The sequence below is a fragment of the Cnephaeus nilssonii genome (assembly GCF_951640355.1).
Source record: "Cnephaeus nilssonii genome assembly, chromosome: 3".
In the NCBI taxonomy this organism is placed as follows: Eukaryota; Metazoa; Chordata; class Mammalia; order Chiroptera; family Vespertilionidae; genus Cnephaeus; species Cnephaeus nilssonii.
The window spans coordinates 109195868-109340046 of NC_137074.1; the positions used below are offsets into that span (position 1 = coordinate 109195868).

Sequence of the window (144179 nt, forward strand, 5' to 3'; positions counted from 1 at the left end):
GGGCTGCAGAAACTTGGCTACCTCTATCACCGGGGCAACTCAAGCCTCCTGCTCTCTCCAGCTCCGTGGCTGCCGCCATTTTTGTTGGGATTTATTTATCTTCTATAATTAAATCTTTGTAGCCTTGAGTGGAGGCCTGGGCCGGCCAGGGTGTGTGGAAAGCTTGGCTTCCTCCATTGCTGGGGAAACCCAAGCCTCCTGCTTGCTCCGTGGCCACAGCCATCTTGGTTGGGTTAATTTGCATACTCGCTTCTGTTTGGCTGGTAGGCGTGGCTGGTGGGTGTAGCAGAGTGATGGTTAATTTGCATATTACTCTTTTTTTAGATAGGCTAGCCAAGATTTGGAAGCAACCCAAGTGTCCATCAGTAGATGAGTGGACAAAACAGCTATGGCAAACAAAATAAGCTGATGAACAAAATAGGTCCAGAGAAATATAAGCATAGAACAGACTGACAGATCTCAGAGGGAAGGCAGTTTGGGCAGTGGGAGGAGGGGGGGTGAGAAGAGATTAACCAAAGAATCTATATGCATACTAGAGGCCTGGTGCACGAATTTGTGCACCAGTGATGTCCCTCAGCCTGGCCTGTGGGATTGGGCCAAAACCAGCCCTCTCACATCCCCTGAGGGGTCCCGGATTGCAAGAGGGCTCAGGCTAGGACAAGGGACCCCACCAGTGCAAGATCAGGGCCGGGGAGGGATCACAGGAGAGCTTCAGGGCATGTCCAGCCAATCTCACTCAGTCCCGATCAGCTGGACCCCCAGCAGCAAGCTAACGTACCAGTTAAAGCATCTGCCCCCTAGTGCTTAGTGCACTTCATAGTGAGTGATTGAGCAGCCTTAGCATATCATTAGCATATTAAACTTTGATTGGTTGAATGGCCGACTGGCCAACCGGACACTTAGCATATTAGGCTTTTATTATATAGGATATGCATAGCCCATAGACACAGACAATAGTATGGTGAAGGACTAGGATGGAGCTGGGGAGGGTGAAGGAAGGCCAAGGAGGGAAATAGGGGACATCTGTAATACTGTCAACAATAAAAATAAATTTAAAAACAATAAAACATCAATGGCACATTTAAACAATGGACTACTATTCAGCTATAAAAAAGAAGAAAATTTACCCTTTGCAACAGGATGGATGAACCTAGAGAACATTATTCTAAGTCAAATAAGGCAGTTAGAGAAAGACAAGTTCTATATGATTTCCCTCATATGTGGAATCTAATGAGCAAACTACACTAACAAGCCAAACAGAGCCAGACTCATAGATAGAGAGCAGAATGACATCTCTGGAGGTGTAAGGAGTGAGGGGTGAGGGGTAAGGGCAGGTTGCAGGCATGGAGAAATTGAGCAAAAAAGAAAAAAAAGGGGGAGAGAAAGATCTCTTGGACATGACCACAGTGTAGTTATTTCCCATGGGTGAGGGGTAGAGGCATCAAGGTTGAAGAGGGTATAGGGGGGATAAATGGTGGTGGAAAAAATAAAATAAAATACTTTTGCACAACTCTGTTGCCAGCAGGAAGCTCAGTCACCTCCTGATTTACCCAAGCCAATTATTAAAGACTTAGTCAGGCCTTGTAGAGCACAAGTAAATATTCTAAAGGAAAGCAAATACCAGTCCCTTCCCCCAGCACCCAGGAGGGACTGCATACTCCTGACCCTAACCTTAGGCCTGTAGGAGCTGCAGCAGCAGCTCAGGACTGCACAGCGCTCCCAATGAGCCCACACGGGAAAGTTGCCAGAAGCCAATTCCAGCATGTCAGCAGGGCTGAATCATCTGGGAATGGCTAAGAGCATTTTCCCAAACCTGAAAAGGATACATAAATTGATTGCTTGCTGGCAGACAGCTGAGGGCATCTCAGTCTACATGTTATTGCCTCCTGCTGGCCAAACACCTGAACAGCGGAAGGCAGTTTCTCCCAAACCTGATAATCTGACAATGGATTCTGTACTAAACCCTGGCCTTTGAAGTGTATATCTCCACCTTGCCTTAGGAAAAATTGTGTTAATAAATAGCAAGGGGTCCTGAGACAAGGAAAACTTAGTTCCTTTAGCTAAGTTTCCTCTAACCCCCATAATGCCTTCCAAAATTATATTTCATCTCTAGACTCTTGATTAATTTACGCACAGTGCCTTCTCCAGGTTCCTGAACCCTTCTAGATGCTGGATCAAGACCACCGGCATTTGGAAAGTCTTTTTCTTTTTTGCCTTTGCATTAAAATAAAGATCCTTATGGTGAGGTAGCATCAACTGAAATATGAGGAATGGATTGGTTAATAGTAAAGTCCACAATGTAGATGGAAGAAGGAGAGATCTCTCTCAGTTTCCATATGTGTAATTTACAGGAAGCAATAGTGTCATTTGCCCCACTTGACAAGGAATAGAAAGAATCCCCGGGGGGGGGGGGGCAAGAAAACCAGTGGGTGGCATTGATATGGTGATCAGAGATTAAGGCCAAGAAGAACAAAACTGTATGTGATGGCTTTTGTGTTTAATGATTTCTGGATTGGTGGGTTTTTCCCCCTTTTCCCTCACTTTATCAATGAGAAATACACTGATGTAAAATGAGCATCCATCAGTTCTAATGTTAAAAAGCAAACAATAACCCTGGCAGGTGTGGCTCAGTTGGTTGAGTACCATCCTGTGCACCAGAGGGTTGCCTGTTCAATTCCAGATCAGGGCACATGCCCAGGTTTCAGGCTCTATCCTAGGTGGGGGGCATGCAGGAGGTAGTCAATCAATGTTTTCCTCTCACACTGAAGCATAGGCCATCTTGTTCATGTTTCCTCTATTTTGTAAAAACTGCCGTTTGAAGTTTTAACCCTGATATTCTTGGCTTCTGTAAAACACACTTGCTTACTTGAATAATAGGGAAAATAAGCTCAACTATCTGACCTTGCAAGCAGCTCCACTGCCGTCCCTGGCTGCTCCCATGCTCCAGTTATCTGAAATGTACTATGCTCAAGTTACAAGCTCAGGTTACAAGCTTCCTGCAAAATATCTACATAGGGCTTTTTGCAAAGTCTGCAAAAGGTCCAGAAGTATAATCCCATATTTGGGAGACAAAGGACTGGAAGAGTATAAAAAGGGAAAACTTCCTCCATATTTTTGCTTAGACTCTGGAAATAATATTCCTCTAGCCTGCCAGCGTAATAAAAGACTCCAAAATTTGGCTTAATAAGTTATCCCCTGTTCAGCTCGCTGATTTACAATATAACAACATCAATGCCTCTCTCTCTCTCTCTCTCCCTCTCCCTTCTTCTCCCTAAAAGTAAGTAAGTAAGTAAATAAATAAATATCAGAGAACTTTTGTTGACATGTCCTATTTCACATGTCACCATGGGAAAGAGAAGTAAAAGCCCTAGGTGATCCCTCTATAACTGGGCACTATTTTATTTCCAGCTCTGTGCCTCTCTTTTTTGGAAATTTGACATCTACCATGGACCACATTTTATCGAGAGGTTACCACAGAAGCAACCACATTTTTACATGATGACCATCTCCTCTTTTCATAGTCAATTGGCTCAGGAACTATTTTCTGCATTTGAACACAGAAGCAGAAAAAGCGAGGCAGCAATTGAAAAATAAAGGTAATAGAGACAGGTGGAAAAGGGAGATGATATATTGGCTCCACTAAAATACTATCACTAGAAGCAATACTTGATTTCTGGGCCCTACATCAGAACAATGAAGTCAGAGTTTCTATAGGTAAAGACTGGATTTTAAAAAATTTCTCCAGACTAAGGAGTAGCCAAATTTGAGAATCATGTTTCTAGGCAGATGCTAAGGCTCAAATGCATGTCCCATGTAGAGCTTGAAAGATACCCCAGTATCCATCCAATAAATTATTCTGCATTAATATAGGGTCTCTGCCAAAATTTTAGAGTGTTGCAGAGAGAGATAGCAAAGCAAATAGTAAATATATGCCATTTAATACAATGTTACATTGTAATAGTTGATTCAAAAAGAAATTTGCCATATACCTACAGTGTGATTCCTTTGACCAGAGGTTTTAAAACACAGGGAAAAGACCTTGTAGTCCTATATGAACATACAAAATATATATAATTAAACTGGTTTAGTAGCAGTCTGAGTTTCAGACCCAAGCCATTCTAAACTTTGTTGGGGAGCACAAGAGACTTGGTTGGAAAGCTGGTAAGGAGGAAATTCTGATAAAAGGGAAGTGAGTGGAAGGCTGCCTGTCCTGTTTATCCAAATTCTGACTTAGGGGAGACTTAGGGGAGTGTCAAAGGTGGCACCCCTAATTATTCCTTGACCTTTCCAAACGATTCTGTGTACATACAGATCCCCGGGTGTTTACTAGAATCCTTAATCTTAATCCCTGGATGCCCTTGCCTAGAGGACAATGTAAACACATGTGTCCTCCCAAGATTACTCACCTGCTGATTGTATCTAAAGATAAAAATTCCAATAAAGGCCTAAGGAGGCAGGCAATAGAGGCTGCTCTGGCCACTAGAGCCAGGGGCCCCTTAGCCCTCTCTCAGTCAAACTGTGTCTGAGTAATCTGCTCATCAGTCATTCAGGGGCTGCTGGTCAGCCCTGGCAAAACCTCATTCTATAAAAATCTTGCTTGAGTTTAGAATGTAAGTTAATGGCAAAGTCCTAACAAAAACCCTTTTTACATACTTGGCTATTATATCAAACAAGTAGTTGGGGAACTTCTATATTATTTTTAGCCTACATTTTTATCTGCTTTTTAAGTTGACTATCCTCGTGTTAATGTTAATTTTAGAGGAGGAAAGAAAGAACCAAAAGGGGAATAAAAGAAAATAAACATTCTCTTTGGTCCTTATTAGCTCAATAGAGAATTCAGTTTCAGGTTATTCTGTGAGGAGTCCAAATTTGTTTTTGTTCAATACATTTCCAAAATATATTCATATATACTATTTCATCTGATGGAAATGCTTTAATAGCTAAGCATTTGTATATCTGTTCATTTAAATATATTTGCAATGTATGGGATTCCAAATTTATTTTTCTTTTTATCCATCTTTTGCATCATCATCTAGTTTTTTTTCAGTTTTGAATATTTTTCTCTCATTTTATCACAGCATCTATCACCATGGATTTTTAACATAAATGAGCGATTTCAAGACTTCCTCTTACAATGTACTTCTCCTTCCTCCTCAAGTATAAGACAATACTCTCATTCCCAGGTTTTCTTCCCAGAGACCAATACCAGCATTTGCTTCCTAAGCATAATTAGTTTTCTGAGATGTTGACAAAGTGATGTTTTCATCAAATTTACCTGCCCTATATGTGGAAGCCACATAAACTCTGATAGGGTACAGTCTGTGGAAAATAAAAATTATTTGTGTATGTACCTTTATTTTATTTCCTAAAAAGAACCATCTTCCAAGTGTTGATTTTTTTATTTTGTTAGATTTAGTTGAAAACTTCTTTTGGCTTCTCTTTTCCCTTTCAAGCTTTAAGCTAAATTTTTACCTTTTTCATTCTTTGATGAGCTTTTCATATCTTTTTTTTTTTCTGGCAAATTCTCTAGCATTTGATATACAGTAGAGGATTTAACTGGTTTTGACATAATTTCTTTTTATCTTATTTTTATAATCTCCTTCTTTTAACTTGTTGCAGAATTCTCTGTATCCGAAGTAGAAAGGCTCAGGATTGCATCTCTCTGCTTTGTTACGTAATTGCCTTTCTTCAGTCCCTGCAGAGGAGGGACTGAAATTCTACCAGCACGTGCAGAGTACTTCTTCACCCAGCTCAAATGTGCTATGCCCATCAACTTACTTGGTCATGAAGATAACCATGCTGATATAGTCAGTCAATGCACATTTCCTTAAACCAAATAATAAAAAATGTCACAATGCCTCCATTCTTTAAGGAATTTGTTATTTTTCTCATGTTATCACAAAAAAATGGTTACTTTCTCTTTCAAGGTCCTCTCTAGCCCTGTATCTGCTCATCTACATAACAATTTTCTTTACAAACATGTTGTACCTTGAAAGCAGTCATTACAGTTAGTTCTTTTTTGAAATAGGATTGTTATCCATTTTGTTTGGTTTGTTGTGTTTTGTTTTTATTTTTTAGTTTATAGAGAGAGAAAGGGAGAGGGAGAGAGGGAGAGATAGATAGAAACATCGATGATGAGAATCATTGATTGGCTGCCTCCTGCAAATCCCCTACTGGGGATCGAGCTGGAAACCCAGGAAGGTGCCCTGACCCAGAATAGTATTATGACCTCCTGGTTCTTGGGTGGACGTTCAACCACTTAGCCACACCGGCTGGGCAGTCATGTTTAACACTACATTTTAGTTCTCTTGAATCTGCCAGAAAAACAAACAAACAAACAAAACATCAAAGGAAAATTGTTCTCTCAGTTATCAATATTGTTTAGCATTCAACAGTGGAGTCATGTACCATTTTACTTTCCTCATGAAAAATTCTTTAGCATACTCTACCTTAGTTTTTTAGTATTGATACTAGAGGCCACGTGCATGAAATTCGTGCATGGGGGGTGGTCCCTCAGCCCGACCTGCACCCTCTCCAATCTGGGAGCCCTCAGGGAATGTCCTACTGACGGCTTAGGCCCACTCCCCGGAGTGGGCCTAAGCCGCAGTCTGGCCTCCCTCTTTAGGAGGCGACCAGGCTGATCAGGAGAAGGTGCCGCCCCCATCACCCCACTGCTGCTGCCACTGCCAGCTGCTGCAGCTGCCAAGGTATTTTCATCAACACAGACTCCAGGCCCTTCACCCCGAAAAAATGACAACTTTCTTTAGGCATTTTCAAGGTGTCTCTTTCATAAGATATGACATTTCCTTCTTTCTTTCTTTTTATCCTCACCTAAGGATATTTTTCCATTGATTTTTAGAGAGTGTGAAAGAGAGAGGGAAAGACAGAGAGAAACATCAATGTGAGAGAGACACTTTGATTGCTTGCGTCTTGCATGAGCCCTGACCTGGGCCCTGGCCAGGGAGGAGCCTGAAACCTAGGTACATGGCCTTTACCAGAATCGAACCTGGACACTGCAGTAAGTAGGCCAAAGCTCTATTCACTGAGCCAAACCGGCTAGGGCAGGATATGACATTTCTTAGTCCCTCCAGCCGTGGACCTTCATTTTTTTCCTCCAGGAGTGAGGTGGAAAAACCCTAGATCACCTTCTTGGATTCTTATTACTCAAGTTACCAAGAACACTGCGAGTGGCATATGGGGAGTTTAGCCAATGAGCAGTAGAAAAGGTGTTTCCTCTGCAGCTCACGTGCAGAGGCGGGATTGCCAGAGCGCCCCAGCTGGCAGGTCCTGTTCTTTGTGGGCAGGCCCTGCTCCCTGCTCTCTGTGGGCCTGCTCTGCCCTGCTCTCTGCAGGCCTGCACCATCTGTGGCTTGCCTCACTGCGCAGCAGTCCCCTCTCGCCCACCTGCACATGCAGCCTCCTCCTGAGTGGTCATGACTGTTATGGTGTCCCAGCTAATTTGCATATTACTTCTTTATATATATAGATTATTTCTTCATTGCTTCATTCTAGCAGTTTATACTCTAGAATGAATTCCACTATTCCACATCTGTTAAATTTGTCCTGATTTTCTAAGAGTTGAACTTTTCCTTTTGATACAATTTTAATGTGTCCGAAAGCTTATGGGTTTCTGTAAGTCCTTGTTTATTTTCCAAGAGCTAGATAAGTAAACAGTGACAGATAGAAATTTACTTCATCTTCTTATAAGTGGACATATTCACTGTTTTTCAAACAGCCTAGAACTTGTCCAAAATTGGAAAACAAGGAAGGTTTTATGTACTATTTATTCCATTGGAGGAAAAGTGTTGTGTTCAACACTTAATTAATTCTATTAGCTCAAAATGGTAACCTAATCATTTAAATAAGTCTAACATGAAAATAATCAAACTAGAGGGGCAGGAAAGGGGAGGGAGATAATCAAAATGGCAAACTAGGAAGACCCAAAAGAGAAGTGTTCTTTCCAATGCTGTGTTAAACAGCCTTCATTTAAATAATGATTCAATTATGATAATCAGAAAGTAATTATTAATCACCTACTGTGCCAGGACAGTACTAATCTCTGCACACAGATTTGAAGATGCTGCCAAGATGGGGCTTAGCCTTTTCTCTTTTAAGCTTTACAAAGAGTCCTTGAAACACATTATTATGTCAGCAATAGATAATAATAATGATTCAATGCAGTGTTTAGAGTAAAACTGGAACTTAAATATTTATATTACTTTTTCAGAACTTTTTTAAATACATAAAAATGCAATTTTACTGACTTTTTAAAAAAAATCTTGATATTGAGATTAAAAATGGTGGTGGAGTAAGTGGATGCTACACAGACATGCTCCCAGGCCCAAACTGGAATTACAACTCAAATAGAAAAATGTCCTGAATAATCAACTCAAGACTAGCTGGAGAGAACCTTGATAATCAAGGATGGAAAGTGGAGACCTCATAGAGACTGGTAGGAAGGGCAGAGATGAGAAAGGGCTGGATGGGCTCTCACAAACAGCAGCTGAAGATTCGAGAGGTATCTCAGCTGTGGGGGGGGGGGTGTTGTTACTGAGAACTCTGAGGTTTAATCCCAGAGCTGGGCTCCCCAACAGAAAGCACCAAGATTGATAAAGTTGCCCACATAACATGTGACTGTGGAAAGCAACAGGTTGCTAAATGCCGGGAAAAGACGCCTGGAAACCCAGGCACCCTTGTAAGAGCCCAACACACAAAATTCTGTGTGCAGTGACTCACCTTGGGCTCTGGAAAAGAGAGGGCAGAGTGAACTGGAGCTATGTGAGCAGAAGCCAGGGTTGGGAGCTCTTGGGTTAGAGCTCAGAAGGCAGATACCCCAGTTTCCTGTGCTGAGTCATTCCCTCACACTGCGGAGGTCATCTTTCTCAGACAGACAATAGTTATCCAGGTGATATTACCTAGGGTAAAAACAGTTGACCCACCCTATTGGAAAACACATTCATACATGGTGTGGAATTTCTGAGGCCCATTAAGAGACTGAGAATAATAATTAGCCTCCAGGCAGAAGCTATAGCCCCACCCTGTTGGAAAATCTCCCCAAACCTGCAAACTATTTCCTTAGAGCTACTCAAGGCTGAATCCAAGCAGTCTGCAGGCAGAGGTGGTCTCTGGAGGCTTTGAGTCTTTGCCTGATCTAATTAGTGAGAAACAACATTTGACACTGCCCTGCAATAGAGATTGAGAGTCGTAGCAAATCAACTTAATACATAGTCACAAACCCAAACAGGCAACCAAAATGAGGAGACAAAGAAACAACCCCCAAATGAAAGAACAAGAGAACTCTCCAGAAGAAGAAATACACTGAGTGGCCAGATTATTATGATCTCTAAACATATAATAATCTGGCCACTCAGTGTAGACTGACCACAGAGTTGGGATTTTAAAATAAGGTTTTTCCACGTATAAGAACTGCATTGTGGGTAGTTAGAAAGAAGTAGAGGACTTACTAGCCAGAGGCTGGGGGCCACTATCTCCTGGTCCCTTGACATATCAAGATTTGCAAGCTTTCCCTTATGCATAAGTACACTGAGTGGCCAGATTATTATGTGTTCAGAGATCCTAATAATCTGGCCACTCAGTGTATATGAAATGGAGATAAGAAATTATCTGATATGGGGTTCAGAATAATGATGGAAAAGATGTTCAACAGCATGAGAAGAGAGAGAGTAACTATGAAAAAAGAACAGTCAGGAAAAATAATGACATAGCACAATTAAAGAACACATTGGAAGGAATACACATCAGATTAGGGGAGCTGAGGATCGGATCCATGAATTAGCAGACAGGGTTGAAAAAGTCACTCGGTCAGAGAACCAAAAAGAAAAAAAACAAGAAACAGGAGGACAGCTTAAGGGAACTGTGGGAACAACATGAAATATAACAATATTCAAATAGTAAGTGTGCCAGAAGAGGTAGGAAGGGAGGAAGAAATAGAGAAATAATGGCATAAAACTTCCTTAACATGGTGAAGGAAAAAGTCACACAAGTACAGGAGGAACAGAGTCCAAAGCCAGAAGAACCCAAATAGGCCCACAATCAGACACATCATAATTAAAATGCCAAAAATTAAAGACAAAAGAGAATCTTAAAGGCAGCAAGAGAAAAGCAAACTGTTACCTACAAAGGAGCTCCCATAAGGCTGACACCTGATTTGGCATCAGAATTTCTACAGGTCAGGAGGGAATGGCATGAATGATACTCAAGTTAATGGAACACAAGGATCTGAAACCAAGATTACTATATCCAGCAAGGCTATCATTCAAAATAGACAGTGAAATAAAGAGCTTGCTTCCAGACCAAAAAAAAAATGCTAAAGGAGTTCATCACCACCAAGCCAGCATTATAAAAAATGCTAAAGGACCTGTTAAAATGAGAAAAAGAAATAAAGAGAGAAACCTCAGCATACCGAATTAAAATGGGGATAAATGCATACCTATTAATAATAACTTTAAATGTAAATGGTTTAAATGTTCCAAACAAAAGACATAGTGTAGCTGAATGGATACAAAAACATGACCCAACTATATGTTGTCTACAAGAGACCCACCTCAGAACAAAAGACTCACACAGAATGAGAGTGAAGAGATGGGGGGAAAAAATTTCCATGCAAATGGAAAATAAATTTTAAAAAGCTTGAGTAGCAATACTCATATCTGAAAAAATAGACTTCAAAATGAAGACCATAACAAGAAACAACAAAGGTCACTACATAATAGTAAAGGGATTGATCCAACAAGGGGATATGACCCTGGTAAATATATAAGCACCAATATAGGAGCAAATATATTTACCCAGGCTGGACATGCACCCATGGGGTGAGGGACCCTGCTGGGGGCATGGCCAGCCTGCAAACAGCCATCAGCCCCTCACCCAGGCTGGCCAGGCACCCCAGTGGGAACCCCCACTCTGAAAGGGGTGTGGCCAGATTGAAAATGGCCCTCAGCCCCTCACCCAGGCTGGCCAGGCACCCAAGCAGGGACCACCACCCTGAAGGGAGTGTGGCCAGCTTGAAAATGGCCCTCAGTCCCTTACCCAGGCTGACCACGCCCCCATGGGGTGAGGGTCCCCACTGGGGGGCGTGGCCAGCCTGCAAACAGCCATCAGCCTCTCACCCAGGCTGGCCACACTCCCCCAGCGGGGACCCTCACCCCATGGGAGCATGGCTGGCCTACATATTGCCCCAGCCCCTCGCCCAGGCCACCCTGCCTTCCAGGACACCTACCCTGATCTGGGACACCCTTCCGGGAAAACCAGCCGGCCCCCACCCATGCACCAGGCCTCTATCTATACTAATAAAAGGGTAATATGCTAATTAGACTGGGAGACCTTCCAGGAGACCTTCTGGACATTCTGCTGGACAAAGCCATGGTGGCAGGGCCGAGATAGAGGTGGTTAGGGACCAAGAGGGGAGGGCAGTTGTGGGTGATCAGACCAGGATGGGATGGCAGTTGTGGGTGATCAGGCCAGTGGGGGGGGGGTGTCGTTGGGGGTGATCAGGGCAGCGGGGGGGGGGCAGTTGTGGGCGAGAAGGCTGGCAGGGGGGGCAGTTGGGGGTGAGCCGGCTGGCGGGGGGGGCATTTGGGTATGATCAGGCTGGCAGCTGGCCAGGGGCCAGTTGGGGGTGAGCAGGCTGGCAGGAATACTGGTTAGGGGCAATCAGGCAAGCAGGCAGGTGAGCAGTTAGGAGCCAGCAGTCCCAGATTGCAAGAGGGATGTCCGAGATTGGAGAGGGTGCAGGCCAGGCTGGGGGACACTCCCCTGTGCATAAATTTTGTGCACCAGGCCACTAGTTAATACTAAACAATTTAACCCTAAAACTTAAAGAATTAGAGAGCAACAAGAAAAGCCCAGAGTAAGTAGAAAGAAGGAAATAATAAAGATCAGAGCAGAAATAAATGACATGGAGACTAAAAAAGTAATACAAAAAAATCAATGAAACCAAGAGATGGATCTTTGAAAGGATAAACAAGATTGATGAATCTCTAGCCATGCTCATGAAGAAACAAAGGGAGAGGATGCCCAAAAACATAAAATAAAAAAGGAAGGCAGAGCAATAACCACTGACACCACAGAAATAGCAAAGATTGTAAGAAAATACTATGAACAAGTATAAGCCAATAAGCTGGACAATGTGGATGAAATGGAAAAATTCCTAGAAAAATACAATCTCCCAAAACTGAATCAGAAAGAATCACTAAACGTGAATAGGCTAATAACAACTGATGAAATTGAATCAGTAATTAAAATACTCCCAGCAAACAAATGCCTGGTCTAGATGGCTTCGTAGAACAATTAAAACCTTCAAAGAACAATTAAAACCTATTCTCCTCAAATGATTCCCAAAAATGCAAGAGGAAGGAACACTTTCAAGCTCATTTTATGAGGCCAGCATTATCCTAATTCCAAAACCAGAAAAAGACACTACAAAGAAAGCAAATTACAGGCCAATAACCCTGATGAAAACAGATGTTAAAATCCTCAACAGAATATTAGCAAATCAGATCCAACAATATATTAAAGAGATAATACACCATGACCAAGTGAGATTTATTCCAGAGATGCAAGGCTGGTACAATATTAGCAAATCAATAAATGTGATACATCACATAACCAAATTGAAAGGCAAAAGTCACATGATAACATCAATAGATGCAGAAAAGCATTCGACAAAATCCAACACCCATTTTTTATAAAAACTCTCAGCAAAATGGGAAGAGAGAGAGCATATATCAACATGATAAAGGCCATAAACGACAAACCTACAATGAATATCATACTCAATGGGCAAAAAATAAAAAAGTGTTTCCTCTAAGAACAGGAACAAGACAGGGATGTCTGCTTTTACTACTCTTATTCAACATAGTACTGGAAATGTTAACCACAGTGATCAAACAAGAAGAAATAAAAGGCATCCAAATTAAAAAGGAAGAAGAAAAACTCTCATTATGTCACAGAGGACATGGTATTGCATATAGAAAAGCCTAAAGATTCCACCCAAAAAAACTACTAGATTTAATAAATCACTTTGGTAATGAAGCAAAATTCAAAATCAACACCTAGAAATCAATGGCATTTTTATAAAACAATAATGAATTCTCAGAAAGATAAATAAAAAATACAATCCCACCCTATCCAGTTTGGCTCAGTGGATAGAGCATCAGCCTATAGACTGAAAGGTCCCAGGTTTGATTCAGGTCAAGGGCATGTACCTTGGTTGTGGGCACATCCCCAGTAGGAGGTGTGCAGGAGGCAGCTGATCGATGTTTCTCTTTCATTGATGTTTCTAACTCTCTATCCCTCTCCCTTCCTCTCTGTAAAAAAAATCAATAAAATATATTTTTAAAAAATACAATCCTATTTATCATTGCAAGGAAACAATTAAGATAACTTAGGAATAAACTTAACCAAGGAGGCAAAAGACTTGTACTCAGAAAACTACAGGATATTGAGAAAAGAGACAGAGAAAGATATAAACAAGTGGGAGAATATTCTGTGTTCATGGATTGGTAGAATCAACATCATTAAAATGTCCATACTACCCAAGGCAATCTACAGATTCAATGCAACCCCTATTAAAATAACAACAGCATATTTCACAGAACTAGAACAAATACTTCAAAAATTTATATTGAACCAAAGAAGACTCTGAATAGCCACAGCAATCTTGAGAAAGAAGAAAAAGTTGGAGGAATAAAAATGCCAGATATCAAGTTATACTACAAAGCCACCAAAATGAAAACAGCCTGGTAGTGGCACAAGAAAAGGCATAGAGATCAATGAAACAGAACAGAGACCCCAGAAATCGACCCAAGCCATTACTGTCAATTAATATTTGACAAAGGAGGCAAGAGCATACAATGGAGTCAAGACAGTCTCTTCAATAAATGATGTTAGAAAAAGTGGACAGATACATGTAAAAAAAATGAAACTAGACCACCAACTTACAATGTACACAAAAATAAACTAAAACTGGATAAAAGACTTAAATGTAAGTCTTGAAACCATAAAAATTCTAGACAAAACCGTAGGTGACAAAATCTCAGACATCTCTGGAGCAATATATTTAGCAATACATCTCCTAGGGAAAGGAAAGTTAGTAGAAAATAAATGGGACTACATCAAAATAAAAATCTTATGCACAGCAAAAGAAACCATCAACAAAATGAAAAGGCAGCCCACTATATGGCAGAACATATTTGAAAATGATACATCTGATAAAGGGTTAATATCCAAAATATATCAGGAACTCATACAACTTAATGAGAGAAAGACAAGCAACCCAATTAAAAAAATGGGCAAAGGACCTAAATAGACACTTCTCCAAAGTGAACATACACATGGCCAAGAGACATATGAAAAAATGCTCAAAGTCACTGATCATCAGAGAGATGCAAATTAAAAGGACAATGAGGTATCATCTCACACTTGTCAACAACTACCATCAACAAATCAACAAATGACAAGTGCTGGGGAGGATGTGGAGAAAAAGGAACCCTAATACACTTCTGGTGGGAATGCAGACTGGTACAACCACTGTGGAAAACAGTACAGAATTTCCTTTAAAAAATTAAATATGGGAAGACAAAAGGGCGGCGGAATAGACGGACATGTCCTGAACTTTGTCCCAGAGCAAATTGAGTGAGCGGCTGAAACGAGTGGAATTCAGCCCGAATTGGCGAAGGAGTGCAGCTGGTGAGACAGTTTGCAGCTGGGAAGGGCAGAGGTCCCCTGGATAAAGGTGAAATCAAGGATCTAGGCAAGAGAGTCTGCTGGACCTCTGTGCCCAGAGGGTCAGGGAGAAACTACAGGGCACCAAGCTGCGTCCCTGAGGACAGGCAAAGAGTCTGACTGTGGAAAAAAAAGGGACCACAGGACTGCAGGAGGTAGGGGATTTTGGACCTTGGAGTCTGGATTTTGGATCTGAGCTCAGAGGCAGCCCTGAAGGGATTGCTGGACCACGCAGTGCCGGCAAGAGAGGAGCTTGCAGGTACGCAGTCCCTCCTCCCACTGGGGCCTGTGCCTTTCTCCACTGAACCTAGTTCGTAGGACCTTGCGGATACGGACACTTACCCGTGGCTGCGGTGCGGGAGAAGGTGTGGACTTGTGGAATCTGGGGAGAGTAGACTGCGGTCCAGGAGAGGTGGTAGCGAGTCTGGTGCTGAGTCACACCTGAGCCCCCGTCACCATTTTCTCCTGAGAGATAGCCCCTCCCTCCAGTCTCCAGGCAACCAATACAGCCACACCCAGATCCCACCCTGAGTAATACAAAGGAATCTGAATACTTCCTGAGGACAAAGGAACTGGCCTAAAGAGAAATCTTTAGCCCCAGCAAGGGAAACTGAGAAACAGTACAGTACAGACGACTGGGATCATAAGCCAGCCAAAGGAACAACACTCCACTTTTTGCACTTTTATTTTTATTTTTTTTATTATCCCTTTTTTCTTTTTTTTTCTTCTTTGTTTTCCTATATTTTGTTTGTTGCTTTTTTTCTATTTCTTTTCGCATTATTTTTCCACCACTATTTTTTAATTGCTATTTTTAATTTTTATACCATTTTTGAAATCAATTTTTTTTGTAAATTCATTATTTTTTCTTCTCATTCTCTTTCTTCTCATCCACATATTCCCTTTCTACTTCCTCAATATTAAATTGAGGTCCTCCCCATATTCATCCAATTCTTAATCTTATTTTCACTATATAAGCTCAGCCACTACAGATTCTGCCCCAATTCTCTTTGCTGGGTGTGTGGTGTTTGTATTTTTTTGTTGTTGTTGTTGTTTATCTATTGGTTCTGTGGTGTCTTACATATTCTCCTTTGTATTCCTTTGTCTTTTATCCCTTATCTTTTTCTCTCTCTTCAATAGCATTTGTGCTCTCTTTTCTCTGCCCTATCTCTTTTCTCAGGTGGTCACTTATATTGGGGTTATTGGTGTCGTGAGTATATTTGTGCTTAGTTCCCTCTATGTTGTGTCTTGTTGAGGTGAATTTTATTCGGTCTGGCCAAGGGGATTGAGAGCAAGCCCATAACCAGACACCTGGAGAGGAAACTCCATCCACGAGCGGGTCAATAACACCCCAGACCCAACTATAGAGGCAGGGAGGATGCGGCAGTGAGGGAAAGAGCATGAGTGAGTGAGGGAGTAAAAGAGGAGCGTGTGGTCAGGTGGGGTGTGTGTGTGTGTGTGTGTGTGTGTGTGTGTGAGAGAGAGAGAGAGAGAGAGAGAGAGAGAGAGGCACAGTTAGATCCCACAGGACCTTCAGGGGCAAGCTAATCAGTCTCGCCTTGTAGGAAGCAGTTATAGGGTTAAGCCTCTGACTGACCTGCTGGCAAAGTCGCAAACAAGTCCCAGCTTGGAGGGCACAGTCCTCTAAGCATAATTAACCCTTTGCACTTGCTTGCTTTTTTCTTGATTCCTTTATTCTACTCGGGATTTAATTTTTTAAATACCCCAGATTTTACAAAGCGCAGCAGGAGAATAAAAAACTGGAGTTTCTTTTCATACAAACTTATTTATTTGGATTTTTTAATATTTCAAATTATTGATACATTAAAGAGTATAAAAAGAGCTGCTACCGATGCTAACTGTGTCGAGTCACACTCGACATCCGAGTGCAAAAGGTTAAGCTTGATCTTGTAACTGCTCCCTAGATCTTTCCTGGGTAGCTAGTGGGCTGTGGGAGGGGCAGCAAGTGCTGCCAAAACAAGTGAAACTTACAACAACATTGTAGATTACCTTGTTTGTCCCTGACTATAAATAAAGCCTCAGCTTTGCAGTCTGGATCTGTTCTGTGGCCTCAGCAAGGCACAGAAGATCCACCTAGACCAGTGATGGTGAACATCTGACACGCATGTCAGCACTGACACGTGTAGCCATTTCTGATGACACGCGGCCGCTGAGGCGGCCACATGCTGAGGATGAAACATTTGCTGCTCCTGTGGATGAAACATTTGCGAAATAATGTTTTTTCCTCAAAGTGACACACTACCCGAGTTATGCTCAGTTTTTTGGTGAAGTTTGACACACCAAGCTCAAAAGGTTGCCCATCACTGACCTAGACCCAGCTTTTTCTCTTTGTCTATTATTTCTCAATCCCTGGCCGCCTCTACCAAGAACCAATTTCATCTCTCTTTCCGTGCTGGCCATGGAAAAGGGAGATCCCCACCATGCCGCATCAGTCCCCCACATTTTGACACCCAACGAGAGGCAAGAGGCAGGGGATCGCTCCTAGAAGTGTGCACGCACCACAGACTTAAGGTAAGAAGGAGTGGATTGTTGTAGAATTGAATCAACCGGGTGTAAAATATGGGTAATTCTCAAAAATGCTTTAACTATGTTCAGATCTCAAAGATTCTCTGTTAAGCATAGTCAGATTCTTGATTTCTTAAGTTTTGTTGTTAAAACCTGGGAAAAGGTTAGAAAGCAGTTGTGCGACCTATACTCAACAGAAGGTCCAGAGAAAATTCCTATTTTAATTGGTGATGGCCTTGATTCAGCAAAGGAGAGTTTAAGAATGTCTAAGGGGGGTGCAGCCATGGCCTTACAGCCTGGAGTGAAGGGTGCGAATCTCTAAGAATACCATCTGCACCTCCTCCGCCTCCATGTGTCCTTCCTGCGACCGCAGACTTGTAACCAAGTAGAAAAGAATTAAAGGAAATTCTCAGCAACTGCCAATAATTCTTTATCTTAAAAAATCTTTTCTTTCCTTTAAAAAATAAAAATAAATAAAAATTGAAAAAAAAATAAAATAAAAACAGCAGATGCCAGACCATCACTGAATCTTTCCCCCAGAGCAAGCAGGATGTGGGGGAAGGGACACACGTGGCAATCCAATATGGAAACCCACTCTCCCAGTGTGCTGGTTTAAGGTCTCTTTTCTCGCCATAAAAAAGTTTTTAAAAATTTAGAAATGTGTCTGGGATTTCTGTGCACATGTAAGGGGGAAAGGCCAGTTTAAAAAACGAGTGTGCATAGTTTTTTGAGCTGGGCTTGACTTTTCGCTGTGTACAGAATAAATACCCGGGACTGTTTTTAGCCTTGGAAGTGGCGGAGATGAACCAGGGAAAGAAATACAGGCTGGTTTCCCAAGTCGATCTAAGGTAGCTCTTTTGAAGTTTCCCCTCAGAGGCAGGTAAACAGCAAGAAGTAGATAGCAAATTTACATATGAATGGCTGAGAGTTTACCTCTTGACTTTCCCAGCAGAAAATTTGTGACTTTTTGAAATTTAGAGGCTGGGCCAGGCCTATCGGCTGGAAACTTAAAAGAACTTGGAAGTTTACTAAATCAAATGATAAATTCAAATGATCTAAATGTATTGAATTGTTATAATACTGAAATGTTGATCTGAGTATGCATTGTCTGAAGTCTAGAGAATAGAAGTTAATCTATTAATTGAATATGCCTTATATTTTATCTGAAATATATTCTTAAAAATGTAAAAGTATTATTGATTTAAGAAATGCTAAGTATTTAATTTTGCTACCAAAAATTTAAAGTTCTGACACCCTTGTTAATGCAGGAAGGCGTAGTCACCCTTCCCCCAGCATTCAGGTAGGTAAGTTCCTGCCAGTAGCAATCTTTAAGAATGTTGTAGTTTACATTTGAATAGACCAAACCTGTTTCGCCATCTTTAAATAGGTTTGGCTTTGGCAGCTTAAAAATCTTAAAAGTTGGCTTAATTATATAAATAATAAAAGTTTATTAAATATCAAGATATTTTGAAATAAAAAAATGCTAAATATTAATCTAAATTTGCTTCATGAAAGATTTAGAGGACAGAATTGAATCTATTTGATTATGTCTTGTGTTTTAGAAATTTATTATTAAGAATATAAAAGAGTTGTTAGTCAAAGAAATGCTAAGTATTTGACTTGCAAGCTCTGAAAGTTTAAAGTGCAAATTAAATTGGAAGAAATTAATTAAATATCTAAAGTATAACATGTATTTGAGAAAATAAAATACTGTGTTTCCTCTTAAATAATTAGGAATTCAAAATATGTTACTTATCGGTCTGATTTAAAAAAGAGAATCAATTCTGTGATACAGTTTAAATTTAATTGAGATTCTTTAAGATAATTTAAGTATATAATCTTTAAATCATATATCTAAATATATATTATATGTTTGATCTTTCCAAGTGTATTTCAAGGACTTGAGAGTAGCTTTTAGACATTTCACGGGCCCCAAAATGTTTCAAAAGTCTGTTCTCTCATAAAAGAAAATTTTTAATTAAACCAATTGATACTTGATATCACATGGAAAGCTTTATCAAATAAAAATTAATTAATATATTTTACTTATATATATATATATTAAATGTTATGAAAGTTTTCGCCTGTAAGAAGGGCAAAAACAATATATTTCTTAAATATAGCCAAAATTTTCAACAGCAGTAGAATTTCTAGAAAGACAAAAGCCTCAAGCAGCCTGCATTTTGAATGGGCTGGAGGTGGGACAGTGTTTATGCTTTTAGATCAGACCAATAAAGTATCAAATAAGTTTACTGAATAAGTTTCTTTGCTTTTTTAATTAAAGATACCTATTTTAATTACTTAAATTAGATTATTAAATTATAATCAAGGTTTTCAGCTAAATGAAAAGCCAAATATTTTAAAAACAATTCTAATAAAGACAAGAAACAGCTAGTGATTATCTACAATGTGATTTTTGACCTTTTTTAAAAGAACAGATTGAGCAGCCACCATGATGGCCACATGTCTTAACACTCACATGGCTTATTGCTGGCCATCTTGAAATAAGAAAGGCCAAACCCCTTCCTTTAAATAAGCCAATGTCTTTGTAAGCAATTTAAATAAGTCTTCTAAAAGGGTTACTGAAGCCTTCCCATGATCCCTCTGTATATACAAATTAGCTAAAGGAAATACTCTTAAAAATAAATTTCTAGCTTAATAAAAAGGAGAAATTTGAACATTTTAAAATCTTTCACTGGTATTACAGGATAAACTGAGGATTGTTATTAAAATATTAAATCTAATCCATACTAGTGGTCACCATAACCTTAAGAGAAATTGTTTCATGTGACAAAGATTTTAAATGAAACTCTCTGTAGCCTGAAAATTATTTTGGAAGGAAATAAAGAGAGGTTTCCTTCAAATATCATAGGGATTGTAATTGATAACCAATGCATTAGGCCTTCGAAGGTAGAGATAAGAAAAGATTAAATGACTTTCAGAAATTATTAGGGGACATTAACTGGTTAAGACCTTGTCTATACAAAAATAAATTGACAGCTAGTTTGAAATTGAATTGCCATGGCCTAGAGCAAAGAATATCCTTGCATGATATTATTCTGCAATTTCATTATAATTTTTGATATTTTACAACAGCATATTGTACAATTATCCAAAAAAAACTTACAAACTAATTATTTGAATGTTTGGCAGCAATTTAAAAAGGACGTGAAATGATTTAATCCCTTCCACGGTGTGGAAGGCCCCCTGGGAAGGAACTTGAGCATTCTATATTGGCCTCTCTTGCCCTTTTGCCAAGAGGGACCCTCTTCTCACAATCCAATTGCCCACAGCTGTTGTCTGAGTTGTCAGTTCATGTTGAGGTTGAAGCCTCATGGTGGCTGGTACCATGGATCTGTCTCTCACACAATGGCATGAGCTGGGCCCTCCCTGGAGAAGAAACCTGGGTTCCCCAAGATCAATGCCAGGGCCCCACCAGCAGGCGAGGGGATCCCAAGGCCAGTGCTGGGTGTGGAGGCCACAGGGGCATAGGCTACCAAGGAGACAGAACTGAACCTCACATCACCTTGCTTGGCCCCAGAGGATGTATGGTTAGCCAGAGACAGGTAAGATTCCTCAAGGAAGGAACAACCTAAGACAGGCACAATCACAGAGGGGCCATCAGGAGAAGAACTTGGGGGTCAACAGAGGTGGGGCATATATCCTCACCCCCGCAACATTGCAGGGGCTTGCCCCTTCTGAGGGAGGTCTCCTGCCCCATGGCTGCTTCGCACTTCCCATGCCCAGCTCAGATCGGGACCCAGGCTACATACAGAGACTTGGCCCAGCTCAGATCTGGACCCAGATAACAGAAAGAGACTTGGTCCAGCTTGGATTGGGACCCAGGCAACAGAGAGTTGGCCGATGGCAGCTGCCCTATATCTAAATCCAGCCTAATACCAGGAATTCTCAGGGATTTCTCAAGGATGCAAATAATCCTTTCCATTAATATTTACAGGGAAAACTAAGATTGTTGTTAGAGTATTAAATTTGACAGTAAAATAGTCAAGTTTTCAGATTAATTTAAATTGGCTAATTGAAATAAGTGAATATTCAAGGAAATTTAATTGTACTGGACAAAAAGCTGTTCCTAAAGTATTAACTAAAATTTCTATTGGTAGTTCATCTCATGGTAAAATTGCTTAACATGCGATGAACATATTTTTGTGCAAAAAATTAAAATTTAAAGTTATCAAGACTGCATTAAAATTTTTTTATAAAAGTCTCATAATAATTAAATCAAAAAAGGATAGTAGAATAATATCCTGTAAGAAATATCCTGTAAGTAAATTACATAATGCCTTGATTGTTTTAAAATTTTTACTCAAAAAAATTAATTTTCATTTATAATGCAGATAATAATACACCCATAAAATCTTATGGTGTCGAAATAAGCCAAAGAAAAATCGTTTGGACAAAAATCAAAAGGATCCAAAGTCTAATTTATAGCAAAGATTTCTTTATTAACCTTTGGTCCAGAATATGTTTATATTTCCAGAAAACTCCAAGACCATTGGGATTCCTACAACAATGGATCCCAGAGAGGACCTGATAGAACTGTTCCAGCCACAGAATAAGCAGTGACCCACAAGAACAGAGGAGAAGTAGTCCAGAAATAAAAATAGTGACGATACCTTGCCATGCTAGCAGTCAGCACCTGTGCATTGCTGCTGGATGCCCAGGACCAAGGGCAAGGAAGGTTGGTGTGCATGCGCTTCCAGACCATGTGTGCACACCCTTCTGCATAGAAGTCAATGTTTGATGTTTTGTGTTTTACCAGGACCCCTGACTTAGGGGCTTGCCTTATTTTAACACAGGGAATGGTATTAACTGCCACATTAAAAGAAATATTATACCTCAGGCATTAACCATTTTTACAGATGGATCCAGTTCTGGGAAGGCTGGATCTACTGCAGCAGGAGAGCAAAGGTCCTTCAAACCCCTTATATTTCAGTTAAAATACAAGCTCTTATTTATGCCTTAACAGATTTTGCTATAGAGCCCATCAACCTATAGTAATAGTACTTATGTGGTAAGTATGGCCAAAATTATTGAAACAGCTACTCTAGGGCACACTAATTCAGAGGAACTTTTCATTTAATTTCAGCCTTTAAAAATGTTATTTGAGAATGTTAATTTCTATGTTTTATTGGAAGCAATGTCCTCAGTCTGTTATCCACCTCTCTGTGCCAACTTTAGGGGTAAATCCCCAAGGACTTAAACATAATCAAATCTGACAAAATGGATGTCACTCAGTTGTAGAAAGAGCTAATTGTACTCTTAAAATCAATTATTAAAACAAAAAGGGGGAGACAGATGTTATGTGTCACCTCAAACAGGCTCAGTCATGCCTTTTATACTTAAAAAAAATTTTTTTTGAATTGTGGAGGATCATGCAGCAGATGAAGGGCATCGGGCCTCCTGTACAGTAGCCTCCACCAAGTCAGCTAGGTGGAAGGAAGCAAAAACCAGACAAGAGTTATATCAGATTCAGTAATAATGTGGGGAAGAGTTTGTGTCTTATATCTTTCCAGAAGGAGCAGTGCAGCCAATTTGGGTGCCAGAGCCTTACGTGTGTCACCACAATTGACCCAGAGAAACTCCTTGTCCCATCATTCAAAAGACTGAAAGTTGCCCCGATGACAGCAAAGCGGAAAAGGAAGATGACGAAGGCTATGCAAGAGACTGAGGTGCCAACATGGGGTCAGCTGAGGAAGTTAACAACTGAGGCCCAGCAGATGGCAGAAAAGCAGGAAGTAGAAGCTACTCCCTCAACCATGTTTCTGGCCATGCTAGCATTGGTTAGCTGCCAGTCTTCTGCAAACTCTTTCACAGCCAAGTCTGAGGACTCTTGAGTAAATCAGCAAAAGAAACTTTCATTTAGTAGGAAAATGTTACTGTAGTTTGATCGCTTTATTGTTGTGTTGCATTGGCATTATTATGTGTTGCATTGGCATTATTTTATAGCCATGTCTGGGTTTTGCATTTGCATTGTTTTGTTATTGGGTTTTGTATTGGCATTGTTTTGTTAATGTTTTAATAGTCAGAAATTTGTTCTTGATGTTTAAATTTTACTTCCATTATTAGTAGCTTAAATTTAAAAGAAAGGGTGAGATGTATGAAGCGGTTATAGGGTTAAGCCTTGGACTGACCTGCTGGCAAAGTCGCAAACAAGTCCCAGCTTGGAGGGCACAGCCCTGTAAGCATAATTAAGCTTGATCTTGTAACTGCTCCCTAGATCTTTCCTGGGTAGCTAGTGGGCTGTGGGAGGGGCAGCAAGTGCTGCCAAAACAAGTGAAACTTACAACAACATTGTGGATTACCTTGTTTGTCCCTGATTATAAATAAAGCCTCAGCTTTGCAGTCTGGATCTGTTCTGTGGCCTCAGCAAGGCACAGAAGATCCACCTAGTCCCAGCTTTTTCTCTTTGTCTATTATTTCTCAATCCCTGGCTGCCTCTACCAAGAACAAATTTCATCTCTCTTTCCGTGCTGGCCATGGAAAAGGGAGATCCCCGCCATGTTTGGCCCCCGCCGCATCAGGCCCCTGCATCGCCTAACTAGGCAGCTTCTCCTACCATTGCAAACAATACCGGGAGACCAGTTTGTCCTTACAGGCCTAGCCTTTTTGAAGGGAAGAGCTGCTGTAACTGGGTTCCCAGCATCAACTCCACCCAGAGTGCCCTCACATAACACCTGGGACTCTACAGCCACCCCTGCCTGGGACATGCTACCTAGGCTGTGATCCCACGGTCAGCGAGGCTCCAGTCACCCTGGGTGCAGGCTCCTGTGAATTCGGAAGCAGGTTCCCCTCTGACCGGCCCAACGCTTTAGCCCAGGGCACTGCAACTACATGAGCAGCAGACACGTGAGCAGCCCGCTCCTGGCCAAGGAGCAGCAGTCCGTGAGCAACCCACCCCAGGCCTAAGAGCAGCAGCTTCATGTGGCCTGCCCCAGTCCAAGGAGCAGCAGCTGTGGGAGCAGCCAGTTACCCCGTCTGAGGAGCAGCAACCACATGAGCAGCTCGCCCCATCTGAGGAGCAGCAGCTGCTTGAGCAGCCCACCCATGACTGAGGAACGGCAGCCCCACACAGCCGGCCCCCCTAAGAGGAGCAGCAGTTGTACGCAGCCCACACACTACACCTGTCTGAAGAGCAGCAGCTGTGCTGCACGAATAGCCAGCCACCTCCAAGGAGCAGCCACCTTCCAAGGCTTGTAAGCAGCCTGCCCCCTTCCAAGGAGCAGCAGCTGTGTGAGTAGACTGTCCCTTTCTGAGGAGCAGCAGCTGCACGAACTGCCTGCCCCCATCCGATGAGCAGCAGCTGTGTGAGCAGCCTGCCCCCATCCGAGGAGCAGCAATTGTGTGAGCCGCCTGCCCCATCCAAGGAGCAGCAGCTGTGTGAGCAGCCTGCCCCCATCTGAGGAGCAGCAGTTGTGTGAGCCGCCTGCCCCCATCCGAGGAGCAGCAGTTGTGTGAGCCGCCTGCCCCCATCCAAGGAGCAGCAGCTGTGTGAGAAGCCCGCCCCCTTCTGAGGAGCAGCAGCCCACCCCCTTCTGAGGAGCAACAGACACACGAGCTACCGGCCCACATCCAAGGAGCAGGAGCTGTGTGAGCAGCCCGCCCCCATCTGAGGAGCAGCAGCTGTGTGAGCAGCCCAGCCCCTTCTGAGGAGCAGCAGCCACATAAGCAGACCTCCCATGTCCAAGGATCAGCAGCCCTGTGCAGTCTGCACTGGTTCGAGGAGCAGCACCCACACACAGCCTGCACCTGTCCAACGAGAAGGAGCCAGGTGAGCGGCCCGTCCCTGTCCAAGGAGCATCAATGGCACAAGCAGCTCCCTCCCACATGAGGAGCAGCAGTTGCACGAGCAACCCGCACCCGTATAAGCAGCAGCAGCCCTGCAGGCAACATGCCCCTGTCCAAGGAGCGGTGGCATAACGAGTAGACTGTCCCATCTGAGGAACAGCAGCAGCACACAGCCAGCCCCCATCTAAAGAAGAGCAGCTACGTGAGCAGTCTGACCCTGTACGAGGAGCAGCAGCCACATGAGCAGCTGGCCCCCATCCAAGGATGAGCGGACATGAGCAACCCATCTGATCCGAGGAGCAGCAACCTCATATCAGCCCACCCCCGTCCAAGGAACAGCAGCTATACGAGCAGCCTCTCCCACCAGCCAGAGGAGGCACCACTGCTGCAAACAGCATCTACTAGAGGAGCTGCTGACAACTGAGAAACAGCTGCTACCGTAACCGCCCGAGGAGCAATCACAGCCCGAAAAGCCACTGCCACCCAAGGAGGAGCCCCTGCATGGTTCGACATCTAGATCAGTCGGTGAGTCCAAAAATAAGTAGACAAAGATACCCTCAAAGGAAAGAAAAGGAGGAATCACCAGAAAAGCAGGTAAGTGAAACAGAGGCATGCCATATGTCAGAAAAAGAATTCAGAATACGGGTCATAGAGTTCATAAATGGGATGTAAGAAAAAGAATCAAGAAGATTCTTATGTAAGAATCAAGAAGAAATGGATGAGAACAGGGAGAAAATAGCGGCAGAATAGAGATGTGTTCCGAGCCTGGTCCTGGAGCAGAGGGAAAGAGCAGCTGAGGTTTGCACAGGGAGTGTTTGTTAGCAAGCTAGGGGACAGCTGAACTCCAGGAGAAGGTGGGGAGTGCTAGGCAGGGTTCCCCTGACCGTGCAGCACCCACAGCAGCTGGGTCCCCTCTTGGAGCTGCGGGCTCAGAGGGGGAAACCTCGCCATCTTGCAAGGGAAGGAGGATTTTATCAGAAGCCTGATTTTCCACAACAACGGCGAACACTGAACAGCTGTGAGCACCAGAAAACCAGTCCCCAATCGGCGCAAACACGCGGATTCAAAGGAACTCTTCACTGCACCAAGGAAAGGTCAGATTTCGCCTGGGATAAGGTGAGGTTTCTCATGCCGGCGGCGAGAGAGAGAAACCTGCGAGCGGCGGGAATTGCAGGCCCAGGGAAGTCTGTGCCTAGAAACGTCCACGGCTGTTGGGGCTGCCGTGATCCGTGAATGTGGGAGTCCTCTGAGCTGCTAACAGAAGGGATCTCTAAAAAGCAACACATTTTGATCTGATGAGGAGTGTCGGACTAAGAATTTCAAAGGAGTGCAGGCTGCTTAATCTTGCGCGCAGACCCACTGTCCGCACACTTGGGCTTTTTCCGATTCTGATTACTAAGCCCAATACATAGGAAACACCAGTTGGGGAATACCCTGAGAGACTGCAGGGGGAAGTTGTTTCTCTGGAACCTGGGGAGCGGAGCTGGGAGTGACCATTGGAGAGGCAGCTCTGAGGAACACACTTCCACAAATCGGTAGTGAGAGCCATAGGGAAAAAAAAGAAAGGCCTGGAAGTCAATCCAGAAACACTGCCACCCAGGGGCTGAAACACAAATTGTCTCTGGTGTAATAAAAAATAAATATGAGAAATTAAGACACCGCCTGCTTAAAAATCAGGACTGGCTTACAACACTGAGGAGCAGTGGAACGCAGGGAACTGTAATACTGCCCGGACAGGGAAACAGACATACCAAACAGAACAATAGAGGAAGTGAATGACCGCCACTACTGTACATTTTATTCTTATTTTTTTTTATTTTTAATTTTTTATTTTCATTTTTTTGCATCTTTTACTTAAGTAACTAAATTTTTTTCTTTTTCCTTACTCGATTTTCACCTTTTTAATTATTACATTTTTATTTTCAATCAGCATTATTATTACTATTATTTTACTTTTTTTAAAAGTGTCATTTGACTTTCTCTTTGTTTTATTTTGGGATTAGTGTCCTACATTCTATTTGCATCTTTCATTCACCATTGTTTTACCCTATCTCAACGCTAACTTATGCCATCACTCTCTTCCTAACCTTTCCCCTTTTGGTCTCCTGTTTATCTTAACCCTTTCTGGCTTTAGATTTTCACTACTCTTTCTGTTTACCCTCTGCTAAAAATTCACCCTTCTTATATATCTAATTTCCAACCCCCTGCTCCAAGTCCATACACACCTCTCTCTATGCTATCTTAACAACAAAACAAAAATATTGTTTTTCTCTCTGTCCTTTTGTGGTTGTATGCTTGAATGTTGATTAGATTAAATTTTTATGGGTTTTGGTGAGATTGTTTTGCTTATTATTTTTTTTGTTTGGTTCTTTTGTTTGCTTTGTTTTTGTTTGTTTTTTACTTCTGTTTTCCCTTGCCTCACTTGATATTAGTTGGTTTTGTAGTTTGTATTAATCTCCAGGTTCGTGTTGCTGGAATTTGCTGGGATTGGTGGTTGTTCTATTGGAGTTTACTCCCCATATATATAGTTTGTTCCCCTTTTCTCTCTTAAGTATTGTTTTTGTCTCTCTTACTATTTTTTTCTTTTTCTCTTTTCCCATGTTCATTTTCACACTCCTTTTTTGTTCTTTCTTTTTACTCTTTCTCTTCCTCTTCTATCCCCTAATTTGTCTTTCTCTGGTGGTCACCTTTATTGGAGGTTATTAATATCGCGAATACAATTCTGTTAAGTGCACTGTGTGTTGTACCTGGTTGTGTTGTATTTTGTGCCTTTAAATCAACGCAGGAGAGAGAGAACTACATAACCAGAAATCTGGAGAAGAGAGACCATGGGGAGACAAAGAAACAGCCTCCATAGGAAAGAAAAGCAGGCATCACCAGAAAAGGAAGTAAATGAATTAGAGGCAAGCAACCTATCAGAGAAAGAATTCAGAGAAATGTTCATAAGGTGGCTGAAAAGAATGGAAGACAAATTCGACAATATGTGTAAGAACCAAGAGGAAATGAAGAAGAACCAAGAAGAAATGAAAAATGACATCGCTGCTGTAAAGAACTCAATAGAAACCATCAAGAGTAGATTAGAAGAAGCAGAGGACCGCATAAGTGAGCTAGAAGACAAGATGAAAAAAAAAATACACAAGTAGAGCAGCTTCTAGAAAAAAAGTTAGAAAGCAGGAGGAGAGCCTAAGGGAACTTTGGGACAACACAAAACAAACCAACATGCAAATAATAGGGGTTCCAAAAGGAAAGAAAACTGAGCAAGGAATAGAAAACCTGTTTGAAGAAATAATGACAGAAAACTTCCCAGATATAGGGGAGAAAAAACCCACACAAATCCAAGAATCTCACAGAGTCCCAAGCAAAATGAACCCCAAAAGACCGATGCCAAGGCACATTATAATTAAATTGGCAAACACCAACAACAAAGTAAGAATCTTAAAAGCAGTCAGAGAGAGAGAGAAAGTTACATACAAAGGAACCCCCATCTGACTAACAACTGATTTCTCAACAGAAACTCATCAGGCCAGAAGGGAATGAAATGAAATATATAAAGTCATGCAAAGGAAGGGTCTGAATCCAAGAATACTGTACCCAGCAAGGCTATCAATCAAAATTGAAGGTGAAATCAGGAGATTCACAGACAAAAAAGGACTAAGGGAATTTATCACCACTAAACCAGCAATGCAAGAAATGCTAAAGTGTCTGCTATAAAAGAAAGAAAGAAAGAAAGAAAGAAAGAAAGAAAGAAAGAAAGAAAGAAAGAAAGAGGAAGCAAAGAAGGAACACAGGGGGATAGAATAAAAATGGCGACAAATAAGTACCTATCAATAATAACTTTAAATGTAAATGGATGGAATGCCCCAATCAAAAGACATAGGGTAACGGATTGGATAAGAAAACAAAACCCATATATCTCCTGTCTACAGGAAACCCACCTCAGAAAAAAAGACGCCTACAGATGGAGAGTGAAGGGATAGAAAAAGGATTTCCAGGAAAACGGAAATGAAAAAAAGCTAGGGTAGCAATACTTATATCTGGCAAATTATATCTCGAAGTGAAAGACATAAAAAGAGATAATGAAGGCCACTTCATAATACTAAAAGGAGCAATCCAACAAGAAGAAATAACTCTGGTAAACACATACGCACCCAATACAGGAGCACCCAAATATATAAAAAAAAAACTCCTGGAAGATATCAAAGGAGAGATTGACAGCAATACAATCATAGTAGGAGACTTTAATACCCCACTATCATCTTTGGACAAATCCTCTAAACAAAAAGTCAGCAAAGAAACATCAATCCTAAATGACTCACAAGACCAGATGGAATTAATTGACATCTTCAGAATATTTCACCAAAAAGCCACAGAATATACATTCTTCTCAAGTGCACATGGGTCATTTTCAAAGATAGACCATATGTTAGGACATAGACAAAGTCTCTCCAAATTCAAGAAGATAGAAATCATATCAAGCATCTTCTCAGATCACAGTGGCATAAAACTGGAAATCAACTACAATAAAAACAATCCAAAGAAATCAAACACATGGAGACTAAACAGCATGCTATTAAACAATGACTGGGTTACCAGAGACATCAAGGAAGAAATAAAAAACATCATGGCAACAAATGACAATGAAAAACACAACAATCCAAAATCTATGGGACACAGCGAAAGCAGACCTGAGAGGGAAGTTCATAGCTCTACAGGCCTACTGCAAAAAACAAGAAACAATGATAATAAATTACCTAACCCTACAACTCAAAGAGTTAGAGAGAGAGCAACAAGAAAAGCCCAGTGTAAGCAGAAGGAAGGAAATAATAAAGATCAGAGCGGAGATAAACGAAATAGAGAACAAAGAAACAATACAAAAGATTAAAAAAAAAAAAACAAGAGCTGGTTCTTTGAAAGGATAAACAAGATTGATGAACCTCTACCCAGGCTCACCAAGAAGCAAAGAGAGAGGACCCAAATAAACAAAATCAGAAATGAAAGTTGTGAAATAACAACAGACCCCGCCAAAATACAAAGGATTGTTACAAAATACTACGAACAACTCTATTCCAACAAACTGGACAACTTGGAGGAAATGGACATATTCCTAGAAATATATAACCTTCCAAAACTCAATCAGGAAGAATCAAAACAGCTCAACAGGCCAGTAAGTTTGGAAGAAATTGAAGCAGTCATCAAAAAGCTTCTGGCAAACAAAAGCCCGGGCCAGAAGGCTTCACAGGAGAGTTTTACCAAACATTCAAGGAAGAACTGAAACCTATCCTCCTCAGTCTATTCCAAAAAATTCAAGAGGAAGGAACACTTCAAAACTCCTTCTATGAAGCCAGCATCACCCTAATACCAAAACCAGATAAAGACAACACAATGAAAGAGAATTACAGACCAATATCCCTCATGAACATAGATGCCAAAATCCTCAACAAAATTCTAGCAAATCGGCTCCAGCAGTACATCAGAAAGATCATACACCATGACCAAGTAGGATTTATCCCAGGAATGCAAGGATGGTACAATATCTGCAAATCAATAAATGTGATACATCACATAAACAAATTGAGAGATAAAAATCACATAGTCATATCAACTGATGCAGAAAAAGCATTTGACAAAATCCAACACCCTTTCTTGATAAAAACTCTCAACAACGTGGGAATAGAAGGATCATACCTCAACATAATAAAAGCTATGTATGATAAACCCACAGCTAACATCATACTCAATGGGTAAAAATTAAACCATTTCTCCTAAGAACAGGAACAAGACAGGGATGCCCACTCTCACCACTCCTGTTTGACATCGTACTGGAAGTATTAGCTATTGCAATTAGACAAGAAGAAGAAATAAAAGGCATCCAAATTGGAAAAGAAGAAATAAAGCTGTCCTTATTTGCAGATGACATAATATTGTATATAAAAAACCGTAAGACTCCATCAAAAAACTAATAGACTTAATAAATGAATTTGGCAATGTAGCAGGATACAAAATGAACGCCAAGAAATCTATGACATTTCTATATATCAATAGTGAACTTACAGAAAGAGGGACTAAAAATGCAATCCCATTTACCATCACACCAAAAAAATTAAGATACCTAGGAATAAACTTAACCAAGGAGGTAAAAGACATATACACGGAAAACTACAGGACGCTGAAAAAAGAGATGGAGGAAGACATAAAGAGATGGAAGAACATACCATGTTCATGGATTGGTAGAATCAATATCATTAAAATGTCCATACTATCCAAAGCAATCTACAGATTCAATGCACTCCCCATTAAAATACAAACAGCATATTTCACAGACCTAGAAAGAACTCTCCAAAAATTCATCTGGAATAAAAAAAGACCCTGAATAGCCACATCAATCCTGAGAAAGAAGAATAAAGTAGGAGGGATCTCAATACCAGACTTCAAGCTGTATTACAAAGCCACTGTTCTCAAAACAGCATGGTACTGGCACAAGAACAGACATATAGATCAATGGAACAGAATAGAGAATCCAGATATCGACCCAAACCACTATGCTCAATTAATATTTGACAAAGGAGGCATGAACATACAATGGAGTCAAGACAGTCTCTTCAATAAATGGTGTTGGGAAAATTGGGCAGATACATGCAAAAAAATAAAACTAAATCACCAACTGATACCATACACAAAAATAAACTCAAAGTGGACACAGGACTTAAACATAAGACAGGAAACTATAAAAATATTAGAGGAATCCACAGGCAACAAAATCTCAGACATATGCCAAAAGAACTTCTTCACTGCCACTGCCACTAGGGCAATGGAAGCTAAAGAGTAAATTAACAAATGGGACTACCTCAAAATAAAAATCTTTTTTACAGCAAAAGAAACCATCAACAAAACAAGAAAGCCCACTCTATGGGAGAACGTATTTGTAAATGCTATCACTGAGAAAGAGTTAATCTCCAACCTCTACAGGCAGCTTATGTAACTTAATAAAAGGAAGATAAATAATCCAATAAAAAAATGGGCAACGGACCTAAATAGAATCTTTTCAAAGAAGACAGAAGGAAGGCTAAGAGACATATGAAAACATGCTGAAAGTCACTAATTATCCAAGAGATGCAAATCAAAACGACAATGCGGTACCATGTCACACCTGTCAGAATGGCTATCATCAACAAATCAACCAATGACAAGTGTTGGCGAGGATGCAGATTAAAAGGAACCCTCATGCACTGCTGGTGGGAATGCAGACTGGTGCAGCCTCTGTGGAGAACAGTATGGAGTTTCCTCAAAAAACTGAAAATGGAACTCCCATTTGACCCAGTAATCCCACTCCTGGGAATGTATCCGAAGAAACTAGAAACACCAATCAGAAAGGGTATATGCACCCGTATGTTCATAGCAGCACAATTTACAATTGCTAAGATTTGAAAACAGCCTAGATGCCCATCAGCAGATGACTGGATCATAAAACTGAGGTACAAATACACAATTGAATACTATGCTGCCATAAAAAAGAAGGAATTCTCATCATTTGCAGCAACCTGGATGGAATTGGAGAACATTATGCTAAGTGAAATGAGCCAGTCAATGAAAGAAAAATAGCACATGATCTCACTCATTTATGGATAATAAAGAACATTATAAACTGATGAACAAAAAGATAGATACAGAGACAGTAAAGCATCAAATAGACTGTCAAATTACCGGAGGAAGATTAGGGAGAGGTGGGGGAGATAAGAGATCAACTGAAGGACTTGTATGCACACATATAAGCATAACCAATGGACGCAAAACTCTGGGGGTGAGGGAAAGTATTGGAGTGGGGTGGGGGGGGGGACAATGGTAAGCTATGTACACATATAATACCTTAATAAAAAAATTTAAAAAAAGAAGGAATGGATGAAAAAAAACTTATGTAAGAATCAAGAAGAAATGAAGAGTGATATAACTGCAATAAAAAACACCATGGAAAGTTTCTACAGTAGACTACGATAAGCGGAGGACTGAATCAGTGATCTAGAAGACAAGACAGCCAAACTGAATTGCAACTGGAGAAAAAAATTAAAAGACAGGAGCAGTGCCTAAGGGAGCTATGGGACAACATGAAATGAAGCAACATACGAATAATAGGGGTGCCAGAACAACAGGAAGAGGAACAAGGGTTAGAAGATCTATTTGAAGAAATAATGTCAGAAAACTTCCCAGATTTGGGGAAGAAAAAAGTCACACAATTACAGAGAGTCCAAACAGAATGAACTCAAAAAGACCCACACCAAGACACATCATAATTATGATGGCCAATATTCAGGACAAAGAGCGCATCTTAAAGGCTGCATTAGAGAGACAGAAAGTTACATACAAGGGAGCTCCCATTAGATTATCAAATTATTTCTCAACAGGAACACATCAGGCCAGGAAAGAATGATAGGAAATTTAAAAAGTGATAAAAACCAAGGGACTGAATCCAAGAATACTCTATCCAGCAAGGCTATCATTCAAAATTGATGGGTAAATAAGGAGCTTCACAGACCAAAAAATGCTAAGTGAGTTTATCACTACCAAGCCAGCAATGCAAGAAATGCTAAAGGGACTGGTTTAAAAAGAAGAAATAAAAAGGTAAGAAGGAACACAGACACAAAAAATAAAAATGGCTACAAACAAGTATCTTTCAATAGTAACTTTAAACGTAAATGGACTAAATGCTCCAATCAAAAGACATCGAGTGGCTGAATGGATAAAAAAAACATGACCCATATATATGCTGTCTACAAGAGACCCACCTCAAAAAAAGGGACTCATACAGACTGAAAGTGAAGGGAAGGAAAAACATCTTTCAGGCAAATGGAAATGGAAAAAATGCTGGGGTAGCAGTACTTATTTCTGACAAAATAGACCTCAAAGTAAGGGCCATAACAAGAGATAAGGAAGGCCACTTCAAAATAATATAGGGATCAATATAACAAGAGGATATAACCCTGATAAACATATATGTACCCAATGCAGGAGCACCCAAACACATAAAAAACTCCCGGAAAATATCAAGGGAAAGATCAACAACAATACAATCATATTAATGGACCTTAATACACTACTGACATCACTGGATAAATCCTCTAGACAAAAAAATCAGCAAAGAAACAGCAATATTAAATGACTCACTAGATCAGATGGACCTAATTGACATCTTCAGACCAATTCACCCCAAAGGCACGGAATATACGTTCTTCTCAAGTGTACATGGGACATTCTCAAAAATAGACCACATATTGGGTCACAAGCAAAGTCTCCCCAAATTCAAAAAGATTGAAATCATATCAAGCATTTTCTCAGACCACAATGATATAATATTAGAAATAAACTACAATAAAAACATTCCAAAAAATTCAAACACTTGGAAGCTGAATAGCATGCTATTAAACAATGATTGGGTTATCAATGAGATCAAAGAAGAAATTAAAAATATCCTGGAACCTAATGACAATAAAAACACAACAATGCAAATATTATGGGACACAATGAAAGCAGTCCTGAGAGGGAAGTTTATAGCTCTACAAGCTTACCTCAAAAAATAAGAAAAAATGGTAATAAATCATCTAACTCAACAACTCAAAGAATTAGAAAGAGAGCAACAAGAAAAGCACACAGTGAGCAGAAGAAAGGAAATAAATAAAGATAAGAACAGATATGAATGACATAGAGACCAAAACAATAATACAAAAGATCAATGAAACCAAGAGCTGGTTCTTTGAAAGGATAAACAAGATTGATGAACCTCTTGCCAGGCCCACCAAAAAGCAAAGAGAGAGGACCCAAATAAACAAAATCAGAAATGAAAGAGGTGAAATAACAACAGACCCCACCAAAATACAAAGGATTTTAAAAAAATACTATGAACAACTCTATTCTAACAAAGTAGACAACCTGGAGCAAATGGACACATTCCTACAAAAATTCAATCTTCCAAAACTTACTCAGGAAGATACTAAAAATCTCAATAGGCTGATAACTATGGAAGAAATTGAAGGAGTCATCAAAAAGCTTCCAGCAAACAAAAGCCCGGGCCAGAAGGCTTCACAGGAGAGTTTTACCAAACATTCAAGGAAGAACTAAAAGTATCCTCCTCATACTATACCAGGAAATTCAAGAGGAAGAAACACTTCCAAGCTCCTTCTATGAAGCCAGCATCACCCTAATACCAAAACCAGATAAAGACAACACAATGAAAGAGAATTACAGGCCAATATCCCTCATGAACATAGATGCCAAAAACCTCAACAAAATCAGATCCAGCAATATATCAGAAAGATCATACACCATGACCAAGTAGGATTTATCCTGGGGATGTAAGGATAGTACAATATTTGAAAATCAATAAACGTGATACATCACATAAACAAATTGAGAGATAACAATCACATAGTCATATCAATTGATGCAGAAAAAAAGCATTTGACAAAATCCAACATCCTTTCTTTACAAAAACTCTCAGCAATGTGGGAATAGAAGGATCATACCTCAACATAATAAAAGCCATATATGACAAACCCACAGCCAACATCATACTCAATGGGCAAAAACTAAAATAATTTCTCCTAAGAACAGGATCAAGACAGGGATGCCCACTCTCACCACTCCTGTTCAATATAGTGCTGGAAGTACTAGCCATTGTGATCAGACAAGAAGAAGAAATAAAAGGCATCCAAATTGAAAAAAAAGAATTAAAACTGTCTTTATTTGCAGATGACATGATACTGTACATAGAAACCCCTAAAGATTCCATCAAAAAATTATTAGACTTACTAAATGAATTCGGCAATGTAGCAGGATACAAAATTAATACCAAGAAATCTATCACCTTTGTATACACCAATAATGAACTTACAGAAAGAGAGACTAAAAAAGCAATCCCATTTACCATGGCACCAAAAAAATTAAGATACCTAGGAATAAACTTAGCTAAGAAAGTAAAAGACCTATACGTGGAAAACTACAGGACACTGTAAAAAGAGATAGAGGAAGATGTAAACAGATGGAAGAACATACCATGTTCATGGATTGGTAGAATCAACATCATCAAAATGTCCATACTACCCAAAGCAATCTATAAATTCAATGTACTGCCCATTAAAATACCAAGGGCATATTTCACAGACCTAGAACGAACTTTCCAAAAATTCATTGGTAATAAAAAAAGACCTTGAATAGCTACAGCAATCCTGAGAAAGAAGTACAAATTAGGTGGGATCTCAATACGAGATATCAAGCTGTATTACACAGCCACTGTTCTCAAAACTACATGGTATTGGCACAAGAACAGACATAGGAATAGAATAGAGAACCCAGAAATCGACCCAAATCACTATGCTCAATTAATATTTGACAAAGGAGACATGAACATACAATAGAGTCAAGACAGTCCCTTCAATAAATGGTGTTTGGAAAATTGGACACATACATGTAAAAAAAAATGAAACTAGACCACCAACTTACACCATACAGAAAAATAAACTCAAAATGGATCAAGGACTTAAACATACAATGGGAAACCATAAAAATACTAGAGGAATCCATAGGCAGAAAAATCTCTGACATATGCCAAAGCAATTCCTTCAGTGATACTGCTCCTAGGGCAATGGAAACTAAAGAGAAAATAAACAAATGGGATTACATAAAAATAAAAAGCTTTTGAACAGCAAAGGAAACCATCAATAAAACAACAAGAAAGCCCACTGAATGGGAGAACATATTTGCCAATGATATCAACGATAAGGGTTTAATCTCCAACATTTACAGGGAACTCATGTAGCTTAACAAAAAGAAGATAAACAACCCAATCAAAAAATGAGCAACTGATCTAAATAGACACTTTTTTAAAGAAGACAGAAGGCCAAGAGACATATGAAAACATGCTCAAAATCACTAATCATCAGAGAGATGCAAATCAAAACAACAATGCGGTACCATCTGACACCTGTCAGAATGGCTATTATGAACAAGTCAACAAATGACAAAGTCCTGGCGAGGATGCGGAGAAAAAGGAACCCTCGTGCACTGCTGGTGTGAATGCAGACTGGTGCAGCCACTATGGAGAACAGTATGAAGTTTCCTCAAAATCTAAAATGGAACTCCCATTTGACCCAGTGATCCCACTTCTAGGAATATATCCCAAGAAACTAGAAACACCAGTCAGAAAGGAAATATGCACCTTTATTTTCATAGTGGCACAATTTACCATAGCTAAGATTTAGAAACAACCTAAGTGCCCATCAGCAGATGAGTGGATTTAAAAACTCTGGTAAATCTACACAATGGAATACTATGCAGCAGTAAAAAGAAAGGAATTCTTACCATTTGCAGCAGCATGGATGGAACTGGAGAGCATTATGCTAAGCAAAATAAGCCAGTCAGATAAAGATAAATATCTCAAGATCTCACTTATTTTTGGAATATAATGAACAACATAAACTGATGAACAAAAATAGATCCAGAGACAGAGAAACATCAATCTGAATGTCAAACCTCAGGGAAGGTAGGGGACAGTGGGGGTAAGGGGGAGAAATCAACCAAAGGACTTACATGCATGCATATAAGCCTAATAAATGGACACAGACCACGGGGGGTGGGGGGGCTTGAATGGGAGTTGGGGGGTAATGGGGAAATAAGGACACATATGTAATACCTTAATCAATAAAGAAATAAAAAAATTAAATATGGAACTGCCATTTGACCCAGTGATTCCACTTCTAGGAATCCTATCTAATAAAGAGGGAATATGCTAATTGACCCTCACGCCATCACAAAGATGGCAGTGCCCACAATAAGGAGAGAATATACCAATTGATTGCCCCGCCCTCAAAGATGGCGGCGCCCACAGCCAATAAGGATGGAATATGCTAATTGACTACCACCAAAGATGGCGGTGCCCACAGCCACAGGATTGCGGTGCCCTGTCCCCTCAGCCCCCCAGCTACCCAGGGCTGCCCAAAGCACAGGTAAGCAAGGTTGGCTGAGGCTTGCGCTGCCAGCAGTGTCAGCAGCAGAGATGTGATGGGGACGTTGCCTTCCCCTGATCGCCGGTTCGCCTCCTGCCCCTGAGCGCTCCCAGACTGTGAGTGGGGGCAGGCTGGGCTGAGGGAACCCCCCTCCAGTGCATGAATTTTCATGCGCTGGGCCTCTAGTATATCCTAAGAAACTGGAAACACCAACAGAAAAAATGTATGCACCCCTATGTTACAGCAGCACAATTTACAATAGTTAAGATCTGGTCCAAGTGCCCATCTGTAGATGAGTGGTACACCAGATGAGTGGTAAAAAGCTGTGGTACATTTATACTATGCAGCATTAAAAAAGTAGAATCTCTTACCCTTTGAGGCAGCATGGAGGGACCTGGAGAGTATCATGCTAAGTGAAATAAGTCAGTAAGAGAGAGACAAGCATCACATGATCTCATTCATATGTGGAGTCTAATTAATCAAATAAACTAATGAATGGAATGGATCCAGAGACATGGAAACATGGAACAGAGTTGGAAATCTCAGAGGGAAGGGGGGAAGTATGGGTGGGTGGGAGGTAATCAGCCAAAGACTTTGTATGCATATGCGCATAACTCATGGACACAGACAATAAGGTGGAGAGGCCTGACTCAGGGTGTGCAGGTGGGCTGGAGCTGGTCAATGGGGGAATAATTGGGACCTATGTTTTAAAAAAGTTAATCTTAAAACCAGTATTATGAATCCCATAGATAAAAATGGAAGTCAAAACTTATGGTGAAAAAGAAAAATCTGTCCACCCAAAATTCTTTACATAGTGAAGACACCATTTAAAAATTTCATACAAAATAAAAAGTGTTTTCAGATAAAAAAAGCTGATAGAATTTATTTCCAGCTATAATACAGTACAAAATATACTAAAGGAAATTCTCTAACCTTGAGGGAAGTGACAATGGATAAAACTTTATCTACAATAAAAAATAAAAAGGCCATATAATTGTATATATTTGGGCAAATATAAAAGCTCTATTTTTCTTATCTTCATATCAGTAAAGACAACTGACTGCTTTAGCAAAATATGATATTTTATTATATAGCTTATAATTTGTGTGCATGTGAAACATAGCAATGGCAATGGTACATAGGATTGAAAAACCAAAAAGTGCTCTTGCAAATTTATTATTTTATATGACAAGGTACAATATTAACTCTAAGCCAACTGTAGTAATGTAAGAAAAAACAGTGAAAAGAAATTACTGCAAAGAGATGTAACTGAGGAGCAACTAAAAATAGAATTGGGCCCTAACTGGTTTGGCTCAGTGGATGGAGCATTGGCCTGCGGACTGAAGGGTCCCAGGTTTGATTGCAGTCAAGGGCATGTACCTTGGTTGCGGGCACATCCCCGGTGGAGGGTGTGCAAGAGGCAGCTGATCGGTGTTTCTCTCTCATCGATGTTTCTAACTCTCTATCCCTCTCTCTTCCTCTCTGTAAAAAATCAATAAAATATATTAAATAAATAAATAAATAAAAATAGAATTGGTACAAACATAGTGAATTTGTCATCCCCTGGAGTATTCAAGTTGAAATGACTTTAGATCAGGAATTTTAGAAAGACAAACAAGGGTTTTAACAATTCTACTTTCTTTCAAACCTTATGATTTGGGCATATGATATACTTTCAATTATTTCTTTATCCCCCAAAGCAATATGTTTCAAGAGATATATTTTGCTCTTGAACTTTTTTGTCATCCTTCATGTGGACATTGTGTATGCTTGAATTCATGAGCTCAAATTCTTTATCATGCTTATGAAGTAAAAACAAAGCTACTAAATATTTAGTATCAATTTTTGCTGTGTTTTGACACCTGTTTATGCTTTCAATATAACACTATCCCTCTACTTGGGTAATGTTCTGTGCAATTATTACTGAAAAATACAATATGAATTTTAAAAAATCTATTCTCACAGGCATACTAACAAATGTCATAAAACAAAAGAAAACAGAAAATTCCAGAACTCCACTCCTACTTGCCTTCACAGTGGTCGGCAAACTCATTAGTCAACAGAGCCAAATATCAACAGTACGATTGAAATTTCTTTTGAGAGCCAAATTTTTTAAACTTAAACTTCTTCTAACATCACTTCTTCAAAATAGACTCGCCCAGGCCGTGGTATTTTGTGGAAGAGCCGCACTCAAGGGGCCAAAGAGCCGCATGTGGCTCGCGAGCCGCCGTTTGCCGACCACGGATATCCAAAGTCTCCCATAGCAGAGCCCTGCCAAATACTCCTCAGAGCTTAATCTAACTTGCTTACTAGTATGCCCAGCCGAACCCTTTAAAGGTCAGGGACAGTAACCTTCTCCCAGCTCCTGCGCTCCCCACTCCCAACCCCCGCCCAGGGACCACCACACACCTAACCCCATTAGTTTGCAAAAGGTTTTGTGCCCAAGGAGGGCAATTGCCGAATGGCATTTTGCACCAAATGTCAGAAAACAGGCATCCTGCTCTCCCCCTCTGCCAGGCCTCCCCTCCACAACCACTGGCCTCCTCCAGTCCTGCGGGGGGAAGCCTGGGCCCGCACCCCGGTGTCTCCGGCCCCGCCTCGCACAGCCAGGGGCGTGTGGTCTGAGCAGATGCCGGGGACAGAGGTTTCTCCGAGGCCTTGGGAGCTCCGTCAGCCCCTGGCAGAGCCCTCCCCTTAGAGCTCGGGAGCCTGCCTGTCGAACTTGCTGGTCTCCCAATCGCCGCCCGGTACAGCGGACGCCGCTCCTTTTTCTCCACTCCCCGCCCCTGGGCGCGGAATTGGAGGCCAGTCCGACCCTGGGGCTCACCGCGTGGGGCGGGGTCTGAGCCGGGCGTGTGCCTGTGTGGGAGGGGGGTGTTGTGGGGGAGGGGGGTGGGGGGGAGGGCTGGGTGTCCGCCAGAGGAGTGTCCACCACTCCAGGCCTCCCCTCCACGCTCTAGGTTGTTTTTGTTGGAAACACCCGCCCCTTCCTTTTGCTTTCCCCGCCCCCTCCTCACTCCTTCCTCTGGGAAAGTCTGATCCCGGCCCCACCGAGCTAGAGCGGAGCAGTCAGCGGTGAGCTGAGCAGGGCGGGCGCCCCACGAGGCTGGGGCGGGGGTTCGGGTGGGGGACGGAGGCTGCCTGCTGGGGAGCCCGTGGGGCCCGGGGGGGACGCGCTCCGGAGAGTTGGCTGCGCGCCGGCCGCCTTGTCCCCGTTGGGTGGCTCCCGCAGGCCATCCTGCCACAGACCCCGCCTGCACGGGGCACCCAGCCTGCACGGGGCACCCCGCCTGCACTGGGGGCGCTCCGCCTGCACTGGGGGCACCCCGCCTGCACGGGGCACCCCGCCTGCTCGGGGGCGCCCCGCCTGCACGGGGGGCACCCCCTCTGCGGAGCCCTCTGCGGAGCCGGACCGGGCAGAAGGGCAGGTCAAAGAGATATGGTCATTCTTTACACCCGGGCGGAGGGTCTTGTTACCGGAGACCCTGTCTCCGTTAGCAATGCGAGCAAATGAGGGAAATGTGATTGCTTCCGGCTGAATGTGCTTTGTTTCCATAAAGTAAAACACCTATTTCAAGCCTTGGATTTCCTTTCATTGATTTTATGGTTTTGTTTATCTTAGGATGTACAATTTAATTGAATTTTTAATTTACATCGTACATTTGAAATGTAGCCACTAAAACTATGATGCAGTAAAGTTGATTTCCCACCTACTTAAAAGGGTCTGGATTCAGTACTTTAAGCTGGGTGTTGTGATAGTTGGAATAAAAATGTAATCTCCATCTATGTATTTCCCGTGGTTATCGTGAAATAGTAAAATCATTTTCATTAAATTTGGGAAAGCCAAATCTGCTCATCACGTTCTGTGAATTTTATAGGACAGTGGCATTAAGCAGAAGGGCATATTGACATTCTGGTTAGCAATAAAGACAGAATTAATACTTTTTATACCTAATGTGGTTGTATACTTTGAATGTCTACAGGAAAACAACTGAAAATCTAGAAAAAAATCAAAGAATTTACTAACCAGTGTGGACTTACAGTTCTCACTAGGTGTGATGTTTATAAATTAGAAAATACAATAGGACAAATAAACCATTCAGTTTGGCATGAACTAACACAAAATTGAAAAACCTGTTTAAAGATATAAAACTCTAGGGACATATGAAAATACATTAAGTATATAAGAGTGTATAGGTACAAGTGCTATCTTTATAAGTAAAGATAGCATTTCTCTAAAGATGTATAAATTAAATTTCAAACTGAATTTTTTGTTTTAAAACAACTATTTAGCTCATGTGGAAAGATTTCAATTAAAAGAAAATATACATATATGTGGAGACTTTAATACATAATAAAAAGTATTGTAAAGCTAGCTATAGTGATTAAAAAGTAATAAAAGAAAGAGGGAGCAGATTTACTGATAAATCAATGAAACTGAAGAGACAGATTTAAGAATAAAAGTAAAGCTGATATTTGATAACCATATATTTTATTTTTTAATATGTTTTTATTGTTGATAGTATTACAGATATCTTCCATTCCCTCCCATCTTCCCCCCCTCCTCCCAGCCCATACCTACCCTCCCAGGTCTTCACTACCCTATTGCCCGTATCCAGGGGCTATGCATCTCTCTATATAAAAGCCTAATATGCTAAGTTTCCATCTGACCGTTTGACTAGTAGCTATGATGTGCACTGACCACCAGGGGGAAGATGCTCTGAACAGTAGGTTAGCTTGCTGCTGGGGTCCGGCTGATTGGGACTGGGCGAGACTGGCCGGACATGCCCTGGAGCCCTCCCGCGGCCCCTCCCGTGGGGTCTCTTGGCCTGGCCTGTGCCCTCTTGCAATCAGTGCACTGGGCCTCTAGTATAAATATAAATTCTTTGGTTTATTTCTTCTCGTCCCCTCAACCCCATATCAAGGTATATCAGTCTGTTCCATCCCTCCCTGATTCAGGTGTTATTTCATTGGTCAATTCATTTTGTTCATTAGATTCCACAAATAAGTGAGATCATGTGATATTTGTCGTACTCAGTTTGGCTTATTTCACATAGCATAATATTTTCCAGGTCCATCCATGCTGTCCCAAAGGGTAAGAGATCCCTCTTTTTTTACAGCTGCATAGTATTCCCTGGTGTAAATGTCCCACAGCTTTTTTATCCATTCATCTACTGATGGGCATTTGGGCTATTTCCAGATCTTAACTATTGAAATAATGCTGCTATGAACATAGGGGTGCATATATTCTTTCTGATTGGTGTTTTGGATATTTTAGGATATATTTCCAGATGTGGGATCACTGGGTTTAATGGAAATTCCATTTTAAATTTTTTGAGGAAAAACTGTACTGTTTTCCATAGTGGCTGCAACAATATGCATTCCCAGCAGGAATGAACTAGTCTTCCCTTTTCTCCACACCCTCACCAGCAGTTGTTTGTTGATTTTTTTGGTGATAGACATTCAGCAGCTGTGAGGTGATATCTCATTGTGGTTTTAATTTGCATTTCTCTGATGATTAGTGACTTTGAGCATTTTTTCATGTGTCTCTTGGCCATTTGTTCTCTTTGGAGAAATGTATATTCAGGTTTTCTGCCCATTTTTTAATTTTATTTTTTAAAGTATTACATATGTCTCTGTGGGAAACCGCCTATTGTCTTCACTAGCAGATAGGAATGGACAAGGATCCCGGAATGCTGGTGACCCTTGAGCCCTGGCAAAGGTCAGAGCTATGCACCCACTGTTTAGTCGAGACAATGGTAGCTGAAGCAACTTCCCCACCAGACAGTCATGTAAGTCCTTACTGATAAGAAAGTCTGCCTGTTACTGGAAATTGCCTGCCTAAGGGCTATAGGGGTATCCCAAATTGAATAAAAGGATGGCAAGGCCTGAGCCCAAGCAGAGTCCTTGCTCTTGAGTTGGGCTCCCGCCTGGTCCCCCAATATTTCCAAATTATTGTTTCTTGTCTCGTCTCTTTCATTTGCATGCGGCCCCTCTTACAGAGCCCGAACTCTGAACCATGCGGGATGTGGGTCATTCACAGGTCTCCTTTTTCCCCATTGACCCTCCCTCCTGCCACTCTCACCCTCCAGGACAGGCTCCCACCACCTCTGTGTTGTGTCCATTGGTTATGCTGATATGCATGCATACAGTCCTTTGATCTCTAACCCCTTCCCCCACTCATCCACTGCCTTCTCTCTGAGGTTGGATGGTATATTCAGTGTTACCTTGACTCTAGATCTATTTTTGTTCATCAGATTATGTTGTTCATTATATCCCACATAAGAGTGAGATCATGTGATATTTATCTTTCTCCAACTCTCTTATTTCACTTAGCATAATGTTTTCCAATTCCATCCATGCTGTTGTAAATGGTAAAAGTTCTTTCTTTTTTATAGAAGCATAGTATTCCATTGTGTAGATGTACCACAGTGTTTTAATCCACTCATCTGCTGATGGGCACTTAGGCTGTTTCCAAATCTTAGCTATTGTAAATTGTGCTGCTATGAACATAGAGGTGCATATATCCCCTGATTGGTATTTTGCGTTTCTTTGGATATATTCTTAGAAGTGGGATTACTAGGTTAAATGGGAGTTCCATTTTTAACTTTTTGAGGAAATTCCATACTGTGTTCCACAGTGGCTACACCAGTCTGCATTCCCACTAGCAGTGCACGAGGGTTCCTTTTTCTCCACATCCTCTCCAGCACTTGTTTGTTGATTTGTTGACAATAGCCACTTTGACAGGTATGCGATGGTACTTCATTTTTGTTTTGATTTGCATATCTCGGATGATTAGTGACTTTGGGCATGTTTTGATATGTCTCTGGGTTCTGTATGTCCACTTTCGAAAAGTGTCTATTTAGGTCCTTTGCCCATTTTTTGAATGCATTGTTTACCTTACTTTTGTTAAGTTCTATGAGTTCCCTATAAATTTAGGAGATTATGCCCTTATCTGTGATAGCATTGGCAAATATGTTCTCCCATGCAGTGGGCTTTCTTGTTGTTTTGTTGATGGTTTCTTTTGCTGTGCAGAAGCTTTTTATTTTGAGGTAGCCCCATTTGTTTATTTTCTCCTTAGTCTCCATTGCCCTAGGAGTTGTATTGGTAAAGATATTGATAAGACATATGTCTGATATTTTGCTGCCTATGTGCCGCAACCTTTTGCAGCGAGGGTTCAGGAATCTGAAGAAGGGACTGCGACATAAACAGATATACTAGACAAGAAATATAAATTTAGAAATCATTGGGGGAACCAGGAGGAGACCTACTCTCTAGTGGAGTGGCTCTCTGAATGTCCAGACCCTTAGCTTTTTATTTACTAGAATATACATTTGCCCTTTAGCAAAGCAAACAGACATCAATGTTAAGGTTTGGTAAACAATAAAGGATTATCAGGTTAGGGGATTACCTTCAGCTATTCAGCCAACAGCAGGTTAATACAATTCTGATTCTCAGCCCTGCTGAATATCAAAGTCCATCAGCCTTCTGAGGACTTTTTGCATTTGTTATGACCTGCTGGTCTTAGCCTCCAGCACCTATGGAATCTTACAATATTTTTATGGTTTTCCATCTTACATTTAAGTCCTTGAACCATTTTGAGTTTATTTTTGTGTATGGTGTAAGTTGGTGATCTAGTTTCATTTTTTTGCATGTCTCTGTCCAATTTTCCCAACACCATTTATTGAAGAGACTGTCTTGACTCCATTGCATGCTCTTGCCTCCTTTGTCAAATATTAACCCTTTGCACTCGCTTGCTTTTTTTTCGATTCCTTTATTCTACTTGGGATTTAATTTTTTAAATACCCCAGATTTTACAAAGCGCAGCAGTAGAATAAAAAACTGGAGTTTCTTTTCATACAAACTTATTTATTTGGATTTTTTTTATATTTCAAATTATTGATACATTCAAAGAGTAATTTTAATCTCGACATCCGAGTGCAAAAGGTTAATTGAGCATAATGGCTTGGGTTGATTTCTGGGTTCTCTGTTCTGTTCCATTGGTCTATATGTCTTCTTGTGCCAATACCAGGCAGTTTTGAGAACCATGGCTTTGTAATACAGCTTGAAATCTGGTGTTGTGATCCCTTTAACTTTGTTCTCTTTCTCAGGGCTATAGGTGTATCCCAAATTGAATAAAAGGATGGCAATTGGGTCTTTTTTATTCCAGATTAATTTTTGGAGAGTTTGTTCTCTATCTTTGAAATATGCCGTTGGTATTTTAATGGGATTGCATTGAATCTGTAGATTGCTTTGGATAGTATGGAATTTAATGATGTTGATTCTAGTAATCCATGAACATGGTATGTTCTTCCATTTGTTTATGTCTTTCTCTATCTCTTTTTTTAATATCCTGTGTTTTCTGAGTTAAGTTCTTTTACCTCCTTAGTTAAGTTTATTCCTAGGTATCTTAATTTTTTGATGCAATAGAAAATGAGATTTTTTTTTTTTTCATTTCTCTTTCTGTGAGTTCATTATTGGTGTATGAAAAGGCCATAGATTTCTGGGTGTTAATTTTGTATCCTGCTACATTGCTGAATTCATTTATTAGGTCTAGTACTTTTTTGATGGAGTCTTTGGGTTTTTTTATGTACAGTATCATTCATCTGCAAATAAGGACAATTTTACTTCTTTTCCGATTTGGATGTCTTTTATTTCTTCTTATCTGATTGCCATGGTTACCACTTCAGTAATATATTAAACAGGAGTGGAGAAAGTGGAAATGGATTTAGTTTTTGCCCATTGAGTCTGATGTTGGCTGGTTTGTCATATAAGGCGTTTATTATGTTGAAGTATTATCTCTCTATTCCCACTTTGCTGAGAGTTTTTATGAAGAAAGGGTGTTGGATTTTGTCAAATGCCTTTTCTGCATTAATTGATATGAGTATGTGATTTTTGTCTCTCAATTTGTTTATGTGGTAACACATTTATTGATTTGTGGATATTGTATCATCCTTGAATCCCTGGAATAAAGCCCACTTGGTCATTTTGTATGATCTTTCTAATGTAATGCTGGATCCAATTTGCTAAAATTTTGTTGAGGATTTTAGCATTTATGTTCATCAAGGATATTGGCCTGTAGTTCTCTTTTTTTTGTGGTGTATTTATCTGGTTTTGAAATTAGGGTGATGTTAGCTTCATATAAAGAGCTTGGAGGTGTGCCTTCCTCTTGAATTTTTTGGAATAGCCTGAGGAGGATAGGTTTTAGTTCCTCTTTCAATGTTTGGAAGAACTCTTTTGCTTACTGGAAGATTTTTGATCATTGCTTCAATTTCTTCAATAATTATGGGCCAATTAGGTTTTCTGATTCTTCCTGATTGAGTTTTGGGATCTTGTATTTTTCTAACAATAAGCCCATTTCATCTATGTTGTCCATTTTGTTGGAATAGAGTTGTTCATAGTATCCTATCTAATAAAGAGGGAATATGCTAGTTGACCATCATGCTGTTGCAAAGATGGTGGCGCCCACACCCAATGAGGATGTAGTATGCTAATTGACTGCCCTGCCCTCAAAGATGGTGGCATCCACAGCCAATAAGGAGGGAATATGCTAATTGATTGCCTCGCCTTCAAAGATGTCGGCACACACAGCCAGAAGATGGCAGCGCCCAGTACCTTCGGCCCCACCTTTGAGCATCCAAGGTGCAGTCAAGCCTTGGATGGCGGCTGCCCAGCGCCCAGCACGGGCCTGAGGTACAGGCAAGCCTGGAATGGCGGCTTCCCAGCCGACGCCCGTGGTTTAGGCAAGCCTCGGCTGTTGGCTGCCCAGCCACCCAGGGCCGCTCCGAGGAGCAGGCAAGCCTCGGATGGCGTCTGCCCAGCCGCCAAGGGCTGCACAAGGCTCAGGTAACCAGGGCTGGCCAAGGTTTACGTTGCCGGCTGTGGCAGCAGCAGAGGTGTAATGGGGGCATCACCTTCCCCTGATCACCGGGTTGCCTCCTGCCCCTGAGGACTCCCAGACAGTGAGAGGGGGCAGACCAGGCTGAGAGAACCACTCTCCAGTGCATGAATTTTCATGCATCGAGCCTTTAGTTTTTTCATAATCCTTTGTATTTATGTGGGATTGGTTCTTACTTCACCTCTTTCATTTCTGATTTTGTTTATTTGGGTCCTCTCGCTTTGCTTCTTGGTGAGCCTGGGTAGAGGTTCATCAATCTTGTTTATCCTTTCAAAGAACCAACTCTTGGTTTTGTTGATCTTTTGTATTGTTTTTTTTTTCCTCTATGTTGTTTATTTCTGCTCTGATCTTTATGAATACCTTCCTAATGCTTACACTGGGCGCTTCTTGTTGCTCTCTTTCTAACTCTTTGAGTTGTAGGGTTAGATAATTTATTACCAATTTTTCTTGTTTTTTTGAGGTAGGCGTGTAGAGCTATGAACTTCCCTCTCAAGACTGCTCTCACTGTGTACCATAGGTTTTGGATTGTTGTGTTTTCATTGTCATTTGTTACCAGGATGCTTTTTATTTCTTCTTTGATCTCTTTGGTAACACAGTTATTGTTTTTTTTTCTTCATTTTTTTATTAAGGTATTATTTGTGTACATATCTTACCATTGTCCCCCCCACCCCACTCCCATACATGCCCTCACCCCCAGTGTTTTGCGTCCATTGGTTATGCTTTTATGCATGCATAAAAGTCCTTTGGTTGATCTCGTATCTCCCCCACCTCTCCCTAACATTCCTGCTGTAATTTGACAGTCTGTTTGATGCTTTACTGCCTCTGTATCTATCTTTTTGTTCATCAGTTTATAATGTTCTTTATTATCCATAAATGAGTGAGATCATGTGGTATTTTTCCTTCATTGACTGGCTTATTTCACTTAGCATAATGTTCTCCAATTCCATCCAGGTTGCTGCAAATGATGAGAATTCCTTCTTTTTTATGGCAGCATAGTATTCTATTGTGTAGATGTACCATAGTTTTCTGATCCAGTCATCTGCTGACGGGCACCTAGGCTGTTTCCAAGTCTTCGCTATTGTAAATTGTGCTGCTATGAACATAGGGGTGCATATATCCTTTCTGATTGGTGTTTCCAGTTTCTTAGGATATATTCCTAGGAGTAGGATTACTGGGTCAAATGGGAGTTCAATTTTTAGTTTTTTGAGGAAACTCCATACTGTTCTTCACAGTGGCTGCACCAGTCTGCATTCCCACCAGCAGTGCACGAGGGTTCCTTTTTCTCCGCATCCTCGCCAAGACTTGTTGTTTGTTGATTTGTTGATAATAGCCATTCTGACAGTTGTGACATGGTACCGCATTGTCATTTTGATTTGCATCCCTTAGATAATTAGTGACTTTGAGCATGTTTTCATGTGTCTCTTGGCCTTCCTTCTTTCTTCTTTCAAAAAGATTCTATTTAGGTCCATTGCTCCTTTTTTTTAATTGGATTTACCTTCATTTTATTAAATTGTATAAGTTGCCTGTAGATGTTGGAGATTAAACCTTTATCAAATATGTTCTCCCATAGAGTGGGCTTTCTTGTTGTTTTGTTGATGGTTTCTTTTGCTGTGAAAAAGCTTTTTATTTGGATGTAGTCCCATTTGTTTATTTTCTCTTTAGCTTCCATTGCCCTAGGAGCAGTATCAGTGAAGAAGTTCTTTCGGCATATGTGTGCGATTTTGCCTCCTGTGGATTCCTCTAGTATTTTTATGGTTTCCCATCTTATGTTTAAGTCTTATATCCATTTTTAGTTTATTTTTGTGTATGGTGTAAGTTGGTGATCTAGTTTCACTTTTTTGCATGCATCTGTCCAATTTACCCAACACCATTTATTGAAGAGACTGTTTTGACTCCATTGTATGTTCATGCTTCCTTTGTCAAATATTAATTGAGCATAGTGGTTTGGGTCGATATCTGGATTCTCTATTCTGTTCCATTGGTCTATATGCCAGTACCATGCTGTTTTGAGAACAGTGGCTTTGTAATACAGCTTGAAGTCTGGTATTGAGATCCCTCCTACTTTATTCTTCTTTCTCAGGATTGATGTGGCTATTCAGGGACTTTTTTTATTCCAGATGAATTTTTGGAGAGTTCTTTCTAGGTCTGTGAAATATTCCATTGGTATTTTAATGGGGAATGCCTTGAATCTATAGATTTCTTTGGGTAGTATGGACATTTTAATGATATTGATTCTACCAATCCATGAACATGGTATGTTCTTACATCTGTTTACGTCTTCCTCTATCTCTTTTTTCAGTGTCCTGTAGTTTTCCACGTATAGGTCTTTTATCTCATTTGTTTAAGTTTATTCCTTGGTATCCTAATTTTTTTGGTGCCATGGTAAATGGGATTGCTTTTTTAGTCTCTCTTTCTGTAAGTTCACTATTGGTGTATAGAAATGCCTTAGATTTCTTGGCGTTAATTTTGTATCCTGCTACATTGCCGAATTCATTTATTAAGTCTGTTAGTTTTTTGATGGAGTCTTTTTGGTTTTTTTATGTACAATATCATGTCATCTGCAAATAAGGACAGCTTTACTTCTTCTTTTCCAATTTTGATGCCTTTTATTTCTTCTTCTTGTCTGATCACAATGACTAATATTTCTAATACTATGTCAAATAGGAGGGGTGAGAGTGGCCATCCCTGTCTTGTTCCTGTTCTTAGGAGAAATGGTTTAATTTTTACCCATTGAGTATGATGTTAGCTGTGGGTTTATCATATATAGCTTTTATTATGTTGAGGTATGATCCTTCTATTCCCACCTTGTTGAGAGTTTTTATCACGAAAGGGTATTGGATTTCGTCAAATGCTTTTTCTGCATCAATTGACATGACTATGTGATTTTTATCTCTCAATTTGTTTATGTGATGTATCACGTTTATTGATTTGCGGATATTGTATCATCCTTGCATCCCAGGGATAAATCCTACTTGGTCATGGTGTATGATCTTTCTGATGTACTGCTGGATTCGCTTTGCTAGAATTTTGTTGAGGATTTTGGCATCTATGTTCATGAGGGATATTGGCCTGTAATTCTCTTTCATTGTCTTGTCTTTATCTGGTTTTGGTATTAGGGTGATGCTGGCTTCATAGAAGGAGCTTGGAAGTGTTCCTTCCTCTTGAATTTTTTGGAATAGTCTGAGGAGGATAGGTTTTAGTTCTTCCTTGAATGTTTGGTAAAACTCTCCTGTGAAGCCATCTGGCCCCGCGTCGGGCTTTTGTTTGCCAGAAGCTTTTTGATGACTGCTTCAATTTATTCCATAGTTATTGGCCTATTGAGATTTTTAGGTTCTTCCTGATTGAGTTTTGGAAGATTATATTTTTCTAGGAATGTGTCCATTTTCTCCAAGTTGTCCAGGTTGTTGGAATACAGTTGTTCCTAGTGTTTTTTAATAATCCTTTGTATTTCTGTGGGGTCTGTTGTTATTACACCTCTTTCATTTTTTATTTTGTTTATTTGGTTCCTCTCTCTTTGCTTCTTGGAGAGCCTGGCTAGAGGTTCATCAATCTTGTTTATCTTCTCAAAGAACCACCTCTTGGTTTTGTTGATCTTTTGTATTGTTTCTTTGGTCTCTATATCGTTTATCTCCACTCTGATCTTTATTATTTCCTTCCTTCTGCTTACACCGGGCTTTTCTTGTTGCTCTCTCTCTAACTCTTTGAGTTGTAGGGTTAGGTAGTTTATTACCATTGTTTCTTATTTTTTGCAGTAGGCTTGTAGAGCTATGAACTTCCCTCTCAAGACTGCTTTCGCTGTGACCCATAGATTTTGGATTGTTGTGTTTTCATTGTCATTTGGTGCCATGATGTTTTTTTATTTCTTCCTTGATCTCTCTGGTAACCCAGTCATTGTTTAATAGCATGCTGTTTAGTCTCCATGTGTTTTATTTCTTTGGATTGTTGTTATTGTAGTTGATTTTCAGTTTTCTGCCATTATGATGAGAAGATGCTTGGTATGATTTCTATCTTCTTGAATTTGAAGAGACTTTGCCTATGTCCCAGCATATGGTCTATCTTTGAAAATGACCCATGTGCACTTGAGAAGAATTTATATTCTGTGGCTTTGGGGTGAAAAGTTCTGAAGATGTCAATTAATTCCATCTGGTCTAATGAGTCATTTAGGATTGATGTTTCTCTGCTGATTTTTTGTTTAGAGGATTTGTCTATTGGTGATAGTGGGGTATTAAAGTCTCCTACTATGATTGTATTGCTGTCAATCTCTCCCTTGATATCCTCCAGTATTTTTGTATGTATTTGGGTGCTTCTGTATTGGGTGGGTATATGTTTACCAGAGTTATTCTTGTTGGATTGCTCCGTTTAGTATTATGAAGTGGCCTTCCTTATCTCTTGTTATGTCCTTCACTTTGAGATTTAATTTTTCAGATATAAGTATTGCTACCCTAGCTTTTTTTTCATTTCCATTCACCTGGAAAACCTTTTTCCATCCCTTCACCCTCAGTCTTGTGCGTCTTTTTTTTCTGAGGTGGGTTTCTTATAGACAGCAGCTATATGGGTCGCGTTTTCTTATCCAATCTGTTACACTATATGTTTTTATTGGAACATTTAATCCATTTACATTTAAAGTTATTATTGATAGGTATTTATTTGTCACCATTGTTATTCTTTACCCCTGTGTTCCTTCTTCGCTTCCTATATTTTTTTTTTACAGCAGACACTTTAGCATTTCTTGCATTGTTGGTTTGGTAGTAATAAATACCCTTAGTCCTTTTTTGTCTGTGAAGCTCCTGATTTCACCTTCAATTTTGATTGAAAGCCTTGCTGGTTCCTGTATTCTTGGATTCAGTCCCTTCCTTTGCATGACTTTGTATATTTCATTCCATTCCCTTCTGGACTGATAAGTTTCTGTTGAGAAATCAGTTGCTAGTCTGATGGGGGTTCCTTTGTATGTAACTTTCTCTCTCTGGACGCTTTTAAGATCCTTACTTTGTCGTTTGTCAATTTAATTATAATGTGCCTTGGCGTCGGTCTTTTGGGATTCATTTTGCTTAGGACTCTGTGAGCTTCTTGGATTTTTATGTGTTTTTTCTTCCCTAAATCAGGGAAGTTTTCTGTCATTATTTCTTCAAACAGGTTTTGTATTCCTTGCTCAGTTTTCTGTCCTTCTGGAACCCGTATTATGCGGATGTTGTTTTGTTTTGTGTTGTCCCAAAGTTCCTTTAGGCTCTCCTCCTGCTTTTTAATTTTTTTTCTAGAAGCTTCTCTATTTGGATACTTTTTCTAGCTCACTGATGTGGTCCTCTGCTTCTTCTAGTCTACACTTGATGCTTTCTAATGAATTCTTTACAGCAACGATGTCATTTTTCATTTCCTCTTGGTTCTTCTTCATTTCCTTTTCGTCTTACTCATATTGTCGAATTTGTCTTCCATTCTTTTCATACACCTTATGACCATTTATCTGAATTCTTTCTCTGATAGGTTGCTTGCCTCTATTTCGTTTACTTCCTTTTCTGGTGATGCCTGCTTTTTTTCCTATGCGGGCTGTTTCTTTGTCTCCCCATGTTCTCTCTTCTCCAGATTTCTGGTTATGTCGTTACCTTGCTCCTGCGTTGATTTAAAGGCACAAAATACAAGACAACCAGGTACAAAACACAAGGCACTGAACAGAAATTTATTCAAAATATTAATAACCCCCAATATAGGTGACCACCAGAGAAAGGCAAATTAGGGAATAGGAGGAAAGTATAAGAGGAAAAAGAAAAAAAAAATAGGAGTGCCAAAATGTAATTGGGAAAAGGAAAAGAGAAAAGAAAAAGATTAAGAAAGGAAAGGGGAACAGACTATATATATGGGGAGAAAACTCCAAGATAACAGCCACTAATCCCAGCAAATGCCAACAACAATTACCTGGAGATTAATACAAACTACAGACAACAACTAATAGCAAGCGAGGCGAGGGAAAACAGAAGCAAACAAAAGAAGAATAAGGAAAACAATCTCACAAGAAAGCATAAAGAATCCATATAGTCAACATTCAAACAAACAGCAACATAAGGACAGAGAGAAAAACAATTTTTTGGATATTTAAGACAGAGAAGAGAGGTGTGTATGGACTTGGAGCAGGGGATTGGAAATTAGATATATAAGTAGGGTGAAATTTTAACAGGGAGTAAACAGAAAGAATAGGGAAAATCTAAAGCAGCAAAAGGGTAAGAGAAACAGGACACCAAAAGGGGGAAAGTTAGGAAGAGAGTGATGGCATAAAGGTAGAGTTGAGATAGAGTAAAAGGATGCAAAAGGAAAGATGAAAATAGAATGTGTAACACTAATCCCAAAATAAAATAAAGAGAAAATAAAATGACACTTAAAAAAAAAGGTAAAATAGTAGTAGTAATAATACTGATTGAAAATAAAAATGTAATAATTAAAAATGTAAAATCAAGTGAGGAAAAAACAAAAAAATTAGTGTCTTATGTAAAAGATGAAGAAAATAAAAATTTAAAAAATTAAAAATAAAAAAAATAAAATGTGCAGTAGTGAAGGTAATTCACTTCCTCTATTGTTCTGTTTGGCACGCCTGTTTTCCAATCAGGACAGTGTTGCAGATCCCTGCGTTCCACTGCTCCTCAGTGTTGTAAGCCAGTCCTGATTTTTAAGCAGGCGGTGTCTTACTTTCTCGTATTCCTGTATTTTTGATTACACAAGAGTCAATTTGTGATTCAGCCCCTGGGTGGCAGTGTTTCTGGATTGACCTCCGGGTCTATAGGTCCTCTCTAGCCTGTACTTAGATCCTGATTTCCCTGTGGCACTCAATACCGGATTGTGGAGGTGGGCTGCCCCAGAGCTGGCTCTCCAACGGTCACTCCCCGCTCCGATCCCCAGGTTCCAGAAAAACAACTTTCCCCCGCAGTTTCCCAGGGTGTTCCCAACTGGGTGATCCTATGTATTGGGCTTAGTAATCAGAAGCAAGGATTTGAAGAGGAAAAAGCCCAAGTGTGTGAACAATGGGGCTGTAGGCAAGTCTGTGTAGTCCTCCTTTCCTCCTTGTGTCTAAGCAGCCAGCACACTTTGAAGATTTTTAGGCTTTCCTTTTGCATCAGAACAAAATGGGTTGCTTTTTAGAGATCCCTTCTGTTAGCAGCTCTGAGGACCCTCTTTCATATTCATGGATCACGCCAGCCCCAACAGCCACGGATTTTTCTAGGCACAGACTTTCCCCGTTCCTCCAGCTCCCCCAGTGCGCGTGTTTCTCTCTCCCGGCAAGACCAGAGACCTTATCTTATCCCAAGCGAAATCTGACCTTTCCGTGGTGGAGGGTAGAGCTCCTCTGATTCTGCGTGTTTGTGCCAAGTGGGGACCCGTGTTCTGGGGTTCGCAGCTGTTCGGTGGTTGCCTCAAGTTGTAGCTTTTCAAGCTTCCGATAAGATCCACTTTCCCCTTCAAGATGGCGCGGTCTCCTCGTTCGAGTCGGTTGCTCTGAGAGGGAACCCAGCAGCAGTGGGGGCTGCTCGGACAGGAGAACCCCGTCCAGCAGTCCCCCACCTTCTGGAGTTTAGCTGTCCCTTAACTCACCAACAAATACTCCCCGTGTGACCCTCAGCTGTTCTTTCTTTCTGCTCCGGGACAAGGCTCAGGACCTGTCTTTCTATTCCGCTGCCATTTTTCTATCCATCATGACAGTATTGTCTGTGGCTACTTTTGCACTATTGCCAATCATTGTTTAATAGCATGCTATTTAGCCTCCAAGTGTTTGATTTTTTATTGTTTTTATTGTAGTTGATTTCTACTTTTATGCTATTGCAACCAGAAAATATGCTTGATATGATTTCTGTCTTCTTGAATTTGAATAGGCTTTGCCTGTGTCTCAATATGTGGTCTATCTTTGAAAATGACCCATGTGTACTTGAGAAGAATGTATATTCTGTGGCTTTGGGGTGAAATATTCTGAAGATGTCAGTTAATTCCATATGATCTAGTGAGTCATTTAGGATTACTCTTTCCTTGCTGATTTTTTGTTTAGAGCATTTATCTGGTCGTGTCAATGGGTTATTAAAGTACCCTACTATGACTATATTCCTGTCAGTGTGTCCTTTGATATCTTCCAGAAGGCTTTTTATGTATTTGTGCACTCCTTTATTGAGTGTATACATGTTTACCAGGGTTATATCCTCTTGTTGTATTGATCCCTTTAGTATTATGAAGTGGCCTTCCTTATCTGTTGTTATGGCTTTCACTTTGAGGTCTATTTTGTCAGATATATGTATTGCTACCCCAGCTTTGTTTTTATTTCCATTTGCCTTAAAAAAATTTTTTTCCATCTCTTCACTATCAGTCTGTGTGAGTCCTTTGTTCCGAGATTGGTTTCTTGTAGACAGCAAATATATGGGTCATATTTTCTTATTTATTCAGCTACCCTATGTCTTTTGATTAAAGCATTGAAGCCATTTACATTTAAGCTTATTATTGATAGGTACTTGTTTTTTGCCATTTTAATTCTTTGCCCCTGTGTTCCTTCTTCCCTTCCTATTCCTTCTTTTTACAGCAGTCCCTTTTGCATTTCTTGCACTGCTGGCTTGGTGGGAATAAACTCCCTTAGTCCATTTTTGTCTGTGAAGCTCCTGATTTCACCCTCAATTTTGATTGATAGCCTTGCTGGGTACAGTATTCTTGGATTCAGACCCTTCCTTTGCATGACTTTGTATATTTCATTCCATTTCCTTCTGACCTGATGTGTTTCTGTTGAGAAATCAGTCACTAGTCTGATGGGGGATCCTTTGTAGGTAACTTTCTGTCTCTCTCTGGCTGCTTTTAATACTCTTACTTTGTCGTTGGAGTTTGCCAATTTAAGTATTATGTGTCTTGGTGTTGGTCTTTTTCTGTTCATCTTGTTTGAGACTCGGTGTGCTTCTTGAACTTGTGTGAGTTTTTTCTTCCCAATATCAGTGAAGTTTTATGTCATTATTTCTTCAAACAGGTTTTCTATTTCTTTCTCAGTTTCCTGTCCTTCTGGTACCCCTATTATGCAGATGTTGTTTCATTTTTTGTTGTCCCAAATCTTCCTTAGGCTCTCTTCCTGCTTTTTAAGTTTTTTCCTGTTGCTGCTCTGTTTGGGTTTTTTTTCCTACCTTTACTTATAGTTTGCTGATACGGTCCTTAGCTTCTTGTACTCTACTATTGATGCTTTCTATTGTGATCTTTACTGCAGCATTGTCATTTTTCATTTCATTTCCTTTTAGTTCTTACACATATTGTTGAATTTGTCTTGTATCCTTTTCAGCATCCTTATGACCAATTCCCTGAATTATTTCCCTGACATATTGCTTGCATCCATTTTGTTTACTTCCCTTTCCGGTGATTTCTACTTTGTTTTATATGGGGACTGTTTCTTTGTCTCCCCATTTTTGCTCCTCTCCAAGTGTCTGGTTATGTTGTTCACTCTCTACCACATTAATCAAAAGGCACAAAATACAACTCGAGAAGACATGACACAGAAGGAACAAAACTCGAGTATATTCATGACGCTGATAACCCCAAATAAAGATAACTACCAGAGAAAAGAGAATTAGGGGAGAGAAAAGAGTGCGAAAATGATATTGAGAAAAGGAAAAAAGGTAAGAGTGAAAGAAAAAGAAGAAAAAAAAAAGGAGAAAAAAGTGTGTATATGGGGGAAAAAATCAGCAAAAAATACAAACAACCAACACCCAGAAAAAAAGGGGCAAACTGAATCTGAGGAGGCAGAGCTTATTTGCAGAAGGTAAAGTCAAGGATTTTAGTGAATGGGGTAATGGCCACTATTCAGTACAGAGGAGGTAGAAAGGGAATGAGTGTATATAAAAAAAAAGTAAGAAACAAAATACTCAATAAAAAACATATTTATTTAAAAATGTATATATAAGAAATAAATTTCCCCTTTGTTTAACCTATCTATCTATATATTCATCTATTTTTGGAAAAGGAGACTATAGAGCAGATAGGCCTGAGTTTGGTGAGTGAAACTAATTAAGCTATTAGTAGAAGAAGAGAGCAAGCGATGAGGGGAAAAATAAAGGCATAAAATACAAAAAAAAAAAAAAAAAAAAAAACACCCAAAAAATAAACAATCCACTTCAAAAAAAGAAGAAAATTGGCTAGTCCAGAAAGAGAAAAGAGGAGGGTGCATGGACTAGGATCAGGGGAGAGGAAATTCAATATATGCGTACGCCAACAGAGACTACTATAATAGTAATGTGTCAGTATGCAGATAAAGAAGATGAATTTTTAACAAGGAGTTAAAAGAAAAGAGAGAAAAACTAAAGCAGGAACATGAGATAAGAAACAGGATGAAAAAGGGAGAAGTGAGGAAGAAAAGGTTGGCAAAAAGAAAAATGAGATAAATATAAAAGTAAAAATAGAATGTAGAACACTAATTCAAAAAAATAAAAGATTAAAGAAATAAAAATTAATGATAAAAATAAACAAAAATAAAATAAAAGGGAAAAACTAATTTCTTAAGTTAAAGATAAAAAATACAAAAGTGAAGTAGTGAAGTGTCATTCTCTTAAGCTGAGTTTTAGTGTCCCGTGGGGCCTGATTTAAGACCCCTCTCTATTGTTCTGTCTGCCATGTCTCTGTTTCCTGCAGTATTCTTCTCTACAACACAACACCACGTGTGCAAGGAGACGGGATCTGGGTGGCTAAGGAGCTGTCAGGCTCCATGGCTTTGTATCTCTGTCTGAAAGTGCCCAGTATGAGACAATTGTGGTTCACCTCTATGATGTGTCCCTGCCAAGGTCACTGTCGCTCAGCTTCAGCTCATACTGCCCACTTTTGCAAGAATGCTCTCTAAATCTCTTTGCTCCTCCTGGCTGAAGAGGGTGTCAGGTACAACCAGATTCTTCCCCTTATTGGGTTCAGCTTCTCCTTAAGCCCCCAGCTTCAGGGTGCATCTGTAGCTCCTCTCAGTGTTTCTACATTCTTGCCTCCCCAGTTTGCTCCCACTTTCCCTCCTTTAACTGTTTCAATGCATGGTATATTTATACATGAACAGAGAATTCTTTGTTGTATTGTAGCTATTGAAATAGTTGAAACTTCAAGGGGAGATACCAAGGAGATCTCTCACACTGCCATTCCTCTGATGTCAATTAGTAGTCAGCAGAAGTTTAGAGTCTGAAGATTTTTGAAGAATATATTGTCTTTGGGTATTTACCTCTACCAACAAGGGAACAGATTCTTCTCTGGACAAAAAAAATAAAAAACAACCATGCTCCTTCCTGTGATAATCCTGCATCCTGGCCTGAGTCCTGCCTGGGAGTGAAGCCTGGGTAGACTTTTAAACATATAATAAAAATTCCAGTTTTCACTTAAGATAGGAAAAGTAAAATTAAAATGTACCTTTCAGATTGGCAATGAGAAAAGATTTGATAAATCATCACATTAGTAATGTAACACATTTTTCTGGTATTTAAATTGATTTAAACATTTTATAGTATAGTTTTGCAATGTATAGCAAAATAAATATGCATAAAACTTTGATCCAGTAATTATGGTTCCAAGAACTTAATACACAGGTACCCAAAGAAATACATATTGGTTCATTTTAGCATTGTTTGTAATAGCATACATTCAGAAACAATTTAAATTTTCATTATTATGCAGAGAGTTATATAAATTGTGGTGCAGCCAAAAAAGAGAATAAAGTTATATGAACTTAAATGTAATCAACATCAAGACATTTTAACAAAGAGTAACCTAAAATTACACACTAGATCAAATGGATTTAATTGTTATCTTCAGAGCATTTTACTACAAAGCAGCAGAATATACATTCTTTTCAAATGCACATGGAAACATTTTCTAAGATAGACAAAATGTTAGGACACAAAATAAGTCTCAATAAATTTCAGAAGTTTGAAATCATATCAAGCAGCTTCAATGACCATAATGGTATAAAAGTAGAAATCAATCACAGGAAGAAAACTGAAAAACACACAAGGACATGGAGGCTAAATAACTTTTTACTAAACAATGAATGGGTTTACAATGAGATAAAGGAAGTAATCACAAGATACATTGAAATGAATGAAAATGAAAATACAACAACCCAAAATCTATGTGACACAGCAAAAGCAGTCCTAAGAGGGAAATTCATAGTGTTATATTCCTACCTCAAGAAACAAGAAAAATATCAAACAATCTAACTTTATACTGAAAGGAACTAGAAAAAGAAGAACAAGCAAAGCTCAAATTAAGGAGAAGGAAGGAAATAATTAAGATCAAAGCACAAATAAATGAAATAGCATCTAAAAGAGAAAAGAAAAAAAATCAGTACAAAGGGTCAATGAAACCAAGAGCTGGTTCTTTGAAAAGATAAACAAGAATGACAAACCTTAACCAGACTTATCAAGGAAAAAAGAGAGATGGCCAAATAAGTAAAACCAGAAATGAAAGAGAAGTGACAATTGACTACAGAAATACAAGGGATTGTAAGAAAATATTATGAAAAATTATATACCAACAAATTAGACAATCTGGTTTCAATTTAAAAAATGGACAAAAGACTTGAATAGACATTTCTCCAAAGAGGACATACAGATGGTCAATAGATATATTAAAGTTGCTCAACATCACTAATCATCAGAGAAATGCAAATTAAAACCATAATGAGATATCACCTCACATCTGTCAGAATGTCTGTCATCAACAAATCATCAAACAACAAGTGTTGGTGAGATTGTAGAGAAAAGGGTACATTAGTTCACTGCTGGTGGGAATGCAGTTTGGTGCAGCCGCTATGGAAAACAGTATGGAGTTAATTACCAAAATAAAAAAATTTAAAAATGGAACTGCATTATGACCCAGTGATTACTCTTCTGGGATTTATCCAAAGAAACCTGAAACACTAAATCAAAAGAAAGTATGTACCCCTATGTTCATTGCAGCGTTATGTACAATAGGCAAGACTTGGAAGCAGCCCAAATGTCTGCAGGAAACCACGATCAACAGTAATTAATATAAATGCAAGAAGTCCATCAGAAGGCTGACCTGGGCTCCTTTGATATTCACAGGGTGAATATTTGCTTTTATTACCTACTGCTGACTCAGTGGCCTAAAGCAAACTCGCCACAACCTGATAATCTTATTGTTTACTAAACATGACCATTGATATGTTTGTTTGCATTCCTAAAAGGCAGTTGTGTATTCTAGTCTATAAAAGCAGCTGGGCTCTTCCCCAAAGCGGCCATAGGTGACCTCTGAAGATGGTCGCTATTCTCTAGACCCAGAAAACCCCACAAAATCATGCAAAATCGAGAGGCTCCAATCTCCGCGTTCACTTCAAGAACACGCATGAAACGGCCCAGGCCGTCAAGGGCATGCATATTCGGAAAGCCACCAAGTATCTGAAGGACGTCACCTTAAAAAAACAGTGCGTGCCTGTCCATCGTTATAATGGTGGCGTTGGTAGGTGTGCCCAGGCAAAACAGTGGGCTGGACACAAGGTCGGTGCCCCAAAAAGAGTGCTGAGTTTTTTCTGCACGTGCTGAAAAGTGCCGAGAGCAATGCTGAACTTAAGGGTTTAGATGTAGACTCTTTGGACATCGAGCACATTCAGGTGAACAAAGCCCCCAAGATGCGGCGAAGAATCTACAGAGCTCATGGGCGGATTAACCCATACATGAGCTCTCCCTGCCACATTGAGATGATCCTTACTGAAAAGGAGCAGATTGTTCCCAAACCAGAAGAGGAGGTGGCACAGAAGAAAAAGATGTCTCAGAAGAAACTGAAGAAACAAAATCTTATGGCCCGGGAATAAATTCAGCATAAAATAAATATAAATAAAAGTTAAAAAAAAAAACAACCCAAAAAACAAAAGCAGCTGGGAACGGAGACTCAGTGGAACTTGACTACTACAGTTAGGTTTTCCCTGGCTTCCCCCCATAATTTAGAAATTATTATTTCTTGTCTTGTGTTTTAATTTGCGTGTCAGCTCTTTCTCCAAGCCTTTGAACCCAAAAGCCACGCTGGCCGTGGCTTTTCACAAGTGTCCATCAGTAGATGAGTGGATAAAAAAGCAGTGGGACCAGCTAGACTGACCTATGTACCAGGAGGCCGTGGTTTAATTCCAGGTCAGCATATGCCCAGATTACGGGCTCAATCCGCAGTGTGGGGCTTTCAGGAGACAGTGGATCAATGATTCTCTCTCATCATTGATGTTTCTATCTCTCTCTCCCTCTCCCTTCCTCTCTGAAATCATTAAAAATATATTTTAAAAACAACCATTATTAAAAAAATTAAAAAAGCAGTAGTACATTTACACAATGGAATACTACTCTGTGGTAAAAAAGAAAAATGTGCCTTTTGCGACAGCATGGATGGACCTGGAGAACATTATGCTAAGTGAAATAAGCCAGTCAGAGAAAAACAAGTACCATATGATTTCACTCATATGTGGAATATAATGAGCAAACTGAACTACCAAGCAAAAAAGAGACAGACTCATAGATAGAGAACAGGTAGACTACTCTGGTCAGGGTAGGGGTGGAGGGAGGTATGCTGGGGATTGGAGGGATTGAGCAAAAAGAAAGAGAACTCATGGACAACAGTGTGGTGGTTGTGGGCGTGTAGAAGGATGGGTGGAGGTGGAAGAGGGTATGAGGGTGATAAAAGGTGATGGGAAAAATAAAAGAAAGGTAAAATATGAATCAGATCTGTTCATTCCACTGCAATTAGAACAAATTCCAAATGTTTTGCTATGGTCTTTAGGTCTGATCAGACCTCTGTCTTCATTTGTTGCCTTGTTTTTTGTTGTTTTTTTCATTCACTATGTCCCAGCCAAACATGACTTCTTTCTCTCCCTTGAGTATTCCAAACCCAGTGGCACACCAGGGCCTTTGTCCTTACTTTTCTGTCTTTCTGGATCTCTCCTCGCATATTTTTGGTTTAGTGTCTCCATTCATAGTTCAAATAGTTCAAAGGTCATCTTCTGAGAGAGGGTTACCCTGACTCTCATGTTTTTCTTAAACTTTTTTACTTCATAACTGTACTATCTAAATTTAATCTTAAATATTTGTTGACATGTTCTTAAATCTCATGCCACTAGAATATAATGTCCAGCAGTGTGTCCATCTGGTTTACTGCTGTATTTTCACCATCTGTAATAGTACCTGGTACATAATAGGTGCTCAGTAAACATTTGTTGAATTAATGAAATTATGCGTGAAAGGTAACTGGAGGCTAAAAGAATCACTGAACTTGTTACATGTATTACTAAGTAGTAATAGTAACTATTAAAGTATGAAATGTTTTATTTTTCAGGATTAATTGGAATTCTTCAAAATGCCAGGTAAGTTTTTGTGAATAAGTTTTAATATGCTTTATTTTCAAATGTGAATTTTGTGATTGCTTCCCCTAAAAATTGTAGATTTTGCCCTGGCCTGTATAGCTCACTGGATAGAGTGTTGGACCTTGGATTAAAGGGCTCCAGGTTTGATTCCAGTCAAAGGCATAAGCCTTGGTTGCAGGCTTGATCCTGGCTCCCAGTCGGGACCACGCAGGAGGAAGCCAATTGATGTGTCTCTTTCTCCCCCTTTTCCTTCCACTTGCTCTAAAAAAATCAATGGGAAAATATCCTCAGGTGAGAATCCTATCTAATAATAGACAAATATGCAAATTGACAATACCTCCGACACACCCACAAGCCACGCCCACAATCCAATCAGAGCGAGTATGCAAATTAACCCAAACCAAGATGGCTACAGTCACAAAGAGCAAGGTTTCCTAGGTAACAGAGGAAGCCAAGCTTTCCGCCTGCCCTTGCCAGGCCTAAGCCTCCACTCAAGCTACAAAGTTTCAATTATAGAAGGTAAACAAATTCAAACAAATGGCGGCAGAATGGAGCTTGAGAGAGCAGGCCAGGGTTGCCGCCGGCAACAGGGGAAGCAAAGCTTTCCGCACACCCTGGCCGGGCTCACCCGCTTAAGGCAACAAAGTTTCAATTATAACCCCAACACAAATGGCTGCCAGCCTCGGAGGGAGACCCAGGCTTGGCTCCGCTCCAGGCTACTAAGTTTCATTGTAGAAGGAAAATAAATTCCAGATACCAGAGCCTCCGCTTGGGTTGCCAGGGGGCATGGCCGGTCTGCAAACCACCACAGGCCCCTCGCTCAGGCCGCCCCACACCCCAAGGGGACCCCCACCTGATCCGGGACGCCCTTCAGGGCAAACCAGCTGGCCCCCACCCTTGTACCAGGCCTCTATCCTATCTAATAAAAGAGTAATATGCAGATTGATCATCACTGCAACACACAATATAGCTGCCCTCATGAGGTCAAAGATCCTGCCCCCATGTGGACACAAGATGGCCACCACAGATGGCCAGCAGGAGAGGGCAGTTGGGAGGCACCCAGCCTGCAAGGGAGGGCAGTTGAGAAGGACCAGGCCTGCAAGGGAGGGCAGTTGAGAGGGACCAGGCCTGCAAGGGAGGGCAGTTGGAGGTGATCAACCCTGCAGGAGAGGGCAGTTAGGAGTGACCAGGCTGGCAGAGGAGGGAAGTTGGGGGCAAACAGGCTGGCAGCGGAGTGGTTAGGGGGTGATCAGGCTGGCAGGTAGAAGCGGTTAGGGGCAATCAGGAAGGCAGGCAGGCAAGCAGTTGGGAGCCAGCAGTCCTGAATTGTGAGAGGGATGTCCGACTGCCCGTTTAGGCCCGATCCCACTGGGATCGGGGCTAAACGGGCAGTCGGACATCCCTCGAGGGGTCCCAGATTGGAGAGGGTATAGGCTGGGCTGAGGGACAACCCCCCTCCGTGCACGAATTTCATGCACCGGGCCTCTAGTTAGAAAATAATAATAATTAAAAAAATAAAAATGTATCCTCAGTGAGGATTTAAAAATTTTTTTGAAGTTTATTTCATTTTGAAGGTTTTTTTTATTAAGTATTTGGAGAGTATGTATTCATGTATATATGCTTATTTATACATATGAGCATTCCTTTCTATCTTTAACAAAAAGAGTTAAAAGGGATTTACATTGACATACATGTGTAGAAAGATCTCCAAAGTATGTGGGAAAATTTGGGTAAAGAAAAATACAAGTAGGAAAGTAAGTCTGCAAAGAGAGGTAGTAATGAAAAGCCTGTGACAGCAGCCTGTCTTCATAGAGGAGGGCTCAAAAGTAGCCCTGCATTATCAAGCAATGCAGGACATGATACAAGGAGAGAAACACACTGTTTTTGGGATGTGTGTGTGTGTGTGTGTGTTTGATTGTTTTTAGATAAAAGTCAGTTAAGAGAGTCAGAACTTTTCCTTATAATGAGTCTAAATAAAAGGTTCTCTGATTTAAACAACAGGAAAAGTGACTTGAATACTCCCTTGAAGCAATCAGGGTGACAGGTCTTTCAGGATGAATAGGGCAGAGTGTGAATCCCTAGAAATGTAGACTAAACCACCTCTAATTGAACTGCATCTGTCACCACTGGCTTTTAAACCATTTAGTATTTATCATGCTCTGTTTTGAATTTACTAAGTACTTACCCTGTTATGTTTTGAATTTATCTAAACAGCAATTTTCCAAAGTAGATTCATGAAAAATCGGATTCACTCTATATATGATTTTACATATTATGACAAAGAAATTTTGACAATGTGAAAGGAAGTTTATGTATATAGGAATCAGCATCAGAACAGCTGAAGCTAGTATCATGAAAGTTCCTTGCTTTGATTGTAGCACAGTGGTTTAATATTTTCTGTTTTAATCCATATTCAGCCTGAAAATCTATCAAATATTATAATAGGTTGATGTCTAATATACTTATGAATTATGTTTTTTGTATGAAATATGAGTGTATTTCTTATTGGTTATATGCAATGGTGCATGCCAACAAAAAAATATGAATGTATTCTATTATCGTATTATCATTTCCATTGCAAATCATGTGCCCCATCTCTCCCTAAAGGTGAAGTCCCCACATCCCCTGAGCAACCTACAGATGAAATGGGAAACCAATTAAAGTCACCTGATCCAAGGCCTGATGCCCCTCCAGACTATAATTCCCATTTTGTACCAGGTACATTAAGTATTCAGAAAGGCTTTTTCCTCTCTCCAGACAATGATACTAATATTTAAGATTGCTTTTAAAAATAATTAGGGTAGTGAGTGGAGGTGGAAGCAGCCAAAAAGGGGATAAATGGTGGTGGAACAAATAAAATAAAAATAATAATACTGCCTAGCCAGTGAGGCTCTGTGGATGAGCTTTGACCTATGAACCAGGAGGACACAGTTCAATTCCTGAATAGGGCATATGTCAAATTACAGGCTGGGGGTGCATGAGGCACCGAACAATGATTTTCTCTCAGCATTGATGTTTCTCTCTTCCTATCTGAAATCAATAAAAAGTCATTCAAAGAATATCCAAACATTCAAAGAATAACTAAAACCTATCCTCCTCAGGCTATTCCAAAAAATTCAAGAGGAAGGCGTATTTCCAAGCTCTTCATATGAAGCCAACATTACCCTAATCCAAAAACCAGTTAAAGACACTGCAAAGAAAGAGAATTACAGGCCAATATCCCTGATGAACATAGATGCTAAAATCCTTAACAAAATTCTAGCAAACCAGATCCAGCATTACATTAGAAAGTTCATACACCATGACCAAGTAGGATTTATTCTAGGGATGCAAGGCTGGTACAATATCTGCAAATCAGTAAATGTGGTACATCACATAATAAAATTGAGAGGCAAAAATGACATAATCATATCAATTACTGCAGAAAAGGCATTTGACAAAATAAAAACTCTCAGCAAGGTGGAAGTAGAGGGATCATACTTCAACATAATAAAAGCCATATATGACAAACCTACAGCCAATCATACTCAATGGGCAAAAACTAAAACCATTTCCCCTAAGAACAGGAACAAGACAGGGATGCCCACTTTCACCACTCCTGTTCAACATAGTACTGGAAGTGCTAGCCATAGCGATCAGACAAGAAGATGAAATAAAAGGCTTCCAAATTGGAAAAGAAATAAAACTGTCATTATTCTTGACGTGATATTATACATAGAAAACCCTAAAGACTCCACCAAAACGCTGTTAGACCTAATAAATGAATTCGGCAATGTTGCAGGATACAAAATTAACACCCAGAAATCTTTTTTATACACCAATAATGAATTCCTAGAGAGCAACTAAAAAAACAATCCCATTTACCATTACAACAAAAAAATTAAGATACCTTGGAATAAATTTAACCAAGGAGATGAAGGACCTGTACTCAGAAAATTACAGGACACTGAAAAAAAGAGATAGAGGAAGCCATTAGCAAATGGAAGAATATACCGTGTTCATGGATTGGTAAAATCAACATTATTAAAATGTCCATACTACCCAAAGCAATTTATAGGTTAAATGCAATCCCCATTAAAATACCAATGGCATATTTCAAAGACCTAGAACAAACTCTCCAAAAATTCATCTGGAATAAAGAAAGACCCAAATAGCTGTAGGAATCTTGAGAAGAACAAAGTTGGTGGGGTCACAATTCCGGATCCCTACAAAGCCATTGTTCTTAAAACTGCCTGGTACTGGCACAAGAACAGACATAGACCAGTGGAACAGAACAGAGAACCCAGAGATGGACCCAAGCCATTATGCTCAATTAATATTTGACAAAGGAGACAAGAGCATACAATGCAATCAAGACAATCTCTTTAATAAATGGTGCTGCGAAAATTGGACAGATACTTGCAAAAAAAATGAAACTAGACCACCAACTTACACCATACACAAAAATAAACTCAAAATGGATAAAGGACTTAAATGTAAGATGAGAAACCATAAAAATTTTAGAAGAATTCATAGGCAGCAAAATATCAGCCATATGTCCTTGCAGTATTTTTCCTGATTCAGATCCTAGGGTAATAAAAATATTAAGGAGACTACCTCAAAATAAATAGCTTTTGCACAGCAAAAGAAACCATCGGCAAAACAACAAGAAAGCCCATTACATTGGAGAACATATTTGCCAATGGTATCACAGATAAGGGTATAATCTCCAAAATTTATAGGGAACCCATACAACTTAACTAAAGGAAGATAAACAATCCAATCAAAAAATGGGCAGAGGATTTCAATAGACACTCTCTGAAAGAGGACATACAGAAGGCCAAGATACATATGAAAACATGCTCAAAGTCACTAATCATCTGAGAGATGTAAATCAAAACAACAATGAGGTACCATCTCACATCTGTCAGAATGACTATCATCAACAAATCAACAAACAAGTGCTGGTGAGGATGCGGAGAAAAAGGAACCCTTTTGCACTGTTGGGAATGCAGACTGGTGCAGCCACTGTGGAAAACAGTATGGCATTTCCTTAAAAAATTAAAAATGGAACTTCCATTTGACCCAGTAATACCACTTCTAGGAATATATCCCAAGAAAACAGAAACACCAATCAGAAAGGATATTGCACCCCTATGTTCATAGCAGCACAATTTACAATAGCTAACATTTAGAAATGATGTTGGGAAAATTGGACAGATCCATGTAAAAAAATGAAACTACCAACTTATTCCATTCACAAGAATAAACTCAAAATGAATAAAACACTTAATTATAAGTATGAAATCATAAAAATCCTAGAAGAAACGATAGGCAAGCAAAATCTCAGACATTTCTTGTACCAATATGTTTATGGTAGATCTACTAGGACAAAGGAAACTAAGGAGAAAAATAAAGAAATGGGACTACATCAAAATAAAAAGCTTTGCAGAGCAAAATAAGCCATCAACCAAACGAAAAGGGAGCCCAGTATATAGGAGAACATATTTGGCAATGATACATCTGATAAAGGGTTAATATCCAAAATATATAAGGAACTCGTGCAACTTAACAAAAGAAGACAAACAATTCAGCTAAAAAAATGGGCAAAGGACCTTGGGGGCGATCGGGCTGGCAGGAGAGGGCAGTTGGGGGCCATCGAGCCAGCAGGGGAGCAGTTAGGCGTCAATCAGTCTGGCAGGGGAGTGGTTAGGGGGTGATCAGGCAGGCAGGCAGGCGAGCAGTTAGGAGCCAGCAGTCCCAGATTGTGAGAGGGAGGTCTGACTGCTGGTTTAGGCCCAATTCCTGCCGTCGGACATCCCCCAAAGGGTCCCAGATTGGAGAGGGTGCAGGCAGTGCTGAGGGGTACTGCCCCCCCACCCCCCATGCACGAATTTCGTGCATTAGGCCTCTTGTTTTTTATAAAAATAAAAGGAAGTGATTTTGCAATGAGTAAAATTTTTTATATTAAAAACTAGAGGCCCAGTGCATGATTGAATCATGCACGTGTAGGGTCCCCTACACGCTTTCGCTTTTCGCGGTGGAGCTGGGTGCCTGTCCGCTGGTGCACCAGGCTTTTCAGAAGCCTCCGGCTCGGCGGAGGCTTCTGAAAGTCCTGGTGCCGGAGCAGACAGGCACCCAGCTCCCCCACTTTTGATGGTTCGCGGCCGCTGAGGGGGGCTACCCTGCTGTTGAGAGGTGCAGGGGGCGGGACTCCTGCCCCCTGCGCCTCTCAACGGCCGGCCACTGAGGGGGGCTGCCGCGGACACCTGGCTACCCTGCCGTTGAGAGGCGCAGCTGGGTGTCCGCGGCAGGCCCCCTTAGCGGCCGCGGATCTGGCCATTGAGAGGCACAGGGGGCGGAAGTCCCGCCCCCTGCACCTCTCAACAGCAGGGTCGCCCCCCTCAGTGGCAGCGGATCCGTGCCTCTCAATGGCTGAATAGGCCACCCCGAGTCCCGCCCCCCAGCCTCCCACTGCCCAATCGTGGGCGTAGCGGAGTGATGGTAATTTACATGTTACTCTATTATTAGATAGGATATTTTTCTAAAGAAAAAATTTCACCAGGATTATATTCAAACTAGAGGCCAATTGCACGAAATTTGTGCATGGGGTTGTGTGTCCCTCAGCCCATCTTGGGCCCTCTTGCAATTCGGGAACCCTCACTCCTAAATGCTCGCCTGCTCCCTCCTAACTGCCCACCTGCTCGCTCCTTAACTTCCTGGCTCGCCGCTCCTTACCTACCTGCTTGCTCCTTAGCTCTTGGCTTGCCACTCCTCAGTGCTGCTGCGGAGGCGGGAGAGGCTTCTGCCACCGCTGCTGCACTTGCCAGCCCAGAGCTCTGCTTCTGGCTGAGCGGCGCTCCCATTATGGGAGTGCACTGACCACCAGGGGGCAGCTCATGTGTTGAGCGTCTGCTCCCTGGTGGTCAGTGCGCATCATGGCAACCAGTCATTCTGATCGTTCCAGTTGTTCTGGTCGTCCTGCCATAACGACCACTGGACTTTTATATATATAGATTCATTTTAATGAAAGGTTAGAAGAAACCTCGGTGTCCACAGGATAATGGCAGAGAAGTTGTTTTGACCTAGATGTATGTTCTTTAGAGCTCAGGTAGCCTTTGCCCCTGCAGTGTTTTCTATAAACAGCAGGGCTTTCTTTTTCTGTTTACCTCATGTATATGCATATTATGTGGCTCTGACCCTGCTTTCCCTGCTAAATCTGTGGTTTTGACAATCTGAAATTATAATCTTACTGTAGTTCATCATTTCTCTGTAATTTTATTTCACTGTTGTTCTACATAAGCAATCTTATTTTCACCAGTCGCTATCCTAGCATCGAGATTCCACTAGAACAGACGTTTCACCATTTCTAAGATGTAAACACTGATTATCAGTCATATTCTGGTCATCTAGGAAAGTGTTTATTCTTCAGTATATCAAAAAACTGACAAGAGTGTAGGAGACATCCTTCTAATTAAATGACTAGATAAGTTGAAATATATTATGATGCAGAGCATACAACTAATGAATTTTGTTATGAAATAGTAACAAATTTTCTGTGATCACCCCTTAGTGGCTGAATTATCTACTTTCTTATGGTAATACAGATTAGTCCCTGTGATTCACATTAAGTAACTTGAAATACTATACTTAAAATATTTGACTTAATTCAACTACAAAATTTCCATTTGCATTATAGTATCGGATATGTATTCTTTTCCAAAATTATGTTGTTTCATGTATGTTTGAAATGATACTTAATAAAGAAACCTTAGTTTTATGTAGTCTATTTAAAGTGAAAATGACATAATTTCTTGCAACAAAAAAGGATAATATTCAAAATAACTAACAGCACAAATCCTACAAGGCAGTATTTCTCACACTGATATTGGTAGGACAGACTTTTTTTTTCACAGTTACATTTTAACTTTTTTATGCTAAGAACACTTTAGATCTACTGCCTTAGTAAATATCAGTATACAAAACAGTATTATTAACTACTAGAGGCCCGGACATCTCTTTCACAATCCAGGACCGCTGGCTCCTAACCACTTGCCTGCCTGCCTGCCAATTGCCCCTAACTACTTCTGCCTGCCAGCCTAATCGCTTCCTAACCGCTCCCCTGCCAGCCTGATCACTCACAACTGCCCTCCACTGCTGGCCTGATCGCCCAACTGCCCTCCCCTGCCAGTCTGATCGCCCCCAACTGCCCTCCCTCCCCTGCCGGCCTGATTGCCCACATCTGCCCTCCACTGCTGCAACCCGCCTCCTCTGCACAAGGCAACGGAGATGCCAGGACCGTCATCCTCCGTGCCGCACTGAGCCATGGGACCCACAGGCCTCAGTGTGCGAAGCTGCTGCCAGGCCCCACCTGTGCTGTGCGCGCAGCCATCTTGTGACGGCCATCTTTTGAAAATGTGAGGGAGTGACGCCACTTAGGCTATTGTTAGTATAGATAGTTACCATGCTCAGAACTCATTCATCTTTCTTCTTACTTTAAATAATTTTTATTTTTCCATTATAGTTGACATACAATATTATATTAGTTTCAGGTATACAACCCAGTGATTAGACATTATATAACTTACTAAGTGGTCATCCCAGTGAATCAAGTACCCATCTGACACCATACATGTTATCACAATATTACTGACTACTAAAGGCCCGGTGCACAAAATCGTGCACTCAGGGGGGTCCCCCAGTCCAGCCTGCTCCCTTTTGCAGTCCAGAAGCCCTCGGGGGATGTCCAACTCCCGAGGGGAGCTGGCCTAAGCTGTTAGTCAGACATCTTTAGCAATGCCATGGAGGTGGGAGAGGCTCCCAGCACCCCCCACTGCACTCACCAGCCGTGAGCCCAGCTCCTGACTGAGCGGCGCTCCCCTGGTGGTCAGCGCGCGTCAGTGACTGGTCGTTCTGCCATCGGGCCGAAACTGGCTCTCCAACATTCCCCGTGGTGTCCGGATTGTGAGAGGGCACAGGCTAGGCTGAGGGACCCCACCAGTGCACAATCAGGGCCGGGTAGGGATGCAGGAGGTTGGCCAGCTGGGGAGGGACCGCAGAAGGGCTACAGGGCATGTCTAGCCTGTCTCACTCAGTCGTGATCGGCTAGACACCAGCAGCAAGCTAACCTACCAGTTGGAGAGTCTGCCCCCTGGTGGTCAGTGCACATCATACCAACTGGTCAACTGGTCGACTCTCTGCTCCCTGCTGGTCAGTGAGCAGTTGAGAAGCCTTAGCATATCATTAGCATATTACACTCTGATTGGTTGAATGGATGACCAGACACTTATCATATTAGGCTTTTATTATATGGGATTATATAGGATATTCCCGATGCTGTACTTTACATCCCCGTGACTATTCTTTAACTACCAATTTGTACTTTTTAATTCCTTCACCTTGTTAATCCATCCCCCCAAACCTCCTACCTTCTGGCAACTGTCAGAATCTTCTCTGTGTCTGTGAGACTGTTTCTGTCCTTGTTTATTTTGTTTTTTAGATTCCACATATAAGTGAAACCATATGGCATTTGTCTTCCTCTGTCTGACTTATTGCACTCAGCACAATACTCTACTTCATCCATGATGTGCAGATGGCAAAATTTCATTCTTTTTTTTTTATGGCTGTCATAGTCCATTGTATATATGCACCACTTCTCTATCTGTTCATCTATTGACAGACACTTAGGTTGCTTCCATATCTTCGCTACTGTAAATAATGCCACAGTGAACATGTGGATGGATGCATGTGTCATTTTGATTCATGTTCGGCATTTCTTTGAGTAAATACCCAGAAGTGGAATTGTTGGGCCCTTCTTTTTCTCTTATTATATACCCTTTGTTTTAAAGTCTGTTTTGTCTGGTATAAATATTGGACTTGAGCTTTTATTTTTTGTTTTTGTTTTTCATTTTCATGAAATCTCTTTTTTCATCCCTTTACTTTCAGTCTGTGTCTTTCGATCTGAAGTGAACCTCTTGTAGACATCATATGTAAGGAAGGGTCTTGTTTTGTTATCTACTCAGCTACCTTGTGTCTTTTTATTGGAGCATTTAATCCATTTTCATTTGGTATTGCCATTTTATTATTCATATTTTTTATTATTTTTTCTTATTCTTAAAGAAGACCCTTTGACATTTCTTGTAACACTGATTTGGTGGTGATTCATGAACTCTGTAAATTTTTTCTTGTCTGGAAAGCTCTTTTTCTGTCCTTCAATTCTAAATTATAACTTCTTTCTTTAAATAAGTGTGGGATACTCTACTTATACAAAGTTAAACATGTTTTGCTTTGTTTTCCTGCAGAATGAAACAGAACCTTTAATGGCAATTTTAGAGCTCAAAGGGGAGTATAAAATGCCAGTTTTCTACATATAATTTGTCATATTTTTTTTTTCATTTCTCATAACCTCTCTGGATAATATATACTTTTATAAGTAAATAATTTGATTACACAAATTTGTATATGATATTTTTAGACAATTCAATAAATAATAGTTGGGAACTGTGATTCCTCATAAAAAGTAATGGGTAGAACAAGTAGGTACACAATTAGAAAGGAAATAAAAGCCACAAATAACCCTATAAAACAGACATGTATGTATACAATGCTCTACCAAACAATAGCAGATACACATTTTTCTCAAGTGCACATATGACTTTCTGCAGGCTACACCTCCTGTTAGGCCATAAACAAGCCACAGTAAGTTTAAAACAACTGAAATCATGCAAACTATATTCTACCACATGAAATAAAATTAGAAATCAGTAACAATAGAAGGAAATTTGGGAAATCACAAATATCAGGAAATTAAATAGCACAATCCTAAATAATCAAAGGAACAAAAAGAAATCGCAAGAGAAATTAGAAAAAACTTTGAGATGAAAAAACAAAAACACAATATACCAAAGTTTATGGGATTCAGCTAAAACAGTACCTAGAAGGAAATTTATAGCTATAAACATCTACAAAATATAATAAATCTCAAGTAATCCAACTTTCCACCTTAGAAATAAACCAAATCCAAAGAAAGCAGGAGGAAATCTTAAACATTTGAGCAGAAGTCAATGAAATAGAGAAAAAAAAACAACAACAATAGACAAACTCAACAAAACCAAAAATTGGTTCTTTGAAGAGATCAACAACATTGAAAAAACTTAAGCCAAACTGACCAAGAAAATAATACATAAATATTAAAATCAGGAATGAAAATAGGAACATTGCTAACAACTTGACAGAAATTAAAAAGTACTATAAGGGAATACTATGAATAATTGTCTGCCAACAAATTAGAAAACCTAGGGGAAGTAGATAAATTCCTAGAAAGTTGCGAACACTGAAATGGACTCAAGAGGAAATGGAAAACCTGAATAGACATATGTAACAGGTAAAAAGACTGAATAATTCAAAATTTCTGACAAAATATAGCTAAGGCCCAGATGCCCTCCTTAGGGAATTCTACTAAACGCTCAATGAAGATATTTTTAATGTATTTTCTTTTTTTTAAAAAAAATATGTTTTTATGTTATTTTGGAGAGGAAAAGAGAGGGAAAGAGAGAGAGAAACATCAATGAGAGAGAAACATCAACATCTGCTTCCTGCACACCCCCTGCTGGGGATCATGCCCACAACCCAGGCATGTGTCCTGACTAGGAATCGAACTGGTGATCTGTTGGTGCAATGAAGATTTGAATACTAAACTTTTGCAAACTCTTAAAAAGAAATAAGAATAGTGGATACTTTCCTACTCATGCTATGAGGCAGGTATTACCCTATTAGCAAAATCAAACAAAGGCATCATAAGAAATGAAAACTACAGACCAATATCCAAAAATGCTCAACAAAATACTAGCCAACCAAATACAGCAACATATAAGAAGGGCTGTACACCATGACCAAGTGGGGTTTTTCCCAAGAAGGAAAGGTTGGTTTGTCATATGAAATTTAATTGATATAAATAAAAATAAGGCAGACAACAAAGGACAAGAACCATATGATTTCACTCATGTGGCGTCTAAAACAAAAAGCAACAAATAAACAAAACAAGTAAACTCATAGACACAGACTAGATTTTGGTGGTTATAGGAGGGGAAAGAGGGTGGGGGAAGGATGAAGAGTGTAAAGGGGGTCACATATATGGTAACTGAAGGAGACTAGACTTTGGGCAATGAGCATACAGTGGAATATAGAGATGATGTATTATATAGTTGTACACCTAAAACTTATGTTATTGACCTTTGTTACCCCAATAAATTTAATTTTTTTTTAAAAATTGATATATATATCATATAAGACAAAAACCACATGATCACATCAATAGATACAGAAAAGGCATTTGACCAAATGAACCATCCTTCGTAATAAAAACACTCAACAAACTAGGAATGAGAAGAAACCTTCTGAACCTGAGAAAAGGCATCTATAAAAATCCCATAGCTGACATTTTCCTATCTAATAAAAGAGTAATAAGCAAATTGACTGTCACTCCAACACACAAGATGGCTCCCCCCATGTGGACACAAGATGGCCACCAGAAGGTGGCCAGCAGGGGAGGGCAGTTGGGAGGAACCAGGCTTGCAAGGGAGGGCAGTTTGGGGGGACCAGGCCTGCAAGGGAGGGCAGTTGGAGGGGGGGACCCAGGCCTGCAGGGGAGGGCAGTTTGGGGGGACTAGGCCTGCAGGGGAGGACAGTTGGGGGGGACCCAGGCCTGCAGGGGAGGGCAGTTGTGGGGGACCCAGGCGTGCAGGGGAGGGTAGTTGGGGGTACCAGGCGTGCAGGGGAGGGAAGTTGGGGGGAGACCAGGCCTGCAGGGGAAGGCAGTTGGGGGCGACCAGACCTGCATGGGAGGGCAGTTGGGGGCAACCAGGCTGGTAGGGGAGGGCAGTTAGGGGCAACCAGGCCAGCAGGGGAAGGCAATTTGGGATGACCGGGCCGGCAGGGGAGGGCAGTTGGGGGTGAACAGGCCTGCAGGGGAGGGAAGTTGGGAGGGGGGACCAGGCCTGCAGGGAAGGGCAGTTAGGGGCAATCGAGCCAGCACGGGAGCAGTTAGGCATCAATCAGGATGGCAGGGGAGTGGTTAGGGTGTGATCAGGCTGGCAGGCAGAAATGTTTAGGGGCAATCAGGCAGGCAGGCAGGTGAGCAGTTGGGAGCCAGCAATCCTGGATTTTGAGAGGGATGTCCGACTGCCCGTTTAGGCCCAAACCCACCGGGATCAGGCCTAAACAGGCAGTCGGACATCCCTCGAGGGGTCCCAGATTGGAGAGGGTGCAGGCTTGGCTGAGGGACACACACACACACCCTCCATGCACGAATTTCATGCACCGGGCCTCTAGTACTTAAAAAAGTAGAATATGTTCCCCCTACAATCAAGAACAGAGGATGTCTTCTCATGGCACTTCTTTTCAACATTTTACTACAGGTTCTAGCCAGGGTAATTAAACAAGAAAAAGAAATAAAAGTCATCTGGATTGGAAATACAGAAGCAAACTATCTCTTTTTGCAGATGAGATGATCTTGTATACAAAAAATCCTAAGAAATGCACACAAACACACATAGATAGCACTAATAAATAAGTTCATCAATGTAGTAGGATACAAGATCAATATACAAAAATCCCCTGCTTTTTTCTATGTGCTAGCAATTTGAACAAGCCCAAAGAAAGTAATAGTATAATTCTACCTATAATAACATTTAAAAAGGAATAAAATACTTAGGAGATTTGTACACTGAAAATAAACTATTGGCCCTTGCTGGTTTGGCTCATTGGATAGAGCGTCAGCCTGCAGACTGAAGGGTCCTGGGTTCGAGTCTGGTCAAGGGCCTATGCCCAAGTTGCAGGTTCAATCCCCAGTAGGGGTTGTGCAGGAGGCAGCCAATCAATGATTCTCTCATCATTGATTCTATCTCTCCCTTTTCCTCCCTCTCTGAAATCAATAAAAATATATTTTTAAAAAACTATTGTTGAAGGAAATTAAAAAGACAAATGGAAGATATCCCATATAGATTTGAAAAGTAAATATTATTAAATGGCAACTCTCCCAACTCTCCCCAAATTGATCTGCAGTTTCAACACAATTCTTAAACAATTTCCCAGTAGGCTTTTTTTTTTTTAAAGAAATTGGCAAGCTAATCTTCAAGTACATATGGAAATAAAAAGCACTCAGAATAACCCTTGATGGGGAAAAACAAATTTGGAAGACTGACCTCCCAATTTTCAAACTTACTACAAAGCTACCAAAGTTAAGACCATATAGTACTGGCATAATGATTGCCATGTAGACCAATAGGATAGAATTGAAAGTCCAGAAACAAATCCAAAAATCTCTGACCAACTGATTTTTGACAAAGGTGCCAAAAAAATTCCTTGCAACAAATTTCTTTTCAACAAATAGTACTGGGATAACTGAATATCAACACACAAAAGAATGAATTTGAACCCCTATATCACACTATACTGGTATAAAAAAAAAAGAAACTAAAAATGGATAAAAGACATACATGCAAGAGTGTGATAAGTATAAAACTTTTAGTATAAAATACAGGTATAAGTATTCATAACCTATGACTAAGCAGTGATTTCTTATATATGAGACCTAAAGCATAGTCAACCAAAGAAAAATAAATTGAACTTCATAAAAATAAAAAACTTGTGTGTCAAAGAATACTATTAAAGAGAAAAGGCAGTTAACAGAATGAGAAAATACTTATAAATCATCAGGCAAGAGATTTTTATGCTAAATATGTAAACAGTACTTACAATGCAACAACAAAAAAATAAGAAATTCAGTTTTAAAGTGGGCTAAGAAAGGATTTGAATAGACATTTTTCGAAAGAAGATATACAGATGTCCAGTAAGTACATATAATGGTTCTCATCATCATTAGTCATCAGGAAAATAACAATAGGAGCCCGGCTGGTATGGCTCAGTGGTTGAGCATTGACCCGTGCACCAAAAGGTCACCTATATTCAATTCCCAGTCGGCACATGCCTAGGTTGCAGGCTCAATCCCCAATAGAGGGCATGCAGGAGGCAACCAATCGATGTTCCTCTCTCCTTGATGTTTCTCTCTCCCTCTATCTTCCTCTCTCTCTAAAATCAATAAAAACAGATTTTTTAAAAAATCACAATAGATACCACTTCACATTCAGTAAAATAACTAAAATAAGATATAATAAGTATTAGTGAGGATGTGGAGAAATTAGAACCCTTGTACACTTCTGATGGGAGTGTGAAGCCACTTTCGAAAATAGTTTGACAATTCCTCAAAAAGTTCAACATGGAGTTACCATTCGCCAACTGTAATATACTAGTATATATCTACACCTGTACTTGTACACCAATGTTCACTGCAGTGTTACTTAAAATAATAGCCAGAAAGTAGAAACAATCCAAATGTCCATCAAATGATTAATGGATATATAAAATGCGATATATCCATGCAGTGAAATATTAGTTGCCTATAAAAAGTAAAACAAAAAGAATCTTTTAAAAAGGGATGATCTACAAAGTGGTTTGAAGGAAACTTTTGGGGTCCTGGAAACATTCTGTATCTTGATTTTGGAGGCAATTGCCTGACTGCATAAGTTTGTGAAAATTCATCGACTGTACACCAAAAAAGGACTTTTACTATATGTAAATTATTTCTCAATAAAGAAAAAAAGAGCATTACAATAAATCCAAAATTAATTGAATATCAAAAAGAGTAAGGTAAAAAGAATGCTACAACATGGGTACTAAGTGAAAGAAACCAGTCACAAAGGCTAGATATATGATTTCATTTATATGAAATATCTAGATTAGGCAAGTCTGTAGAGACAGTTGTTTCCAGGAACTGAGGCGGGGACGAGGGGAAGGAGAAGACTGCTAATAGGAATGGGTGGTGAAGCCTTTCTGGAATTAGCTAGCAGTCATTACAAGTACTCCTTTAAAGTAGACCTTACTATCTTTGTGAGGTTTAACAGAAATTTACAGTGCTAATTATGTGCTAGTCTTGTGGTAATCCCACTACAGCCTAATGAAGTAGGTATATGATTTCTTCAAAGGAGGAACAAACCTAATGCATAGAGAGTTTAACATGTTACTTCATGTTTCAGCCTTATTTCTACACCTCTGAAATAGGAACAATCCTATATAATAAAACCCTAATATGCAATTCGACCGAACAGCAGAAAGACCTGTTGCTATGATGTGCACTGACCACCAGGGGGCAGACGCTGAACGCAGAGCTGCCCCCTGGTGGTCAGTGCGCTCCCACAGGGACAGAGATGCTCAGCCAGAAGCTAGGCTTACAGCTGGTGAGTGCAGCGGTGGTGGTGGGAGTCTAAGGAGCCAAGGGTTCTGGACTGCGAGAGGGCGCAGGCTGGGCTGAAGGACACCCTCCCTTCCCCCCCACCCCCACTGCCAATGCATGAATTTCATGCACCAGGCGTCTATATCATAAAATTTAAGAGGACTGCTAGTAAATACATTGATATGCAATACCGTTAGAACAGTGTTGGTACAATAGTACATACTCGGAAGTTAGAGCATCTTGTTATTTCTAAGTGGATGTTATGTGATCCATAACATCTTCATGTAAAAAGTCATGCTAACTTCCAATATATTGCAGTGTTAATGGTATGTAATACTTTCCTTTGTTTTTTAACACAGGGCCCCCTGGAGCACCTGTTCTTCCGCCTGCAGGCTACCCAAGAGGCTTGCCTGTGGGATATTATAATCCACAGCAGCCCAGTGCCTTCCCGTTCTGCCAGCCAACTAGTAGTACCCATCCTATCCAGTACCAGCCTGGCAAATATCCAGTGCCAAATCAGTCTGCTCCAATAATATGGATGCCAGGGCCAACTCCTACGCCAGACTGCCCTCCTGGTCTGGAATACTTAACCCAGGTACTTAACCAAATCCAATTTATATTTTCTAATGAAGTATGACTGGGGATTCAATAAGACACAAAAGACTAGATTTGAATGGGTAAAGTAACAGGCTAGTGATGACAGATATCTAATTTGTGAGACTAAGAGTGATGGTACTAATTTTAGAAATGTGAAGGAGGTCAGAGAGTGTAAGTGTGTTTTTGGTGGGATGAGTATGGTTTTTCTAAAGGATATATGTTGAATTTTAAGACATTCATGATGCCCTGTCAAAGGCAGTTTAAAATATAGGGATATGAATATAAGAAAAACTAACAAAGATCCTAATCGGGGTGTCATTTGCAAAGAAGTAGAGTTAACATGAAGAAAAGCAACATACTGGTAAAAAAGAACAAAACAGTAGACAGTGAATGAGTTACTGAGTGCCTTAGCCCATTACCTTTTCTCACCACCCATAGCTTTCATCATCCATGCCTCTTCCGCCAAAAAAACATGCAATGTAAATAAAAATAGGGGACCTCCCAAAGATATGGCTTCAGGTCAGATTCCAAAGAACCACTTCTCATAGCACAGTGACTCTCTAATTTCCACTTATGTAGACATTCTGGAGCTACCAGGATGTCCAGATCAGGAAAGGTTGCTGTACTAAATGTTATGTTTCAAAACCCATGTCAAAAACTAAAAAGGATTGCTTAATGAAAATAAGATGAAGCTAGTTTTGGAAGTCCCTTAGAAACAACTGAGTCATGTTTTACTTTCAGAAAAAGGAAGTATTGAAATGCATTACAAGTAAGGAAATTGCCTATTCAATACTTGTCTTCCCATATAGTCATCCAAACACTCCTTTAAGTTGATATGTTTTCTTTTCAATGTTATATAATGAGAAAGACCTTGATAATCTTCTGCATTGAAACCATGGCTACAATGTAATATTATTGATTCTTGCAAGTCAATAGAGTTGGATCAGGAAAATTTGAATTTTACATGAGCCAAAATTTTTATTAAATTGTTGTTTTGGCAAAATAATGATAAAATGCAAAGCCAGTCATTCAGGTAAAGTGGTAGATTAAACTACCTTTATATTATTTTAGAAGCTTATAAAATGTGTATAAGATACTCAATTTTGGGAAGTCTTAATACAAGATAATTAACTCAAATTGTCCTTGGAAATCAGAGATCTGGAGTCATTTCTCTTTTGAAAATGTATAGCTTCAATATTGTTCACTTAAATATATATAAAAATAAAACAAAACAGTTTCTCCAGCCTAAGTGCCCATCAACAGACGAGTGGATTAGAAAACTGTGGTACATCTACACAATGGAATACTATGCTGTTGTAAAAAAGAAGGAATTCTTACCATTTGCAAGAATTGGATGGAACTGGAGAGCATTATGCTAAGCAAAATAAGCCAGTCAGAGAAAGATAAATATCACATGATCTCACTCATTTGTGGAATATAATGAACCACATAAACTGATGAACAAAAATAGAACCAGAGACATAGAAGCATCGAACAGACTGTCCAACCTATGAGGGAAGGCGGGGGGTGAGTGGGTAAGAGATCAACCAAAGGACTTGTATGCATGCATATGAGCATAACCAATGGACACAGACACTAGGGGGGTGAGGGCATGTGCTGGGGGGTGGGCGTGGCCGGGGAGAGGTCAATGGGGGGGGAAAGGAGACTCATATAATACTTTAAACAAGAAAGAATTTACATAAAAAAAAACACTTTTTCTTCTATTACTCTGACTAACGTTACATTGACATATTTCATGAATTCTGTTTTTCCTTTCAGGAATATTTTGAGTAAAAAGAAACAAAACAGGTTTGGAGCCAGACAAACCTGGATTTTAATTCTAGCTCTGCTCCCCCCTTACTCTACAACCTTGAATAGGTTTGTAATGTGCCTAATATTTTTGGCACACAGAGCCCACCCAACAGATGACAGCTGTGTGGATTTATTAGTTAAAATACCTTGTATGTGAGCAGAAGATATAGAGTCCTTCATCTTCTTGTTTGTTTGTTTGGTTTGGTTGGTTTTGTTTGTTTTATTATTATTATTTTTTTTGTATTTGTTTTTGTCCCATCATCTTCTTTATCATTTTATTTATCCTACCCTTTCTGCCATCTTATATGCAGATCACATGAATCTTTATCAGGACTATCAAGATTGTAGCATTTAAAGTATCAGGATTATGTTATTTCTAGAGTATTGGCGTAGCCCATGACTCCACCAGTTTGTTAGAGAGCTGTTTCTTAACAGCCTTATTGGGCAAACTTCTTCCACATTAATAGATGTCATGTCCTTAGAAAATTTTGTTCAACAGTGGATGCTTTTATCATACAGTGAATATTTTTACTTAATACTAGAATTTAACTTTCTAGGTGTTTTTGTTTTTTTTTTACAGAGAGGAAGGGAGAGAGTTAGAAACATGGATGAGAGAGAAACGTCGATCAGCTGCCTCCTGCACACCCCCTACTGGCGATGTGCCCGCAACCAAGGTACATGCCCTTGACCGGAATCGAACCTGGGACCTTTCAGTCCGCAGGCCGAGGCTCTATCCACTGAGCCAAACCATTAGGGCAACTTTCTAGATTTTTAAAGGGGCCATCACCGGCCTTAGTGGCCACTTTTGATATTTTTAAACATGTTTAAACCCCTCACCTGATTTTGTTTTCATGCAAGAAACGTTTTGAATGAAGGAAGGATTATGTTCTCTCTCTGCCAGTGGTTCCCAACGTGGGGCACACGCCCCACAGGGGAGCAATTTGATTTTTAAGTGGGGCAATTTGAGAATGAATTAACAGTGAATTTTCTGCATGTATGGTTCTAGGGGACTCATATACAGTATATAAATATATATTGTGACATTTATGCATTTCAGTTCTCATATGTTTTGAAACTTTATTTGGTATTTTTTCATATCACTTCATATTATTAATTTTTTAACAATTTCTTAGTGATCTCTTCCTTAATACTTCAGCTGTCATTTTGTTCTTTTATTTTTCTCTTTCATGGATGCCATGTTCTTTGGAAGCTTGTTTAAACCAAGTTAATGGCCTTTTAGGCTTCCTCCACATGAATAGGAGTTCACTTTTTGAATAATAAGAATTATATTTCACAGGGGGTGCATCAGGATTTTAGAGATGCTTATGTGGGGCATAGCTAAAAAAAGGTTGGGAACCACTGCTCTATACCCTCCTATAAACAATCACTACAAAACATTAATGTCAAGTTATAATCTTAAATTTTATTAATCACATTTGTATATTTTTCATTAGTTAATGTATTCAACAAATATTTGGTGAAATGTAGCATTTCAGGCAGTGTTCTGGACTCAGGGATTTGGAATGGTCTAATGATCTATATCATCTAAAATTGTATAGATACAGTCTGTCCTCAAGGAGTTTTTTCTCTTCTGCTAGCATGTTCTCAAGTATAACTGAGAATGGGCCCATTTAACTGTCTCTCTTTAGAGTGATTCCTAAATGAAATTAGACATTTATTTAATTGCATTCCCAACCTCCCTTTTGAAGAGATCCCATCCCAGAAAGTTTCTTCTTCTTTGCCCTCATCCTGTCCATTCACATGCTTCCTGTCCTCTCAGACCCTCCCAGAATTAAAGTGTGCACCTAGGGAAGGTCTTAGCGTTTAATAGCTCAAGTAAGTGGAAATCAGTATGTTAATCTCTCAGAAGTACCTGGGAAATGTTATAAAATTGGACACTCCTGTGTGGAGCGGAATCCACCCTGGCTGATTCACTCTTCCTAAGCCACTGAGAAAATGTCTTTCTCTATGGCTCGTCCTTGTCCAAAGATCCTGAAGTTCCTGCACACCTCTAGTCTGAGTGGTATGCTAGAGAGACCACTGAGTAGGAACCGAGCTAGGGACAACCTGTATCAGCTCAGCTGCTTCTAATGCTGTTACTGTGGTGGCAGGTGGTTTTCTGATATTTTAGACAAGTGTACCAGTCTTTTACAGTAGAACTGGAGAAAAGTGTTTTTCCTATCTCCATAGCTCTAGTAACCACCTGGTTAAGTGTACATAAGCTGATTCCACTTGATCAAAATGTTTTTTATTCCATTCTATTTCAAAAATATATTTTGGTATCAATTGATCTATTTTAATACCTATCTCATCAGTTTAATTTCTAATGCTGATTTGATTTAATTCTGTTACTTCTAGCTCTCCTAATTGCTTTTTTTATCCCAACAGTTGGACAACATACATGTTCTTCAGCATTTTGAACCTCTGGAAAGTATGTATAATTAATTCAGTAGTGATTGGCAGTATTTGAACCAGGTGGAAATGCCCATTATCCAATGTCTATTTCCTTATTTATATTGACCACTTTTTAGTGACTCAAGGATAAAAGGATATCATCTTCTCAGGAAAGTAATGAAAGTATTGGATAATTTTATATATTTATAGGTCATATGTAAGTTTTAGACTTTGCAAAGATTTACATTTTATCTGGACAACTGCCCTACCTTTACCCATCCCAGCTTTTCCATGTTAACTTCTCATGGATGAGAAAAAGGAGCCAGAATCTAAATTAGTCAGTGGCATCATAGTTAGCTAGTCAGTGTCAGAGCTGCAAATCTGCTAAGTTCTAACCCAGTGTCTTATTCACTTATATGGTTGTTAATTATTTTCTGAATTCAAGTACTCTAGGAATATTGTTTCAATCTTTGCTCATGTGGAAAAGGTTTAAAAATCATTTTACACTGAACTTCTTAAAATAAATGTTTCAATTTTTTAAAATTACTTAAATACTTATAAGGTATATAAATTATTGTAACATTCTAATCAATTATACATATTTTACCTGAAATTTTATCAAAGCTATTCTGCTTTAAGCCCCTAAAAGGACTTATATTTTATTAAAGTATAGTTGACATGTAATATTATATTAGTTTCAGTTGAACAACATAGTGATTCAACATTTATATTTCTTATAATGTGATCACCAGAATAAATCTAGTTATCTTCTGTCACCATACAAAGTTATTAGGGTATTATTGACTATTTCCTATACTGTATGTTACATCCCTATAACTTTTTTTGTTTTTAATAATTGGAGGTTTATATCTCTTATTCCCCTTGTTGAGACCCGCTTTAACTATTTCTAATGTAAGACAGTTTCCTCATTTTATTTTTCAGTGATAACACGTTTTGAAATGAATAATAAATATGATGTTAAGAACAACCTGGAGCAGATGGTGTACATTGTAACTGAAGACACAGACGACTTCACCAGGAATGCTTACCGGACACTGAGGCCCTTTGTCCTCCGGGTCACGGACGCTGTGGGCCGAGCAGTCATGACAGTGCAGAGACCCTTCCGATGCACCTGCTGTTGCTTGTGTTGTCCGTCCACCAGGCAAGAGGTTAGAGAATGGAAGTCCAGTCCATTGTTTCTTTCTGATCCACCTGTTCACACCTGGCTGTGCTCTTTCCAAAACTGCCCCGGGGTGCGGGGTGGTTTTCCACCGGCCCTGCCCGTCAGAATGTAGCAGTACAGTGAGAAGGAAGGAAGCCACATTGTCTCACCTCAGGCAAATAACAAAGGACTTTTTCTGTGGGTTTATGCTCTTTAATGCTAATGGGTGGGTCAAGAAAAATTATTCATTCTATGAGTTGTGTCTACTGAATTAGTTTACCTATCACCTAAAACAGGAGTCACACATTTACCTAAATGTTTCCAGATAAGGTATGCTAAATGAAAACATATCTACTAGTCCTATATAATAAAGATGTAATATGCAAATGGTCGTTACGCCATGAAGCGTAACAACTGACTGTATAACAACCAGATCACGGAACGGCAGGAGGGTGGGGCAGCGAGCTACAAGTGGGCGGCAGAGAACTACAGGAGGGAGCAGCGCAGCAAGCTATAAGGTAGCGGGGTGGTGGGGTGGCGGAGGGAGCTACAGGAGGGCGGGGCAGCGGGCGGAGAGCTGCAGGAGGGCAGCAGCGAGCTACTAGTTAAAAGCGAACGGTGGAGAGCTACAGGAGGGGGCAGGGCAGCAAGCTGTGAGAGGGAGCGTGGGAGCTACAGGAGGGTGGGGCAGCGGGCAGAGAGCTACTGGAGGGTGCCAGCGAGCTACTGGCGAGCTACTGGAGCACGGATTCGTGTGCAGGGCTACTAGTAAATATAAGCAAGCATTACAACCAAATGACCAGAATGACCAGTCAACCAGTCGCTATGGCATGCACTGACCACCAGGGGACAGACGCTCAATGCAGGAGCTGCTCCCTGGTGGTCAGTGCATTCCCACAGCCAACCGCCCATGGCCCCTCCCCCAGGCCGGCCAACCTCCCACAGCTCCTTCCCCAGGCCAGCTGGCCAACCTCCTGTGGCCCCCCTCCCAGCCCTCCAGCTGGCTGGCCAACTTCCCACAGTCCCTCCAGCTGGCCAACCTCCTGTGGTCCCTCCCCACAGCTGGCCAGCCCCCCCCCCCCCCAATAGACCTCGAACGCCGGCCAGGCCAAGGGACCCCACCCGTGCGTGAATTTGTGCACCGGGCCTCTAGTACTTTTAGAATTGGAAGCACCTTTAGATACTTTTACTCTACCCATCACAACCTGCACCTGCTGATGTGCCTGCTAATGGTGTTGTACATGGTGGACAGTGGTGCTGGAACTGAAAAGCAGATGTTCTGAGTTAGTTTGGTTACTGTTCTACAACCTATTTAGTTTAGGAAAGTTGTTTGCTACAGGGAAATAAAAGCAGTTTTAGAGAGAGGGCCAAGAGAATTTGAATTTTAGATATGCCACCTACTTAAATTTGGACAATTTAACGTCTTTGAGCCTCAGTGTTGTACACTGGGCAGAACAATAGCCCCTCGATTACTGGGGTATTTAAATGATAAGTACAGCATTTACTATAGTAATTGACATACAACCCTTTCTGTGCTTTGATTTATTCACCTTTAAAATGGAGATATTAATAGCACCAATCTCTTGTCCTCACCAGTTTGGCTCAGTGGATAGAGCGTCAGCCTGCAGACTGAAGGGTCCCAGGTTCGATTCCAGTCAAGGGCATGTACCTTGGTTGCAGGCACATCCCCAGTAGGGAGTGTGCAGGAGGCAGCTGAATCGATATTTCTCTCTCATCGATGTTTCTAACTCTCTATCCCTCTCCCTCTTCCTTCCTCTCTGTAAAAAAATCAATAAAATATATTTTAAAAAATAGCACCTATCTCATGGGATGATTGTTTTGTGGATTAAGTAGTAAGTAAACATCATTTTCTTAGCACAGTGCCTAACAATTATTATAGTGCTCAATGGATATTAGATATTGTTGTCAGATATCTTACTTTTTATCATTTGTCATGTTTATTTGTGTGTGTCCTTATATTTGAGTTGAATTTCCACCTCTTATCCTTGATGCTTTTGTTTAGTAAGCATTGTTGTTGTTTTTCTGTGCATGTATTTATGAGTTGGGCTTTGTAAATCAAACCTATAGGGGCAGCCTTTCAAGAGAATAGTTACCCAGGATAGAGTAAAACAATCAGTATTACGGCCTTAGTCCAGTGTATGGAATTTTTGTCCCACAGCATTATCTAGATTTTTTTCTGATTTCTCCAGTTTGACATGTGCGTGTGTGTGTGTTTTATCAGCTATGTAGATTCCTGTATCCACCACCACAATTCAAATACGAAAGTTTTATTACCATAAAAAACTCTTTATAACCACACCTACCTCCCTCTCTTCTCTTCATCCCTAACCCTAGCAACCACTAATCTGTTCTCCATCTATATAACTGTTGTTGTGGAGCAAACGTGAGTAAACGACCACTGGAGTTCAGACCAAATTAGAATTTAGGGAGCCTTTAATAGCCCGCCGGTGTCTGCTCTCTCTCCACACAGCGAGTCCAGAGAGCAGCCCCGACCCTTTGTGAAGGACAGTTTTTAAACACATTCACTACATCCTGTTTTGCAGAGCAAACAATTTAAAACAAAGCAGTTTTTCTTAAATAATGTCAGCATGTTATTTACAGGGTCCTGGCACCTGGTGGAGTAAGTAACTGCATCCCGTTCTTAGGAAAGTTGACAGTGATCTATCTTGTAAGGCTTACTGACATCCTGTTCTCAAGAAAACTGACAATGATCTATCCTGTAAGGCTTACTGGCATCCTGTTCTCATGGGCTATTTTGTGAGTTGCAGCTGGGATTTATGGCCAAGTCGACTAGGAGGAAGCATGCTCAAAAATTCCCACTCTCTAACACTGTCATTTCAAGAATATCATAGAAATAGATTCATACACTATGGAACCTTTTAGGACTGGCTTTTTTCAACATAATTTACCTTGAGGTTCATACAAGTTGTGACATGTATTAATAGTTCATTCCTTTTTATGGTTGAATGATATGGATTCTTATGAAACTAATTTATTTGTATACAATTTTTTTTTTATCTCAAGACTAAACTTATATGAGAGCTCGCTCTCAGGAAGCTATCAAATTTATATGTTTGTATATGTGTGTGATTTTATATATATGAACAATAATATCTTAATTTGACAATTCATGAAGGTGTGTAGTCTTGCCCTATGATGAGATGCAGGGGACACAAAAGTTTTAGGAAAGTATATATAACACCAGGAAAATCATCAGAACTTTTCCTTTGGTCTTTTAACAGATAATTTAATTTTGTGAATCTTGATATTATTAAATATGGATATCTTAGTTCTTCCCAAAGGAATACTGTAAAGATAATTAGCTGAAAGATGGTATTAGACATTTAAAACTCTTTTTAAAATGGTTTTAGATACCCATAACACAGTCTTTTGCTTTCCCAACATACAGTGTTCAGAATGCTTCTTTTCTGGTTTGTTTTCTTCTATAGTTGTTATGTCTGACATGTAAATCTAAGAAGTCGGTTTGTTACTGTTTCTGTGTATTTTGCCATGAGATGTAAGACACCTGGATAAAACACATGGTCTTTGTCAAAGCACAGAAAGCAGCATGAGCGTTAGCATGTTTATGCAGGTCCCCTTGTCCCCGAGTCTTTGGGGTTGACTCGGAGCAGCCCAGAGAGACGCTACGTGTACAGCTGAGGACACCGAGCTTGGAGAACTGGCCATTACACAATTAGTAACTTTGTCTCAGAGGGAACCATGACCCCATTTCTCAAGGCTCTTCATTGAAATACAAGCCTGAGAAATAGCCAGGTAAAGTGGAAGACAGTTTCGGAGTAACAATTCCCCAGTCCTCAAATGGATTAAGGATACATCTGGGTTTTGTGTATGTGTATTTATCCTATCTAATAAAAGAGTAATATGCAAATTAAGCCACGCCCACAAGCCAATCAGGAGCGAGTATGCAAATAAACCCAACCAAGATGGCTACAGCCACAGAGAGCAGGAGGGAGGCTTGGGTTTCCCAAGCAATGGAGGAAGCCAAGCTTTCCGCCTGCCCTTGCCAGCCTAGGCCTCTTACTCAAGGCTACAAAGTTTCAATTATAGAAGGTAAACAAATCCAAAGAGAAATGGCGGCAGCCACGGAGCTGGAAAGAGCAGGAGGCTAGGGTTGCCCCCGGGTGATGGAGGAAGCCAAGCTTTCCGCGCACCCTGGCCAGCCCAGGCCTCTGCTTAAGGCTACAAAGTTTCAATTATAGAAGATACATAAACCCCAACAGAAATGCCTGCTGCCACGGAGCAAGCAGAAGGCTTGGCTCCACTCCAGGCTACAAAGTTTCAATTGTAGAAGGTAAATAAATTCCAGATACCAGGGCCTCCTCTTGGGTCTCCAGGGGGCGTGGCTGGCCTGCAAACCACCACAGGCCCCTTGCCCAGGCCGCCCCATGCCCCAAGGGAACCCCCACCCTGATCTGGGACATCCTTCAGGGCAAACCAGCTGGCCCCCAGCCATGCACCAGGCCTCTATCCTATCTAATAAAAGAGTAATATGCAGATTGACCATCACTCCAACGCATAAGATTGCTGCCCCCATGTGGTCAAAGATCCTGCCCCCACGTGGACACAAGATGGCCACCACAAGATGGCCAGCAGGGGAGGGCAGTTGGGAGGGACCAGGCTGGCAGAGGAGGGAAGTTGGGGGTGACCGGGCATGCAGGGAAGGGCAGATGAGGGAGACCCAGGCCTGCAGTGGAGAGCAGTTGGGGGGACCAGGCCTGCAGGGGATGGCAGTTAGGGGTGACCAGGCCTGCAGGGGACGGCAGTTAGGGGCAAACAGGCTGGCAGGGGAGCAGTTAGGCATCCATCAGGCTGGCAGGGGAGTGGTTAGGGGGTGATCAGGCTGGCGGGCAGAAGCGATTAGGGGCAATCAGGAAGGCAGGCAGGCGAGCAGTTGGGAGCCAGTAGTCCTGGATTGTCCGACTGCCCATTTAGGCCCGATCCCAGTGGCAGTCGGACATCCCTTGAGGGGAGAGGGTGCAGGCTGGGCTGAGGGACACCCCCTACCCTAGTGCATGAATTTCATGCACTGGGCCTCTAGTACATATATAGCATCCTCCTCTCTGTCATGCTTCACTTGCAGCTAGAGGTGCAGTGTCCTCCTGGCATCACCATTGGCTTTGTTATGGACCACTGGAACCTGTGCCGGGCGGTGTACAGCATCCAAAATGAGAAGAAAGAAAATGTGCTGAGCATCCGTGGGCCATGCTCAACCTATGGCTGTGGCTCAGATTCTGTGTTTGAGGTAAACAAATATAAAAATAACATTTCTTCCGTTTTTTCTGCGTCTACTAACAGATTTAAGAATGATTTGGTTTAGATAATTTTTCATGTGAATCAGTAAATTAGTATGAGGAATTAACTGGTTGACATTATGTGATTTTCAAATTACTGTTAATGGATTGCTTAATGTTTTCTAAAATGTAAGATTTTTTAAAAATTATTTTAGTGTTTTGTAAAGATAAGAGAAATAATTAAAACATTAATCCTGAGAGTAAGTAGCCTGACATAAGTCTATTTTATTCTTGGTTGTATTTAATTAACTGTTTTTTACCAAAGATTTCCGGGATCAGAAAATATGTCCTGAGGAATGAAAGTGCCCACCTTCTCACAGACCCTGTGGCCCCCGAGGCTATGCACGTTGCTTATTTGCAGAATAGAAGTCTATGTCCTCAGGAAACAGGACAATGCTGATAACAGATAAAACTCATAGCTATAACATTTTCTCGGGAAAAAGAAAAATCCTTTTATTTTTCCTTTTATCTCTATGGATACAAAATGATTGCTTATAATCCTATGAATCTGACAAAGGAGTTGCCTAGAAATATTTCCTGAGCTTCTTGGAATTCTTTCTGAATGCCTTGTAATTCAGCAAGGCTCATCATCTAAAATTGCTCTTTCTAGTATTGCCCATGATATCCAATAAACTTCCCTTAGTTCTCAGTTTATCTTACCATGTCATCAAGCATTGCTTATTTTTTAAAAGACCATGTGGAGAAATAGAAAATATAGATCAGCCAGAATTCAGGGTCAGGAAGTGTGGGATCATTCTGATCACCGAAAGTCAGTGTCTGACTGTTTTCCCTCTGGCAAGTGCCAGTGTTCCCCTTATAGAAGCTGAAGTCCTTTGGGACCCTGGCATAATTTAAGAAGATTGATTTCTTTGGCACACATAAGTTTAAGTGATTGTATGGAGTTTGTGAAGTGCACAGAACCATGCCTCATGTTTCCCTAGTCTAGAAGAAATTCCCTTCTAATCCCTAATTCCCACCCTTTGCTATATGGAGAAGAACTTCAAAATCAGTTCAAGTCATACCTCCCTAATAACTCGTTTGAGGACGAAGAAAGAGCACTGGCCTGAGAAGTGTAAGGTATACAGTATTAGTTACCATAAAGTCTCATTCTTCCTAGGTCAGAGCCATTGATGGTGTCTCCAACGTCGGCAGCGTTATTAGGAAGTGGAATGGTTTAATGTCAGCCATGGGCCAGGCTGACCACTTTGACATTCACTTCCCAGTAGACCTGGACGTGAAGATGAAAGCTATGATTTTCGGAGCTTGCTTCCTCATTGTAAGCATTTTGCTTTTGAGTTATCTTGAGAGAATTATTCTTTCTGATAAGAAGCAGTGTAGTAGAAAGGCAGTAGCTTTGAAACTAGACCAAGTTCTGTCTCTACCACTTACTAGTTACATGTTTTGTAAAGTGTCTAGCACTTGCAAGCCTCAGTCTCCTCATCTATCAAATAGAGATAAAAATACTTATATTTTCAAGGTTATAAATGTTAACTACCATATGAATAAAGGGGCAAGAGAGTGCTTGGAAGGTATTAGGCATCCCATGGGATCATCATTGCATGTTATTGATTATTTTTACTACTTAAAAAAGCCTATCTGCCCTAGCTGGTTTGGCTCAGTGGATAGAGTGTCAGCCTGGGGACTAAAGGGTCCCAGGTTCAATTCTGGTCAAGGGCACATGCCCAGGTTGCAGGCTCGATCCCTAGTGTGGGGTGTGCAGGAGGCAGCTAATCAGTGATTCTCTCTCATCATTGGTATTTCTATCTCTCTCCCTCTCCCTTCCTCACTGAAATCAATATATATATCCTAGAGGCCCGATGCATGAAATTCGTGCAGGAGTAGGCCTTCCTTCCCCCGGCTGCTGGCACCGGCTTCCCTCTGGCACCCGGGACCCAGGCTTCCCTCCGGCCGCCAGCAGGCACCTGGAACCCGGGCTCCCCTCGCAGCCCCAACTTCGTCCGGCAGGTCGTCCGGAAGGATGCTTTTATTATTATAAATAGATATTTTTTAAAGCCTATCCTGTGACTTCTTAATGAAATAAAATAACTCTAAAGCTGATGTCTTTTTCCTCTACCTCACTGTCTCTCTGTCCTTAGATTTATTAGGTGCAGTCCCCTTGCTGTGTTTCTGACTAACTAGTGGTTAATAGTCATCAGCAGGGGTCCTCAAACTTTTTAAACAGGGGACTATAGTCTAAAAAAAACTATGAACAAATTCCTATGCACACTGCACATATCTAATTTTGAAGTAAAAAAACAAAACGGCAAAAACACCCGCATGTGGCCTGCGGGCCGTAGTTTGAGGAGGCCTGGTCATAAGTAAAGCATAGAAATAAAATTAATAATATTTACCCAAAATACCTCACTAATATATTGCAGTTGGTATATTTAGCATATTTAATATTGATTATCAAGTTTTTCTCCCTTTAACAATAAAAATTTAACTAGTATCCCAAATGGAGAACATATTGGCTACCAACAATTGTAAGTATGTAATTGCTGCTCTTTATATTAAGTCCTCTTTATAAAGGTTTATCAGATTTCTTAACTGGTCCAGGAGGATTTCCAGGTAAATTATAAAGGATAATATTGTATGCATTACATCAAATTATTAATGTATTTATATACATAATTCTCTCCCTCTCCCTCTCTCTCTCTCTCTCTTTTTCCAACTTCAGGACTTCATGTATTTTGAAAGATCACCACAACATTCATCAAGATAGATGGACACAGCCGAAACCGGTTTGGCTCAGTGGATAGAGCGTCGGCCTGCGGACTCAAGGGTCCCAAGTTCGATTCCAGTCAAGGGCATGTACCTTGGTTGCGGGCACATCCCCAGTAGGGGGTGTGCAAGAGGCAGCTGATCGATGTTTCTCTCTCATCGGTGTTTCTAACTCTATCCCTCTCTCTTCCTCTCTGTAAAAAATCAATAAAATATATTTTTAAAAAATAATAAATAAATAAATAAAAGGGTACCAACTAAAATATTAAAAAAAAAAAAGATAGATGGACACAAAAAATCAGCAGTTATGGTTTTTAAAAAGTTAGAAAAGTTGGATTTGGCTTACAGTCAACCCTCAATTATTTGCCTTTGCAGATTACTTTTATTTCATGTTAGCTCTGACAGGCAGTCTGAGAGTGTAAGAACACAGTCTAATGTGCATTTCAGTTGAGAATCTGTCTCGTTGTCTACTTGGTATACTAGGAGTTCATCCTGAAAAAGCTTTGACTCATTAACCAAATAAATGTAGATATGATGAGCTGAAAAACACTTTAATATAAGATAGGGGAAAATGAATCCCAGAGTTCTCACATTAATAGGTAATGGTCATCAACATAATCTCTCACCAACGACAAATTTGACTCCAGGTGAAAAGAACGATATTCTTCATCTTTTAAAACAAAACAAAAAGGAAGGCAGGCAGAAGTATTCTATTTTATTGTACAAGGAACATTTTACCTGTGTACATGTATTAATGCCTCATTTTGCAAAATTTATAAAAGTTTCTATGGAAAACTTGATTTTACTATCAAATAAAACATTTTATCATGTTTATGTTTTCCATGCCTGTCCCCTTGTTCATGGACAGTCAGGAACTGCCTTATATATGAAGACAAGGTCAGACTATCAGGAAAAAAGGTGACCAGGGCCACAGCTACTCTAGATCTCTTAGCAACTTAGAGACATCAGTGCCCTTATAAAAAGATTGTATTTAACACATTTAACCTTTTTTGGTCACAGATGCCTTATATATAAAATAGTCTCAGCCAAATCTCTAAGATTGCCTATTGAACCTTTGTATCTCCTTTGATGTAACACAGAGGAGATAACTTTTTTCTTTCAAGAAGATCCCTGATAAAAAATGTGCTGTTTGAATGGCAAGAGTTGGAGTTTTGTTTTCAAATTTTAAAATGTGACAGTCTGAGTAGCACTTTGTAAAAACAAGAACTATAAATTTTGACACTGCTTACTATTGCTTTGCTGCATTTTAAGTAATAGATAAATTTGAATCTATGCAAAGATAATAAAACAATGAACTTTCTATAGATTATATAGGATAAGTACAGAATATATAAGATCAATGTAGTTAAAATATAAATTGTACTTGTTTGTATTAACTAATTAACAACATGCTATGTCAATGACTACACTGTGATAAATCCACTTGCTTTTATTGCACTTTAGCAGCCTATCTGGACATGTACTGTGTGTCTTTTTAACACAGCCAGTACATAGAATGGAATGTGTTCTTCTGCTTCTTATTAAAAAAAAAAAATAATAAGCTGAGTGCTCTTAGGTTTGGTTATTCTGATATTAGGACCTTTAGCCACAATTCTTATTGAAGTGAAAGAAAGCTGCCTAAGTTTTTAATTATATTCATCTTTTCATGGCAAAAATTGTCTACTCAGTTTCTTGTAATGTTCATTTTTATGCATGACTGCTAGCTTTTAAAAAAATGGAAAAACTGCTGCTTTCTAAACTACTAATTACCTTGTATTTGAAAATGCAGTTGTACTCTTATACATATATATATTGTTCCTTATAATAATGTCTAACATTTTCTATAGAAAATAAAATTGTATTCAGAAAATTTATATAAACTGTTCATTTTTACTTGCTTATACCGCATTTCAGGACCTGCTGTATAATACTAAAAAAAAAATTATTTTTACCATATGACATTTTAAGTTTTTGTTCTAAGTTTTTGTGGTATTAACTTGTATCTTACAGTTACTATAATTCCTCTTTCTTTAAGAAAGAATGTCATATTTTATGCTACAGTTTATATTATTATTTCTATCTTTCTTAATGATATTTTATTGTATAAAATAGGTCAGATTAATTTTGAAAAGTATTCTCTGAAATGTGTGTTTTCTTCATATTGTTTTTTATTTTTATTTTTTATTTTTATTTATTTATTTATTTTAATTTCTTTATTGACTAAGGTATCACATATTTGTCCTCGTCCCCCCATTCCCATCTCACACCCCACCCCCCTGTTGTCCCCAACCGCCGGTTAGGCTCATATGCCTGCACACAAGTCCTTTGGTTGATCTCCCCCTTTACCCCCACCCTTCCCTACCCTCACCCCGAGGCCTGACAGTCTGATCCATGCCTCCTTGTTTCTGGGTCTGTTCTTGTTCATCAGTCTATGTTGTTCATTATTTCCCCTAGATGAGTGAGATCATGTGCTGTTAGAAATACACTTATAAGAACCGAAAATGAGACAAGCAATAATGGTTATGGTGGCAGGCAAATGAATCAGTGTGTAGTGAGTTTCTTTCTGGGCCAACAGTTCTTTTGAGACCCAAATTCAATGTCCAACAGTTCCTTATGTGTACATGTCAGCACTGACATTTCAGTTCTGGATGGTTGACAAATGGTGGTAATGCAGGTCCGACTCTGTCTTGTTTTTTATTTTTAAATAAATATAACCTATACTAATAAAAGGGTAATATGCTAATTAGACCAGGAGACCTTCCAGACGTCCTTCGGACAAAGCCATGGTGACGGGGCTGAGGCAGAGGCAGTTAGGGGCGATCAGGCCAGGAGGGGAGGGCACTTGGGATTATCAGGCTGGCAGAGGGGCAGTTGGGGATGAGCAGGCCGGGGGGGGGGGGCAGTTTGGGGCAAGCAGCCAGCAGGGGGATATTTGAGGGTGAGCAGGCCGGCATGGGAGGCAGTTGGGGGCAATCAGGCCGGCAGGAGGGCATTTAGGGGTGATCAGGCTGCAAGGCAGGGCACAGTTGGGGGCAATCAGGCTGGCAGGCAGGGTGGTTAGGGGCGATCAGGCAGGCAGGCAGGTGAGCGGTTAGGAGCCAGCGGTCCCGGATTGCGAGAGGGATGTTTGACTGCTGGTTGTGGGATCGGGCCTAAACCCGCAGTCGAACATCCTCCAAGGGGTCCCAGATTGGAGAGGGTATAGGCCAGGCTGAAGGACACACCCTCCTGTGCACGAATTTTGTGCACCAGGCCACTAGTAGCTTATAATAAAATACTGTTTTATTTTTGGACTTGTGATTAAGTCTTTGCTATAAACTGAATGTTTGTATTCCCTCCAAAATGTATGAATTAATTACCCCAATGTGATGGTATTTGGAGGTAGGCCCTTTGGAGGAGGGATAGGCCAGCACCTTGATCTTGGGCTTACTAGCCTCCAGAACTGAGAGAAATAAAAGTTTGTTGTTTAAGCCACCAGTCTATAGTAGTTTTGTAACAGCAGCCCAAATGGATTAAGATAGTAATTTGGTACTGAGAAGGGAGATGCTGCTATAAAAAATACCCACATGAGGATGATACGTGGTAGAAAGTTTTATTTGCATGGAATTATATCCCTTGATTTTCAAAGTCCCATTTCCTATCAGATCTGGAAAATGTGCTGCCGGGGATTCAGCAGAGCTGAAAGCAAAGCCAGTGTCCAGTGTTTCCATTCTATGGTGGAGTTGAGTCCAGCAGGGTATCAGACTAATTTTAGTTCATCAGTCTCTTGTGTGTGGGGTCCACATGGCTGTGGGCCATGTGGGTGAATGCAGGGGAGCACACCACCTACAACAAGAGGGCCAAGAGAGAGAACTCCCTTTCTTAGGAGCTTATGTATCTCAGATTTCCCACCCTTGCAGTGCCAAGCCTATTCTGGCCGATGACCTGCTCCCACGTGTGACTGACAGATAATCACCTTCCCTTCATCATTTAGAACTTATTGGGCATGCATCTATTCTTTCTTTGTCCAGTCCCTCCCCCTGGGATCTGTGGCAAACAGACCTGTAGAGTGTCAAATGCTTTCTAGCACTAATGGCATGCCTGTATTATCTGGCCTTTCCTTTGCTTCTTTTCTGTTATTTAATTAATAACTGAGTTAATTACAATGGTGTAAATTTTATCCTCCTCTCCACTATTTCCCCTTATCAATAATTACTTTATTGAGCATCCATTAATTCATCGCTGAACTATTTCTGAAGACAGAGGGAAATGCAAAGGTAAAAAATACATAGCTGCTATTCTCAGGGATTCTCAAACTAATGAATGAGACAGACTTTAAAATAAACAAAATACACATCTTTGAGGACCACAATGGACATGTGTATTCTGTGGAATGTTGTAGGACAATAGAGGCCAGGGTCACTAGCACCATCTCATGTGCTGTATAATATATTTCTGTCCTATTTAATCACACAGTCTAGGCCCAGGTAAACCTCCAGGCACTACTAAAGGGGAATAAGATGCATTTTTTCATTCTTATCTGAAAGTTGAATGCATAGTAAATACAATTGGAGGGTCAATTTAGCAAAATTTTATCAAGCCAAGTTGGGATAGTAAACATAGAATTCAGGAGAGTGGTACATAAACAGTGCTCAACCAACATTTGTGGAATGAATGACAAAATTTCTACGTGTATGACATTGCGCTGTGTTCAAGAAGACAAATGAAAAGGTATCCTCTATCCCTCAGTAAGGCTAAAGCAAGTAAGTATGTAATTACAGCACAAAACTAAAGAATTTGTGCATAAAATAAAAATTATTTTGTTTCACATGTATATTAACTCCCCCAACTGCATCATGAGATATCCATCAATACCATTTTTCAAAGGATATAACAAAATAGGTCCAGAGCCATGGAGGCATGGAACAAACTTACATCCCAGAGGGGAGGTGTGTGTGTTTGCGGGGGGCGGGGGGAGAGACAGTAAGAGATTAACCAAAGAATTTATATACATATATGTGTAACCAATGGACAGAGACAATAGTGTGGTGAAGGAGATAACCAAGATGGTGGTGTAGGTAAATGCCTATACTCACTGCCTCCCACAACCACATCAAAATTGCAACTAAAATACAAAACAACCATCATTCAGAACCACCTGAAAGCTGGCTGAATGGAAGTCATATAATTAGAGAAGTAAATAAGAAAGCACATTGAGATTGGTAGGAGGGGCAGAGGTGCAGATTGGGCTGGACCAGCACCCACATTTGCTGCTTTTTTTAAAACAGGAGGGCAATCATCTCTGCGATGGCCACCCATGAGGATCAAGGGATCCCAGCCCCATACCAGACCCCCAGCCCAGGCTCCCAGAGCTGGGAAAAGAAGTTCCCATGACCATGGACTATAAATACCAGCGGAAATTGTAGCTGAGAGACTCAGAGGCTGCCGGAGACCCAGGTATTCCTCTTAAAGGGCCTGTGCACAGACTTACATGGTCCAGCCTCCTCTGAGCTCCAGGGCTAGGCTAGGGTACCCAGACACATCCCAGGAGGAACTGGATTACCTGTCATCGAGTCAGGAACTCAGGAGTGGCTTTCTCAGAGACTGAGGTGCTCACAAGGGTCATTGTTCCTGGGCTGGGACCTCCTCTGTCACAGGGCTGACTGGCAGCCATATCTGTTTACTCTGCCCTGATGACTCCCTGAGACCCCAATTCAATTTTCAGCCCCACTCAACCTGTTTGCAGCAGCTTTTGCAGATGAATGGCCTGTCCTGGCTCAGGCTAAAATCTCTCAAACAAGCTGCAGCTGGGTTGGTGTGCCCCAAACCTATCAAAAAGAGGCCCAAGACTCTGCACTAGCACAAGCCTGCTGTGCTTCACAGCTGGTCCTCGCATAGGCACCTTCAAGCCCAATACAAATAGCTCCTGCAGGGTGGCCCCAGGCAGTGGCTGACTTTGCACCTCCCAGAGGCCCTAGAGCCAGGGCACCCAGAAGACAGCTTCAGACCATACCAGATTGCAATTCTACACATCCATAAGTGGCACACTCAAGAGGGAGACTCAGTGAGCACCAAAGCCCCCTGAAGAAAATCCTGTTCCATAGGGTATTTCCTGCACAGAAGCTCTCCCACAGTAGCCGCAGCTGGTCCTCACAGCTAACTGGCCCAGAGATGAATTTCTCCCAGTGACACAGCAATCAAGGCTCAACTATAAGACTGTGCACACAGCCTATACAGGGTTGCACCTAGAGTGCCCAGCTCAGGTGACTGGGGAGGCTGAGCCACTGGGCCCTACAGAACACCTACTACACAAGGCCACTCTACCAATTCCAGGAGACATAGCAGCTCTACCTAATACATAGAAACAAACACAAGGAACCAGCCAAAATGGAAGAAATGAAAACAAGCAAACTTTTGGATATGCACTTCAAAACCATGGTTATAAGGTTACTCAAGGATCTTCATGAGACTTTCAAGGATCTTAGGGAGAAAGTCAAAGACATGAAAAATGACCAGTCAAAGATTAAGCATACACTAACTGCAATAAAGAATAATTTACAGGGATTTAACAGTAGTAGAGTGGAGGATTCTGCTAATCAAATAATGAGGTGGAATATGAGGAAGCAAAAAACACCCAATTAGAAGAGCAAAACAAAAAAAGAATCCAAAAATATGAAGAAAGGGTAAGGAGCCTCTGGGACAACTTCAAGCTTACCAACAGTCACATTATGGGAGTGCCAGAAAAAGAGAAAGAGCAAGATATTGAAAACCTATTTGAAGAAATAATGACAGAAAACTTGCCCACCTGGTGAAAGAAATAGATTTACATGTTCAGGAAGCACAGAGGGTCCCAAACAAGAGGAACCCAAAGAGGACCGTGCCAAGACACATCATGATTAAAATGCCAAGGGTTAAAGACAAAGAGAGAATCTTAAAAGCGGTAAGAGAAAAGCAGTTAGTAAACTACAAGGGAGCACTCATACAACTGTCAGCTGATTGGTCAACAGAAACTTTGCAGACCAGAAGGGAGTGGCAAGAAATATTCAAAGCGATGAATAGCAAGGACCTACAACCAGGATTACTCTACCCAATAAAGCTCTCATTTAGAACAGTTTCACAAACAAGAAAAAGCTAAAGGAATTCATCATCACCAAGCCAGTATTACATGAAATGTTAAAGAGTATTCTTGAAGAAAAAGAGGAAAAAGAAGAAGAAGGAGGAGGAAGAGGAGGAGCAGCAGGAGGAGGAGGAGGTAGAGAAGAAGAAGAAATATATAAACAATAAAAAGGCAATAAATACATATCTATCTACAATTGTATCTAAACATCAAAATAAACAAACAAGAAATCTAATGAGCCAAATAAACTGGTGAATAAAATAAAATCAGAGGCATGGAGTATGGAACAAACCAATGAATCTCAGAGGGAAGGGGGGCGGGAAGAGATTAACCAAAGATCTTACCTATAATCACAGAGATTAGCAGGGTGAAGGCTGGGGCAGGGTGGAAACCAGGTGGAGGAGGGCAATGCGGGGCGGGGGGAGGAGGGAAGGGGGACATCTGTAATACTTTCAAAAACAAAGATTTTTTAAAGCATTATAATTTTTATATTTAAAAACAAACAAAAGAATTTTAAAAGTATATAATTGGTCATGTTACTTCTCAATATAAAAACATTGGGACAGCCAAGGATATCGTAGGATAAAATCTAGACTCTCTAGCATAACAGGAGACCCTTCATCCCCTGACCCTTGCTGGCTACACTTCTCAATTGCCTCGGTTTCCTCATCTTTAAAGTGGGAAATAAATTATCCATCTTGATATTGTGATGATTAAATAAGTTAACAGGAACAAAGCACTTAGCACAGTCCCTGGCCCATAGGACCACACTCAGTACGATGGAAACAGAAGTCCAAGAGAGATAAGAAGATTGAATTAGCTATGCTGCTGGTTTTGAAGAAGGAGGAAGGGGCTATGAGCCAAGGAATATGTCCAATCTCCAGAATCAGGAAAGGACAACGAGTCTTCAGATTTAACACAGATAGATTTTAGCCTTGTAAAACCCAATTTCATACTTCTAACTCCCAAAACTGTAACTTAATGGATTTTGTGGTCATTTGTTACAGCACCACAGGAAACTGATACATATGCTATTATACTGCCTGATACAGAGCATAAGCTAAACAAATTTGAGAAATTATTCTTACTCCTAAACAGGCCCTGAAAAGCCATGTACCCCAGGGCCTTTGCATATGCTATCCCTCCACTTTGAGAAACCTTCCTTCTCTTTTCTGTCTGGCAAGATCTTTTTTACTATTTTTATAAGACTATTCTCTAATATCTCTGAGCTTTAAAGTTTTCTCTCAGCCCTGAGAGTAAATTTCATTGTCTCTTCACATATTGTATTTATTTTGGTGATTTTTTTTTCTCAACTCCATCACTGGACAATGAGGTTCTTTGTCGTTCAGGTAAAATGCATCCACTGTAGGATGCTCAGGCAGTGATTCTGCTTGGATGAGTAAATGAATGAGAGAATGAGTGAGTGACTGAGGCCATGAAGGATGGGTGGGATCTGGACAGCCATCGCTGTTGGCATTTCCAAAGTCAGAAGTGGGGAGAGATGATGACACAAAGTCCACAAAGCCATTCATTTCCACATTCCAGCGTTGCATACTGAACTATGGGGTTGAGAACTAGAGACAGTTTGCACTACAGAGAACATCAATATAGGAGGTTAAAAAGCCAGTAAAATATTTTTAATGAACTTCTAATTTAGAATAGTTTGGGAGTTACAGAAAGCTGCAAACTGAGTTTCCCCTGTCAATGTCTCACATTAGTACATTTGTCACAACTAATGATTCACATTCTTCATATCTTAATATGCTATTTTTAACTAAACAACATATTTTATATAGATTTTCTTGGTATTCCCTGATGCCCTTTTTCTGTTTCAAGACCCCATTCAGAACACCACATGACATCTAGCATTTGGTTCTCTGGACTGTGAGTTTCTCAGACTTTCCTTGTTTTGGATGACCTTGATATTTGAGGAGTCCTCCTCAGGCATTTGTAGGACATCCTTCAGTTTGGGTTTTTCTGAAGTTTTTCCTATAATTAGACGGTGGGCTTTTGAGGGGGAAATACCACAGAGGTGAAGTGCCCCTCTGATCACATCATAGCAAGATCCATGCTCTCAATGTGACATACTGTCTGCCCGGTCTCTCTTTATAAAGTTGTTATTTTTCTACTTTCCATACTGTCCTCTTGAAAGGAAGTCACTAAGCATTGTCCTCCCTTAAGGGGAGTTATGTACTACTCTTTAAGGAGGAATAGCTAAGATAAATTATTTGGAATTATTCCTAAAAAAAAAAAAAAAGTGTGGGTGGGAATGCAGACTGGTGCAGCCATTGTGGAAAACAGTATGGAGTTTCTTCAAAAAATTAAAAATGGAACTTCCATTTGACCCAGTAATCCCACTCATACAAATATATTCCAAGAAATCAGAAACACCAAGTAGAAAGAATATATGCACCCCTATGTTCATAGCATCACAATTTACAATAAGATTTGGAAACACCCTGAATGCCCATCAGCAGATGAGTGGATAAAAAAACCTGTGGTACATCTACACAGTAGAATATCATGCTGCTGTAAAAAAGAAAGAACTCTTACCATTTGCTACAGCGTGGATGGACCTGGAGAGCATTGTGCTAAGCAGAATAAGCCAGTCAGAGAAATATGTAAGTATCACATGATCTCACTAATTTGTGCAATATAATGAACAACATAAACTGGTGAGCAAAAATAGATCCAGAGACAGAGAAGCATGGAACAGACCATCAAACCTCAGAGGGAAGGCAAGGGCGGTGTGGGGATGGGGTGTGGTGGTAAGAGATCAACCAAAAGACTTGTATGCATGCATATAAGCATAATCAATGGACACAGACAATTTTGGGGGGCAACCTGTGCTGGGAGGTGGGAGAAGGTTTGGAGAGGTCAATGGGGGCAAAAGGAGACATATGTAATATTTTCAACAATAAAGAAATTAAAAATAAATAAAGAAAAATAAAAACTTGGACATTGAACTTGAAAAAAAAGTGTGGTGAAGGTCTGGGGCAAGGCAGGGTTGGGAGGAGAGGGACAAAGAGGGGGGGAATTGGGGGACATCTTTACATAATACTGTCAATAATAAAATAAAAAAGCAGTAATAGTAAGAAGCAGATGGGGTGCTAAGGAATCTTTTAATCCTGTAATTGTGATGAAGAAAAACAAAGATTAGATAAAGGGTGAGAAATATGAAAGTTCTTGGAAGAGGAAGGATAGAACAGAGCTTCCCAGTCTCATGGTTTCACCTGGAATCTGGTCAGGCCGCCTACTGTCCTAACCCCATGTTCCCAGTTGTTCCGAATGAGTTTTTGGTGAGTGTTCAATGGTATGTGAGGAGGAGGTGGGGTAGGTGCTACGGTTGCGGTGATGGTGCTGGCTCTGCACATAATATCTAAACAAAAAGTAAATAGCAAATTCTAAAAACATTCAGTAATTAGCCTAATGGTTGCCCATTAGATTTTCTTGTAATTATTAGTTCTGCTGCTTCTCAACAAAGGAGCCAGTCATATGAAATCATAAATTTTGAGATGTGTAGTTGCTAAGTTTGTCTCAAGAGTTCATTCCATGCCAGATGGATATGCATCTGAGCATGTATGAAGAAAAAGTAACCTAATCATGATATAGGTGATATAATGTGACTAACTACCTATGTAACAACAATGATGATGATACCAGTTACCTCTCTAGTGCTTCCTATAAAGTAGACACCATTCCCATTAACACATTTCCATATATTAATTCATTCAATTATCACAACTTAGTGAGATAGACTATTGTAATACTTGCCATTTTACAGATGAGAAAATAGAGATTTAGGTATCCAGCTTGTGCCCACACCACCATTATTTGCAGCTGGCTCCAGAGGCTACACCTTAAACCACTATGCTCTGTGCTTCTGTGTTGTCAGAGCCAGCAGCAAAAGCACCTCACAGCTCTGCTGGTCTGAGTGGCTGTGAGTCCATGTATTCTTTGAAATTCTCCTATCTGACTATGCCAGGGCTGGTTTTTCTCGAACCCTTCCCACTGTTGGGAACTTAGTCCAAGTTCCTCCTTTATTCTCTGCTCACTAGTAACCGGTGTTGGGTCTGAGCCCCTCTGCCTGGGGCTGGACCTCCTAGGATGCCGGGTCTTAGAGAAGCCATGAGAGGTTGTGGGTATATATGAGTCTTTATTGCAGAAGCCAGTGGCCATACAGCTATTAGACAAGGCAGTCCTTCACAGCAAAGTCCATATAGGCAGGCAGCTGGACACAGGCTGGTGAACATATACTAGTATCTTTCTCATAAAGCAGCATCAGTCTCTGTACCCACAGCTATTATCTGAGCAGCCACCCGCTGCCTCCTAGACTCACCACCTCACATCGTAGCAGTATCTGAGCTCTCCAGTTTAGCAGTTTCTCCTGTCTCTCCTGCCCAGCTGCTCTCTCTAGCAGACTTCTTCACACACTCCATCCTAGCTGCTCTCTCTCCATTCTCCAGCAGACTTCTTCTCACTCCTATCTCAGCCGACTAGACTGGTCAGTAACCTGCTTTATACCATTTAGACAAAGAAGCTTCATGCCAATAGTTATATCAATCATATTGGCTACTGAAGGGCACAGTGTACTGTGTGTCCTTGCACCCCCTCATGGTATTGGCCTGATTAGGATTCCCAGGCTCAGAGTCCTTGAACATCCTGTTTAGGCACATGCCCAGAGCAGCCTTTGGCCATTCTGGTATATTGATAACAAGGTCTCTGTGCTCCCATCAGCCTTGACTATCTGGGGACCTAGCATAGTTCCCACATGTGTGATATGTGATTTTCTTGTGTGATAACAGGGAAATATGGAGAGCCAGCAATAGACTAAAATAGTAGCGTGTTACCCCTTGTGTTCTCAAGTTCAGGACTATGGCTGGGAAGCCCGTGTGGCTCTGAGGAGGTCTTATCTGAGTGTGTGCTTTCTCTGAGAGGCTTTCTTTTGCTTCTATAGGTGTCCCAGGCTCAAATAAGTTTATTTTAGGTGATTACAGAAACAATCCTTTCCTTGAACTGTTTTAAAAACATGTTTACTCAAATTGTCTTAGCTAAAAGTCATCCTATATAATAAAAGCCTAATATGCAAATCAGTGGAACGACCAGTCACTATGACATGCACTGACCACCAGGGGACAGACGCTCAATGCAGGAGCCGCCCCCAACCTGCAGGCCCCAGACCAGCCAAGGCGGGTACCCTCCCCGATCACTCCGCTGGTCGCCCCACAGATCAGCCCTGATCATCGGCCAGGCCTAGGGACCCTACCTGTGCGTGGATTTCATGCACTGGGCCTCTAGTTAAATATAATTTGAGTTTAAATATTTTCATTTTAACAGATAAAAATAGATAGCTAGAAATTAGACAATGTTTTAAAACCCTGGTTTTGCAAGAATCGGCATGTAGAGGACAGCCCCAGATAGTAATTAGAATGACAAACATGTTCTAGTTTTGTAGCACCACCCCAGCCCACTCTACTATAGGGGGCAGCACTAGCTCATGGATTTTTTCAGTAACCTATGCTCATTTTGTTCAGCCAAGAATATATTGGTACTAATCTGCAAGTTCTAAAAGAATGAAATTAAAGGATTTTAGAGTTGGACGGGGCATTAGAAGCTATCTGCTCTACATTCTAATATATAAATGATGAAATTAAAGAGAGACTCAGATCATGTATTCAAAGTTATATGGAATCAGTAGTAGAACCAGAAGTAAGAGTACAGGTCTCCATTTCTTACTCCAATTTCCTACCACCACACCAAAAATTTAACAATTACTTAAATCATTTTGTGCATCATCTTGCAAAACACTGAAATTTTAAGCAATAAAAAAAACTAAAAACCCAGTTTCAATTTTTTTAAAATGTTCTAAATCATTTGTAAGCATATGCTTATAGAATCTACCTCAGTAAACCAAACTAATTTCAGAGATCTTCTAGTTATAAAAAACAAACAAACAAAAAACTAATGCACTATGTGACAAAAACAACAGAAATATTTTAAATGTTTGTGTCATGGGTAACATAGGGGTGTATTTTATTTCTTCATCCCTTTATATGGCGATATCCATAGTCACCACTCACATCTGAGTTCAATTTTTCTATTAAAATATGTATATTTAGGGTTGTTGTTGTTTTTGTTTGTTTGTTTGTTTTGGTAAAAATACTATACATTGTTGATAAATTTTCCTTCTTCAAAGAAATATAATTGTTGCCCTGGCTGGGCAGCTCAGTTGGTTAGAGAGTCATCCTGACACACCAAGGTTGCGGGTTCAATCCCAGGTCAGGCTACATACAAGAATCAACCAATGAATGCATAAATAAGTGAAACAACAAGTCTCTCCTCTCCCTCTCTCCCTCTCCCTCTCCCTCTCCCTCTCCCTCTCCCTCTCCCTCTCCCTCTCCCTCTCCCTCTCCCTTCCTCTTTCTCTAAATCAATAAATAACATTTTTTAAAAAGAAATATAATTGTTGGCTCAACAAGGAATCAGTTGAACAAAGAAACATTCATACCATTACCCTGAGTAGAGAAAGGAAAATATAGCTAATGGACAATTGAAAACAACTCCTGCATAGATATGACCTAGTCTGCCTGTTGGCCCAACAGATGACAGAAACAGATGACATAGCTGGGGATGTGGGATTATTTTATTCAGGGATCCAGTAGATGAGAGACAACTATGAGGATTATTCCTGGCAATGCTCAGTGTCTATTTTATCCCCTTGAGTTGCTTTGATATTAATATTTTTTCTACTAGTTAGGGCATTTCTAGTTTTCTCTGTGTTTCTGTTTATGATGTATTCATGCCACTTGTTTGAGATATGGCCACAGGACATGCCTAGACATGGAAATCAGAGAGAGTTTATGCTAATTTCTTCACTGAGAGCTCTGTAACTTCCAAAGGGAAACTATGTCTATATAGAGTACTTTGTGAATGAAATCAGGAAGAAAACATAAATGATTTTTTATAATGATTGAAGCTGTTCTAAGAATATGCAGTGTTCCTTGCCAACAATGGGCTTACAGAATAATGTAGAATCAGAGTTCCCCTCCCTATCTCGAGCAGAGCTGGAAAGCTGGAGGGGTCTCTGGTGCAGGCTGGCCCCTATAAAACTGATGCAGGGAGGAGCTATGAATGTGTACTCCCTGCAGACAGGCTGCCTCCCCGAAGAGACAAAAAGAAGGAACCGAACTACTTATGCCCAGTTCCTTCTCTCAAACTCACTATATAGGTAAATAACCCTTGCCCTCCTGAGGCAAATAAACAAGGGAATATAGATTGGCCAGGAGTGTGTCCAATGCCACTGCCAATACATGGGAATGTCAGGAGTGCAGAATGACTGTGGTAGAGGTTGTTTTGTCCACTCACGTCTCTCCTCACATTCTTCCCTTATATTATTACAGTTTCTGATTTCACTGACTCACAGTGAAGTCTGAAATAGACACATTGCCTTGCATAGTGACTTGGTAAAGTTCTGATCCTTTAAAAGTGAAGTGTGGCAATTTCTTTCTTTCTTTTTTTAAATGCTCTTATTGATTTCAGAGAGGAAGGGAGAAGGGGAGATAGATAAAAACATTTGCACATCCCCCACTAGGGATAGAGCCCACAACCCTGGCATGTGTCCTGACCAGGAATCGAACAGTGGCCTCCTGGTTCATATGTCGATGGCTCAATCACTGAGTCATGCCAGCCCAGCACATATGGCAACTTCTTTAAAAGATAACTGACATATCTGCCCTGGCCTGCGTGGCTCCAGTTGCTTGGGCATTGTCCCATGCACCGAAAGGTTACTGGTTTGGTTCTAGGTCAGGACACAGGCCCGGGGTTTCAGGCTCAATACCTGGTAGGGGGCCTGCAGGTGGCAGCAGATCGATATTTTGCTTTCACATATATGTTTCTCTTTCCCTCTCCCTTCCTCTTTCTAAAAATCAATTTTAAAAATCTTTAAAAAAAGATAACTGACACATCATTTGCCTCTCATTGATTCTTCCTCCCTGCATGCTTGCATGCATGAGAAAACAGGGTTTTAATAGGGAACAATGAATACCTCTGAAAAGGAGAATTAGAGAAGTTCATCTTTTTTTATTATTTTATTGATTTTTAGAGAGAGGAGGGGAGAAAGAAACATCAATTTGTTGTTCCACTTATTTATGCATTCATTTGTTGATTCTTGTATGTGCTCTCACCAGAGATTGAATCCTCAACCTTGGCATATCAGGACAACATTCTAACTTACTGAGCTACCCGACCAGGGCCCTTTATTCATCTATATTTTACATGCTTCTTTATTGCTTGAATTCACTATAATAAATATTGACTTTATATTTTTAAAATTAAGGGTAATTTTTTTAAAGTTTCATGTAACTGGTGCTCCCTAGGATGTCAGATTTTTTACTATAATTTACGACTTTCTAATCTTGAAGGAATATTACAATTTACTAAGAGCTTTTCCTTAATTGCAGTGGAGGGGGACCACACCTAGATTCTGATTTAATTGCTTTGGGGTAGGATCTGGTTATGGGCACTTGTCTTTTATTTGTGGTGCAGGATGAGAACTACTGGACCCCAGTCTCCCAGCATCTCCCTGCTACACATTAGCGTTACCTGGAATGCTTTGTAAAGTACCACATCCTGGCTGCATCCCCAAGCCACATCAGCATTTGGAGTTCCTCTGGTGATTCTAACATGCAGCCAAGTTTGGGAACACTGGCTACTATCCCGAAGCCCCCAATAAACTTTCCTCCAATTTGCATTAAAGCCAATAAAACAGATGTTCTTGCTTTTATACATGCCTTAGCCAAGTGAAATAGAACATGCCTGGTTAAATTTGAATTGCAGATATCAATTTATAGTAAAAGATTGTCTCATGCTATATTTGAGACTTGCACACAAAGAAAGTATTTATTGCTTATATGAAAATACATTTAACTGGGCCTCCTGTCTTTTTATTTGTGAAATCTGGCAACCCTACAAACTAAACACAGATAGTTCTCCAAAATTCACTGAAGAGTAATGTAGAACTGTGTATAAAAGGGAACTTTAGGAGACTGGATACTTGAGGAGGAGGCAAAAAGAGATTACCATGCTAATGTCTGTAAAATGACCTAAAAGTTGTCTTTATTTATCTCTCTTCCCTAATAGTCCTGGGCTTTATATCAACTGACTCAATTTCTTGGGTGAATTCCTCCACCCAACCCAACAAATAAGCAAATAACTGCCAAACTCTGCTTCTGTCACTCCCACCACCTCAATCCTTCCTCCTTTCAACCAACTAACTAACCTGCTTTCAGAATTTGCTAATCTTATTTTTCTGTACCACCCAGGAAAGGTCTAAAGCAAGAAAATAAATGCACATATGGGTTTAGTCAGTGTGTGTGTGAGAGAGTATGTGTGATTGTGTGTGTCCATGCATGAAGGACCATGAGAACCATTCCTTCATATATTAACCTGCTTGCTTTCATTCATACGGAAATGTAAGCCTCAGGGTACAGCCTGTCAGTGTTAAACCAGGAATTAGTAAATTTATCTCCTAACTGCTGCTTTCAGTATCAGTTTCAAACATAAACCACCATCTCAGTAAATGGTGTATCGAAGAGAAAAAGGACTATTATCTCAGCCAGTGTGTAAACTCCTCCTCTAGACTTCTCCATTAACCACACCAATCACCACTATATGTAACACATAGATAGGAGAACAAAGAAGGCTTACACTGCAACAGCTCTAATATGCAGTTGGGGTGGGGAGGTGTGTAGCAGTAAGTATTGGGTGTTTACTGCAGACATGTGATCTAGCAGAGTGCACCACACTTCCTGGGTCCCTCACTTTGCTTTGAGCCCATCAGCTGCCCTTGCTAATTAAGTGACTTTAGGCTAGAAATGAAGCTCCCTGCTCCTCCACTCTGTTTTTGTAAAATTAAACCACAATGTCTGACTTGTTTAGATAACAATGTTATTATGAGAATTCCAATGGGATAATTTATGTTTTTACTGGGCATAAGAAAAGAAGGAAAAGTAGCAGGAACAGGGCTTGTTTTGCTCTGTACAAAGAAGCTGAGCCAGGCTCTTGTGTGAGCTAGCAAAGCAAACAGACCCAGAAATACCCTCAGTGGATGAAAGAAATACCAGTTAGCAGACCAACTGTAAGTACTGATTTTTTTTAAACGGAAAAAAGAGAACATGAAAAGTGCCAAGCCTCAGGATTAGCCCCCTTAGCGGTTTCTGGCTCCCTAACTGGAGATTGTGGATTTGTTGAATAATCATGTTCCTTTCCCTTGGTTAGATTAAGTCATTGACCTGAGGATGAGTCACAGACAAATTTACAGGAAGATCCCCCAAGTCTGAGTGGTAAGGTAAATGAAATGGAAAAAATGTGCATAGATGCCATGTTTCCATATGTCTAGATAGATCAGCTAATTTAAGTTCCCTTTATAAGGCAAAACCCATTTCTGGTTTTAGAGTTCAAGGAGACTGACTGCATTACATCAGGCTCCCTGAAGTTTCAATTATGTGATTATTCAGTCAAGCTCTAGAGTCAAGTATATTATTACAGTTTCCATGAAGAATTTTTAAAAAATCAAACAGTGTATATAACCCTCCCGCTAAGAAGAAAAAAACAATATCAGTAACTGTTTCATCTACTTACATATAATTTATATGTTCAATGCTTAGACACACTAAATTCTTTACAAACTTAACTGCCCTCATATATACATCCATTGTTAACGAGATATTTACTCTTCATAAAGACATAGCTTGGGTGAGGCCAGTGTGGGGAACCTCCTAAGGTCGCTGTTGCTAAAACAATTTGGGAAATCATATTTCAAAAATGACTCAGCCAACCTTAGCCAGTTTGGTTCAGTGGATAGAGCTTCAGCCTGAGTAGTGAAGGGTCCCAGGTTTGATTCCAGTCAAGGGCACATGCCTTGGTTCTAGTCTCAATCCCCAGCCCCCATCAGGGCACGTGCAAGAGGCAACCAATCTATGTATCATTGATGTTTCTCTCTCTGTGTCTGTCCCACTCCCTTGCACTCACTCTAAAAATTAATGGAAAAATACTCTCAGGTAAGGATTAACAAAGATAAAAATGGCTTCCCAAATTATAAAACTCAGTTTGTACCATAAACTCTATGACTCAGTTGAATCACTTCACCACTTTCACCCTCTTATTTCAAAACCACTCTCTTAACCCAATTAGGTTGCTATCCATTCACCTGTATGATTTAACGCAAACTGTGCTTCTTCTCAGGGCCCTGGAGCATTCTTCCCAGATCTTAAAGTAGCTTACTCCTTTCCTCACAGTTCACCTTCTCAGAAGGGCATGCTTAACTTCCTCAACCTAAAATATTTCCAGTCCCCAAAATTACTCTCTTCTTGTCAGCACTTAGCACCATCAGAAATATTTGTTTTCTTGTTTATTTATAATAATTTCTGAGAAGGCAGGAATTTTGTGTGTCATGTTTACCTCTATATCCTCACTGCCTATATCAGTGACTAACGAAGCAGAAACTAAATAAATGTTGAATAAATGCCATTGACTATAGGCAAAATAATATGGAATTTAAATCCTTAAAATAATTGTGTCCCTACCCATGATATCTACTTTGAAGAAGAAAATGTCTACTTTCCATAAAAAAATTTTTGTGTGTGTATTTAAAAACACAACACATTGGTGCTGGGCAAGAGGCTCAGTTGGTTAGAGCATCATCCCAGTATACTAAGGTTGTAGGTTCTATCCTTGGTCAGGGCACATACAAAAACCAACCAATGAATGCAACAAAAGGTTGATGTTTCTCTCCTTTCCTCTCTCTCTAAAATCAATAATTTAAGGGGGTGAATGGGTTGGGGAGAGATTAACATTAATGCATATATGCAGAGCCCATGAACACAGACGATAGTATGGTGAAGGCCTGGGAGGGATGGGGACAGGGTAATGGGGGCCAATGGGGAAAAAAGGGAGAGACATCTGTGATACTTTCAACAATAAAGATACATTTTAAAAAGTCAATTAAAAATACAGCACATCCTATATAATAAAAGCCCAGCAACCGAAACAGCGGAATGACCGGAATGACCAGAGACCAGAATGACTGCCTCCCCTCACCCCAGCTCGTCCTGCCCCCCAGTAGGGACCCCCCACCCCAATTGTGGTTGTGGCTGGCCTGCAAGCAGCCCACAGCCCCTCGCCCTGGCCAACCCCACCTCCCTGCAGGAACCCCCACCCCAATCCAGGGCCTCCATCAGGGCAGGCGGGCTGGCCCCCACCCATGCACCGGGCCTCTATCCTATATAATAAAAGGGTAATATGCAAATTGACCCTAACAGTGGAACAGCCAGATTGTCTGCTCGACCAGTCATTATGAGGTGCACTGACCACCGCTCGGTCCCTTTCCCTGGCCATCAGGCTTCGATGCCCAATGGTGAATGGAGAACCGGGGATGGGTGGTGGGGGATGGGGGTGGCACCAGGCCAAGGCTCCTGCCCCACCAGTCACCCCACACAGAGGGCAACCCACGGCAGGGGCGGGGCCAGCGAGCGGGCAGAACGGTCGACCTCTTGGATCCTCCCCCCGGCAGCAGGCTCTGATCACCCGATGGCAAACGGGGAACTGGGGGTGGGTGGTGGCAGGGGGCAGGGCCAGCTTCGGGCAGCCGGGGCAGATGGCCCTGATCTCAGGCCAGGCCTAGGAACCGTACCCATGCACAAATTTCATGTACCAAGCCTCTAGTTGAAAACATAACATTTAAATTTAAAAAATGTACTTAATTCCAAGAAAAGCAGGAAGCATAGAAGAAAGGCAATAAAACCATAGTAAATGACCTATGTTGGCCACCAACTATTTATTCACTTCCTAGTGAAAGGTCATTTTAAAAAAATGATTTCAGAAAGAAGGGAGAAAGAGAGTCAGAGGGAGAAAGAGAGAGATCAATTTGTTGTTCCACTTATTTATTATGCATTCATTGTTTGATTCTCTTTTTTACTTTTTTCAATTTTATAAATGTATCCTTATTGTTGAAATCCCTCTCCCCCCCCCCATTTATTCCCTTCACCCTGCTCCTATTCCCTCCCAAGGCCTTCACTGCCCTATTGTCTATGCATTGGTTGATTCTTGTATGTGCTCTGACAGAGGATCAAACCTGCAACCTTGGTGTAGTTGAAAGATGTTGGAGGAGGAGCCAAGATGGCGGCGGAGGTGAACGGCTGACCTGTTGCCTCGCATCGCAGTTTCGGAAATACAACTAAAAGATGGACTGGTGAGCGCAGCGACTCCTGCTCGCGTCTCCCCAAGCCGGGTGGCTGCTCCTCTCAGTCAGCACCTCAGCCGGGGCCATGAGCTTGTGGGCGGCTGCGGCAGCTGCTGTGGTGGCGGCCGCGGACTCAGCGCAGTGGCTCTCGGTGAAGGAAGAGACCATCTTTCTGCAGAACGGGCCCATCCTCGTCACCGACCTGGCCGAGCTACCCAGTGAGATCCTCGGGGCCCCGGTGGCCGCCGACACCGACTTAGAGGATTTTTAGGATTTCCCGTCTTACATTCAAGTCCTTTAGCCATTTTGAGAGAGGAGAACCAAGAAGGCAGCAAAGTTAAACAAAGGAACTTCGCCGCGCACAGCAATTTCAAAAATACAACTGGAGGACGGAGCGTCTGCCACCCAGAACCACAGGAGAGCTGGCTGAATGGTGGATTTACAGCTAAGAGGGAAGAGGAAAGAGCGAACTCAGAGGGGATAAGGTGCGGAGGCGCGTGGGTCGGGCTGGTGGCAGGGGAAGGGTCGTGCGGCTTTTGTTCCAACCCTAGGGGAGATTAGCTCCCCATCACCCTGAAATCCAGCTTCTGGGGACGCGCGGGAGACCCAGATGCCTGCGGGGAGAGGCTGGACTCTCGGCCTTCGTGTCAGAGAGTGGGAGTAACTTCCTTGTGGAGGTGCGCTCAGCAATCAGTGTTTGCTGCGCTGGAGTGCGGAACGAGGGGGCTTAGAAATGTGGAAAGCAGAAAAAGCGGACTTGCAGCCATTGCGGTTCGCCACGCCATGGCCTGGTGGCGCCCTGAGGCCCCGCCCCGCCCTGAGACCCGCCCCGCCCTGGGACCCGCCCCGCACGTTTTGCAGACCCGCCCCGCACGTTTTGCAGGCCCACTTGGGCTCCAAACAACGGCTTGTGCATGTGGGTGGCCTGCCCTATGGCAGCTTGACCAGATAAACTGCAGTTCTAGTCAGACTGCTCCAGGGCCGCTCAGACAGGAGGAGGAAACTGAAGTTTTTGCTGTAATTCCTGCTGAGTGGCCTCAGGCAGTAGCTTACCTACACTCCATTGGAGACCCAGAAACGAGGGCATCTAGTGGTCCGTGTGAGATGACACCAGATTTCAACCACTCGCATAAGGGACACATTCAAGAGGCAGACTCAGTGAGTGCCAAAGCCTTGCTGCACCAAGACCCGGCCCATAAACGTGTCTCCTGCACAGCAACTCTTCCTTTATAGACACAGAGGGTCCGCACGGCCAATTGGCCTGGAGGACAATTCCTCCCAGCGACACCAACAACAATCAAGACTTAACTATACAAAGGAGGACCAAGATGGAGGCATAGGACGGAAGCCTGATTATTGCCTACCACAACAATTTTGAGTCTAGGATGGGAAAGCAGAGCAGACACCATCCAGAACCACCAGAGGGCTGGCTGAAAAGATGCTCTACAACTAGAATAAAAGAGAGGGGTACGCGGGATGATGCTAATGCCGGTGACCCAAAGATCACACTTTAAGAACTACGGCTCAGGCGACACAATGGCGGCCTGGAACGTGCTAGGCGCAGTTCCCCCGGTGGTCTCCGGCTGAGGGGACGGCTCCACTCGCTGCTGAGCACAGACAGACGAGCCGCTGGGAGACATGGGGTGGGAGACTACGCGCTTGCTGACCTCCGAGTCCTTCAAGAATCTCAACGCCCCGGAAGCGGCCAGGTGTGCACGCTCGGCGACCGGCCACCACTGCAGACCCAAGGGCCGACGCAGCCACCCCGGACCAGCCTGCCGCCACGCACCGGGCACACCGGAGCTTCGCCGAGCCCGCCGCCCAACGAGTTCTGCGGCGGCTGCCCTGGAGCTCTGAGAAAATGGCCGAAGGAATTGCTGAGATGGAATTGACCAACAGTAATTGGGATCAAGAAGACGAAACCCCGCTGGGTCCCTGATCCGGGTGAAGCCGCGCGCCCCTGGGTCCGGGTGAGGCTGGGAACTGGGTCAGGGTGAGGCTGGGTCCCGGGTCTGGGTGAGGGCACATGCCCCTGGATCTGGGTAAGGCCGCACACCCCTTGGTCCGGGTGAGGCTGGGTCCCGGGTCTGGGGGAGGCCTCGCGCACTTGGGTCCGGGTGAGGCCATGCGCCCCAGGGTCTGGGGGAAGCTAGATCCTTGGTCCGGGTGAGGCCGTGTGCCCTGGATCCGGGTGAGGCTGGGTCCCGGGTCCGGGTGAGGCCGTGGGCCCCTGGATCCGGGTGAGGCCACGCGACCCTGGGTCTGGGAGAGGCCACGCGCCCCTGGATCCGGGTGAGGCCACGCGCCCCTGGTCCGGGGGAAGCTAGAACCCGGGTCCGGGTGAGGCCGTGTGCCCCTGGATCTGGGTGAGGCTGGGTCCTGGGCCCGGGTGAGGCCACACGCCCCTGGGTCCGGGTAAGGCCATGCGCCCCTGGGTCTGGGTGAAGCTGGATCCCGGGTCCGGGTGAGGCCGTGTGCTCCTGGGTCCGGGGGAAGCTAGATCCCGGGTCCGGGTGAGGCCACGCGCCCCTGGGTCCGGGTAAGGCCACGCGCCCCTGGGTCTGGGTGAAGCTGGATCCCGGGTCCGGGTGAGGCCGTATGCCCCTGGATCCGGGTGAGGCTGGGTCCTGAGTCCGGGTGAGGCCGCACACACCTAGGTCCAGGTGAGGCCACGCACCCCTGGGTCTGGGAGAGGCCACGCGCCCCTGGGTCCGGGTGAGGCCACGCACCCCTGGGTCCGGGTGAAGCTAGATCCCGGGTCCGGGTAAGGCCATGTGCCCCTGGATCCAGGTGAGGCCACGTGCCTCTGGGTCTGGGAGAGGCCACGCGCCCCTGGGTCCGGGTGAGGCTGCGCGCCCCTGGGTCCAGGTGAGGCCATGTGCCCCTGGATCCGGGTGAGGCTAGGTCCCGGGCCCGGGAGAGGCCACGCGCCCCTGGATCTGGGAGAGGCCACGTGCCCCTGGGTCCGGGTGAGGCCATGTGCCCCTGGGTCCGGGTGAAGCTGGATCCCAGGCCCAGGTGAGGCCATGTGCCCCTGGATCCGGGTGAGGCTGGGTCCTGGGTCTGGGGAAGCCGTGCGCACCTGGGTCCAGGTGAGGCCACGCACCCCCTGGGTCCAGGTGAGGCCATGTGCCCCTGGGTCCGGATGAATCCATGCCCCTGGGTCCGGCCGAGACCCAACCAGAGGGAATCGAACCTGCATTACCACCATTTGTCCACCATCCAGAGCTGAGGGGTCAGTGCCGACATGTACACATAAGGAACTGGTGGACATTGATATTGGGTCTCTAAAGAACTGTTGGTCCAGAAAGAAACTCACTACAGACTGATTCATTTGCCTGTCAGCATAACTATTATTGCTCGTCTCACATTCAGTTCATATAAGTATATCTCTAGTGACACATGATCTCGCTCATCTAGGGGAAATAATGAACAACATAGACTGATGAACAAGAACAGAACCAGAAACAAGGAGGCATCGATCAGACTATCGGGCCTCAGAGGGAGGATAGGGGAGGGTGGGGGGAGGGGGGAGAGATCAACCAAAGGACTTGTGTGCATGCATATGAGCCTAACCAATGGTTAAGTTCAACAGGGGGTTGGGGCATCCGTGGGGAGGGGTGTGGGATGGGAATGGGGGGATGAGGACAAATATGTGACACCTTAATCAATAAAGAAATTAAAAAAAAAAAGAAAGATGTTCTAATCCACCGAGCAACCCAACAGGGCAGAACCTCAATCTTGTTTACTTTCTAAAATCGACTCCCTCCTTGACATGTGACTCAGATAAAGCTGACTCTATGGATGGCTCTAGGGAAAGAGTCTGACCAGCTAAATATGAGTGGCAATTGCTTTCCCCAACCCTATTGGTTTAGGAATGACCATGTTACCTAAATATGGCCAATGACATGAGGGGAAGTCTTTTAACATTTCAAGCAACTTCTGGGCAAAGACATGTAAAAAGGCAATTCCTCTCCCCACACCTCCAGCCCCCAATATCTCCTGTTAAAATAATGCCCAGGACTATTGCACACTTGTTAATACCTATCCAAGAACTTTGTAGTGTAGGAAAAGTCAAGAACATCAGAAAGAAACAGGCCAGACACATACACCAAGTCTGGGATCTCCCACTTCTGGATACCTTCAGATGTGCAACAGTAAATTTCTTAGAATCTTAGCTGGTGCAAGAAGTTAAGAAACCAGGCCAAAGACTCACAGGTATTAAGTGGTAGAATTAGGACTGGAACTCAGGTTGGCCTGAGTGAAAGATTTGAGACAAAGATAATGCCATAGTAGAGGCCTGGTGCATGAAATTCATGTGTAGGTACAGTCCCTAGGCCTGGCCTGCAATCAGGGCCATCTTCCCCTGCTGCCCGTAGCTGGCCCCACCCCCAGTTCCAGGTCAAGGGTAAAGATCACATTAAACTCCAATAGCTTACCTGGGTGATCAGTGCCTGATGGCCGGGGGAAGGGACCAAGAGGTTGGCTGTTCCCGCCCACTCGCTGGCCCCACCCCCACCGTGGGTCACCCTCTGTGTGTGGGGTGACTGGTGGGGTGGGGGCCTTGGCCTGGTGCTGCCCACATCCCCCGCTACCCACCCTCAGTTCCCCACTCACCATTGGGTGATCAGAGCCTGCTGGCCAGGGAAAGGAACTGAGAGGTGGTCAGTACACCTCATAGTGACTGGTCCAGCAGTCATTCTGGTCATTCCATCATTAGGGTCAATATGCATATTACCTTTTTATTATATAGGATAGGGGCCTGGTGCATGGGTGGGGGCCAGCTGGCCTGCCCTGATGAGGGCCCCAGATTGGGGTGGGGATCCCCACCAGGGGGTGAGGGGCCATGGTCATTCTGGTCTCTGATCATTCTGATCGTTCCGCCATTTCAGTTGCTGGGCTTTTATTATATAGGGTTGCCATTTCTGAATTATCTTCAGAGTATATTTTAAAAATGGAAATCAATTTTGTGACAGAGAGGAAATGTAGGGCATGTGGAAGTTAGGTGACATGCTCTATTGGTCAAGGGCAGTGGTCGGCAAACCGCAGCTCACAAGCCACATGCGGCTCTTTGGCCCCTTGAGTGTGGCTATTCCACAAAATACCACATGCGGGTGCGCACGTACAGTGCAATTAAAACTTTGTGGCCCATGCGCGGAGGCCGTTTTTTGGCCTGGGTGAGTCTATTTTGAAGAAGTGGTTCGAACGCTGAGCCACACTCAAGGGGCCAAAGAGCCGCATGTGGTTCGCGAGCCGCGGTTTGCCGACCACTGGTCAAGGGTAAAGATCACATTAAACTCTAATAGGTTACCTTTCATTGCTTTATTTTTTAAATAAAAATAAAAGAGACAGAGAGAGAGAAACATCGGTCAGTTGCCTTCTGTATGTGCCCGACCAGGGATCAAATCCATAATCTAGAGAGACTAGAAGGGAGAGATTAAAAATGGCAGTGGAGTGAGTGGATGCTGCACGAACACACTCCCAGAACCAAACTGGAATTACAACTGAAATACAGAAAAACTTCATGAATAATCAATGGAAGACTCACTGGAGAGAAACCTGAGAACTGAGAACTGAAAGTGGAGACCTCAGAGAGACTGGTAGGAGGGGAGGAGGCACAAAAGGGCTGGCCAGGATCCCACAGACAGCAATTGAAGTTCTGGAGAGCTATCTCAGCTGTGGGGGATTGCCACTGAGAACTCTGGGGTCTAATCCCCAAGCTGGGTGACTGAGCAGAGAGCATCAAAACTGAGAAGGTTATCTACATAACATCAAGGCTGTGAAATACAGCAAGATTTCTGTCTGCCAGGAAGAAATGGCTGGAAATGCAGGCAGCCTCTTAATGGGCCAATACACAAAATTTCCTGTTGAACCACCCACCTTGTGCTCTGGCAGAGAGATGGCACAGTGGACTGGAGCTGTGTGAGCAAAAGCCAGGATCAGGGGCTGTAGGGTTAGAGCTCAGAAGGCAGAAACCCCAGTTTCCTGTGCTGAGTCATCCCCTTGGGTGGTAGAAGTCATCTTTCTCATACAGACTTTTGCTATATAGGTGGCCTTGCCTAGGGGGAATACAGTTAACCCACACTACTGGAAAACATTTTGCACCACTGTGCAGAGTTTCTGAGGCCCATTAAGAGACTGAGAATAACAATTAGCCTCCCGGCAAACGCAATTACCCCACTCTGTTGAAAAAAATTTCACCATACCTGTGGACAATTACCTGATGGTATTCAAGACTGAATCCTATTGGGCTGTAGGCAGAGGATGTCTGCCTACACTTTGAGTCTTTGCCGGATCTAATTAGTGAGAAACAGCATTTGACACTGCCCTGCACTAGACATTGAGAGGCATAGCAGATCTACCTAATACATAGTCACAAACCCAAACAAGCAGTGAAAATGAGAAGAGAAAAAAACAACCCACAAATGAAAGAACAAGAGAATTCTCCAGAAGAAGAGATAAATGAAATGGAGATAAAAAATTGATCTGATACAGAGTGCAGAATAATGATGGTAAAGATACTCAACAACATGAGAAAAGATATAGTAACTGTGAAAACAGAAATAAAGAATGACAGCAAAAATAAAGAACACGTTGGATGGAATACACAGAAGATTCGTGGAAGCTGAGGACCAGATCACTGAATTAGAAGACAGAGTTGAAAAAAATCACTCAATCAGAGAACCAAAAAGAAAAAAAACAATTAAAAAACAGGAGGAGAGCTTAAGGGAGCGGTGGGACAACAGAAAATGTTACAATATTCAAATATCAGGTGTGCCAGAAGAGGCAGAAATGGAGAAAGGGATAGAGAATGTGTTTGAGGAAATAATGGCAGAAAAATTCCTTAACTTGGTAAAGGAAAAAGTCACACTAATTCAGGAGGCACAGAGAACCCCAAGCAAGAAGAACCCAAACAGGCCAACACCAGACACCTCATCATTAAAATGCCAAAAGTTAAAGATAAAGAGAGAATCTTAAGGGCAGCAAGATTAAAGCAAATGGTTACCTACAAAGGAGCTCCCATAAGACTGACACCTGATTACTCAGCATAAACTCTGCATGCCAGAAGGAAATGGCATGAAGTACTCAATGTGATGGAAAGTAAGGATCTGAAGCCAAGATTACTATACCCAGCAAAGTTATCATTCAAAATAGATGGTCAAATAAAGTGCTTCCCAGACCAAAAAAAAAAAAAAAAAAAAAAAAAAGTTTAAAGGAGTACATCATCACTAAGGCAACATTATAAGAAATGCTAAAGGAACTGTTGTAATGACAAGAAGAAAGAGAGAAAAACCTAGGCATACAGAATTAAAATGGCAATAAATAAGTACCAATCAATAATAACCTTAAATGTAAATGGAATAAAAGCCCCAATAAAAAGACATAGGGTAGCTGAATGGATACAAAAACATGACCCAACTATGTATTGTCTACAAGAGACCCACCTCAGAACAAAAGACACACACAGGATGAGAGTGAAGGGATGGGAAAAAAATTTCCATGCAAATGGAAAAGAAGAAAAAAGCTGGGGTAGCAATACTCATATCTGACAAAATAGACTTCAAAATGAAGGCCATAACAAGAGACAAAAAGTACACTACATAATACTAAAGGGATCCATCCAATAAGAGGATATATTCTTGGTAAACATATGCACCCAATATAGGATTACCTAAATATATAAAAAAAATTCTAGCCCTAGCCGGTTTGGCTCAGTGGATAGAGCCTCAGCCTGCAGACTGAAGGGTCCCAGGTTCGATTCTAGCCAAGGGAACATGCCCGGGTTGTGGGCTCAATCCCCAGTAGGGGGCGTGCAGGAGGCAGCTGATCAATGATTCTCTCTCATCATTGATGTTTCTATCTCTCTATCCCTTTCCCTTCCTCTCTGAAATCAATAAAGAAATATATTTCTTAAAAAATTCTAGAGGACTTTAAGGGAGATACCGACAACAATACTGTCATAGTATGAGACTTTAACACCCCATTGACTTCACTGGTTTGATCTTCCAGACAAAAACTTAACAAAGAAACAGTGATTCTAAAGGACACACTGGATCAGATGGATTTAATTGACATTTATAGCACATTTCACCCCAAAGCAGCAGAATATACATTCTTCTCAAGTTCACATAGGTCATTCACAAAGATAGATGACAGGTTAGGAAACAAAAAGTCTCTACAAGTTCAATAAGATTGAAATAATGTCAAGCATCTTCTCAGATCACAGTGGAATGAAATTAGAAATTAACTATAGTAAAAACACCCCAAAACATTCAAATTCATGGAGCCTAAATAGCATGTTATTAAATGACTAGAGGCCCAGTGCATAAAATTCATGCACGGTGGGGTTCCCCTCAGCCCAGCCTGCAACCTCTGAAATTCAGGACCCCTCAGGGGATGTCCGACTGCCAGTTTAGGCCCAAATCCAGGGATCAGGCCTAAACCAGCAATTGGACATCTCTCTCACAAACCTGGACCACTGGCTCCTAATCATTCACCTGCCTGCCTGCCTGGTCGCCCCTAACTGCTCCCCTCCCGCCCCCCACTGGCCTGATTGCCCCTCACTGCCTCTACGTGCCGGCCTGATCACCCCTAACTGCCGCCCTACCAGCCTGGTTGCCCCCCTGCTGGCCTAGTTGCCCCTCACTGCCCCCCCCTGCCAGCCTAATTGCCCCCAACTGCACTCCCCCCCACCGGCTTTGTCAACCCTAACTGCTTGCTCAGTCATTTGGTCATCCCTCACTAACCACCCTGCCAGCCTGGTTGTAGGCAGCCATCTTGTGAGGGCATGAGGATTAATTTGCATATTACCTCTTTATTATATAGGATGAATGGGTTACCAATGAAATGAAGAAAGAAATAAAAGACTTTCTGGAAACAAATGAAAATGTACACACAACAATCCCAAATCTCTTGGATACAACAAAAGCAGAGAAGTTCATAGCACTACAGGCCTACTTCAAAAAAACAAGAAAAGTCAGCAAAAATTATTTAACCCTACAACTTAAAGAACTAGAAAGGAATGATTCGCTCACCTGCCGACCTGCCTGATTGTCCCTAACCACTCTGCATGAGTGCCTCATCACCACTAACCACTCTGCATGCCTGTCTGATCACCCCTAAAAGAAAAGCCCAGAGTAAGTAGAAGGAAGGAAATAATAAAGATTAGAGCAGTGATGGGCAACCTTTTGAGCATGGTGTGTCAAACTTCGCCAAAAAACTGAGCATAACTCGGGTAGTGTGTCACTTTGAGGAAAAAACATCATTTCGCAAAGGTTTCATCCTCAGGAGCAGCAAATGTTTCATCCTCGGCATGCGGCTGCCTCAGCGGCGTGTCATCAGAAATGGCTACGTGTGTCAGTGCTGACACGTGTGTCATAGGTTCGCCATCACTGGATTAGAGCAGTGATAAATGACATAGATATTAAAAAAATAATACAAAAAATCAATAAAACCAAGTGCTGGCTGTTTGAAAGATAAACAAGATAGATGAACCATTAGCCAGACTCATCAAGAAACAAAGGGAGAGGATCCAAATAAATGAATCAGAAATGAAAGTGGCAAAGTAACCACTGACACCACAGAAATACAATGGATTGTAAGAAAATTTGATGAACATAGTAGCCAGACAATGAGGATGAAATGGACCAATTCTTAGAAAAATATAATCTCCTAAAATTGAATCAGGAAAAAGCAGAAAACCTGAATAGGCCAATAACAACTGATGAAATAGAAGCAGTAATAAAAAAACTCTCAGCTAACAAAAGCTTGGGTAAAAGCATACTTGGGAGCCAGACAGCAAGAAAAATACCTTTACTCCAGCAGAAGGGTGCGCACACACATGTTCTAAGAGCACATGCACACTGAGCTGTGGTCTGCTCAGCTTTTTATTCCTGATGCATGTAATCTGTCCCTCACTCTTGATTGGAAGAGCTTAGGCTCACACTCTTTCATGATCAGCTAATTTAAAGGAAGGGGTTGACTTTTGTTGTTTCAAAATGGCGGACCACAGGGGAGCTGCAAGTCATGCAAGCCAAAATGATGGCTGCCTAAATTCCCTTCTTTGACAGAAAAGATTGTTTATTCTCACAATTCCCCCCTCTTCTTTATTTAAACTCTTTTCTTCAAACTTGGCTAACATTCATTGACTTTCATGCTCTGCATTGTCTAGGAGAAGACTATTTTACTGCTTGGCCAATGCAGTTTCAATTAACCTTTGAATAAGACCTCTTATACATCACTGTAATTCCTAATCAAAGAAGTGAATATGTATCCCATCATTCCCTTCCACTTTCAGTACCATTGCTTAATTGGAGAAAGAATCCTCAATTTCAGGAGTCCCAGCTGACTCATTAGCTAAAGTTGTTAATCCCTGTGGTGCCTCAGTGATGGTTCTGTCTGGCTGTGTTGTCAGGGATGAATGTACAACACTGGACCCCCAACATTACAGACACTCTTCCTTTCTGCCAGAATCATATCCAAGGCCAACCTATTATCCCGTGTCATCCTGCTGGTGACATGTAGTTGTTCAGCTATTCCTTTAACTGCATCTCAAATATAGTTAACAATCCTTTGATGGTTATAGTAAACTAGAGGCCTGGTGCACGAAATTTGTGCAAGGGGGGGTCCCTCAGCTAAGCCTGCACTCTCTCACAATCCAGGACATCCCTCTCGCAATCTGGGACCGCTGGCTCTTAACTGCTCACCTGCCGACCTGCCTGATTGTCCCTAACCACTCTGCATGAGTGCCTCATCACCACTAACCACTCTGCATGCCTGTCTGATCACCCCTAACTGCTTCTGCCTCGGCCCCTGCCACCATGGCTTCGTCCAGATGGAGGTCTGGAATGATGTCCAGAAGGTTGTTCTGCTGTCCGGTCTAATTAGCATATTATGCTTTTATTATTATAGATACTAGAGGCCCAGTGCACAGGTTCATGCACCGGTGTGGTCCCTTGGCCTGGTCCATGGGGATCAGGCCATAACCGGCAGTTCAACATCCCCTGACTGACGGGTCCTAGAGTGCAAGAGGGCACTCTGCAAAGTTGCTATTGCTCGACAGCTCCTGCTTTGAGCATCTGCCCCCTGGTGGTCAGTGCATGTCATAGCTACCAGCCGGTTGGCTGGTCGGCCAGTCAGCCAGTCATTTAGGCTTTTATATATATAGATAATTAATCCAATCCACATTCTCATTTACAGTGGACCACCAGAACAGGACAGATTCAAATCCTGCAGCAATCTGATCTCTAGCCCTAAGCTCATTTGGCATCCTTCCTGGAACCACATTGAAATCTGTGTAAATACGGGGATCAAAGGAACCCCCTGGACTCTCTCTCTTCTTCCTAGTTTGTCTGTCATTAAAAAAGGTTTATGATATGCCTAAGTGAAAGGGATAGCCAATTGTATCAGAGTGCAAGTTCTGCTCCAACTGCTGGGCAAGGGTGCAAGTAATGGTCCCCCAAAATATCACCAGACATCAGCACAGGGTATCAACAGTGAAGAATTATTGGTTTCTGAGGATACTTGGCCATTTATGTATCCAGATAAATTTCTTATAAATTCCAAGTACTGTTCCCCCCCCCCCTTGAGAGGCAGGAGGTATAGTTTATGTCAGAGAATGGGGACTGAATTGTTTTGGGGGGTCCTTGCTCTTTACCTCTGTTGGATGGAAATAACAGAGAGAGAGTCTTACAGGAAGTGTTTCCCCAGGTGGTTTCCTCCTGGTACAGGGCAAGCACACATTCCATCCCATTACTGTCTGAGGTCCATACGAATGGGAATGGGACCACTTGGGCCTCTAGTCTTCCAGTTGCTTTTTTTAGGGCATGAACAGAATATTTAATCCATTCCAGCCTTATATCCTACTTCTATTTGCATGTGGTGGCAGTGGCCTAGGGGATCTTGTTCTGTGACATCTATTCCTAAGTCTAGTCCTAACCAATCTTTTGGCCTAAAGGCTGAATATCCAAATCATTCAAGTTATCTATAATCAATCAATAATTTAACTGGGTAAGCATTATCTAGATTTTACACATTTCCCCAGCCCACATTGTAAGCCCCTGAAATTTGTCAGAGCCCTAAAGCAAATAGACAGCTTAGTTTTTTTAGTGTTAATTTTAAGGGGATATGTCCTGGTATGGCTAGCCAAGTTGAGGTGTCTCCACCTGGAGAAGCTGGTGGTCCACCCTTAACCCAGGTATGATGGGTCTACCTCAATCTGCAGTCCACACAGCAGCCTCAATGGTAAGCAAAACAAGGTAGGGTCCTTCCCAGGAGGGTTCCAACTTGTTTCCCTTCCAAGGTCTTGATTAGAATGAGCATAGTCTCCTGGTCAATGGTGATGAAATGGAAACTCAAGAGGAGGGCCTTGGGTCAAGAGACCTTCTAACCTGAGAGAGATAAAAGTAGAAGAGATACCCAATAAATAGTTCTTAAGAAATTGGTCCCTATTCTTCATTGTAGGAAGATAGTGAGGCATTTCAGGGCCTATTGGAATCACCTAAAGCCAATTCGAAGTAAGAAGTTTAACTTCATTTGTCCTTGGGTGTGGCCAGCGAATGACACTAATTGGATTTCTCCTATCTGTCTTCCTGAGTATGTTGATATAAGCTATTTGTCCTCTTGTTAGGGAGGCACAATGCAAATCATTTACTCTTAAGTGTTCATGGTTTAGGGAAGATGCTCCAAATTGCTGTTTAACCATCTCAGTTTCCCTATTCTACTTATCCTGGCTTACTGGCATGTATCATTTATACAACTTTCTTTCAACATTTCTCTTTACAAACATTGCCCTTCTTCACAAACCTTACAACTTTCAGAACCCACTTTATCTTTCCTTCAAAATGACATCAAAACCAAATTTCTTTCCAATTAGAATTCTTAACCCTTAGAAACCTTAATCTTTTTAGGTGACATGTAAGTAATTAACATTCATCAGATTAGCAATATATTCACATTTTAAAGAGATTTTTAAAAACAAAATACATGACTTATTCATTAACAGATTCAAATCCATTCTCTAGATTCTCTATAGAAGGCAAATTCAGATTAATAATTTTTACCATTTAACCCAGCAAACTCCAAGTTTTAAGTTACATGCCCCAGGGATCTGGGGGTCAAACTTGGATTCTCACTCAAGAACTGCCCATCATCATGGAAACATTAACCTTGTTGCCCAAACAATGGAGTCCCACGCTAACCTGAATTGCTTACTTCCCATGCCTGTAATCCCTACTTCTCCATGCCAAACTCAATATATAGAAAGCAAGCAAAGTAAATAAGTAACCAAAATTACATTACAGACACATAGACAAAAATCTCACTAACTAAGAGTTTCTGGCAGCTGACTCCCTGAGAGAAAAAGCAGGAAGAGTCCCCAAGATTAAGAATTCTTAGCAGCTGCTGAGATGTTCCCGCCTTCTCTGCCATGTGTTTAGCCTTGCCACACATAACTAGGCTTCCCCAAAGTGGGACATGCCCCATCTTTAAACAAATTAAACCAAACAACAAAGAGACACAAAACATCGACAGAAACACTCTTATACAGTACAAGCACATATGACCTACAGACACCACAGAATGCCCTCCATAAAAACACCACCGAAGCAGAGCAATGTCTCCTGTCCCTGGTTTGGAGACTGCCCTTCCCCAGAACCTCAGTATTCTCCCAATGGACTATTTGGGAAATGTATTCCCTAGGCCTAGAATTTTTGTTTCACATCCTCAGAACATCCTTTGTGACTACGTACTCAACCTCCCATATTGGAGATTTCTCCCACTGTGCTCAATGCCCCATATTTGAGAGTTCTCACACTCCCCAAGATCCACCTCATCCCTCTCTGGCCGTTTCCCTCTCAGGAGAACAGAACCACAGATCGGAATTCTGCACTTGCTTTATGTCCAAGACACATCCCACTTACATATACCTGACCTCCGAGGATACCCAATCACCAAAGTAGTACTCAGTCCAATTCCCCACGTGGGCTCATACATGAGGTTACCTGATTACTGTGGTTCTTGTTTGCTTGGGCCTCTCCTGTGTTGCTGGCTGCCTCTTGATCCTCAGCTCATAGTTGGACTGGGGGTGGGAGTGGGGAGAGGTAATGGCTGTCCCTCCTCACTGAGGCGACCATAACTTGGCAGCGGGGTTCGCCTCCTCAAGAGAGGGGTCCAATTGCCCCCCATAGGGACAAATGGAATCCCAGACAAACCCCCAAATTGTTAGATATAAGGGGAGCCCCCGAAATCAGGGTCCTGGTAAAACACAAAGCATACTTAAGAGCCAGACAGCAAGGAAAATATATTTACTACTGCAGAAGATGTACACACACATGGTGTGGGAGGCAACACACACTGGGGTCCACTTGGCTTTTTATTCCTGACACACATGCTCGGTCCCTCACTCTTGATTGGAAGAGCTTAGGCTCACACTCTTGCATGATTGGCTAATTTAAAGAAAGGGGTTGACTTTTGCCATTTAAAAATGGTGGCCCACAAGAGAGCTGCAAGCCATGTAAGCCAAAATGGTGGCTACATAAACTCCCTTCTTTAACAGAAAATATTATTTGTTTATTCTCACATGGGTCTGGATGGCTTCACAGGGGAGTTTAACCAAACATTCCAAGATGAACTAACTCCTCAAACTATTCCAAAAAATCCAAGAGGAAGGAACACTTCCAAATTATCTTTATGAAGCCAACATTATCTTAATTCCAAATCCAGATAAAGACACTACAAAGAAAGAGAATTACAGACCAGTATCCCTGATGAACATAGATACTAAAATCCTCAACAAAATTCTAGCAAATCTGATCCAGCATTACATTAGAAAGATCATACACCATGACCAAGTGGGATTTATTCCAGGGATGCAATGCTGGTACAATATTCACAAATCAATAAATGTGATACATCACATAAATGAATTGAAAGACAAAAATCAAATGATTATATCAATAGATGTTGGAAAAGTATCCAACAATATCCAACACCAATTTTTTATAAAAACTCTCAGCAAAGTGGGAATAGAGTGAACATACCTTAACATAATAAAAGCCTTATATGACAAACCTACAGCCAACATCATACTCAATGGGCGAAAACTAAAACCATTTTCCCTAAGAACAGGAACAAGACAGGATGTTCACTTTCACCACTCTTATTCAACATAGTACTGGAAGGCCTAGCCACAGCCATCAGACAAAAGAAGAAATAAAAGGCATCCAAATTGGAAAGGAGGAAGTAAAACTCATTATTCACAGATGACATGATATTTTACAAAGACTCCATCAAAAAACTACTAGATTTAATAAATGAATTTGGCAATGTAGCAGGATACAAAATCAACACCCAAAAATGAATGGCTTTTTTATACACCAATAATGAATTCTCAGAAAAACAATCCCAAACTAAATAAACAATCCCATTTACCATTGAAACAAAATATTAAGATATTAGGAATAAACTTAACCAAGGAGGCAAAAGACCTGTACTCGGAAAACTACAAAACATTGAAAAAAGAGATAGAAGAAGATATAAACAAGTGGAAGAACATACCATGTTCATAGATTGGTAGAATCAACATCAGTAAAATGTCCATACTACCCAAGGCAATATACAGATTCAATGCAATCTCTATTAAAATTCCAATGGCATATTTCATAGAGCTAGAAAAATATTCCAAAAATTTATATGGAACCAAAAGAACCCCGAATAGCTGAAGCAATCTTTAACAAGAAATACTAAGTTGTAGGAAACACAATACCAGATTTCAAGTTATATTACAAAGCCACTGTAATCAAAACAGTCTGGTACTGGCACAAGAACAGGCATAGAGATCAATAGAATAGAACAGAGAACCCAGAAATCGATCCAAGTCATTATGCCCAATTAATATTTGATAAAGGAGGCAAGAGCATACAATGGAGTCAAGACAGTCTCTTCAATAAATTGTGTTGGGAAAATTGGACAGATACATGAAAAAAAAAAAGAAACTAGACCACCAACTTACACGATACACAAAAATAAACTCAAGATGGATAAAAGGCTTAAATGTAAGTAGGGAAACCATAAAAATCTTAGAGGAATCCTTAGGCAGCAAAATATCAGACATATGGCATGACAATATCTTTACTGATACAGCTCATAGGACAATGGAGACTAAGGAGAAAATAAATGGGACTACATCAAAATAAAAAGCTTCTGCACAGCAAAAGATACCATCAACAAAACAATAAGAAAGGCCACTGCACGGGAGAACATATTTGCCAATGTTACATCTGACAAGGGTTTAATCTCCAAAATTTTAGGGAACTCATACATCTTAACAAATTTATAGGGAACTCATACATCTTAACAAAAGAAAGTTAAACAATCCAATAAAAAAATGGGCAAAGGACCTAAATATACATTTTTCAAAAGTGGATATACAGAAGGCCAAGAGACATATGAAAAAATGCTCAAAGTCACTGATCACCAGTGAGATGCTAATTAAAACAGCTATGAGGTATCACATGTCAGAATGACTATCATCAACAAATCAACATATGACAAGTGCTGGTGAGGATTTGGAGAAAATGGAACCCTAGTACACTGCTTGTGAGAAGGCAGACTGGAGCAACCATTATGAAAACAGTATGGAATTTCCTCAAAAAAATTAAATATGGAACTGCCATTTGACCCACTGATTCCACTTCTAGGAATATATCCCAAGAAACCCGAAACACAAACAGCAAGAATGTATGCACCCCTTATAATATCTAAGATTTGGAAACAGCTCAAATGCCCATCAGTAGATGAGTGGATAAGAAAGCTGTGGTACATTTATAACATGGAATACTATGCAGCAGTATAAAAGAAGAATCTCTTACCCTTTGAGACAGCAAGGAGGGACCTGGAGATTATAATGCTAAAGGAAATAATTCAGTTAGAGAAAGACAAGTATCACATGAGCTCACTCATATGTGGAATCGAAGTAACAAAAAAAAAAATACAACAAAAAACTGATGAATGGAATGGATCCAGACACATGAAAGCTTAGAACAGAGTGCAGAAGCTTGGAGGGAAGTTGGGAGAAGTTGAGTCAGTGGGAAGGAATCAACCAAGGACCTTTTGGCATATATGAATGGCCCATGGACACAGGCAATGGGGTGGTGAGGGCCTGGGGTTGGGGTTGGGGGCAGGCTTGAGAGGGTCAATGGGGAAAAAAGGGCACATATCTAATACTTTCAACAATAAAGAATTATTTAAATAAATAAATAATAAAATAAAAATAAAGGCATATTTGGTCATTATTAACTTTTTTAGGATACAAATTATTTCCTGGCCTGGGTGGTGTGGCTCAGGTGGTTGGAGTGTCTTCCCATATACAGAAAGGTTGCTGGTCTGATTCTGGGCCATGGCATATACCTAGGTTGCAGGTTTGGTCCCCGGTTGGGGCATGTGGGAGAGGCAACCAATCTATGTTTCTCTCACATAAATGTCTCTCTCTCCAAAATCAATAAACATATCATTGGGTGAAGACTTAAAATTTTTTTTTTCCTTGGTCTGCATTATAGTTTTCAAAAAAACTGATAGCGAAAATTGGCACGGACAAAAAAAAACAGAGAGAGAGAGATATGAAAGCATGTAATATTTCATGCTCCTATTATTTAAGTATATGTCAAGATTGAGATACCTTATCTTTATAGAACAACAAATGAAATAAAACATTATCTTGAGAGGATAATTCAAATTATTTTATCTGTTATTTAATATATATATCCAAAATAATCTTATATCCAACATTTAGAACATTGATTTTTCTTTATAACAATTTTTCATTTATATACATTGTAGTGTAAAGAAATACACAGGATTTAGTTTATTCTTTAGAAGAATAATTTATACATACATGGAGGTATTCAAAGACAGAGAGGTGTCTGATTTATCTTGAAATCTTGAAGACAAAATGGTATCTGGAACATGGTGCCTGCACATTAACTATTTGTTGACTGAATGAATAAACAATTGTGCACCCACTTTAAGGAAACCATGGGTGGTATAAAGAGAAAAAGGGATTTTTTTTTTTACTTTTGTTATTGATTTAGGGCATTTTTTCTATGTGGATACTAGTAACATTTGTTTTGATTTAGGCAATAAATTATAGTTATTGAAAATCTGAACAATTCAAAGGGAGGTATTAGAGTGTGAGTGAAAAAAGGGGTTCTATGGAAAGTAACTCCACAACTTGATTTGATCATAAATTCCTAACTAGATAGATCAAGTTAGGTAGTCACACCCCAGTAATATAACTTCCTCAGTGAAATGTTTTGAAGCAAACTGTTCATTGTTTCTGTGCATCTAAGTTAACACACCTTTGAAATAAATAGTAACTGCCCTCAAGAGAGCGCATAATCTGCTTGGCCAGTGTGGTTTGGTGGTTGAGCATTCACCCATGAACCTGGAGTTCATGGTTCAATTCCTAGTCAGGGCACATTCCCGGATATGTAGGCTCAATCCCCAGCGAGAGGAGAGGGGTGGGAGGGGAGAGGTGCAGAGGTCAATGATTTTCTCTCATTGATGCTTCTATCTCCCTCTCCCTTCCTCTCTGAAAGCAATAAAATATATATTTTAAAAAAGGAAAGCACATAATCTTATTAACTATCCTGTAATAAATACAATCCCTCCTTGCTTTCTACCACCTCCATGAAATCTTTCTTACGTTCCCTCCTTAATTTCAAACATATAAAAGAAACTGCTTAACTGTTTTTATCCAGAGCATTTATCTCAGTCTGTTGAGATCATGCTTCAGGTGTATCTTCTTTTTGTCTTAAATACATTTTTATAAAATTATCTACAGGGTCTTATAATGACAAGAGTAGTTGATTTGATAATATTTCTCATTTTGAGAGATTTTTTAAATTTTTAGGGAAAAAGAACAATTGTTTAAAAACTTGTTTTTTAAATGATTATTTGCCTTTTATAGTCTACACCGAAAACATATTTTTAGAAATAGTAATAATCCTTTGCACCTAAATAGTATTTTTACTTTTGGCCAAGATTAATGTTAATTATCTCTAATTGTGATATTTAAGAATCAGATTAACTGGAAAAAATAAGAAGGCCACACATTAACAAAGCAACACTAGAACAGTAATTAAGAAAAACACTGTGATTGAAGTTAAAGAAATTAGAGGGCAGTCACCAAATGGCTACCTTCAAATACCAGAGTGGTCTTACGATGTCAGGAAACTCTGCAAAATAGAATGCCTACAGGAAGTTCACTGGATATTTCCTGCCTAATTCAAAGAGCCTTGCAAGCTTGTCAGCAAATGGGCTACATAGTCATTATGGCTAGCTTCAAAAAGGATAAAGAAGCTCTGTGCATTGCGTTGTGTCTATAGTACAGAAAATTATATCTGATGCAAACCACTCCTTTTGGAAACCTGTAATGGCAAATGCTCTGAAGAAGACAACACTTATAATCCTGGGTGCTGCATGCAGACTAGGCATGCCATGGCATCTTGGCAATGCCACGCTTTAAAGTAAATTCTCCTTTCTTTCAGTTACATTGTAAAAATATTTTCTTCAGTGTATGTTACAGAATTTATTTTCCAGATTTGAAGAATGTTGACTTAAAAAGTACTACCTATAAAAAAATAGTACTAGTACTTATTATGGCATATATCTGAATAATATCCATTTCTCTCAGGCCAAAGCTTTAGAATTTTCTATTATTTTATCCTCCCAGTTTTTGGTTTATTTTTTAATTTACTGGGGGGAGGGGCATCCTATATGATATCCTATATAATAAAAGGCTAATATGCAAATTGTCCCCTCGGGAGTTTGACCGTTTGCTATAACATGCGCTGACCACCAGGGGGCGTCACAGAATGAAGGAAGGCCCAAGCCAGCAGCTGGAAGGCTCTGGTCAGCCCTGATTGCCGGCCAGGCCTAGGGACCCTACCCGTGCATGAATTTCGTGCACTGGGCCTCTAGTTGGTTAATAAAGTTAAATAGGTTTCAGGTACACCATAATACATCATCTATATATTATACTAAAGGCCTGGTGCACGAAATTTGTGCGCGGGTACAGTCCCTAGGCCTGGCCTGCGATCAAGGCCATAGCTAGCCCCACCCCCTGCCGCCACCCACCCCCGGTTCCCCATTCACCATCGGGTGATTGGTGCTTGACAGCTAGGGAAAGGAACTGAGAGGTTGGCTGTTCCCGCCCGCTTGCCGGCCCTGCCCCCACAGTGGGTGGCCATCAGGCAATCGGAGCCTGCCGGCTGGGGAAAGGGACCAAGGGGTGGTCAGTGCACCTCATAGTGACTCTGGTCCAGTGGTCATTCTGGTCATTCTGCTGTTAGGGTCAATTTGCATATTACCCTTTTATTATATAGGATTATTATATAGGATTGTGTGTTCACCACCCCAAGTCAAGTCTCTTTCCATCACTATTTATTCCCACTTCACTCTCTTCTACCTCTTCCCACCCCCTTTCCCTCTGGTAATCAGCATACTGCTGTTTGGATATATGAGTTTTTTTTGCCTTGGGTTTTTTTGTTTGTTTGTTTGTTTTTGCTCAATCCATTTACCTTTTTCATACAGCCTCTGATAGCTGTCAGTCTGTTCTCTATCTATGAGTCTCTTTCTATTTTGTTTGTTAGTTTATTTTGTTCATTCAATTCCACATATGAGTGAAATATATGGTACTTGTATTTCCCTGACTGGCTTATTTCACTTATCGTAATGCTCTCCAGGTCCATCCATGCTGTCGCAAAAGGTAAGATTTACTTTTTTACAGCCCAGTAGTATTCCATTGTGTAAATGTACCACTGCTTTTTCATCTGGTCATCTACTGGCAGACATTTGGGCTACTTCCAACTCTTGACTATTGTAAATAATGCTGCAATGAACATAGAGGTGTATATATTATTTCAAATTAGTGATTCAGGATCTTCAGATATATCCCCAGAAGTGGGATGGCTGGTTCATAAGGCAGTTCCATTTTTAATTCTTGAAGTAAATCCATACTTCTTTCTACAGTGGCTGCACCAATCTGTATTCTCACCAACAGTGCATGAGGGTTTCTTTTTCTCCACATCCTCACCAATACTTGTAGTTTGTTGATTTATTGTTGATACCCATTTTGACAGGTGTGAGGTGTTATCTCATTGTGGTGTTTTTTTGTTTTGTTAAATATAAGTTTTTATTGTTTTCAGAGAGAAAGGGAGAGGGAGAAAGAGATAGAAACATCAATGAGAGAGAATCATTGATTGGCTGCCTCCCACATGCTCCCCATTGGGGATCAAGCCCACAACCCGGGCATGTACCCTGACTGGGAATTGACCTCCAGGTTCACAGGTCGATGCTCAACCACTGAGCCATGCCATTCGGATTCATTGTGGTTTTAATTTGCATTTCTCTGATTATTAGTGATATTGAGCATCTTCTCATATGTCTATTTGTTTTCTATATGTCCTCTTTGGACATACAGGTCTCCTCAGATCCTTTGTCCATTTTGTAATTGGGTTGTTTGTCTTCTTGGTGTTTAGTTTTATAAGTTCCTCATAATTTTTGGATATTAACCCCTTATCAGATGTATCATTGGTGAATATATTCTCTGATTCAGAGGATTGTTTTTTCATTTTGTTGATGGTTTCCTTAGTTTTTTAGTTTGATGTAGTTCCATTTGATCATTTTTTCTTTTGTTTTCCATGCCCAAGGGGATATATCAGAAAAAATATTGCTTCAAGAAATGTCCAAGATTTTACTGCCTATGTTTTCTTCTATAATTTTTATGGTTTCGAGTCTAACATTTCAGTTTTTAATCCATTTTTTTATTCTTGTGTATAGTGTAAGAAAGTAGTCTAGTTTTATTTTTTGCATAAATCTGTCCAATATTCCCAACACCATTTATTGAATAGACTAACTTCACCCCGTTGTATATTTTTGCCTTCTTTGTCAAGTATTGATTGGCTATAAAGGCATGGTTTTATTTCTGGGCTGTCGGTTTTGTTCCTTTTAATACTGTTGTTATTAACCTAGTTACTAATAAAAGGAAAGGAGCAAACGGAAGGCCAAATATTATAAGCATGTCATTTGGGCAGCTTCACTAGGAAGCTAAAGCTTTATACTCTCCCGGGAGCCACTGGTTTATTCCTGCAGATTGCTGGGGAAAGATACTGGACAGGATGGAGAATAGATGCATGCCCAGTAAAGTTGAGATGATGTAGGGAAGGTACTTTACTGTCAGTGACACCTGGGAACATGTCATTGGCTAAAATGTGCACAGCCATTACGAGGGTGCAAAATTTGGGATATTTAATGCCCTAAATTAAGGAGTTCATGCTCTTGGTTCATTTTATGCTTTTAGGACTCATTGCTAGGGTCACTCTCTCCTGTATTAGTCCACACACAATGGACTAATGGACTGATGCTAGCCTGATGCTGAACTGGACCAGGTTCCAACACGGAAAGAAAACTCTGGACACTGTCTTTGCTTCTAGCTTTACTGAAATTCCAGCTATACTTCTTCTATAACTGGACTAAGGGAAATGGGACTTTGAAAACCCAGAAATGTAATTTCATGAAAATAAAGCTTTCCAACTATATCTCATCCTCCTGTGGGGGCATCCAGAAATACTTTTTTCAATGGAACCCCTATAACCCTACTCCCACTCTCAATGGGGAGACTACTCATACTTTTCTCTGATAACACTTTGTTCTGTATGTCTGTTTTAGGCCAGTTCCATGCTCTTTTGATTACTATGGCCTTTTAGTATATTTTGATACCCTGTAGCCTTCAACTTTGTTCTGTCTCAAGATTGCTGAAGTAAGAATACCGTTGTTGGAATCTATGATCAGTGTTGACTCAGGAAGGTCCAACTAAGCCCAGGAATTGTTGATTATAGACTCCTTATATTCTCAATACTTATGGAAAGGATTGGGCCTAGATTTTAGGGGTAGGACAAGGAGAAAATTAAGGTTTAATGGGGCCTAACATTTATATTATATTAAAGATTCTTTTATAAAAATATATATTTGTATTGATTTCAGAGAGGGAGGGAGAGATAGAAACATAAATGATGAGAGAAATCATTGATTGGCTGCCTCCTGCATGCCCCCCCCGCCCCACCAATGATTAAGCCTGCAACCCAGATGTGCCCCTGAGTGGAATTGAACATGGGACCCTTCAGTTCTCAGGCTGATGCTCTATCTACTGAGCCAAACTAGCCAGGGCTATTAAGAATTCTTTAAGGAAAAAAATAAAGAGCCCTGGCAGGCGTGGCTCAGTAGTTAGGGTGTCAGCCCTTGGACCAAAGGGTCATGGATGGATTCCCTGTCAAAGGCACATACCTAGGTTGCAGGTTTGATCCCCACCTCTGGGTTGGTCAGGGCACATGTGGGAGGCAACCAGTTGCTGTGTCTCTAACATCCATGTTTCTCTTTCTCCTCTTTCTCCCCTTCCACTCTCACTAAAAATCAATGGAAAAAATATCCTCATTCCTTGGGTGAGGAGTAAAAAAAAAGACTGGAGTTACTAATAGAAAACAAAAAAATAAGTACTTCTGTAGAATAAGAGAAGAAATCAACAATTTACGGTATCTTTTTTTTTTTTTTTTTTAATCCTCATCCAGGATATTTTCTGGGAGAGAGAGAGAGAAACATCAATGTGAAACAGACATATTGATTGGCTGCCTCCCACACGTGGGAACCTACAACCAAGGTACATGCCTTTGATGGGGAATTGAACCCATGACCCAGTAGTCCCTAACCACTGAGAAAACTGGCCAAGGCTCAGTAATTGTTCTTGATTGCAAACTGGCTTTCTTTCCAACCTCAGATATAGTACAACTAGTGGCCCGGTGCATGAAATTCATGCACATTAAAGGGGATTAATTAGAGGAAATATTTTAATGTTGCTATTTGCCCTTTCTCCATAATAGAAGTGTCAGAGATGAAAAAAAATTAGTAAAATGTATATAAAAATTTTCCTCCTGTCAGAGTCTGGGGCGTGCCGCAGGGACCCAGAATCAAGTCCCTGCCCACCTGCGGCACCTAAAAATCACACGAGACCCAGACCCAGCTGGCGCCATCCCCATTGGGCGAGATCCAAACCCGGCTGGCCCCACCCTTGTTAAGCCCCGCCAAGCGGGGGGCGCAGCTTCAGGTCCCCTGACAAGCCCCACCAGGTGTAGGGTGCAGCTTCAGAACCCCAGTCAAGCCCTGCTGGGTGGAGGGCATAGCCTCAGGTCCCCTGGCCCGATGCCAGGGCAGAGGGCATGGCCTGAAGTCCTTCGACCCGGTGCCAGGGCAGGTGGTGTGGCCTGAGGTCCCCTGGCCTGCTGGGTGGGGGGGCACAGCCTCAGGTCCCTTGTCAAGCCCCGCTGGGCGAGGGCACGGCCTCGAGGTCCCCCGACCCAGTGTTGGATGGGGGGCACAGCCTCTGGTCCACCATCCCAGCACTGGGGCACCGGGCATGGCCTCAGGTCCCCTGGCCCGATGCTGGGGCGGGGGGCATGGCCTGAGGTCCCCTGTCAAGCCCTGCTGGGCGGGGGGTGCAGCCTCAGGTCTCCTGCCCTGGCCCAGCACCACGAAACCTCAGGTCCCTACTGATTGCTCATTAAGGCTCTTTATGGGAACTTAGCCTCCACTATCGGTGCAGCCATCTTGTGTTACGGAAACCCTGCCTCCGCTGTGGGCGCAGCCATATTTGTGATGGTGTGACAGTCAATTTGCATATCCTCTCTTTATTAGATAGGAGGATTCCCAGCTACTCTCAACATTCACAAAGGCCCTTGCAAGTGAGGGGAAATGACAAACTTTTTCAGCTTCAGCGCAAATCTGCCGCTGGGCAGAGATGATTCCAGATAAAGGAGTTAATAGTACTCAGAAGTAGAAGAATGAGGGATCATAAGGACAGAGAGCCATTAAAAAATCATTAGAAATTGCTCTACAAAGCCATTGTAATCTGGCACAGGCATATAGATCAATTGAACAGAATAGAGACCCCAGAAATCGACCCAAGTCATCATATATATATGTATATACACACTAGAGGCCTGTGCATGAAATTTGTGCACAGAGGGGTGTGTCCCTCAGCCCAGCCTGTACCCTCTCCAATCTGGGACCCCTCAAGGGATGTCCGACTGCCCGTTTACACCCGATCCTACCTAAATGGGCAGTCGGACATCCCTCTTACAATCCAAGACTGCTGGCTTCCAACTGCTTGCCTGCCTGCCTTCCTGATTGCCCCTAACCACTTCTGCCTGCCAGCCTGATCACCCCCTAACCACTCCCCTGCCAGCCTGATTGATGCCTAACTGCTCCCCTGCCAGCCTGTTTGCCCCTAACTGCCCTCCTCTACAGGCCTGGTCACCCCTAACTGCCCTCCCCTGCAAGCTTGGTTCCCCCCAACTGCTCTCCCCTGCAGGCCTGGGTCCCCCCCTGCCCAACTGCCCTCCCCTGCAGGCCCAGTTGCCCCCAACTTCCCTCCTCTGACAGCCTGGTCACCCCTAACTGCCCTCCCCTGCAGGCTTGATCGCCCACAACTGCTCTCCCTTGCAGGCCTGGTTTCTCCCAACTGCCCTCCCCTGCTGGCCTGATCGCCCACAACTGCCCTCCCTTGCAGAACTGGTCCCTCCCAACTGCTCTCCCCTGCTGGCCATCTTGTGGCAGCCATCTTGTGTCCGCATGGGGGCAGTCATCTTTGACCACATGGGGGCAGCCATCACAAGTGTTGGAGTGATGGTCAATTTGCATATTATTCTTTTATTAGATAGGATTAGATAGGATAGAGGCCTGGTGCACGGGTATGGGCCGGCTGGTTTGCCCTGAAGGGTGTCCCAGATCAGAGTGGGGGTTCCCTTGGAGCATGGGGCGGTCTGGGTGAGGGGTCTGTGCTGGTTTGTAGGCCAGCCACGCCCCCCAGCAACCCAAACAGAGGCCCTGGTAACTGGTATTTATTTACCTTCTATACTTGAAACTTTGTAGCCTTAAGCAGAGGCCAAGGCAGGCCAGGGCAGGTGGAAAGCTTGACTTCCTCCATTGCTGGGGAAACCCAAGCCTCCTGCTCTTTCCATGGCCACAGCTATCTTGGTTGGGTTAATTTGCATACTCGCTCCTGATTGGCTGGTGGGCGTGGCTTGTGGGTGTAGCAGAGGTATGGTCAATTTGCATATTACTCTTTTATTAGATAGGATATCCTACCTAATAATAAAGTAATATGCAAATTGACCACACCTTTGCTACGCCCAAGCCACGCCCACCAGCCAATCAGGGCAAGTATGCAAATTAACCCAACCAAGATGGTGGTTAATTTGCATATGCTGAGGGAGGGAGGAGTGAAGACTAAAGACAACTTAGAAGGAAGAGGGAGGCAAAGCAGAAAGCAAGGTGGCTGCTTGAGGGAAAGCTTAGGCGGGGCGGGCGGCAGCGGTGGCTGCGCATGAGGCAGCTGTGGCTGCAACTGCAGCGGAGGCGGCAGGCAGGGCGGGGTGGGGCTTGGGTCAGCGCCTGCTGCCACTGGTGGGTGCTGACCTAAGCCCGAATCGCAGACTGGGGCAGGCAGGTCTTGGGTCAGCACCTGTCGCCACCGACGGACACTGACCCAAGCCCCGATCATGAACCCAACCAGCACGAGGCTGTAACCGTGGGTCCCAGTCCATCGGGGGTTGGGGGAGGCGGGGTGGGCAGCTCCATTCCCCGCCCTGCAAAGTCCTGTTTCAAAGGGGCCCCGGGGGTCAGGTTGGGCAGCACCAGGCCCCAACTGAGGGTCCAGGTCCAATCAGAGGCCCAGAGAGGCGGGGCAAGCAGCGCCAGTCCCTGCCCGAAAAGTCCCATTTCATAGGGGGCCTGAGGAGGTGGGGCGGGCAACTTGAGGCCCCAACCTTGGGGTCCAGGTCCATTGGGGTTCGGGGGAGGCTGGGCGGGCAGCACCAGGCCCCAAATGAGGGGTCCAGGTCCATAGGGGACCCAGGAGGCGGGACAGGCAGCGCCAGGCCCTGCAGGAAAAGTCCCGTTCAGTTGGAGGCCCTGGAGTCCAGGTGGTCAGCGCGAGGCTTTTTAGGTTGCTTTTTAGGAAGGCCCACATTTCCTGCTGTTTCTAGCAACACAATTGTCTATTTATTGTGCCTGTATTCTTCTGCCCCCTTACAAGGACTCTAAATTCCCTTGGGGGTTGATTTTCAATGATAGCTGTTCATGGGAATTACTTGAGGAGTGTGTGTGTGTGTGTGTGTGTGTGTGTGTGTGTGTGTGTGTGTGTGTAAAATATTCCAAACAACAAGTCTACCCCTTCAGAAATTAGTGTTCCAATTCTGTTCAATTTTCATAGATTCTGATTTTGCTGATTTGGAGAGTACCCAGCCAACAGTAAATTTTAAGTGTCCCTGAATGATTCTAACCTGTGGGTTAGAAGCCACTGCTTATGTTTATGCAAACACAAGAGCCAAATGCCAGATAAAATACAGAAATCTCAATTGTACAGCTCAATAAATGTTTACCTATGTCTACACCCAGGTAGCCACCATCCAGAATGTTCTCTTGAATCTTTCTCCATTAGCAATAAAGGCAGAACCAGCTACTTATCTTGGAGAGAGGAAAAAGAGAAAACAAAGGAGAATGTATGGGAATATGTAATAATACCTCAAAACAGTACCTCCCAATAATTTTATTTATCAGATTATAGGCTCTTACTCATCTGTGTTGTACTTACTGGCTGTCAGTCAGACATTCCCGAGGGGTCCCAGATTGGAGAGGGTGCAGGCCAGGCTGAGGGACCCCTCCCCGCACTGTGTACAAATTTTGTGCACTGGGCCACTCTCACCTGAGGCTATTTTTTTTTCCATTGCTTTTCTGAGAGAGTGGAAGGGGTGGGCGAGAGAGAGAGAGAGATGAGAGAGAAACATCAATGTGAAAGAGCCACATCTACTGGTTGCCTCCTGAACACACCCGACTTGGGGGCTGGGAGTGAGCTGGCAACCCAGGTACTTGACCTGGAATTGAACCAGCCCCCTTCGGTGTACAGGGTGACTTTCTAACCAGTGAGCCACACAGGCAAGGGCTATGCTCAATTAATATTTAACAAAAATCATTAGAAATTACTGTTGAACAAAACATTTTTAATACTTTATTGTGGTTAATCATAATTATTGTCATATTGGTATCCCCTATGCCGACAAATATATCATAACTTGGAATTTAAGTAAAATATATTTGGAAACTAAATGCAGAAACCACAAATTTCTGCTGCCGAACTTTTAGGGTGACTCATGGCCTAGACAGCTCTGGCCAAATTAGTGCAACTAGTCACAAAACATCTGTTAGGATCATCTTTGGGAAACTGTGTGTACTCTGGCTCTCCTCACAATCCTGGCCTGCTCTTCTGATTTTGAATGTGACTGAATTTAGTTTTACAACTGACATAAATTTTTTGCTTTGTACAAGGATTTCACAATTCATATCTTCCTGGGGAGTGTGGATGACAAAGGGCTTCTTGTGCTCGTTTTAGCGGTACACATATTAAAGTTGGAATGAAACAGAGAAGATTAGCATGGCCCCTGAACAAGGATGACATGAAAGTTTGTGAAGTGGTCCATATTTTTAAAAAAGAAAAGAAAAAAGGGGTGGTAATGAAAATAATCTCACAGTGTGATCTGATCATAAATTCCTAACTGGGCAGGTCACGGTGGGTGGTCACCCCCCAGATATATAACGTCTTTCTTTTTCTTTTTTCTTTTCTTCTTTTCAGGTAGATGTAGTCCCCTATTCAATCTTGGCCCCCACAAAGACAGACAACATACATCAGATTGTTCAAGGTCTGTCAGTGGATGCAAATAACTTTAGTAAAAGGTTTATCTTTGCATTAAGCAAGCCCTGTCCATTGTTTCTGTGCATCTGTGTTAGCAAACCTTTGAAATAAGCCATAAACACCCTCAAGAGAGCACATAATCTTAACCAGTCTATAATCCATTCCCCACCTAGCTTTTTGCCATCCTTACTTCTTCCATATTCCTTTCATACTCTCCTTAATATTAAATGTATAAAAGAAGCTGCAAAAATGTAATTCTAGGGAGAATTTGAGATCTAGTTCCCCAGCATATGTTGTCAGCTTGGCTCAAATAAACTCATAAAAATTCTTTACAGGTTTGGAAGTTACTTACGTCGACAGGAGGATTCTGTACAGTCATGTTCAGATGACTAAAACATACAATGGAGGTTAATAAAATGGTACTTTGGCTGGAAGTGCTGCATGAGAACCAGAGTTTGTAAATAAAGAATTATTGTGCTTTCCTGAAGACAATAGAAAGCAGAGGAGTAAAAAACTTCAGAAGTGCCCTTGCTGGTTTTGCTCAGTGGATAGAGCATCCGCCAGAGGACTAAAGGGTTCGAGGTTTGATGCCAGTCAAGGGCACTTACTTGGGTTGCAGGCTTGATCTCTGGCCATGGGCCCTGGTCCAGGTGTGTGTGAGGCAACCAATTAATGTGTCTCTCTCACATCTATGTTTGTCTCTCTCTGTCTCTCCCCCTCTCTTCCACTCTCTGTAAAAGTCAATGAAACAATATCCTCCAGTGAGGATTAACAACAAAAAAGTCTCTCTCTCTCACACACACACTGTGATAAGAACAATTTTTTAAGTGTTGTTGATACAGTATTGTTATCTAAAGACACAATGTTGTACAGCAGATGTAGAACGTATTCAACTGGCATAAAGGAAATTTTATACCGTTATACAGGCTGATTAGAAGCTCCCTCTACCTCCTTCCCTCCAACCACTAGCAACCACCATTCTCTTCTTTTGTTTTTATGAGTTTGACTACTTTAATTTAAAAAAAATGATTTTAGGGAGTGGAAGGGAGAGAGGGGGGCAGAAGAGAGAGAGAGAGAGAGATGGATGTGAGAGAGAAAGAAACATAGATTGATTGCCTCCTACATGTGCCACTACCTGGATTGAACCCACAACCTGGGTATGTGCCCTGACTGGGAATCGAACCTGCCACCTTCTAGTGCATGGGCAATGCTCCAACTAACTGCACCACACTGGCCAGGGAAAGTTTGACTATTTTAGATATAAGTGGAATCATGCAGTATTTGTCCTTCTGTGAATGGCTTATTTCACTTAGCCTAATGTCCTCAAGGCTAGAGATGTTACCAGGCTCTACTCTAATCACACTTTCTGCTGTTTACCCCTCCCCTCCTTTTACCACTCAGGCTTCATCTTCTGCTAATTTCATAGCCACTGGACTCCTGCTCATTGTTCCCTTGCCCAGCTCTAACATTCTAGATATGTTCTGG

General features: G+C 41.5%; 1 protein-coding gene and 1 pseudogene across 2 annotated transcripts; both read left to right on the forward strand.

The window, feature by feature from the left end:
• The first annotated feature begins 41018 nt into the window (after positions 1-41018).
• PLSCR4 (phospholipid scramblase 4) lies at positions 41019-95501 on the forward strand. The gene is made up of 9 exons (XM_079766426.1): positions 41019-41138; positions 63253-63280; positions 65888-65998; positions 79907-80142; positions 84345-84387; positions 85293-85519; positions 90635-90796; positions 91963-92121; positions 93523-95501. The coding sequence occupies exons 2-9, from the start codon at positions 63274-63276 to the stop codon at positions 93565-93567; spliced, it is 990 nt and encodes a 329-aa protein (XP_079622552.1). The 5' UTR covers positions 41019-41138; positions 63253-63273; the 3' UTR covers positions 93568-95501.
• LOC307097302 (large ribosomal subunit protein uL22-like) lies at positions 60774-61856 on the forward strand (annotated as a pseudogene). The gene has a single exon. The product of its transcript is annotated as a large ribosomal subunit protein uL22-like (transcript).
• Positions 95502-144179: the final 48678 nt, after the last annotated feature.

Coding starts and splice junctions, on each gene's coding strand:
- PLSCR4 (XM_079766426.1), top strand. Junction 65,999..79,906: donor TAATTCCCATTTTGTACCAG/GTACATTAAGTA, acceptor TTTTTAACACAG/GGCCCCCTGGAGCACCTGTT. Junction 85,520..90,634: donor GTCCGTCCACCAGGCAAGAG/GTTAGAGAATGG, acceptor CTTCACTTGCAG/CTAGAGGTGCAGTGTCCTCC.